We start from the raw sequence: 132381 nt of genomic DNA on the forward strand, positions 1-132381 counted from the left end.
AGAATGTCATTCTTTTACTGAGTAGTCACTATTTTATTCTAGAGGATTTCATATTCAAAATTAATTGGCTTTATACGTTCAAACCTGGAGTGATTGTTGGTACAGTGCACTCCATCCCCTGGGAATTTGAAAACTACATTCTTGAATAATATATGATTAATTACTTTTCATTAAGATGCCTAAATTCAATTTTAACTTTATTGTTTTACATATAGGCATGATGACAAATACTATACATGCTATAGGATTGTTTCAAAGCATTTCCTATATCGAAATTATATTTATATCAGACCTCGAACTAAGCATTAAAACAGTTCAGTTTCCTGGCTTCAAAAAGACCAAATAAAGGTACACTTAAATATGTGTCTGTGCATTACGTATCTATGCCTATATACCTTGCCCGACGATTGGCCAAAAGTTTAGCGACAACATGAGACAATTATAGTTCCGGGCATCTATTACAGCACAGTCGTTGGCTTAAGTAGGCCTATTAACAATTATATCCATTTTCAGTATAAACTGCATGGGAATACTCCGAGCAGACATGGGTTCAATGAATGATCTTCAATCACTATGTTTGACAACATGATAAACAGGGGTGGGGTGGATCCAGGATCTTCCAAAGGGGGGTGGGCACATTAATCCCCGAGGAAAATTTGATGAGCAAAAAAAAAATAATAATGATAAAAGTTCTCTCATATAAACGACACTATTCTCATGAAAAAATCGCATACATTCGTAATTCCGAAGCTTCGTTATTCCGAAGGTTCGTATTTCCGAAGATTCGTAATTCCGAAGGTTCGTTAGTCCGAAAACGAAATGAGGTTCGTAATTCCGAAGGTTTGTTATTCCGAAAAAGAAGTGAGGTTCGTAATTCCAAAGGTTCGTTAATCCGAAAACGAAATGAGGTTCGTAATTCCGAAGGTTCGTTAGTCCGAAAACGAGATGATTAACGAACCTTATTTCTTGTTCGGACCGTACCTTCGGAACAACGAACCTTATTTCGTTTTCGGATTAACGAACCTTCGGAATAACGCCACAAATGTTCGGATTAACGAACCCTTTTACGTTTTCGGATTAACGAACATCGAGGTAAAGGCAATATACGTGTTTCGGAATTACGAACCTTCGGAATTAAGAAGTGTAACCGTAAAAAAAATATGTTGTAACTTTCAAGGGGACCACACTTGTGTAAGAACGGTATATTTATATTAAAATATTGACTATGGCTCTCAAGGGGGGGGGGGCACACGGGCCGGCTGGATCCGCCACTGATGATAAACGACCCTTTTAATGGCTGATGCCGCGCACCCCCTGGTCATATTTAATGCAAAGACGAGGACGTAATACAGCAAACAGAATGCTTTTTATAAGTTGATGATTGATAGAACCGTATTAAGTACTGGTGAATCATTGTAGAATATAGATCACCCTCGTATCTCATTTTAGATCTGCATCTGCACATACGTCATAACACCCAAGTAATTTCTTTTGTTTTGTAGAACTAAACTATTGGCAATGAATGATTTTTCCAACAATGATTTTTTTGTGACACTAGGGAACTGCATGTTGTGCTGTCGGTTTTAAAACTATTTTATATAAATTTGCACAATTTTTCTAATGATTCTATCGTACCTATTTTTCAAAAATACTTTTAATATTTCATTCGACTACTTCATTCTTATTTTGAATATGTTTTATTAATATATTTACGCATTATTTATTCGATTAATCTTTTTTCCTTATCTATTTATTCATCTGTTTATACATTCAACCATTCATTTTCATTTATTTATTTATTTATTCATTCATTCAATCATTTTTTTTCTTAAAATTAAAATGATAATTCTATACTCTTATTCATTCATTTCTATATTTTATTCCTTTATGTGTCATTGTTCTATTATATTCCTTTTATTTTTATTATACTCATTTTGGGATGGGCAAAAATGATTAACTTTTAATACCGGGATCTTCGTAACATTCACTGTCTAAAACAGTCAATTTTGTGGGGGTACAATCACCATGGCAACTTTGCCAATTGCAGTTATTTTGCCCGGTTTATTTGACAAAAATGGAAAATCATCAGATCGACGGCCCATGAACCCTTTTGGCTACAGGTAACATTTGACTCCGGAATATGCAGATCAAGGTACAGTATATGATTATGTTTGCCAACTTTAAATTGGGCAGAAATCCAAACTATGATTCAAGTGATATGATTGATATAACGAAGAAAGTTTGTACTCTAGCCAAAATAACATCGGCAGCGTTATCATATTAGTGAGCCAAGTTGCCATGGAAACGATCTGTTTAAAAGAAAATGAACTCACATGGAGAAGTTGATACGTCAATCATTTGGCAAATTTTCAGATGGATGGAGGGGGGGGGGGCTGGTTAATTTACTCTGTTTCTCCTAATCACTAGACCAAGGATGGGTCATGGGTGACAATAGACACACAGAGTCTCTATTAAGTACGGGGTTAATCATTTTTTTCCACAATGATCCGTATCTTCCTCCTTTCTCCTCTTTAAAATATTTTCTGCACGTTTCACATCTTTTTTTATTCTTCACTATTCGAAAAATCGTAGACTAAATGCGATCGCCCCTATATGTGCGTCAGCGCGGAGAATTATCCCTTGTCCATGGGAGAGGGCATTTATAGTTGGGTCCCCCTGATAAAAAGAGGGATAATCCTTTGCGCTGGTCACGCCCATGACCCCCTTAAACCCCTGTGGCGCCGTACCTTTTTGGTAACTCGATTGGATAAAAAGGGGATTGGATCTCTCTGAAACGAATTACGGAGTTGTTGATTGGACATCTTAGTTAATCTGCCTTATTAATTATCTTTGCCATTATTGTAAGTGCATGAAACACTGATTTTTATTAAGAAAATAAATGAGACCCCTTGCAATAGTAGTTATAACGATATGGGGGGAGGTACTGTGCAACTGCCCTCTTTGGATCTTTCATGATGGAGAACAACGGAAAAAGCAGGAAAACCATGTGTTTCCACTTTGAAAAAAATTACCCGAATTCCGGGAAATCCAGACGTTTTCCAGGTAATTTCCGGGAAATGAAAAAATTCCAGGAAATTCCGGGAAATCCGAAAATTACAATGAAACAACAATTAAATATAGCAACTATTAATATTCATGTTATATTTACATGATTTTAACCTCCATACGTAGCTCAAAATTTTTCGCTCGCGCTCCGCGCTCGCATTTCGTAATGTTGTTCCTATTTTTAAAGAGGGCGGGGACAAAAAAAAATGCTAAATTCCCTGATTTTTGCCACCTGGAACAAATTTACACTCGTTGTATTATTGCCCGATTTTCGTTAAAATCAAACTTGAAAATTCCAGGAAATATTTATGAATTTCAGGAAATTTGGAATCCAATTTCGGGAAATTTATTTTGGAGCTTCGGAAACAGTGAGGAAAACAAGAAAAATACGAAAGCAAAGAGAATGAATATGCACTGGTAAAAAAAATGCTCTCGTATTTTTCCCTTATGTAGATTGCATTACAACAAGGCAGTAGGTCTATATATTTTTAGAAGTATTTTCACGTACACATTGTACTGAAGTCTACTTATTCAAGCTATCGGTGTATTTGATGCACATGTACTTGATTATTCAAAACTACAAATTACATTAAAGCAAATTAAGTCATTCGAACTTGTTCAACATAGTAGCCTAAATTGTAAGGCAACGTTATTATGAACCTTTATCATGTTTATCTGTTGGCATGTGTTAAAAGGGTACTCCGGGCTGACAATAACTAAATCTAAGTAGATAGAGCAAAAGTTCCCGGGCAAAATGATGAAAATTTCATCACTGACAAATGACAAAACTATTGAATCTTAAGATTTAACAATATTTTGTAAAAACACCTCATCATGAATAATCATTAAGTGTGTGTGTGTGGGGGGGTGATGATGTCACATCCATACTTTCCGTTTTCTATACATGAAATCATAATCATTTCATATTTTCATACAATGTGTGTATGATATGTCTCCCTTATAATAAAATAAGTAGCAGCAATGCAATTCTATAATGCAATAAATCAGTTGTCAATCCGATTTTCTTAGCTCTTTGAGGACAAACATTGAATAAACATAATTTCTTGATATAAAACATAAAAGAACACGGGAGGATGTAACATCATCAGTTTGCTCAATGTATATTCATGAAGACATGCATTTTACCGAAATAATACAAATCTTTAAAATGTCAACTGTGTCATTCCTTGACTGATTTTTTATAAATTTGTCAGTGTTGTATTTGTCTGATTTTACTTTATAATCATACTATTTTCAGTCTGGAAATCCCTTTAATACTGCAAGGAGCGAACGGATGTGGTATATAATAATCATATTTAATTAAAGATAAACAATAGTCTCCCATATCATCGAGTAAAAAGTACAAATGTAGCAATAATCATGATAACCGCGACCGTGGAAAGGAAAATACTGATTATCTACTGGAATCATCAGGATTTGGGAAAGATCGTAACAGAATTTGAAATTCATATTTGCCAATTAAAGGTCGAGCTAGTATCAATTTAACATCAGTGGGCGAATCGGTAGCCTTTTCAAGAAAAGTTATCAGATATTGCGGAGTGGTCTCGGGGCTCTCATCAGTAGTGGATCTATAATGGGGGGACATTCAGACCGTGCCCCCTCCGTTTATTGAGAGACATATACACATATATTTTAGTCGGGAGTACTTGCGTATGCCCGACAGAATATATTTGCTAGTCATTTTTCGAACACAAGTCACCTTCATTCTAGAGCAAGGACTTTTTTCTTGTAAGATTTTTCTAAGCCAAAGTGCCTTCCCTTTAAGTTGAAAAATCCTGAATCCGCCCCCTGTTTTCACCCTCACTCGGCTTAATTACAGTACACATCAGCATATATTTTATGACCCCCCTCCCCGACGAAAATACAAGTTTTTCATTCTGATAGCATACACTGAGTTGCAAGTATGCAATATTTTTGTTCGTTTTCAGGGGAAGTTTAATGTGAGTATAAGTTGATTTGTTTTGTTCTCATCTATCGCGATTCAACAACACAACAAAAAACAACGATAATTGTGGCAATTTTAATACCAAAAACAACAACAATGATATCGATAATAGTAGAAAAAATAATATTTGATAAAAAATAGCAATAAAAATAACAATAACAATGATACGGTGATGATGACGATGATTACGATGATGATACTGATGATGACGATGGTGATGATGACGGTGATGATGGTGATGATGATGGTGATGATGATGATAATGATGATGATGGTGGTGGTGATGGTGATGATGATGATGATAGTAATATAGTGATGTTATTAAAGGGGAAGTTCACCCTGAAGAAAACTTTGTTTCAAAAATAGCAGAAAAAATATTAGTGAAGGTTAGAGGAAAATCTGTTAAAGAGTAAGAAAGTTATTAGAGATCAAAGTTTTGTATTTGTGATGTCATAAACGAGCAGCTGCCCCATGTGTTATGTATGTTATGTTTTGACAGAATGTTACACTTGAGTGGGCACTGTCCAATTTTGTAAAGCTCGCAGAAATCTGTTTGCGCAGAAATGCTCGTTTTCACGCTGTGTCAAGGGGTAAGGTCGAAATCAAACTTACTCTACACTCTAAAAACACTTGTGTAAAATTTTACCCAAATTGGGTAGAAAGGGAACATGCATGTTTGCTGGGTATTTTTTTCCCCAAATTGAGCTATTTCAACGCAACATTGCGTAACATTGACAACATATTGGGTAAATTTTTACCCAGCCAACATGCATGTTCCCATTTTATCCAATATTGGGTAACCTTTTTTTTAGAGTGTACGAAACATTTCTCATACATTTCCCTTCCACTTTTAGTCAATTGAAATAAAACAGGTACATTCAAGCAATTGTGTAACAATTTTGCCACCCAAATTGAAATTTCAACACTTAGTAAGCACAACCTTTACCCTTTTTGTGCCAGCTGGATCTGAGGACCTAACTGAATCTGAACAAAAGTTTATATCAGACATCTTTAGCAAATCATTTTTCACTAACTTTTCAAAAGTAAGTTGTGCTCACTTAAGCGGAAATATTTATCGACAATTATATCGTCATTTGCTTAAATGGATCTGTACCAATGTTAAAATGTGGAAATATCTTCAGGATATTACAAAATGTATAATTTTACACGATTTTTTCTAAGTGTAAACTTGTTTTTGATACGCACTGCATAATGTCTATATTATCACTCTCAAAACCATCATCATCTCATTTTATTTCACACCATATTATTTGTACCATCCCATACGATATCACATCACAATACATCGTATCTTCTTATTTTTATGCCGAAATCATCAAATACGAACATGAAAGTGTTACTTTCTCAATCAATAGATAATACCTTATCTACAATTGCTTAATATCACACCATCAAATATTCATTCTACACTCTAAAAAATGAAGTGATAATTCAGCTCTTAAAGATCGTGTATAGTGACTGCACTTCGGAGTGCTGATTTGTCTAGTTCAAATTTGAACGAGAAAAATCAGCACTCCGAAGTGCAGTCACTATACACGCTCTTTAAGAGCTGAATTATCACTTCATTTTTTAGAGTGTATCTATTTTCAAATGATATACATGAAAACAACATACAAAGTAACAGAAAAGCGACACCACAAACACTACAATATTTTTTCCCATATATCACCACATTTAATATTGCAAAATCAAACAAAGAAAGTACAATGAAAACAGATAGGCCTTCATCCATTCCATACAAAATGCAGGTTGACACATGATATATAAACTTCTTAAAACATACGGTCTCACTACAAAACGGAAATATCAAATTTCGGAGATGACTCTGGGAGATGAATATCATGTCCATTATCGAGATGATACACTGCAAAAACTCCGGTGTTGATTTAACACCAGCCTGGAAGCTATATATGTCCACACCAGAGAAGTTTTAAACAACACCAGTTTCGTTTTTTGGTGAACACCAGATAGGTGTTTATACAACACCAATTAGTATTAAAACAGCATCGGTTTGATTCCAAACTGGTGTTGTTTCAAAACTTTTCTGGTGTGGACATACTATAGATTCCGGGCTGGGGCATGTTGGGGGCCTGTTGCATAAAACTTTTTGCCTGAGAAAACTCTGGTAAAAACTGAAAACTAAGATTAGTCTAATTTCTGCCATTGACTTTAACACAGGCATGACAGGGCAAAAACTCCGGTAAAAACAAACTGAGTTTTCTCAGGTAAAAAGTTTTATGCAACGGGCCCCTGGTGTTAAATCAACACCGGAGTTTTTGCAGTATATATAAGGTCGATTCTTAAAGGGACACTCTACCCTACGTTCAAGTTTGAAAAATAAAAACAATGAAAAGATTGAAATACTTTATCGAAGTCTGATAACGTATAGTAAAGTCACACCATTTCGAAATCTACATCCCCGGGCACTCCTCCTTGTCTAGTCTGCTGTGCAAATCCTTCTCTCGAGTTAAGGGTCTGAATGTGCAGCCTATACCCATGCCTTGTGTACTGGAGGCCCTCTCGCTAAATTGAAACAGCAGGTTTGTATGTGCTAGTCTTTTCGTGGAGACACACTTATTGATCAAAGCTTCAATCAGGTTTGGGCCTGCAGACTACCCCCCCCCCCCAAAAAAAAAAAAACACAAAAAACAACAGCCCGATGATTAAGAAAATGAATTAGACGTGTACGTCTGTCAAATAATACGGTATTGACACCATGCTGCTGTTTTCGTAATCGTTATAGGTACAAAATAAATGACTCAATCTTTGGTTTAATTTCTGGGCTAAAATATTCCGGTACGATAGAAGTGAAAATGTAATGTAATATATGCATAGAACCCATTTATTCCATTAATCAAAATACACCACATTACATTGCACTGAGCCCCTATAAATTAGAATATAACGTTTAAATACAATGCTTTTTAAAGAAAGTTTCGAGAGAATTTATTGTTAGATGATACGATAAAATTGAATTAACTTTAACCATGCATGGAAAATCGTATTACATACCAACACACCGGTGTGATAAAAACAACGTAAGCACAAACATAAAATATTTGGGTTAGGGATTATAATTCAATGCAAAATTGCAAACCAATTATTCCCGAACATAAAATTTCAAAATATGTATCCATTGAATATGAGCAAATAATGGAACATAATAAATTTAGCCTCAAAGAATGCAATTTGTTGGCAAGTATACACGTCATTGATCTTGGCCTCGACCGCCGCTACATTAGTCTACCACCACCCCCTACGATGCGATTATAGTGAGGCAATTAATCCGTTTTGAGGCGATTGTGTCATAGAAATGTACAGGCGCGGATCCATGGGGTGGGGCACAAATTAAAAAAAAATGGTATGAAAACAGAAGACCTTTTTTTTCTTTTTTCCTTTTTTTTGCTTGTCAATTTTTTTTCAGGGACGAAATATCCTTAATTTCCTCCGAAAAGTTTGCCCCCGCCCTTTTTGGAAAATCCTGGATCCGCCCCTGGAAATGTACATTAATTAACATGATTATTATATGCGACTCTTACGATTTCGACATTAGCTATGTTATCTAGACCTAGTAGGCTGCAATAATTGGTAGTAGAATAATAGAGTGATGAATAATCATGTTTAATAATTACTGTCACATATACTTCCGAATGAGAAAAGAGTACCTTCGCCTTACCCCCCCCCACCCCAAGGTATGTATGGTTAAAATCAAAAAGATCATCCTCGTCTATAGCATGTCTAGTATCCGTCAGGTATTCCATCTCTTCGTGTATCTGAGTAAGCTTCTAGCTGACCATCTTCCAAACGGGCGATAGCTTGGGCGATAGCATAGACGCCTCCAATCTTCTGCATGTCTTGACCTTTCTCGGTGAGACCATCGACAACGCCCTAAAAACAGGATGAATCCACTATAAAAATGATTTCTCTCCTCCGAATAGGCAAAAATCATCGATATCGTCTCAATTTTTCAAGATAAAAAATCTCTAACCAGGGTGTTTTATCGAAAGCCAAAATTCCGTTTGTTTTAGATCGACCAGTCCACATATTTGCATTGCTATTTTTATGTTAAAATTCCATAATTTCATGAAACTAAACTGTAAAAAGTATTGGGTAAAATTTTAACCAACACGAAGGTAGTATGTGTCCCACCAATTTGGGACAATATTTTACCCAATGCGGGAAACATAATGTCCAGTAAGGTTAAAAAATAAGCAACAATTACTTAAGAAAGGACAAAATTTTCATCACACACTAGATAAATAAAAATGCCCAAAAGAAATGTCCGATTTTGGTTGGACACATAATGGAGCATTTTTAACCAATATTTTTTTAGAATGCAGCAAGCATTGTTTTATCCTATTCATATCCTATTACAAAAAATAAAGTAACCATTTTAACTATCGGCCTCATGGAAAGCATCGGTTGGCGCCCAGAGAAGAGGAGAGCAAAGATAAATTTAAAAAAAGCTCAATGATTAAGTCAAGAGAAATGCCGGGAGAAATGGATTAAGGCAAGCAAAGACGAAAGAACGAGTGTGAGAGGGTGAGCGAGAGAGGGAGACAGAAAGAAAAATCTATAGGGCACACATGAGTATTACAGACCCCCATTCACTCACGTGTTATATCATAGCTCATCAAAAAATCATTAAAAATCAATCCCTCGATAGATTTTGCTTTAATTCACTGACATTAGTCACAATTAACAGTACATTAAGACTTGATATGTTAATCAGGTACTTGACCAGCTCAATCAAAAGTTAAATGGCCTGAAATAAGACTAACCATAATTTCGGCCAGTTCATTGCCACAAAAACCAGAACTGCATTGTGGGTAATAATAATTAAAATGAAATACAAAAATGCAGTCTAGCCTCCCCAAACGCCTTAATTATGAAAGAGTATGAACGTAGCATTTTCTCTATCGTTTTTCTTTTGATATACAAACATTTAATCTATTTTTAATGAATTATTTTAATCAATAAAGTCATGTGATCTTTACTTACGCCTGTCCGGCATGCTTTGCGCGCGGTTGAATTACTCTCATGTGCCCTATACCAACCTACCTTGTTGATATCCTGGCTCATAGAATGTTTGACTGGGAAGAAGCTGCTGATGAATACGACTTCTGTTTCCTCCACATGCAAGAGTTGACTCGAACCAAAGATCCTCCATTGTCATCTAGAGAGAGAGAGACAGAGAGAGAGAGAGAGAGAGAGAGACAGAGAGAGAGACAGACAGACAGAGAGAGAGAGAGAGAGAGGAAAAAAGAGAGTAAATAGACATATTTACTAGGAGCACCGGAAGTCAGGTGGGCAGGGGACATTCAGGACCAAAATTTACACCCCCTCCCCCCAAAAAAATAAAATAAATAAATAAATAAAAATTAAAAATGTTTCGAAGAAATGAGTAATATTTTTAAACCAAAAATACAGTAAAAAAAACAATAAAACATAATTATAAAAAAGTGATAAGACATACTTGATGATAAGCATGATAAAGACAATTCATTCATTCATTTTATTTATTTTCCACAAATCAATCAAAATACAAAGAAAAACATACAACTCATTCCGAAATAGTATGCATAATTACAATATAAATGCAGATTCTACAACTCATTCCGAAATAGTATGCATAATTACAATATAAATGCAGATTCTAAGTGGATGGACCTAAAGTAAAGCAAAAGCTTGTTGTGGATAGGCCCTTAACAAATAATTCATGTGTAATCATTGATAGCTACAAATAATTATATAAAAAAAATAGAGCTGAGCTCGGAGAAAGTTACAGAAACTGGACAATTTCCATTACATACAAGTTTTCTTTATTTCCCTAGAGCGGCCGTGAAGAAGACTCACCAGACTTGTTGCCGTGGTGATGGTTGTTCCTCCTGCTGCACCAACCACCAACTCAACATCTCCATCGTCATCCACGACTATGACAGGAGTCATTGACGACATTGGTCGCTTTCCAGGCTCAATGAAGTTTGACGGTGAGGGCGGCAGTCCAAAGAAGTTAGGTACCCCAGGCTTGGAGAAGTCGTCCATCTCATTGTTATACAAGATTCCCGTTTGAGAACCTCGAACAGTCGAACCAAAACTAATATAGAAAAGAAGAATACCGTTAGGAAAATGTTGTTTTTTTTCTTAGGGCCTATGAAATGAGAATAAGGCAACAATGTAGCCGGGCAATGTAGTTAAAAGATGCCACTCCAGTTTGAGTATAACGCCTCTAGATATACAGTATTTGTGTGATTTTTGTATTTACGATATCATGCTTACAGGACTTTTTTGTCTTGTATTTAATCATGACATACTTTCACTATTTGAAAGCATTAACAGACCCCCTATTATATTGTCAACACATTCTTAAGAAAAGCATTCTAATAGATTGTTAATCCGATAGAAAACACATATGTAATTAATAATTTTCCATCATGATTGAATTAAAAATGAATTATTCAAAGCAATATAAAATGTAAAAATAGCATATAGGGCATTTCCATGATTGATTACGCAAGCATTTACCAGCTTACGGGAACACATGAACTTTCAGGATTGGGCAGTGAACTACCCCTTGTTCTTAATTTCCTTTTTTTTCGTTTGGACTGACCGTAAAATCCTGTTAAATTATTCATTATCAAAGTGAAACGTTGAAAAATGGTGGTAGTAGAGATACTACGATGTGAATATGCTGTACTACATGAGTGGAAATCCCAGGGGGGACGCGACCCCTACCCAAAATAGTAGGGGGACACAATATCAAATGTCCCCCTACTATATTTTGTATTTCATAATAGAAAGAAATACATCATTCCAAATCGAAATAAAACATGTATTTTCGACGAGATTACTTACTTTTTTGGTAATATTTTTTTTTTATATTTAAAAGTTAATTATAATTAACTTTCATACGTCAAATTTTCAAGCCCCTGGTCCCCCTACTTTGGTGAGAGATTTCCGCCCTTGGCTGTACAAATTATAACATGAATGTATACCAGGAACGTTACTAATCAAAATCTTGGAGCCTCAAACAAAATTGAAAAGCACATTTTTACGTACATAGAGACAGTGACGTATTGAGCCAAATATTTTTAGGGGGCTAACAAAATTTATTTTCAAAATTAAAAATTCAACATTTTTATTACAAAAATCCAATTTTGTGATAGACTGACATGATATTCAGGAAAAAAATATCATATTTCACACCTCTCTCTTTCCTTTTCGCTTTTAATTTCTCGGTCGTGATCTTTTTTAGGCAGGCGCCCCAAGCCCCCCCCCCCATCTTTACGACACTGCATTTGTCAAGATATCAGAAGTATAATACCCTTTAGTTTCAGATGTCTCACACCAGAGAAGGATGTTCTATATAAAAAAAAACTTGCATTTTATATTCATTTTGTAATGTAATTGACGGAAATAAATATCCATAATACTATTCAATGAACGGGTACATTAATATTATATATCCCAGATCAAAGGATTAAAAAAAATACGTCTGATGCAAATTTGTTTTTTTTTCTGTCGGATCCTATATTGTGTAAATACCAATGAAAGGAACACGATTATTATAATCAAGGAAGATACTCACAATGTGTTAATCGTACTGGTGATCGAAGCAGCATTTCCGAAGGCGTCTACCACTGCGATGTGTGAAGTACCGTGGTCATTGACGAATTGAAATGACGGTTCGTAATATTCTGTATCGTGGGTACGATCATCGGTTATCCGTTCACGGATGCTATCTGCATAATCTTGAGACGTCAACGTTGCTACAAGCTGGAGAGACAGGTAGATCAACAGATCAAGAAATTAACCTTTAGGTTTGATAAAAAGATAGTGTGTGGGGGGAGGTGTTGTCCAACAGTTGGTAGGAACATTGCTCTTAAGATTTTGGCTTTTAATCACTGCAGTTCAGTTTTCAATAGTTTAAAACTCATTTTTACCTCTGAAAATATTGACTAATATGTACAGTTGTTGGATTATATCGCATATCATCTATTCTGCTACTGAAAAGGGACAACTGTTCATCTCATTCCTTACAAAGACTTTTTTTATTGTTGATACACTAAATAATATTTCGGTTTATTGAAACTGTGGCCATGACCTGGACTTGCAAAGAGTTACGCTTGATCTGATCAACCTAAGCTCTATGGAAATCCAACAATGTCATATTTTTTTCTCCAGGAAATTAGCCCATTGTGCTTTGAAAAAAAAAGCTGAATGCATGACTTTACATCATATCTAGGAAATATTTTTAACAAACCTGCATTTTAGGTGTTGACATCGCTGCATGGAATTCTATAGTTATATGGTTGATAGGATCAATCGTAACTCTTCGTAAGACGGGCCCATGTGTCACATTAAACCTTCCTTTTAATGATAAACACAATGCTTGTTTTAGAGCTACTACTATAAACATAAAAAAGTGGATTGTCTTAAAGGGAAATCCAACCCCTAATAAAAACTTGTTTTTATAAGGAAAAGAAAAATCAGACAAGTTGATAGGTGAAAGTTTGAACAATATTGGACAAACAACAAGAAAGTTATAAATTTTTAAAAGTTGTAAATATTGGTAATCACTATACCCATGGAGACTTCAAATTGGCCGCATATGGGATGTCATAGTGATGTAAGGCAAGGACTACTCTTCCATGTACTCCAATACATATTATGGCTAAAATGTCATTTTTCCCAAAAGTTTTATTGCAAATTATATTTTTCTTTCATGAGGACATACTACAATATACTACCTGGGTTATATTAAGATTACTGCCCCAGGGGAATGGGTACTTAAGGAGAAAACCACAAATCCCTGATAATAAAGTACATGGCCTATGGGAAAGTTGTCCTTGCCCCTTGTCATAATTTACTTACACAGTTGCCAATTTGAAATCTACATAGTATTAGTGATCTCAATTTTAAAGCAGCTATAACTTTCTCATTGCTTGTCCGATTTCTTTCAAACTTTCACCATTCTGTTTAATTTATTTTTCTCCTTCCCAACATAAAATTTTATGGCCAAGGCTGGATTCCCCTTTAAGTTTCGACATGCTTAGATTCTCACATCTTCGACATCTACAAAGTCTTCGTCACCCAAAGCACTCCTCTTGGCAAAGGCAAACTTGAACGCCTCGATGATTCGATGGTAGGTCAGTGTTTCGTTTTGGACAGATCTCCGGCTTTCAGCAGTAAATCCATAACCTATAAGGTATACACATAATGATCAGTCAACAAAATGGAACCATAAAATCACTTTCCAAATATACCAGGAAAATTCGACGCTCAAAGTTCACCAAAATTAAGATTTCATTTGGATAGGTAAAGAAATGCTGAAAACGCAATCAATCCAATGTAAAATAAAACAGTTATGGCACTTATTTGAACTAATTTATTATGTACAGATGGTGTAGATAAGAGCATTGGCTTAATAAGCCAATACATAAGTCAATACATGGAACATGAGCAAAATTTGAACTTATAAAAGTATTTTTTTGTGATAGCTCTTAACATTCATGAAATAATATCATATTTCATCTTTTCTTCACCATTTTTTTTTCTGGGGGGGGGGTGCTCCCGAGCCTGATCTGTACGCAGTGCCGTTGGTATCGCACAAAAAGACACCCTCCCATACACACATGCGCACACCCCGCAAGCTATTGCATATGTTATGTGAATTACAGAATATTTATTGTTTGTGTAGATTTGACACTAGACGATATATATAAGCTCAGCTACACTAAAATGACAACTGCACGTGTTCAGTAAGGAATTATATCTTGTTTCTTAGCATAAACTAAATTGTGATATTTTTTGTGCACTGCATGGGTACGCTTACTTGTACCAGTTTTCAATAAAATCCAAATCAGTATAAGTAGATTGACAATAAAGTATTCAAACGGGCGAGAAAACACACTTGGATACTACGAAAGTAGAAGATTTCAAACTTGGACAAAAGCAACTCTCTGCATTCATTTGACATCTCCTGCATCGGTGCTGACTCTCGGTCATAGGAACTGTACATACCAATTAATAGAAGCGGACAATTTTGTACAGGTTGTTTTTATAAGTGTTGAAACAGAACCACGTGAACGAATGATCAAAGTAAATGCGAATTTCCCCGTCTTGTTTATCAGAAATTTTCAAGTGCTCTATGTTATTGCACAATAGTGAGTTTTCGCTTACACGACCGCCAAATGCCCTTCATGACAATGAAGAAGTCTTTGTCGAAAATCGGTGATTCAAAACGGAGGTATTTTCCTGGACTATGGACAAACAAAAATAATGCAATTTTCGTCACTGATCTCCGAAAGTTTGAACGAAACTGCTGTTCCAGATCACGGATTTTCGACTAAAAACCTCTGATCTTGATTATTGTCATTTTACGGGCAATTAAATATATTTCGGTATTCTTTAATCCGCCGTGCTTCGTGGACTGCATCGAAAACTCCCCAATGATGATTAGCAACTTAATTCGTTGTTATAGACCAAGCTAAAGCAAGACCATTTTGGCTATACGTGCCCTGGAAACAGGTACGGCTGCCTTTCGAAGAACACATTTTTTCATGCGTCCACAAAACTCATCTATTTTTAGCCATAACTCACCTTCTAGTATGTTCATGATTAGAGAAAACACCGCCCCACTGCACGGCGGTGGACAGACATATGCCGTCAAACCATTGATGTCTATGCTTAGAGGTTCTTTCACGGCTACGTGATACTGATTAAGATCAGCCACACTAATGATTCCACCTGACAAATTGTGAGAGAAAATTAATCAAAAACAATATTTTACAACTATTTCATGCAAAAAAAGTATTAAAAAATACACGTACTACAATATATTTTTGCCTGAGTCGATTCTGGAGGTATATGTTTTCATGTTTTCATTGATTCGTCAAAGACATGCCTCGACTTAGGCGAATATTCCACTTATCTTTCACACGGGTCATATGGTTTGATTGTCACAGCTGTGTGGAGCATAAGCACAATTTTGAATCTCCTTACCGACTTCTTGAATCTCGGCTGCAATTTTAGCAGCTAGAGGTCCATTATAAAAGGCCTGGGCGCCCTCTTCGGCTACCACTCTCATTGTCTCGGCCAATTTCCGTCTGTACATCGTGTCGCCCGCCTGCAGAAGGCTTAAATCCTCGTCTAGCATTATTTCACTGAATAATATAGAGACAATTTCATTTAAATAAACCTAGGTGCTACTTTGAGCAATCGCGTAAAACAAAAACGCAATTGAAAAGTGGAGGAAAATAAAGAAAACATCAGTTTTGGAGGATTGTGCACCAAACCAGCTCCCAACCTCGAACTGATCACGAACAAATTTGAACGATTCAAAACTTTTCGACGATCAATACAATTATTGCCACGACTGATCTGATACGATCTTATAATAATCTGATACGATAACTCCACGATTATTAAAAGATTAGAAGTAATTTTTAATCGTGACAGTGAGATCTAGGTATCGACTGAGATATACACGAGACCATTTGAATAAGCTGCAGTAAATTATTAACGAGGATGAAGATGAAAAATCGGTCTCGTGGACAAAGACCCACCAAAAATCATACCTAAAGCCTGGGTCGCTTGTAGCAAGGTCGGAAAACTGTTTCATAGCCATGGTCTTTGCAAGGTCCGGGCCAACGGTGAAACCATTCTCTGCAAGTTCAATGGAAGGTCCGAAGAGGTCTCTCCAAGGAAGTCTACCGAACCTTTGATGAGCCTCCCAGTATCCCATTATCTCCCCAGGGACTGCGATAGCAAGGCCACCTGCAGAATAAGTGTGAAAAGACCCTATTATTTAGGTGTAGTTGATTCCATGAGAGCAGGCAAAAAAATGTAAACAAATAACAACAACAACCACAAACAATTTTTTTTTGGGGGGGGGCTTTGGGGCTTAAGAAATTGTCGACGTTGGTTTAATTATTCAGTGCTATGAAAATGACATATCGTGCATGGGCAGCATTGTGAGAGACAATACTGTACTGAGACAGCAGCTTCCCATCTTTCCCCCGCCTGAGAAATATTTACAATAATAAATTATGCTAGGGAGCGTAACGACCAAGCCTAATAGAATTCATGATAATATGCCCGATAATGCTTTTCATGCTTTTTTTTATCTACATGTATGATACCACTCACAGCATCCGATTTCACTTCATGATAATGGGGCGGGGGCAAGACTGGTTATCAGGAAGGGACCTGTGTTGTTACTTTCTCCCGGCATTTCATTTATTTATAACTGAGCGAGTCTAGTTAGTTACCTAGCAAAAACAATCTTTCAGGAGCGATGTTTTCAAATTCTATAAGACTTTTGAACGTAATATAGACCAAAGCTATGATCGAATGACAAGGAACGAGGTTTGTAATGCCAATGTCACCCCTTACAATTATAGCGAGGGAATGTGGTGACCGGAGAGATGATTTTCGAAGTGAAACCTATAATTTCGAGCACTTTATGACGAACATCCAAATAATTATAAATCTACAACATGCAGCTAGGCTGAGAAAAGAACGTGATCCAGGATCGCAGCCCTGTACAGCAATAGAGTATTGAAGAGAATAGAGTCACATCACTCCATAAACAGAGGCGTCGATCCTGGATCGTAGGCATTTAAAAATTATTCTTACACGAACGCTCTTTAGTACAAATGTTAATCCACCTTGACTGCACTCTTGGGATTTCAGATAGGACTTGAATTGAATTATTTACCGATCCGAGTATGAATGATGATGACACTTTAAACATTTATTCGATTGTGCGGTAACTGGGCTACACAATTTTTTTATTCTCACTAATTAATCACTGCTGATTTCGGATTTTCGTTTTCATACAGTCAGGCCTGTTACACCGTTCTCGTGCGTCAGTCCGTCCCTAGTCTGCAGGCACAGACCCTCATTGGAACTTTGATCAACAAGTGTGCCTCCACGCAAAGACTAGCACATACAAAACTTGCTGAGCGAGAGAGCCTTCAGTACACAAGGCATGAGTAGGCTGCACATTCAGACCCTTATTTCGAGTGAAGGGTTTGCCCAGCAGACTAGTCCGTCCCAGTCCGTATAAAACGAATTTTCTTTGCTTACCGATCTGTGATGCATCATCCCTCTCATTTTCGTACATGTCTCTAGACGCAAGAGTGGGAGCCACTTCTCTGGAATCAAGAAAGTACGGCGTCTCGGTCTCTCTGTCATAGTACATTATGAAGCTTCCTCCGCCTATACCTGCACTGTGGATGCTCAATAGTCCCACGCAGAGGAGTCCAGCGATTGCTGCATCAATGGCCGTACCTCCCATTAGCAGCATATTACTGTCCAAGGTGGACACGATAAGAGATTTTTTAAAGACAGAGAAAGAGAGGGAGAGAGGGGAAAAACAAAACTTAGCAGGGTAATGATTTTTAGTTAAGTTTTTCCGTTAAGTATAGACAAATCTGACTTCAGAATGGAAATCTACGCGAGTCTTCATCGAATGCAACAAACGTTTCTTCCAAAGGAATTGGCGTTGCTGACATCCCAGTATGAGTGACAACAAGTAAATAAGGAGTTTTCGACACACGACGGAATTAGGCCTAATAACACAGTTAATGTATTGAAATGCCGGGAACAGGACAAAGAACAGCTCGAAGGCCTTTTTCGGAAAGAAGTTTCGGAGCTGACGAAACATTGGAAATATGTCGTATGTCCGGATTCCAGGAAAAAGTGTTCTTTTGACTCGCCAATTTTCGACAAAGACTTCTTGGTTGTTCTTTGTCATGAATGGTATTTCGACAATACATTTTATATGTTCTTGAATCCATGCCGCGACCATCGCTTCTTAACAGATGGAGGCTTCTTGAGTGCTTGTCGGAAGTCCAGGGGAGCGTTTCATGAAAGGACTTGTCAGACGTTTTATCCGACAAGTCCTGTTTTATCCGACAGTTACTATAGTAACAGTACTTCTCAACCAATCAGAATCCAGGAAAGTTGTCAGATCTGACAACTTGTCGGACGAAAATATTGATGAAACGCCCCCCCAGGGTTCGATCTCTGGCTGCATGGCGCCCTCAAAATGAACAACAATACATTCAAAACGTCTTGTCTTTGCGCTCTTTCATCACACGTTAAAAAAACCTGATGACTGAATGTTCTTAAATACAGGCATGAATTAAAATGTGAGCGTATATTTTCTCTCATTAAGTGTGTGTGGGGGTGCGCCAATTAGGGTGTGTGCCTTTGTATCGGGCGATTGTAAGTGTGTGAGAAGTAGACTTGCACATTATTAGCAAGGGAAGTGAACGAAATAAGTCGATAATAATGTTGCCGTCCAATGCCAAAAGGAAGCAACTCCGTGGAATGAGTTTCTTGGTAATAGGAAAATGTGTTATTGTTAAATGGTGAAATAATTATACGTAGAGGGTAACTTGCTTTTGAAACGCCTATATGATAGAAGTAAGGGGGTTTGTGATTGCAATTCCTTTAGCATCATGAGGGCCGAAATCATCCAGAAAATATTCAAAATTAAGAAAAAAGCATGGAGAGCCAATTAAAAAAAACGACAAGAGTTGCTTCCTATTGCCATGGGACGCACGGCAAAATGGTCTTCAATGCTCAAACAAGATGTGAAAAAATGCAACAAAATATAAATAATCAGCAAATACATTTAACTGACTAGAGTTAGAATTTTGGCACTTTTGAAGTATTGGATTTTTTTCATTTTATGTTCGTTTCAAATAATTCAACGGTAAAAGGATGCACAAGATGTATCATTCGTTTTATTGTTCCCGTAGATCCTAAATTAGAGTCCCCAGTTGTCTTAAAGGTCAAAATCACCTCAGAAAAAAAGTTGATTTGAATCAATAGAGAAAAATCAGACAAGCATGATGCTGAAAATTTCATCAAAATCGGATGTAAAATGAAAAAAAATATGTCAGATTATGTCAAATTAAAGTTTCGATTATTTTTCACAAAATAGTTATATGCACAATTTAGTCGATAATGTCCCTCACTCAATATTTCTTTTGTTTTTTTATGGTTTGAATTATGCAATATTTCAATTTTTGCAGATTTGACAATGAGGACCATCTTGACTGAACCATAAAATGTTAAGCTGTGGTAATTCAACATGTTCAGGGAAAAATAAAACTTTGTTTCACAGGACAGTGAGGAGAAAATTATCATATTTCATATAATAAATCAGAAAAGAAATAGTGAGTGCATGAGTGATGTCATCAGTTCCCTCATTTGCATAACGACCGGGATGTGCATGTAACTTTTTTGTGAAATGAAGCAACATTTTAAAATGTCATAACTTTCTTATTTAACATCCGATTTCGATGAAATTTTCAGTGTTACGCTTGTTGGATTTTTCTCTTTTTATTTAAATCAGCTTTTTGTTGGGGTGGACTTGTCCTTTAAATGCAAATTGTGTGCATAATATGTTCTTGACTGATAATGTCACAATCCAGGTATGATCTGCAAAGTTCAGTGATGCACGATTTTGTTTTATTTGGTCTTGCTATGATTTTCATGATTTTCACTATTTTTGTATTAATTCAAATTTTATCGGCCTGAAAATTTGCATTTTTGTGAAATTCCATGATTTACGTGTTCCCCCCTGTTTTGGTATCGAAAAAGATTATGGTCTCCATCCTAGAGGGGCGGAAGGGATGGTCGGAATTGATACTAATACAATAAAAAAAGAAAACGTATTCAATTTTGGAAAATTTCATCCTTAATCCGAAACAAGTGAAATTCAAATCAATAAAATGAAGGGGGGATGAAGAAATAGATATAGGATTAACGAAAGACAATCCCGCTTGGAACAATTAAACTCACTTTCCGATCTCAGAGCAAGTATCCTGATCTGAGGCAACTGCAGCATGCGGATAGATATATCTAGTCAATTCCTCCTGCGTCGCTTGGCTACATCCTACAATAGCAGCTAGGATGATGGTGGTGAACATTAAACCTAAAATCCTATTATAAAGAAAGGATTGAAAAAAAATATCATGGACATATATGATTAACTAACATATTTTGTGAATTTCCAATTCGTCCACTGCCAACTCGTCCACTCACCACATGTCCTACCTTCATTTAGTCTATAATGCCATTCCGTCAATCAATATTTCGTATAAAAACCATCTGGTTCAATCATCACTTCGTCTAATAACCAGTTGGTCTATGACCATTTTGGCTCATAACCAGTCGGTCTAATACTCGCTTTGCCCAATCAATACTTAGACTTATTAGACCAAATGGTATATGGATCAAATGGCTATTGGACCAATTGGTTATTAGAAGAAATGGTGAGTGGACAAAATAACAATTAAGCCATGTAGATATTGGGCGAACTGATGGTAGACCAAATGATAGTAGACGAGTTGTCAGTTGGACGAATTGGCATCGTACCAAATGGAAATAAACCACATATTTACATGCATTATTTCTGGTGATGTAATATAAATACCGAATTGTATTTTAAAAAAATTAGATACCAACCTATGTTGCCCGAGATGAATGCGATGTTTCTCAAGCCGTAGGCGAAGGAAGTATTGAAATCAAATAGAACAATATTAAGGCAAGTTCCTTTTTTTTACCAAAACATTTGTTCATACAAAGTCCATATACAACCAAACACGTTAAGCCAACGGAATATGCATTCAAAGTCACATTTGTTCAAGTGTAAAAGAAGTATAGCACTACATGCATGTACGAGTCTAAAGATAACTGATCCTTGACATAGACGGTAAGACAACACATCTAAAATTACAATAGGACTATCATATTTGAACTGATATAATTGATGAATAACTGTTAAAAACAGATGTTGACTAATAGACACTTTTATCTAACTAATAAAAATAATTTGTTGTCACATCCAATGCCAGCTAACAATATCATTATCTATACCTCCAAAGACATGAGCTGGAAACTGTTGATAAAAATTCATCCAGCCAATCTCGTCTACCCTTAGCATGCTAAGCGCAGAATATTGTTTTTATCATGTAAGGTTTTTTTTTACCATTTCTAGGTATTCTGAAAAACTATCAACAAAAAAGTCAATAATTCACAGTTTGAACTCCTAGTCAAAATTTAAGAAAATTAAATTTCGAAGCGACCTTACCAAGGTCATCAGTATGAGAAGTGGATTGTTCACAGTTTAAACTTCATGTCAGAATTTAAGAGAATAATGAATTTGAAAGCGACGAAACCGCATGATGGCTCCAATTCATTCCCAAAACATTTCCAAATGAATTATTTCATGACAGACATAAAGCGATCGCTATTCAAATGCTATTAAACCACTTTAGTTGCCTCAATTTTATCCAAGGAGAAGTTACCCTGACCGATAAATTGGTTTAAATAAAAGAAAAAGATAAAAAAATAAACGGTTTGAGGTTGAATTTGTGACGTCGTATGCATATAGCTCCACCATTAATCATGTTAATCATACAATGTAAATTACATAATTCTACTTTTGAATGGGAAATGTTATGAAATGATGTGTCTAATGATACATCAACCGGACATCTGAAATCACTTCAATATTTTTAGAAAATGACATTGTGTTTAAATTCATATCACACGACATTAATGGTGGAGCTGCTCGTCTGTAACGTCACAAACTTAAAACGTTGGAAAATCATTACTCTCCGTTATTTACTAAATTTATCGCCAGTGTCCCATTGAAGAGAAAGTGTATAACCGAATTGACGAGAAAACGTTATTGATATTGGATAGGATGTTCAAACTATGGTCCCCTGAATGTACTTTTGATCTTCGTACAATAGAAGATACATGTATAATCCATATTTGTTCAGTATATTTCAAAAAAAGTCAATCTTTTTTTCTTAATCATATATAATTAACAAGAAATTTGATACTTAATTTTAGATTACTATATATAAGAGAACAAAATCAAGATAAAAGAGAAAGAGTTATTGGAATCCAAACCTGTGAATTGTTGGAAAAATCATACGATATATTGAAGGTTTGCTGTCATTATCACCAATAAAAAGATGATAAAATGTTGACTGATAAAAAGGTGATAAAAACAAAAGAATTGATGCCATTTTCTTCTCAGAACTACTAATCCTCCCAACTTATAATGAATTCTTAGCAACATACATTTCTGCTTGAAAATCAGGTATCAATATATTTGTCCATGACAATAAATTATCAAAGCTTTTTTCCTTTACCTCCAATCTAAAAATAAATAGAGTTATTAATTTGTCACGTTTGTTCTGACTTGCAGATCAGAATTTTTAAGCATTATTTGCAAAAAGATAACAATTGACAGTAAAAATATACTTCAACAGCACAATTACAACTCTTGTTCAGAATTTTAAGGATTGTTGAATTTCCATCAAATTTTCGATTAAAGCCTAGAGAATATTTTTATTGTAAAAACCATCTTTTAAGAATAACTATTAAATTTTACATTTTCTACTTAATTTCCAGATGAATTAAAACAAAATGATTCTCTGTTCAGTTGACAAAGTATGCATTTATCACTTACTTGTCCATTCTTTCTTCTTTCTCCGTCAGGCTATGAAAAGCTAACCCCTCTTCCTCTTGCAATATGATTTTTGGCGATCCTGGCGTCTGTTTCTGTCAGAAGATTTCGTTTGTTAACAGTGGCTGCTCTCCTACGACATGGGATTTCTTTCAAAGATCGGCCGTTATTTATAAGAAATCTCTCCTGGAACATGATGTGAGGAGTACAAGGTCACTGCGATCGATCTATCATTTTATTTCAAGAGCTAGATCATATTTCTTGTCTTCAACAACTTTATCACTTTTATTTTATCCGTATAAAAACGAGAAAAATAGTGCAATAACCACCTTACACCATCTGCAATCTTCAGACTGTCTGAGTATCGAACCTCGAGAAGTAAAGTTAAAGAGGCGTACCTTGCAAAACACCAGAGTAGGCGTGGTTCTTATTCTAGACTAATTCTAACCGAGGGATGAATCGATTGATTAGTAACTGATGGCACAAAATGGGACACAATTAATATACTTGAATTAAATCCAACCAAATAAACCACACTCAATACAGAAAAATTATATTAAAAAAGAGAAAACGAGATAAACAGATAAATAAAAGTTTGAACACAATCAGAGAAACGACGAGAAAGTAACGACACTTGAAAAGTTGGAAAGTTTGTATCCCCATGTTTTAGGGCATACACGAGCAATTCAGTTTCACATTCACTCGCGTGTTTAGTCAGAGCTTATTCGAACTAAATTTAGTTGTTGTTGTTTTCTTATTAAATTACGGAATCATTATAGTACAGCAAAACTAGGTACATTAATGGCTTATACTGTATAGCAGCAAGTAAGCAAGAAAAACGAGGGGGATAATTGGAAAAAAAAAAACTTTCAGGTCATCTTTATTACAAAACGTGCTCATTTTTTTCACTTTTTAGATCGAAGTATATAAAATCAAATCATTTATTTAGGAAGATATCCATCTTTTTCATAATTTTGTAGGTTTAAATCTTTAAAAAGAAATTAGCTCGCGCTTTGCGCTCGCATTGCTTATTGAGATGAACTACTTGTTCTTTATTTCACACGTTTCAAAAGTGCTTGAAAGATCCATTTTTCAGATCTGAATATATAAAAAAAAATACAAACTTTCAGCTTCACGCCCGCATTATGGTTTAGATTCCTATCCTGTTCATATTTTTTAAAGTACTAAAAATGTCTAGTATTTAGGTTGGAAAATCAAAAACTTTCAGCTAGCCCTTCGCGCTCGCATTAATTGATTAGATTCCTATCCTGTTTATATTCTTTTTAAGGTGCTATGAATGTCCAGTTTTTAGGATGGAAAATAAAAAACGTTCAGCTCATGCTTCGCGCTCGCATTCATTATTTAGATTCCTATTCCGTTCATTATGAAGTGCTAAGTATGTCCAGTTTTTAGGTTGGAAAATCAAAATCTTTCAGCTCGCGCTTTACGCTCGCATTAATTGTTTAGATTCCTATCCTGCTTATGATTTTTATAAAGCTGTTAAGAATGTCCAGTTCTTAGGTTGAAAAGTAAAAAACTTTCAGCTCGCACTCGCACCTATTATTTAATTGAATTCCTATTCTGTTCATGATTTAAAAAAATATTACGAATGTCCAGTTTTTACTTACCTACTTGGATTTACTTGGATGTAGAGACATAAAGCCTGTAGCTTATTTGCCCCTCGTTACGTTGGATAGTCTCTGGTAGGGTAAAAACTTTAGTGGATGGGTTTTCCAGTGCCTCTCAGCTGATTTGAACATATTGACACTAGATGCAGAAACTGTTTCCTCGGGTAAAGCATTCCAGTTATTTAAATTGAAAAGGCATTTTGCCTTATTTGCAATGTACATCTTTTTTTCTTAATTTCATGCTGTGACCTCTGGTTCTACCATGAACATCAATCTCAAAGAAGTTGTTTATAGGTCAATTTGATCAAGTCCTTTTGAAATTTTGTATATTTGGATCAGTTCAGCTCTTTGTCTTCAGCCTTTTCAGGATAGTCTAGATGACAGAGATGAAGCAAAAGTCTGGTTGCTGTCTGTTGTACCTTTTCAAGTAGATTTTCATCTCGTTTATATATAGGAGCCAATGCAGAGTTGCAATATTCCAGATTAGGCCTTACAATGGCTTTATAAAGGTTGAGCCATCCTTTCTCAATTAATGCTGTGAAAGACCTCTTAATCATTCCAAGTTTTGCATTAGCCCTTAGCATGGGTGCTGAAGGATAGACTTCTCAAAAAGGACTCCTAGATCTTTCTCTTTTTCATCAGACTTTACTTCTTGACGACCGTCTTCAGTTGTCATATGGTATGTGAAGCTTTGATTATTTCGACCATAGTGAATAACTTTACACTTTCACTCGTTGAATTTCAGTTGCCACAAGTTTGCCCATTCCTTTACTGCATTCACATATTCCTGTATAGTCATATCTGCATCCCTCTGTGAGTCTACAACACGGTGCATCTTAGTATCATCTGCAAATAACTTCATACTAGATCTTACATCTGGTAGGTCATTGATGAAACCGATGAAAAGGGTTGGGCCAAGGACACTACCTTGCGGAATTCCACTACTGACTGGTAGTGGTGTGGATGAATGGCCATTGATCATTAGATCGATCAGTCAAGTATGCCTCAATCCAGTTTAGTAGATTACCCCTTATTCCATATGCTTCAAGTTTACGGATCAGGCGTTTATGAGGGACACTGTCAAATGCCTTCTGATAATCCAAGTAGATGTAGTCAATGTTGTGTCCATCATCAATATCCTAGTCCAATCCACTAATACTTCTATCTTTGTAGTACATGATCTGCCATTGCGAAATCCATGTTGATTCTTATTCAGTAGACCCTACATGCATGGGTGTCGATCCGTATTCTTGGTTGGGGGGGATGATTGACACAAATGTTCTTGTGGATGGGGATATTTCAACATTACCCCCACTAAAATCACAAGTTAGGACATTTGGGAGTGGTTGATATGCATGGTGTTCTTGGAAATTCCTTCATTGTTGTAGTGTACTATACTTGTATAATTTTTTTGAAAATTCAATTTGTGTTACAAGTCAGCCTATTCTAAACTCATACCGAGAAAAAATGACAAAAATTGACTGGACCATGTACATAGTGATCTGTTCATTGAGCATGATGTATACACAGGGGCGTCGATCCATTTTTCAGATGGGGAGGGGGCAAAATTATGAATCAACATTCCAAAGGCGCTCGATCACAATATATATATATATACATATAACTCATGAGAAAGAGACACATATCTCACCTTCACCAACAATGCGAGCGCGAAGCGCGAGCTAAATTTTTTTAGTATGTCATGAAAACAGGAAAAATGTACCTGTTTAGGTTTGTTTGTAGTAACTCATGAGGAGGATACATGTATCTCACTAGAGAGCGAGCTGGAATTTCTTTATATTCTGACCTGAAAGCTTGATATTCTAAGCATTTTTGGTACAAATGATTAAGATGGGTATCTAGAAGAACAATAGATGCGAGCGCGAGCTGAAAATTTTGATATTTTGATCTGGAAAAAATGACATTTTAATGGAAGATATATATCCAACAAAAGATTATTGCAAAATCAAAGTTCTTTTGAGGTTTAGAATTGAAAACGGGACATTATATTCACCTATATAATCATGAAAAGTATGGGGTTTTGGTACATGATGCGAGCGCGAAGCGCGAGCTGAAAATTTTTATATTCCATATCTGAAAAGCAGACATTTTGAGCATGATTTTGAATCAAGATCGAGTTGGTATCTCAATCTCGCTTGCTGATTTCAGTGTAGCATTACAATCTTATTTTATTTTTTAGTTGCACATGCGAAATTATTGGGGGGGGGCAAAACGATATGTTTGCCCCCCAATATTTTCATTGGTGGGGCGATCGCCCCCTGCCCCCCCCCCCCCCACCCAGGATCGACGCCTCTGTGTATACAACTTCTCTCTTAAATCTAACCTGACTGGCAATATCTTTATTCTTCTTAATGCATGATGATAAAATGCAGATTCGGACCAATTAAGACTAGCACAAATTACAACCTGTGTGGCTTCTCGTGCGCCATCGGGTTTACCGTCATTCCTTTATTTATCTTGCCACCCTTTCCACCCTTTTGAGTTAATGATTTATTTAAATTAATTTATTCACCACTGGTGGGATGGAACACCCAATCAACAAAAGTTGATTTTCGTTGGGGTCCTTTCATGTCATGTGTTAAAAAATATCAAATACATAAACATTTCATTCTTTTTCATCTTGAACCTCCACCCATCTGTTTAATAGTCCTGAAAAAGATTGTTTTTATTTAATAACAATATACACAAATTGCGAGGGAAACAAACTGATTGATGGCATACTATAATCATCATGATCAAACTTTCTTTTTTCATCATCATTATTATAATTTTTCTACCCTAAATTATTGGGGGGATGATAATACAGGCCATCCCCCCCACTTGAAATATTGGGGGGGATATATCCCCCCCATCCCCCCCGTGATCGACACCCATGCCTACACTTCAAGGTGTTGTAGTAGGATTTTAAGCACTATTTTTTCCATAATCTTGCATACCACAGATGTCAAACTCACAGGTCTATAGTTAGAAGGATCATTTCTCTTTCCCTTCTTGAAAAGTGGTACTGCATTGGCCTGTCTCCAGGAATCAGGAACGCTGCCTTCTTGCATCAACTTGGTGAAGATGATTTGTAGTGGTAAACTTATTTCCTTGTGTACCTCCTTCAGAACTCTGGAGTTAATCCCGTCAGGTCCAGGTAATTTGTCAACATTTAGCTCAGAGAATAAATTTTCAATATCTTGGACTTTGAATTCTACTTCTCTTATCTCTACTTCAATTTTTTTTTAATGAAAGTCATTGAAGATAGATGCTCTACTGTGAATACACTTCCAAGCGAGTTAGATTTTTTTTATTCAGAACTGAAAAGAGACATATTTAAAGGACTGTTAGTAGTTATTCATGAAGGGCATAGTATCTCACGGAGTCGATAATTCGAGCGGGAAGCGTAATCTTAAATTATTTTTAGACATGACAAATTGACATCTTTAAGGACTGTTTTTAGAAATTCATGAAGAGCGTGCGTGAGCGTGAACCTGAAGTTTTTTTTTATTATTATTCAGACATGAAACATTTCACGCACGTTAAGAAATCATGAAAAAAGATGCGTTTGTCACTGAATAAATGATAATGAAAGGTCGAAGCGCGAGGAGAAATATTTGTTACATATTGACATAAAAACAGATTGTTTTAAGGGCAATTCAATTTTCTTGACGGAGATTATCTCTTGAGCAAATTATGTTTTATCAAATCATGATTTTTTATCATAACATTTCCTTTACCCAGGCAACTGTGATTCTCATTCGCTTCCTCTTCTTTCTCCCTTTCGTCATTTTTTTTTAGGCCAGCCGATTTGGGGGCACGTGTCCCCGTAGTTACACAACTGCTTCTTCACCAAAAAAAGGGATATGGAAGATCCCCCCCCCCTTTCTCTCTCTGTGTGTGTTTCTGTTACGTCATTAAACTTGCCTTCCCTTTTATCTTTTCTCTCTCTTATCCTCCTCTTTTCATCTCTTTCTGTCACTTTTTTTTTACTATTTCTCTTTCCTTCTCTTCCTTCAATTCCGGCTATATGGATATCGCCCTATTTCTTCATACCTCATACTCGAGCTTCATTAAATCAGACTTCTAAACGTCGATTATCGAGAAAAATCATTCTCACGACCTGTCTGAAAAAAGAGTTACGGCAAATTCAAATAAAACCCAATCGAATATTATCTCCAGTATCATCATTCTCTCCATCTCATTTTAATGTTGATTTGAATCTCTTTCTTTGTAAGACAAGCCCCCGATGGGCGTGTCATAAAAATCTAGTTTTTGTTCTTATCCAATATTTAAGGAATTCAGTGTCTGGTGATGTGTACGCGTATCAAGAGAAAAGTCACTGACATGGCACGCCCACTGGAAAAGTAAAATGTGTCAATGCCCATGTGTTTAATAGGCCATGTCTATGCTCAAGGCCAGACTGCTTAACATTATCAAGTAGAACAACCTTGGAAATAGGAAACCTTGGCACAATGTGAAGGTACTGTTAAATATTAAGAGGGTTTTGCGATGAGAGGTGTTCAATAAGAAATGCAGGTATAAACAGAGGGGTGTCATTGGTATACTTATCGTCTTGTGAGGATTCTTAATAAGAAAGAAAGAAGGGATCCAATTTTATAACAAATATGATAAAAATATCAACGGCTTAACTAGAGTAACTACTTCAACTGAACAGGTTTCACCTGAGACATCTGTATTTCAAACTCGTGTGATTTTAAGGTTAGTGACGTCCCAGGTAATAATAAAAGCTAGGTCAATGAGGTATGGTAACGCGAGGCCGTACGCAGAAATTTTTTTTTCCTCGAGAGCGAAGCGACCGAGCTTGTCATTGGGGCACTAAAATTGCATCCATATAAGTGAAACTGAATGATTTTGTGCACACTTTTGGTTATTTTTTGTGAAAATTTTTAGTCAAAATTTTAGATTTTCGAAATTTCTGAGGGGGGGGGGGCAACCGCATGCGTACGGCCATGGGATCAGGAGCTTACTATCGGCCTTGATGCTAAAGAAGTCGATATAGATATTACTTTCATGATAATTATATACCACAGGTCTAAGTCCTGTCAGTTCCAGCAATAGTCAAGCCAATAGCATTCGAATCAATTTAATTCATTTCAATTAAAGTTTTAGTTTACTTCCATTCAAACATAAAGCAATGTGATATAAATCTGATACAAATTAACGTATTGACATTTTAAACAAGAACAGTATAAAATAGAGTATATTATGGAATTGATAATAAGGGGGAGAGGTCCGCTAAAAGCATCTATTGTAAAGTGTGGATCCAACCCCCCCCCCCCCCCCCCTCTCTCCACTCCAGATATATATATATTTTTTCTTTTATTTAGATTTCTTGATTTCCGACTCAACAACGTACGATATAGCGGAAACAATACAAATTCATAAGATACATAAATATTGATAATGAATAAATGAATTTATTACGGGATGTTTATGTATAATTATGCAGTCCAGCTAACCAAAGTAGTATTGAGTGCAAGATGATTCCATTTGTTCCATTGGGTCGAACGGAGCAGGGTATTTTGGAAGAACAAGAACATTGCGGTATTTGTCTGAAGACATCGTCAGAGATGCGAAAGAGGACAAGTTTAGTTAAACTACATCAAAACTTGTATTTTGATCTTCTGTCTTATTTTCACCCTTTTATATATTTTCCTTTTATATATTTTTTTTCCTACTTGAATATTAGATGGCGGAAACCCTGGCCCCTGTCCCTTCTTTTGGAGCTGCCCCGATGTGAAAGTCACATTGACATCAATGAATATAATCGAGGTGAATTTTCCATATAATCATCGAATAAAATTAATGTTTAAATCATAAAAAAACATCAAGATCACGTACATCGGGCCTGAAATATACACAGACAATGATAGATGTGGTTCGATCATATAGCTTTTTTTTTAAAAAATACACATATTAGACACACAATACTCATAATGTATATAATAAAATAAACAAATGCTGGAATTAGAAAAAAATCAATGCCTATTCAAAGAACAGTAGTCCTGAAATAAAATTCGAGCCTATATCCGCTGTTTTGTAGTTAATAAACATGATAAATCATACTTTCATTGAGAAAATACGAATCCACTAAAAAGACCGCATACTTACACTAACGCAATCATTATCACAAAAGAAGAAACAAAATGAGAATTCGGAAAGAAGGATCAAACATATATACGACCATGTAAATAAATGGCGACTTTGTAGAATTACGAATTTGTAGAATCTAAAATCCAGCTGGCCGTCCATCTCTTCGGCTATCACTGTAGCCTTCCAGCCAACCATCTTCCAAACGAGCGATAGCCTGTACGATAGCGTAGACGGCTCCTATCGGCTGCATGTCCTGACCTTTCTCAATCAGACCATCCACAACGTCCTATAAAAAAGGATTAAATATAGTCAAATAAAGGCAACATAAAATTATATTCTTTCATTGCAGACGTGTTTAAGATACACATTATTACATTTTATCTTTTTTGTGATTATAGGCCCTTGCTTTTTTAACAAATATTTGTAACAAAGGCCCGTATTTTGATTTAGCCTGATTGATGATGTTGGCACTGATAGAATTCAAATTGAAATAAAAAAACACAATCAAGCAAATATAATAAGCCTAAATCTTGAGTGGGCTAGATATGGCGTATCGCATAAAATTTATTTTTAAAAAAGTTGCGAGCGAGCGAAGCAAGTGAGCAAATAGTTTGACATTTTTATTACAAAAATCAAATTTTGTGATAGATCCTGACATAATTAAATATTCAGAAATTAATACATCTCTCCTTTCTATTTCCTTTTCTCTTTTTTTTCTTCTTGGTCATGATTTTTTTTTTTTTTGGGGGGGGCTGTCCCCATCTGTATGCCATTGGAACCCACTATTGATTGTGGTGGGGGTTCATTTTCAATCAATCGTAAGTCTAGATCAGTGATAAGATCAGCTCAGATCTTGGTATTATAATAATGTTACATACCTCATTGAATCCTGGTTCATAAAAGGTTTGATTAGGAAGAAGTTGTTGATGAATCCTCCTTCTTTCGCCTCCATTTTCAAGAGTTGAACCAAACCAGACATTTTCCATAGCAATCTGAAAAATGAGCAATAGGACAAAGTAACAAACTTGACTTTTGTATCGAGTTATTAATAATCTTATGTTTGATATTAGAACCGTCGCGCTACACTGTAGAAACTATGTTAACATTTTTTAAAAAGCACGTTGCTTACAACCATCAATCTGACAACTATTGTTTAAACTTTTAAACTGTTTAATTTTTTCAAACAAGTTGTTTAAAAAGTTTAAACAATTATATTAAAAGTTTTATCGAACAGCTTGTCGTTAGAGTGACAGATTTGAACAACGTTTTTTGTTTTTTTTTACATTTTTACTGTGTAACGATGTTGTTTTTAGTGACTTGAATGGTTTATTTCAAATATGTACTGAAAATATCGGCTAAAGGCCGAATCAGTTTACAAATGGTATATGCAACATATAAAAAATATACAACTTGAAAAAATAGGTAAATATCAAGATGAAATTGTTCTACAAAATAAGTATACAAAATTAATGAAATTAATTGAAATACACAGCATATGAGAAGAAAGCCTAAGAGGTAGAAAAAAGTACATAGAGAACATGTTAGAAGGAAAGACAGATTGAAATAAGAGGAATAGAGGGAGACAGGAACAAAGTGAAAGAGATTCGGTATTTTTTAATCTTGTTTGTAAGTTAGTGCAACTAAAGGAATTCGGAGCAGTTCAGCAATTACGGAAAATGAAATCTGGAATAACATTATTTAGCATTGTTCTGACATTCAGGTGCTGTTTATGTAAGAAATAGATATGATATAATCCAGGTAGGTATACGATTTGTCATAATGAAATATTTTGTCATAAAGGAGTATTTGGATTAAAAAAGAAGTACATTTTTTACATGAGTTTCTGCATTTATTGTAAAGTCAAAATAAATTTTACAATACATAAAACATAATCGTAATATGACATGAAAGTACATTGTAATGTGACAGATTTATAGTAGTATCATAACAAAATTTAGACACGAATACAATAAGGATGACAAAGTAATGAAAAAAAAAACAAATGCGGTGGCACACTATATAAGCAAAAAAATGCTTGAGCAATAGCAGCCAAAGGGGGAAGAGCGCTAATACATGGAAACCTAATATTTTATAGGTCCGGATCTGGAAGAAAATGTTACGTCACAAATCATTAGAAAAGGAGAAAGAAGAAAAAAGAAGAAATGAAGAGTGCGTGTGTGTGCAAGTGGGTGAACGTGCAGGTGTGATACTAAGAATACTTCGATAAAAGATATTTTTTCAATGAAGCTTTAAAAGAAAAGATAGATGCAGTGAGTTTTATATTGGGCAAATCATTCCAGATGTCTGGGCCGTGATGTCTGATAGTTTTATGTGCGAATATTGTTATCGGGTTTGTGAGGTGGATGTTGGATGAGTGGCGTGTAGGATATGAATGAATGTTGCTGTTGTAAACAAAAACATCTTGAAAGGGTGTAGGTAGGCCTATAGATTTAGTTGAAAACTTGTACATAAAAATGGCAGTTTGGAAAGTATGAATGTCATTTTTAATGTTTTCAGGTTCCGAAAAATAGGATCAGTATGTGCTAAGAATTGCGAGTGGGAGCAAATGCGGAGTGCTTTCTTTTGGAGGCGTAAAATTGAGTCTATTTTGGTTTTGTTGCAATTACCCCACAATATGTTGCAATATGATATATGCGACAACATTAAAGAATTGTAAAGCATAAATAGCGATCTTTTTATTTGCTCATGATTGAGCAAATAAGAAGTTTTATTAAAAGAGCATATATAAAACAGATGAGTTCTTGAAAATATAACTACTCGTATTTACCTATGTATAAATCAAGATGAGTGATGATAATCACTGATGATGATGAATTATGCTCTTGTAGCGCAGGGATAATCTTAAAATATAAAATACAAAAATTATCGTAAATCATCAAGCGCGAACCGTGAACAGAAAAAAAGAAACATTAAAAAATGCTAAGCTACATTCACAAGCTTAAATAAATCACAGAATCTTAGAAAGTAAAATAGATATGAATAATCAGATTGTGGATTTGAAGTTGCTATTGCGCTTTTGGGCATGTTGAAGATGCAGAGGGAAGGGGAAAAAATCCTTCACAAAATCTGTCATTCGCTGATATGTGGTGAAAGAGGGAAGCAATTGTTTTAATTAGATTGTTTGAAAGAAACCTACAAGGCTTGTTGCCGTGGTGATGGTTGTTCCTCCTGCTGCACCAACCGCCAGCTCAACATTCCCATCGTCGTCCACGACGATGACAGGAGTCATTGAAGACATTGGTCGCTTTCCAGGCTCAATGAAGTTTGACGGTGAGGGCGGCAGTCCAAAGAAATTCGATACCCCAGGCTTGGAGAAGTCGTCCATCTCATTATTGTATATGATCCCCGTTTGAGTCCCTCGAACCGTCGAACCAAAACTGATGAAAATATGGAGAAATTACAATACTGAATTGAATCATCGTCCCAGGAATTCATTCATACGCCCCACAGGCGGCCTGTCATTGACGAATAATGCCCAACTGTTGTAACTTTGCTCCTAGTACTATCAAGGAGCTTCAAGCTTCCCGTTCAATCAATATTGGAAAATCGTTTCCTTCTATTTCAAGTTTTGGTATGAATATGATAAACAGCGACAGAAAAATTATGTTATCATTCTAGGGAGCTTCAGATTACATGACCTTCGTTTTGCAATCCGGCTTGGTAAGGACAAGTCTAGATCTCATCCGCTGCAAGTCGCCAAATCTGGCTCTATCAGGCGAGTTATCTACGACGGAGAAGACTGTTTGTACGAAGAGGGCCATCCTTTATAGAGAGAAAGGGGACTCATGCAATCCTGAATCTGGGCTAGGTAACCAGGAGGTATTTATTTGAATGCTTTAAATGGTTTAGGACTTAGCTAGCGGTACAGTGGTCGGTGCACTTAAAGCTTCCATCTCTTTCAGGTGTTAATTAAAGCAGTGGTTAAGCGAACCTACTTTATAAAAACAAAAAAAATTACTTTGATCATGCTGATGGTTGAGAAATATTAGATAAACCTATCATTACCAATTGCTTTTGAGGGGGCGTAGTCTAATGATTACGATACGACTCTCATATTTCAATCAGAGGGACGTAGGTTCGAATCCCAGCCACGTGTTTTCCCTTAGCAACAAATTTACCCACATTGCACTACACTCTACCCAGTTAAGGTGAATGGGTACCCAGTAGGATTTATTCCTTGAACGCTTAATTTAGAGCCTATTTGGCGGCTCAGCTACAGTAGCGAAACAATTGTCACCAAGTATCAAGCGCAGTAGAGTATGTAGTGATTGCGCTATAATAATGGTCCATATTTATCGCTATTAATATTACGTTTTCAGCTTGTATAGGACCTATATACCTTTTCACAACCGAGGACCACCCAGTTTCGTTAAGCAATTGCACTGTACACAGGCCAACTTACAACGTGTTGATGGTACTAGTAATTGAAGCAGCATTTCCATACTGGTCTACCACTGCGATGTGAGAAGTACCACCGTCATTGACGATTTCAAATGATGGTTCGTAATATTCTGTATCGTGGGTACGATCATCGGTTATCCGTTCACGGATGCTATCTGCATAATCTTGAGACGTCAACGTTGCTACAAGCTAGAGAAAACGAACAACCGGATGATTATCTTTAAGAGGGTTTATAGGGAAGATAAATGACACGAGGCTAAAAAAAACAATCTTGCTTTTGATATTAAATTTGTATCTGATTGTTGTAGAATTACTTCTGTAAACTTCTAAACCAATTAACGTCTATACTAGATTGTTTCAAGTTTGGACATGATGTTTAGATCTTACTTCTTCAACATCTACAAAGTCTTCGTCACCCAAAGCACTCCTCTTGGCAAAGGCAAACTTGAACGCCTCGATAATTCGATGGTAGGTCAGTGTTTCATTTTGGACAGATCTCCGGCTCTCAGCAGTAAATCCATAACCTGAGTAAGGCGAGATTGTTCAAGAAATGATATTTAGGATGATGTTGAAATGAACTGCATGGGACAAACATGGAAAGGTTATCACATAGTCAAACATTAAATTTCGATATTCTAGGGTCTTACCTTGCTTGACGCATTACTGTAATATTCATAACTGACTCACCTTCCAGTATATTCATAATGAGAGCAAAGACTGGTCCGCTGCACGGAGGAGGGCAAACATAAGCCGTTAAACCACTGATGTTTATACTTAAAGGTGTTTTCATTGGCACCTCATACTGAGCAAGATCTTCCACACTCACTATCCCACCTTTAAAACGAGAATGGAAAATATTAAGAAGGGGAAACAAAACATTTTAATATAGACACCGTGGTCTTAATGCAAAATGTTTTTTTCAATACATCAAAGAGCAGATTAATTTCCTTTCTTAGCATCATATTAACCATCTTAAGTATTGATTAATAATCATCATGTCGTCTTTCTTAATATGCAGCAACCGCGTAGCCAGGATTTCATTTTGGAGGGGGCGGTAAATGCAAGCGAAGCGTGCCAACACTTACAGAGCGCGCGAAGCGCGCTCCCTAGTGGGTGGGTGCAGGGAGCGCGAAGCTTTAGTGTTTCATAAATTAAAATGAAAAGGAGCCGTTCCTCTTGTCTCTAGTACCTCCAATTCGGTTGACTATATTGCGATTTTGAATCTTGTTTTCAAATGATTGTGATTGCACAAAAGAGGTTTACAATGGAGGAAATTAAAATGATAATAACTCCGCGCGAAGCGCGGAAGCTAAAGCGTTTTATCAATTTTTCTTGCCATAAAAAGGGTCCCAAGAAAAGGGTTTTCTCAAAGATATATTGAATACTTTCTTTGGAAAGATCAGATTTGATTACAAACAATTAAGCAACAGTGCATATTTTTAACTCGCAAAACAGAGAAGATTGGTAGAGGAAGATATTCCTCGCAGAGCAATGAAACTCTGAAATTTCAAAGGGCGGACGTTTCATCAAATGTAGATGAATACCCAATCGGCTCTAATTTAATTGATTTTCTAAGATTATTGAACTTCATTACAAGGAAAATAGTGCGCAAAAAGTTGAAACTTCTGCGATTTATTGAAACTATCTATCTATATATAAAAAAGGATGCCTAATTTTTTTACTTATCCTGAAGCGCTTCATTTTGAATATAAAGAAACTTAAGTGTCAGTCAAAATTTCAAACTGAGGGCGCAAAACAGGACAGGAGATGAATGTATACAGGGAAATGACATGAAGTTTAATACAATTTGATAAAAAATATTGTATTTTTTTTTATTTAATACGACACGAATTTCATACCTTCCTCTTTATAAATTAGGAACCTGTTTGCCCCAAAATTATGGTTGTTTAATATAATATAATAATAATAGAACAGCTTTTGTATAGCGCATTATACCTTACAAAGGTCTCAATGCGCTTTAGAAGAAAAAGAAAGATGAGGGGTAACGAGCTGAAAAGCGGGAGAAGTTGACTTTATGGAGGTGACGGCAGAAACTGATACAAAGATTTTACTCGCCCGGAGCCGACCAGACCCAGAAGTTGCGCGATCAATTGAAAAAAAGATAACTTCATATATTTACTTCGGCCTAACCTTACTCGAAATTCATGCCCTAATGTATACAATTTTAACTTTAACTGGCAAGAAGCACATAGCTGAGGTGGAAAAACAGGGTTAGAGAAAAGGTGGGGAAACAATGGAGAACTTCAATATTGTCATCTAACCCCGCGCAGCGCGGAAGCAAAATTCATATATAAATTTAGAGCAAGAAGAGTGAAGGAGTTTCTCTTTTGAAAAAAAATAAAGAATAAAAAGAAAAAAAAACCCACAAAGCTACCTTCCTTTCTTCCCTTTCCTCCCTTCCCTTTTCCTTTTCTCCTCTCTTTTTTTCCTTCTTTTTTTCTTTTTGGGGACGTTTTGGGGGGGGGCGACCACCCCCACCGCCCCCCCCCCTGGCTACGCGCCTGATATGCAGCCTTTCGTTTCTATAAGCTTACCGCATCGCATAATATAAACATAGATATGCTCTAGCAACTCTCTGACACTACATACTTTAAAGTGAGGAATTCTATGTCACGACCTCATTTCCAAAGCAATGTTTATGGGGAAAACCGTCAAAGAATGGCACCTATTCGATATTTACCGTTTTCTTGTATCTCTTCTGCTATATCAGCAGCCAATGGTCCATTATAGAATGCTTGAGCGCCCTCGTCGGCCACGGTGCGCAATGTCTGAGCCAGTTTCCGTCTGTACATAATATCGTTCTCTTGTAGAATACTCCCGTCATCGTCCAACAGTATTTCACTTTTGAGAATTTAAAATAATCAATAATTGGATAATAATTGTATAATAATTACACCAATTGATTTGATAACCATCACATACTATGAAAGTGGTTTCATTGCGTCGTTGTCACTCAGTTGTCATGTTTATAATGTAAAAATCATATTGCCGTACATGGATAACAATTAAATGATTGTGATTTACCCACGAAATTCAATACACACAGAATATGAATATCGCTATGAAAAGTAGGAGCAGTTAATTATAACTACCTTGAAGTTCCGCCCTCCATTTTCAATATTAGAAATAATATTTATTTTGCCAATATATCATGTATATAGAAAACGTTTCTGTTAGTTCAGAACAGGGGCCGCGGAACGGTTTTCAAAGTGGGGGGGGGGGGCTGAGCCAAAAAAGTGTGTGGGGTGGGGGGCTGACCATGTTAAAAATCACAATCTTATGGCCATTTTTCCATTTTTGTGCACGGGTTTGGAAAAAAGTGGGGGGCGTTGTTCTGTGAAGGGCGCATCCTCAGCCAGTCATCATAGCAACATCTGTCTGAGGATGCGCCTCTGATTGATCTGATACCACCCATTGTAAACTCCTGAAGAAGACGGTGGACCGTCGAAAATTCGCGTGAACAATAAAAACTTTATTTGGCAATCAAAGCATTATCATCAGTATTATTTTGTTAAATATATATATATATATATATATATATATATATATGCGTTTCTTGGTGCTGTTGACTAATTAATTCATAATTTCCTGATGAAGCCCTATGGGCGAAAATTTGATCAACTTTTCTATCTACGGTTGTTTTATTCACCTTGCATTTTGCCATATACATACATACACATATATATATATATATATATATATATATATATATATATATATATATATATATATATATATATATATATATATATATATCTTAAAGTTTCACGTATTGGCTTCTCTAATAGACAAGTAACAAAATATGCTGAAGATAAAAGGTAATGCGTTCAATGCCAATATAGTTTTTAAAAAAAAACTATATTGGCATTGAACGCATTACCTTTTATCTTCAGCATATTTTGTTACTTGTCTATATATATATATATATATATATATATATATATATACATGCTGCCACCATCATGGTATAGAAAGGTCCCACTTTGTGTCAGTTAGTGGCTCTGTTTCCGTCCTAGTGGTGTTCTGTCAGGAGCGAGAGTGCCACAGGGGAAGGTTCTCTGCCCGAAATTATTTCTTGGCCAAAATCACTTTATGTCAATAAAATCACACACAAATGTCACCTTGCTGTAAAATGATGTGTGTGTGTCTTTTTTTAATTATAGAAACACAGCATCCCCCACTATTACAACCAAGATGGGAACGATAATTGATCATTGTTATTGTGAAATAAAGTGAAATGGGGGAGGGGTGATTTGATGCATACGCCTATCACATCAGTTATCATAAGTCACAATATATCCCCAAAACTGCTACCTTTGGGAATAAACCCACAAAACTCCCAGTAGTTGACATTGACATTACGATGAAATAACAACGCATTGCTCATTATATCCAGAGGCGAACCTGAACAATCTTGTGCAGAAAGGCAAAATTTTCTGACAACTGAATATTTTCATAATGTCAAATTTTATCCCCTTTCCGGAAAGATTTTTCTTTCATTAGAAAAGAAATACATCTGACAACATGTGACCGGTATTTACGTTTAATAAACCTTGTCAATTATAAAATTATAATAGATAATGATTCTATAATAAAAATTATGTCAAAAAGGGACTCACTATGCCCCCCCTTCATTATTTGAATTGATAGGTCAATTACTCTCATATAATCTTTCCATTCAAAACATAGTGCTTCGTAAAAACTTGCAAGCTTGTGTCAGTGGCGTAATGAGCCACAATTTTTAGGGGGCGTGATATGGCGTATCGGGCAAATTAAATAAAATGTTACGAAATTTTGATTATAAAAATCCATTTTTTTTCATAGATTTTTACACATTATGCCCTATTCAGAAAATTATATCGTATGTGACCCTTCCCTCTTTCGTTTCTTTCTTTTTCTCTTTTTTTTCTTCTTGGTCGTGGCATGCACCCCCATCTTTACGCGACTGGTCTGTTTGGATACTCAGAATTGTATAACGTGATCTCCCTACATGGGTTAGATTTTGATTTTCTGAGCAGTTTTAGGAAAAATATCATACCTTAAGCTAGTGTTAGACATGGCAAGCTCGACAAACTGTTCGAGAGCTATTGTTCTTGCAAGATCAGGGCCAACTACGAAACCATTCTCTGCAAGTTCTATGGAAGGTTTGAAGAGGTCTCCCCAGGGAAGTCTACCGAACCTTTGATGGGCCTCCCAGTATCCCATTATTTCCCCAGGGACCGCGATAGCGAGACCACCTTGAAAGAAACAAAATACAATAAAATCAGTGCATGGCCTGATTTGACAAAACAAAATTCTATTTTATAGGATTCTCATTTAATAAGGCATGATAGGTGATCGCACTGAATGTTGACGAATATTTTCCTGTTTACTACTGTACATTTATGACAGAAAGATAATGACAAGTTCTCAAGGGACTGTCATATCTGTACTATTTAGCTTGTGTGTTCCGACGCACAAGAGACAAGCCGTTTTATCATTTAATGAAGAATTCATAAGTCTTAGAATTATTATATTTTCTTTATATTAAGACATCGTTTGGTGATATTATTAACAAATGGCATTTGGAAAGGACTTATATAAAATGGCATGCCATATAGGTACAATAATATTCTCTCCAGTGGCGTAGAGGCCTACTTTTGGAAAACTTTATCATAGCTAGGTGTAAATAATTTCAGAGAACATAAGAGGTTAAAGGTCAACAGCATTTGCTTAACCCCCACCCCCCTCAAAAAAAAAGATAAAGTAAAAATAAATAATTAAATAAATGAATTATAATAAATAAATAAATAAATAAATAAATTAAAATAGATAAATAAATGAATAAACAAATAGATAAATGAATAAATGAATAAATAAATAAAATATATATCTGCCAGCAAGGCCCCCTGCCACTCTCCCAAACTAGTGTTATAACAATCGATATAGCTCCCCATAACACAAAATCCCAAAACTCTTTTCTCTGCATTTTTATCTATTCTTACCAATCTGTGATGCATCGTCCGTTTCATTTTCGTACATGTCTCTGGACGCAAGAGTGGGAGCCACTTCTCTGGAATCAAGAAAGTACGGCGTCTCGGTCTCTCTGTCATAGTACATTATGAAGCTTCCTCCGCCTATACCTGCACTGTGGATGCTCAATAGTCCAACACAGAGGAGTCCAGCGATAGCTGCATCAATGGCCGTACCTCCCATTAGCAGCATATCACTAATTAAAAAAGAAAAACAGTCATGAAAAGCATTGTGGCATTGTGCTCACTCTTGCGATTTTTGTTGGCCCCTTTGCCATAGAAAATAATACTATTTAGGCCAGTGGCAGCTATTTTGAATATTGAATACAACATTTTTTTATACATGACATGATAAACGATATATCATATTAGCATTGATGATTTTTATATATTACTTCGTCCATAGATCACAATTACTTGCAGTTTAGTGATCAATTTTGTGAAAACTTATTTTTTCCTATTCATATTGTACATAATAGGGTATACAGCGGTCTACGGCGGCCATTTTGAATATCAAGAAATGAATATTTTGTCCCCCCAAAATTCAGAGAGTATTTCACTCGGCCTGCAACACAATTATATACATTTTATAGCCAATTTGCTGGCAATTTTATGATTTTCATGGGTAATAATTTGGCGGCCATATTGGATTCTGCCAATTTCCGGAAAATGCTTAAGGTTACACGAGTGGCTTCATTCAGATTCGTAATCAGCAACCTCGAATTGACAAGAAACCACAAAAAATAGACAAGGCGCCTTTGACAGTTTGTACAAGTCGCCTCCCCCTCGCGTTCTCACCTTTTCGTCTTAAACAAGGCGCCTTGGCGAGTTTGGAAAAGGCGCCTTCGGCACGCCCTCTCGTCATAGACAAGGCGCCTTTGCGACTTTCTACAAGTCGCCATCACGCCTTCTCGTCTTAGACAAGGCGCCTTGGCGAGTTTGTAAAAGTCGCCTTCATGCCTTCTCGTCTTAGACAAGGCGCCTTTGCGAGTTACACAAGTCGCCTTGTAGGTGGCACTTTCAAGCTGCCGTATTTTTCCCATTCGTCACCCTTCGTCCACCTACATTCGGTCAGGGGAGCTTTTCATCAACATTTTCGTCCGACAAGTTGTCAGGTCTGACAACTTTCCTTGATTATGATAGGCTGAGGGGCAAGGTTACCATAGCAACTGTCGGATATAACGGGACTTGTCGGATAAAACGTCTGACAAGTCTTTAATTGAACGCTCCCCAAGTGTGAGGGGGCTTTTAAAAGGGCTTGCAACGTTTACTCACGTAATCACGTCACGGCGCACTATCACGTTGGATTACTTTCGTAAAAACGCGTCCTCTAATCTACGAAGTGTAGGGTCTACACTTAGTTATTTTGCATGAAGGTTAATTAATCACGAAAAGTCATAGTTTTGCACATACGTGACATGAGTCTTTACTCACTTTACCGAACAGTTTTTCTAGATTTTCAAAATTGCTAGTGCTTGTTAGTAAAACTAATCATGACGTCTCACATTTATTTCTCTGTAATCTCCCTCCTAGCCTTTCAAACTTATATCTACAGTAAGTATATTTCCAGCAAAATTGGTCCTGGTTTAATTTTGAGACACAGCTACTCGACTTTAATTCCAAGTAGTTGAATAAAAAAAAGAAAAACATGAAATAAAAAAGGAAAAGAAAATGAAATCAAAGAGAAAAGTAAACTTGACAAAAATAAATAAAAGAAATCACTCTTTGAATTTGTATAGGCCTATCTTATATAGAATTATATATATATATATAAATACATGTAAATTAATATTATAGTATGAATAGGGAAATTTGTCAAAATTTCGTTGTGCAAAGTCACTGCAAACTCACTTTCCAATCTCTGAGCAAAGAGCTTGATCACTCGCCACAGCAGCATGCTCAAAGATATAGCCAGTGTAAGGTTCAATCTCGGGTCCAGTCCTCCAGTAATAGATCACACCAACAGCTATCCCACATCCTAGTGCAGTAGCCAGGATGACGATGGTGAGCATCAAACATAGGAGACTTCAAGAGAGGGTTTGAAAAAATAGAGTTTATGGTACTAAGGTCTAACAAGAAAAGTTAATAGTGACCATCAGCAGCAGCAGCAGCATCATTATCATCATCATCATCATCACCATCATCATCATCAACGCATCATCACCATCATTATCATCATCTCAATCACCATCATCACGACCACACAATCGTCATTACACCATCATCATTGAATTGAATTAAATAAAATTGAATTTACTGGCGACCCGTTTCACCTATTATGACTGGCGACCATCTTCTTCTATTATGATTAGGGGCCCTTTTTTAGTATATATAGAGACCCTTTGATGCGTTTATGAATAGCCACCCTTATAATTAATGAACCCACTTCTATTCTAAATAAATCGATACCCTCTTCTGGTATTACGACTATAGCGACCCTCTTTGCTGATGGACACTAGCTCATCTTTTAAGTATTGAACCTCATGTTGATTATGAATAATCTTAAATATCTTACATTATAAATGTCGATCGGAGCCCCCCCCCCCACACGCACACACACACGACACGACGGTTTAATAGTTTTGACCGACCCATGCCTAGAAGGTAGAGGTTTAATGGAAGGTCCTTCCAACTGATCAGACAACGTCAAATTGGCCGTCGATTGTGACGTCATTATGCTAAAGACTGTTACTTTCTTAGAGATCCCTTAATGGTTATTCAATCTCTTCTGTTTCACTCATAACAAATATAGACCAAACAACAAACATCAAGTTAATCGATCCAAGTCCAAGAGATATTCCTGTCGCACACGAAAAATGTGTTTTCCGATCGCTGGATCGCTGTTAGGCCCCAATCACAAAGATACTGCTTCTCAGTCTGAAGTTCAGCTTGCCAATGTAATCTAATAATACAAAAATGAAAAGCTTTGATTATTCTTTTTCAAAAACGATATGCCCATTCTTGTGAATTCACTTTGCGGAACAACATCAATATGTTGCTTTTGTTGGACCTAAGTTAAAGGTAAATACAGAGTTTGGATGCAAACGCGGTGGAAAATCTTTAAAACACTTTTGAAAACTTAATTCAAGAAAATAACTGAAAAAGGAAAGAATGCGTACATTAAATTATCTTATTTATTCAATCATTAATTAATCATGTTAATAGATTTAATTAATCATGATAAAACACAAACAGCACAAAATTAGTACATTCTAAGCAATAAAAAAAAAATTCTACATGATGACATAACATGAAAGACATGTATATTGATCATGGCAGATTCTAAAATTTCACTGTATATTGATTCTTATATAATTTCTTCGAAAAAAAATAATGCCTGCTTTTGTTCCCTCTGTTTGCAGCGCTAAGTAAATTTTAAAGTTACTGAATATGAAATTTATAAAATGTCCTGAAAAAAAAATGCTCGAGATGGATTGTGATTTGAATCACGAGAATACTTTAAATATTGACATCTACACATTTTTTTTTTGTTTTGAATAATGTTTTTATTCTGATTTCATGAACATAACATTTCAATTTAACATTTCAAGTCATATATAATACTTTACACTTCATATTTTCACTTTTTTCCACTAACTTAACAAAATCATGAGTCATATATATCTTTAAAAAAAAAATCAACAATGAAATCAGTTATTATAAAAAATGCTTACATACACACACACCCTCACACACACACACACACACAACCTCACACACAATTAAAAAGCGACTGAAAAAAATATTGATTTTCAACCGTCACTTTTTTCCGTGTGTATCTATAACTTGAATTTCTCTTTAATGTTATGTATATCGTTCTCCTTCTCATGTACCAATAATTCCAAGCAGCACTTATAATTTCATTTTTTCCACTGAGTGAACAAGATCAATGGTGATTTTTTTTTCATAAGAGAGTTTTGAGGAACACGAATTATGTTGTTTACCTTCAGGGGAATGTTGACAATATGATTTTAACCAATATCGCGCCTATACGTAAGATCAGACAAACAAAACAGTCAACACTGACGATTCCATCAAAATCGAACGAGGAATACTTTGTGTTATTGCAATACATGTAAAACGAATTTCACATTGGAGGCCTATATAATGGAGGCATGTTTCGAGGCCTTCATGTACAAAAATATGAAATTAGAAAAAAAACAGAAGTAGACATCATCACCAGCCAGCCTATTGAATACTTATCACAGCGTGCATATAACTATATCTCTCTAAATGTTATTCCCCCTTTGGCAGTTAATCATTTTTTTTCCTTGGCTAATCGCTATTAAAGCGCCGATAGTCATACATCAACCCCATCAACGACATTTAGCCACAGCCAAATTATGACAGAAATTGTTTCCATGAAGTTCCATAAGAATCATGCATGTCGGAGACACATCTCTGCATGAGATGTCACTTCGCCGACGAGTTGTTTCACAAAACCATCACAGGCAAGTTATCGATATTATATATAAAGTATGTCCTACATACACAGCAAAAACTGTGGTGTTAACCGGTGTACATATAGAGGACCACACCAGTTATTTTACACCGGTGTTAAATTGGTGGTGTTAGTTTTACACCTATAGCTGTTACATTTACACTCTTTGGTGTTATGTTCAATCTCTAGGGTGTTATTTTAACACCTCAGGGTGTGGTCCTCTATTAACACCAATTGGTGTCAGTTTTAACAGCACAGTTTTTACAGTGTACTTAACTTCGATTTGCTTTGGTTGAGACAATTGTTAGATAATAGTTTTATTATGGCTACATTTACCAAAGACGGAGTAAGCTTAACAATATTTATATGTCTCAGAATTTCTCCCAATAATCGTTTTAAACAAAAAAAGTGCTGTTGATTTTTTTAATCAAAAGTTAATTCCCCCTGCTATGAATGCGTTTTAAATGAAGTGTAAAGTGTAATGCCTAGAATACCAAATTAATATTCTGTCGTATTTCATTTATTTTCTACACCAAGATTATGAGATCCCAAGGTTAATAGACGCCAAGTATAAGTAGACTGAAAATTCTCGCTTATTGAGATAAGAAAGATTTTTTTTAAAGTGCACACAGAATCACCAAGAATACATAGAGCATTTCCATTTATGTGAATGTAGGAAAAGAGCACTGCTGATTAAATGCCTTGCTCTCGGTCATTATGTGTCATGGCAGGGAATCGAACCCCTGACTTGAAAGGATATAGTCAGGCCTTAGACTACTGTTTGTCTGATGTTGTCGTAAGGCGATATGCTAAGCCGCCACTATCTTTTTTTAAACTTGAAGATGAATAATCCAGTTGGGTATACTTCTTGGTTGTGACTTCAATTAAAAAAAGGACAATTATCATGGCATCGTGTGGGAGACATTATAAGAAGTGGTGTCTTTCTCAAGTGTCAACCCTAGACCCCACTCCACATGGTATATTCACATCATTTGAATTCTGATGCATGTGCACGCACCCACCCACCCTGCCGTAGAAAATGAGCAAGAGTTTATATGAAAGGAAAAGGCTCCACACACACACACCTACACTCACCGTGACCCTCGCACGCCATCGTACACACACGCGCACCCACCCATCCTCCAAACCACACACAGACCCGCGTATCTAAAAGACCATATTCGTCGAAACATTTCTTTCCGCTTTGTAATTTTAATAACAATAATAGAAATGTTCACAATCTTGGTGCGCTTCAAAAATGAATTATTGTTATACCGGTTGTTGGGCCCTACTTATAAGAAATGGAAAACAAATAACGCACAATTTTAAGTTCGTGATGGTGGCGATCGATGCAGGTATATATTAGCAATAACATGCAAATACTCTCGAGTGTGCCGTCTCGCCATTACACACTCATAAATGTGCATTATTTATCAGTTTGTATATGATTTCATCACCGAATTTGGTATAAGCCTACTTAAAAGAAACAAAGTTTACTATTTTCATGGCACTGATCGACATAAGGAAAATATGACACCCAAACTATCTAAACAACTACCAACAATGATAATCATTATCACAAGAACATGATAATTGCCTACAAATAATTATGATCGTAAAAATGTTCATAAAAATGATAGTGAGAATTATCATGTTTATGATATACGGTATATAATAATCATTACCATCCACTCTGGTCATTTTTTATAAAATTGTGTAAATATTTCTGGATTACTATCACTTATCTTGTCATGACTACAGACACATCACTAAAACGTGCCCTACACGGAGATGCCCCCCCCCCCCTTTATATAATTTTAATGTCAATATGTTTGGGATTCATATGAAAGCCTATGTGCTTACACTACGAACATGGTGTCCAGGTTGTATGACAGAGGCCCCTTTCCAATTGTCATTTTCATGTCCCATTTTGCTATAAACCGTGGCGTTCACGGGATGTTAAAGGTCAAATCCACCTCAGAAAAATGTTGATTTGAATCAATAGAGAAAAATCAGACAAGCACAATGCTGAAAATTTCATCCAAATTGGATGTAAAATAAGAAAGTTATGACATTTCAAAGTTTCGCTTATTTTCAACAAAATAGATATATGAACGAGCCATGCAGTTACATCCAAATGAGAGAGTCGATGATGTCAATCACTCACTATTTCTTTGTTTTTTTATTGTTTGAATTATACAATATTTCAATTTTTACGAATTTGACGATTAGGACCTCCTTGCCTGAAGCACAAAATGTTAAAATAATGGAATTCCACGTGTTCAGGGAGGAATGAAACTACATTTCACATAACAATGACGAGAAAATCAAAATATTTCATATTTCATATAATAAAATACAAAAGAAATAGTGAGTGAGTGATGTCATCAACTCTCTCATTTGGATGTAACTGGCTCGTTCATATAACTATTTTGTTGAAAATAAGCGAAACTTTAAAATGCCATAACTTTCTTATTTTACATCCGATTTTGATGAAATTTTCAGTGTTATGCTTGTTGAATATTTCTCTTTTTATTCAAATCAAGTTTTTGTTGGGGTGGACTTGTCCTTTAAACATGTACAATGCAGTGCATTTCGGTGTTTATTAAAGGACAAGTCCACCCCAACAAAAGTTGATTTGAATAAAAAGAGTAAAATCCAACCAGCATAACAATGAAAATTTCATCAAAATAAGATGTAAAATGAAGAAAGTAATGATATTTTAAAGTTTCGCTGAAATTCTAAAAACAGTTACATGCACATCCTGGTCGGTTACAAATAAGGAGACTGATGACGTCATCAACTCATTATTTCTTTTGTATTTTATTATATGAAATATTCTAATTTTCTCCTCATTGTCAAGTGAAACAACAATTAATTCCACTCTGAACATGTGGAATTAACATTGTTTAATGCTATATGATTAAGTCAAGTTAATCCTTATTGCCAAATTAAAAAAAAAAGATATATTTAAAAAAAAACAGTGAGTGATAGACATCATCGACTGACTCATTTGCATGTCACTGAGTTATGCATATCACTATTTGTGAAAAATAAGCAAAATTTTAAAGTGCCATAACTTTCTTATTTTACACCCGATTTTGATGAAATTGTCAACGTTATGCTGGTTTGATTTTTCTCTATTTATTCAAATCAACATTTTTCCGGGGTAGACTTGACCTTTACAGCAGAGCCAAGTAAAAATCCAAAACAAATTAAACTCTCATCTTATCAAGACTAAAATAAGGAGAGGAATATGATGTCGTGTTTGTTGGCACAGAATGGATTAATATTCTTTAAAAATTTATCTTACATATAACCACATTCCATCCTTTCAAATCCTACATAATCGCCAATACATTTTGAGTGCGTTTTGTACATGGCAAAATAGGTAGGTTTATAGTCTCACACGCACCATTAAAATGATTACAAGAAGAATGTAAAAAATATTCATTCCATCCAAGTCATTTCCAACATTTGACTTAACGAATTGGCGCATGCATATTTTGCTGTTAAGTATTCTGTTCGTTTTAACAAGAATCTAGTTTATTTTCACATTATAGTTTTAACCTAGTTGCAAAATGAGTATCGATCATTATAAATGATAATGTAGAATAGAAAATCTTTCTTTGATCATTGGAGTGCAACTTGCAATGCTTCAGTGATCATTCCTTCATAGTTTGCCTAGTCTGTAGACATAAATCAGAATGAGAGCTTGCATCAATTGCTGTTGACTTGTTTTCACAACTTTGCAAAAACTTTTTTTTTCATTCTTCATCAGAATTTGTATTGTTAAACTTGATCAAAGTCACTGCTGTGGCACACAGACAAAAGAAATCTGAGTCGTATTAAGTATGTTTAAGTACGTTTTCTACCCGACATTTATTAAAGCTTTTCATAGACCAAGTGTTTCACAATTCTCATTGACACGAAGATTCAAATGCTTGCAATTTGCCCCATTTTAATAAAAGAATTCTTAAACAGGGCTAATTTGTTTGTTGCATTTATACTCATCTGACCACGCAAAAATCATCTTGAAATGATAGACAAATTCACAGAATAGGCCTAAACGCAGTTTATAAAAATCCATATCACTATTTTTGGTCAAATACATTTAGGACACGGTAATTTTACTCAACATGACCTAACATTTATGACAAACAAGACACACAATATACTATTAACATTGTAAAAAAAACACGGATAAGACACCCCAAACGCTACTTATACCAGTATCACAATCTCGTAATTGCATCATCCCCTCATTCAAATGTCAATATACATCAGGGCTCTGTCTTAAAAAGAATTACGATTGATCGGATCAACCTGGTAACTATGGAAAGCCAGCAAAATCAACATATGAAATGCAGGTTTGTTAAAAAAATTCTAGATATGAATGTATACCCATAAATTCACTGATTTCTTGACAATCTGGTGTTTTTCTTTATTTACAAAGGACATTTTGCGAATTTCCTGAAGAAAAAATTATGACACTGATGGATTTCCATAGAGGTACTTTTTGATTGGATCAATTGTAACTCTTTGTAAGACAGGCCCCAGGACCGAATCTACAAGGAATTATGATTAATTATGGAAAGCCACCAACAACATATTTTACACCATTACATAAGCTCTGCCAATTGAAAATGGAAAAGAGCATGCATTAGTAGTAAAAAGCAATAAAGCACACAAGTGTACTGCCTGCTTTAGAGAGAGCAATTTAAAAGAACACATTCACATACATTCTAAATGATCGCGTTACTGGCTTTCCACAGTTGAGATTGATTTGATTAATCAGAGCACTTTGTAACACAGTGCCCCATAATTTTTTTTTTTAATCACCAGGTAGCAAATATTGCAGCTTAATTTCATGACATCACAGGAAAAATTTGTTTCTAACATTTCAAAAATATTTCCTGGTATTTTAAATCAAATTTCTCTTACATATAACTACAAATATTCAAATCGATGAAAATTCATCATTATAAAAAAATGAATGCTTAGCGCACCTTCAGACCAAAAACATCATTTTTTTACTTGTGTAAAAGCGATATTATCACAATGTTAAATACTCCAATGAATCTAAATTTCACTTTTCAAAAGAGACATTAGCCCTCGGCTTGCAAGTGATGAGTGATGTGTAAGAAATTAAAATTATGCTTGCATATTACATCCTAGAAGGGAAACTGTTGTAAGAGATAAATATTGCAATCATTGAATATGACACTAATATTACAAGTAAAGTTTGAGGTTGAACATTTAGTGAAAGAAAGTCATAACGGGGAAATAAGGAGAATAACAAATCATAGGGAACTTGATTCTGACACTGAAATTTAAAACAAAAATCACTCATCTATTCCATTATGGGCAATTTCATGTCATATTGAGTATCAAAGTGGATTGTATACATATACTTATGAATCACTTGGCTATGCTGGAGAAAGATATTCAAAATTTAGAGGTTTGCCAGCAAAATTTATGGTCTTGAAACAATCAGTATTTCATTTCATTTCAGGCAATTTCATATCAGTCTCATAGTAGACCGTAATATGGTAGTAATAAATTGTTTGTCTGATGCTGGAGAAAAGTTTTGAGGCCAAATGTAAATGTTTTCAAAACAAACAAGAACAATTCCAAACCTGTATTATCCCTCCTCTTTAAGCAAGGCAAAGGGAATCTTTTACACTACTTGATGTCAATTTGGTATTATTGGGTAATTTGAAGATTGGTGCCGACAACTGCATTTGGTGTTTGGTCAATTATTCCACAAGCCAAAGCAACACACTTAGAAATAAGGTTTGATCGAAAGACCAAGGTCATTTCAAGTTGAGCTATCAGATATTGTAACCCGTACATCGAAGAGAAGACCGCTGCAAAAGCATATCACAAGAGTCTGTTTTGTGTACAGGGCATACATAGTTGGTGGAGTGCAAGGCAATGAGCATACCCAAACTCAACTATTGTTGTGTAACATGTGAAATAACATCATTCACCAAGATAGTGGGGAGGCAAGTGAACTGGCAATAGGTAAGTGCATAATATGCTCTGTAACTCACGATAGTGATTATTCACCTGACTACTAAGAAAGCATGAATGCTTATAAGCAAGCAACCAGAGGACCAACGCCTTTAGGTCCTCCCCGAGAGACCTGGTAATGAGGATTAATGCCTTGCCAAAGGGCAATAGCACTCCAAGCGGGAATCAAACCCGGGTCACCGGAATCCAAAATCCCCGCTCTAACTCCCCCAATATTGTATGCATGGAACACCAAGCAGACTTTTACGACATAATTTTGCAGTAGTCCAATGGTCAAAATTCAAATCTCAAACTCCCTGTTACCAAATTTTATCATTATTTTCATATGTCCACATTTGGTGGTAAGAGCTCTTTGTAATAACACGAAGACCAACACAAACAGCAAATCAAAATTGACGTCGAACTTGATAAGACACCGTCAAGTGTCACTTCATATCATTCATATGGTAAATCATTGCTACAATGAAAGAGTCAAGCAAATTAAAAGAGATTTCACAAATCAAAGGAATGTTTAACACAGATGAATTACCCATTCAAAAAAGTTTGGCAGAATAGATTGAATTGCAGTATAAAACAAACTTCAGTAGCATGTAACTGCCCTTTGCTAGATAGTTAGAATACAGTTTGATAAATAAAACTAAAGATAAACATGAAATAAAACTATGTATGTACATGTGTATAGATATACATTCAGAACTTTTCAGAATTGATTGACTTGATTCAGACACCCAAAAACATAGGCAAGTAGAAAAGTAGAAAATAAATCTTCAATACCAGATGAATGAGGAATGTGACTTGCAATGTTCTGTTAAGTTTAGAATTAGACAAACTTGCAAAAACAGACAAAAATCATGTTTAGGTGCCAAAGAAACTGAAAGAGAATAGGTACAAATTCAGACATTTCCCTGAAAATTGGGGGTGCCCACCCTGCCTCCCACCCCCCCCCCCCTTTCTCACACCTGTTCTGTTGTGCATTAGAGCTTGTATTTCCCAATTCTCCTTGTTATAGACCTTATGCAGAGCTGCCAACCTGAACAAGAACATTTCAGTATTTTTAAAGCTGAAAATCAGTATTTTGGTGAGGTAATCAGTATTTTCGAAGAAATACCATAGGACAACACATAAAACTGAAACTTGAGAAATCAGTATTTTGCATGAAACCATCAGTACCCTTCTCATTTTTCAGTACTAAATACGTAAAATCCGTACTACTTGGCAGTTCTGCTTATGCATATGACCTCGTAACCTTAAAGTACCCTCCCTCAGAGAATATGGGAATATGTGAGAATGGAGATGCAAAAGCCATCAGCCTCTGAGAAGGATGATGTTGATGCATACGGTCTATTACAAAAAAAAAAATCAAAACTGAATACTGTATGAATACACAAACAATGAGATACAGTTTTCTACATGAAAGTGCTAACTGTCTCTCTATTCTACATTCCAGGACCACATTCCATAAAACTCGCTATCAACGAAAAGGTGACAATCTTCCGGTATAGAAGCTTCTGAAATATTTCAAATGACCTAGGGTAATTTCATAATTCCAGTGAATCCAACCCCTTGTATGCAGGATTTCCTGATATGTTTTATGTTTTTGCTTCTAGCTAATATGAAAAGATGTGATTATACATTCTTGTGATTTAAGTATTTCATGAAGTTGTGAAGTAAAAACAAAATGTGGCTGGACACACAATTAATTATTATAATTTTTTTATATTGAAATTGCCCCAAAACAGAGCTATAACAAGTAGGCCCAATGTGAGGGTGTACATTCTACTGAACTACCCCAGATGCATACACAGTCTAGAACCCATTTTACAATGAAATGTGATTGATCCAATCAATATCGACTATGGAAAGCCAGCAACATCGTCATGTGAAATGCATACCCTTTTCCAAAATAATCTCTCTTTGTTTTTGTATTGAAGGGACAGTGTATACACTAAAATGTACTTTATATAGAGAATTATGACGCAGGTGGCTTTCCATACTTTTAAGATTGAATGGAACCATTAAATATATCTGTAAGACATGAACCCTGGGACCAGTTTCAGAAAAGATTACGATAATCATTTGCCATTATGATAATACCATGGTACAAAAGCTCTGAGGCTAATTGAAATTGAGGTTTCCATGGTAGTTCCATTTTAAGTTACATGTACCATTATCATAGTATTCGAGAAATGGGGGTCCATATCCCGGGTTAGGGGGGGGGGTTCACTTCCATCGACCAGTGGATATCATGTGTGTCCTTGGGGTATGAAAAGGCACCCTAAATGCATATTTTCAATGATCTGAAAATGCCCCCTTAACAAGTAGAGCTGTGTAAAACCCTAGCCTTAACAAGTATTGGATATAAAACCCTGCCCTTATAAACAAGTTTCAGCTCCAGCACCCACCTTTAATGGGCATGAAACCTAACCCTTAATAAGTTTTCCCCATATGATTGTAGACATCCTGTGCATTTCACTGGCATGGAGTACTGGGAAACAGTTCATCACTTATAAATTTTCTCAGGAGTAGATCGGAACCTCAACACATTATACTGGTGCAAAATTTGCACCGATTAAAAAAATCATATTTTAGTCTTTTTACACCCTTGCAAATCAGACCCTTATCATGTAAATGACATACAAAAAAGTATACCCTTTTTTCAGCAATTTGATGTTTTTGACACCCTCATTACGTTACATACTAAACATGCTGCATCATGCCCTTTCTACACTCTTTCTTAGACACCCACGATATCCACTTGTCAATGGAAGTGGCCCCTCCCCGGTCAATATTTAAAATCCGGAAGGTCTGCCATCTTTCCTGCTATCACAGTACGCTCCCAGCCATTGATCCTCCAGACGATGGATCACCTGGACAACAGCTATGCCTGAATTCTCCTCCACATCCTGCCCTTTCGAGACCAGACCATCTACAACTTCCTGCATATGAAAAGATGGAATTCAAGAATATCAATCATAGATTACACTGGCCCGTATTCTGAAGTCGGGCTTACACTGTAGCTTACACCATGGTCCAACTCTGTGCTAAAATTATGGGAAGCAAAATGTTTCAAATTTTGATTACAGTGAATGCTTCTCATGTTTACTGTGCTCTTAACTAATTCTTTAATGTTGAAGGCAACTGTCATACTTATCCTTCCCAGGCAGTTAATGTTTTGGTAGTGAAATAAGCTGATACATTGAACCTCTACTGTTAAAGATTTATGTAACAACTGGCTTTCCATAGTTTAACCACAACTTAAAACCAGAGTTTAAATAAAACCCGACTTCAGAATACGGGCCATTGTATCTGGTTATTACAGCCCATCTAAAGCCTTGCTAAAGGGTCTGTTACAGTGGTGATAAAAAATTTAGAGAAACCTCACCAGAAAATGAACATAGTTAAAGTGTTCACGTTCTGCCCTGTTTTAGATATTAAATTGAGAAGGCATGTGATAATAATATTACAAACAATAAAGTTTGTTGCTTTGCTTTGGGCTCGCCAAACATTCTGATGATGTGGTCAACATTCAACACTCAGCATGAAGGAGTGCATTATATGGTGGGGTTCACTCACTTTTGAGCACCGCTGTATGTGGATCATACTCGAGTATCATCTTGCATTCAAGTGTAGAAGCCATTGAATGTGTTTTTCAGCCCTTAGAATTCAAAGCACTCTACAGCATGGATTTGGCACTATATGAGTCCAATTTATAATCATTATCATCAAATTTTGTATTTAGTAGCCCCTAAGATTTTGATTTGGCACCTAGCGCACTCACTCGATAATGTTTTTATTTTACTTGACATAGCCCATTGATCGCTTACTTTCTATATTCAGTAATTGGATATTAGAATGCTGCTGACATAGATTATTTCCTGAATTTTCAGCTCATACCATGCCTAAGAAGGGGTTTTATATTCATGAACACACATGTGATCTCACCCAAGGATTATTTTTACCGAGTGTGAACACAATTGATGCAGGAATAAAGAAATGAGAGAAATTTGAATAGAAACTTGAAGAAAAATAAAGCACATGGCCTATATCATTTGACCTGCTTTATCACTTTTTTTATCTACTCATTCAAAATCCGCAGACTTTTGAAAACAACCAAATGAAAAAAAATGTTACCACTACAGAAAATGAAAATAGTATACTTTGGGTTGGTTTACAATGAACAATCGCCCATTTTTTTTTCCAAGAACATGTACATATATATATATACCCACCTGAGGGAATCCTACTTCGTATCGGGTGGCATTGGGAATTAGCTGATTGTGAACACGTCTCCTCTCGACACCATCTTCAAGACTCGAGCCAAACCAGAGTGTTTCCATGGTAACCTGGAAGAAAAGAATAAGAAATGCCCTATGTAAAACCTGTAAAATGCAAGAATTCTGGTCAAAAGCTCAGACATTTTCATAATAAATACTAATATCATAGCATTGATGTGGCTCCATCTATCGTGAAATATCTTTTTGTAATGCGAACAGTTAAGTTTGGACGAGTATCATAGTGACAAGAACTTTAACCCATTGACAAAGGGAACAAAATATTAATCAATTACATGATCTATTGAAATGGAAAATTACATTCAACTGGAAATCAAGTGTAAGCCCCCATATCAAGAGTATTGGGGTCTTGACAAAATCAAATGCAACATAACTAAAACAAATTTGATTAACTTACACTTTCAGTCAATAGATTTCAACATCGATGATGCTTGGAAATGGGGCAAGGTACACCCAAGAAATAAATGGTAAATTCACATCTGCAACAAAAAAAAACGTACCAGACTGGTTGCTGTGGTGATTCTGGTTCCTCCAGATGCTCCCACAACCAATTCAACATCTCCCTCCTCATCAACCATGATTACTGGCGTCATCGAAGAAAGAGGGCGCTTTCCAGGAATGATGAAGTTTGACGGGGACGGAGGCACTCCATAATAGTTAGGAGCTCCGGGCTTGGAAAAGTCATCCATCTCATTGTTAAAGATTATCCCTGTATTGTTTCCTCGCACCTTGGAGCCAAAACTGGAAGTGGGAGAGCGTTGGAAGAATTAGGAATATTGTTGTTCCAAGAATAAGTATATGAGTGGGACTAGTTGTATAGACAATTTACCAAATACTGAAGGATCCTAAGAGCTGATCCTAAGAGGAAGGATCAAGGAGAAAGAGCAAGAGGAAGATTAAGAAGGGAAAAAATGAGGAGGAAAAAGAAGACAGGGAGGGGGATGAGGAGAAGATGATAAGGACAAAAAAGAAGAACAGACCGAGGAAAAGAGTAAGAACAAACAAATTAAAGAAAATTACAAATTACCCATTCACTTCACCTGGGTCGAGTGCAGCACAGTGTGGATAAAAGAGAATGTAGACAAAAAAGGAGAAAGATAATGAGAAAGAAGAGGATAAGGAAAAGGGGGAGGAAAGAAAGAGAAAGGATAAGAGGAAGAAAAAAAGCAGAGCAAGAATTGCTGCTGGAAACAGCATACTCACTATGTATTAATAGTACTGGTAATTGAAGCAGCATTTCCAAATTGATCCACGACTGAAATATGAGAGGTACCACCATCTTCTACAATTTTGAACGACGGATCGTAATAATCTGTATCGTGGGTGCGATCATCAGTTATCCTAGCACGTATACTATCTGCATAATCTTGGGATGTCAGATTTGCTACAAGCTGAATGGAGGAAAGGAAGTAAACAAAGTTTAATTATAAAGAGTACCCAGTTTTCAGCAATGCAGAATACACACAAATTAAACTGAATTCAAGAAAGAATAACTTAAGAGATAATGCAATTTAAGGGGGGAACTGAAAGGAAAATAAATTACCCAAATACAACAAAATTGAGTAGATAGAGCAAAAGCAATACTGCGATTCAGCACATTTTTCCACTCTAATTTCATAACATATTTTGCTCCTCAAAATGTACAGTATACAGGAGTTACAACATGCTTTTACGCTTCCCTTTTTTATTTTGTTCTTTGTGACAGATGTTGCAATAAAAAAATTATGATAATTGCCCAGTAGTCATCAAGTTATAAACCATGATTATCATAAATCTTTGAGTAGAAATTTTTAGAACAATGATTGCATTAATCGCTAGGGGGTATTCATTTGTCTCGCAATCTACTATGGTCAACAAGGAAATTCGTGATCACTCTCGCAAAAAGTGTTCACTGGCTTTCTAGGAAATTCGTGATCACTCTCGCAAAAAGTGTTCACTAGCTTACAAGTTCACGAGCTTTCGAGTGCCGCTGCAACTCTTTATCAAGTGACAAGGATTGTCCGATATCGTACTGTATTTATACTTATCTCCAAGACCGTACGCACAAGCGCGAGAACAATAGGTGGGCACTGATCCGTTGTGTGATTGGTCAGGAGTTATGCAAATTTATGCACAATAAGTTATGCAAAATAAGTTATGCAAAGTTATTTGCATAACTCCTGACCAATCACACAACGGATCAGTGCCCACCTATTGTTCTCGCGCTTGTGCGTACGGTCTTGGAGATTAGTATAAATACAGTACGATATCGGACAATCCTTGTCACTTGATAAAGAGTTGCAGCGGCACTCGAAAGCTCGTGAACTTGTAAGCTAGTGAACACTTTTTGCGAGAGTGATCACGAATTTCCTAGAAAGCCAGTGAACACTTTTTGCGAGAGTGATCACGAATTTCCTTGTTGACCATAGTAGATTGCGAGACAAATGAATACCCCCTAGCGATTATTTCAATCCGCAATAATGAACCTATTTAGTATTAATGATTGCATTGCCATAATTTTTTTTCAAAATGAACAAAAAAAGACAGCGTGGACCCACATGTACAAGTAGAGCTTATTGATTTTTTGCAGAAGATATATGGATCAATAGTTCAAAAAACCCACAGGCATTTGGGCCCGAATTCATAAAGGTGGTTTTCAAAACCATTGGTTGAACCCATGGTTTATGCAGATTGCCTATATAAATTATACTTATTTACCTCATATACTAGAAAATGTCCAATGCTGATGCACGCTTTTGTCACAGTAGGCCAAATCAACGCCTGTTGCCATGGTTATCCACGTTAATTTATTCACGAGTCCACTGTTTTGAATTAATGAGTCCACTCTTCATTCCTGGACTCATGAATAAAATAGCATATTTAACCATGGCAACAGGCGTCAATTTTGCACACTGCAAAAAAGCGCGCATCAGCATTGGACATTTTTTAATATACGCTGTAAATAAATGTAATCTATACAGGAAATCTGCACAAACCATGGGTTCAACCAATGGTTTTATAAACCACCTTTGTAAATCCGGACCTTGGAGTTTCACTGTGTGCTAGAACTCAGTCAGTTACACTTCGTAATTCCGAAGGTTCTTTATTCCGAAAGTTCGTAATTCCGAAACACGTAAATTGCCTATACCTCGATGTTCGTTAATCATAAAACGTAAAAGGGTTCGTTAATCCGAACATTTGTGGCGTTTTTCCGAAGGTTCGTTATTTCGAAGGTTTGATATTCCGAAAACCAAATAAGATTCGTTTTTCTGAAGGTTCGTTAATCCAAAAACGAAATAAGGTTCATTGTTCCGAAGGTTCGTTAGTTTGAAAACGAAATAAGGTTCATTCGTTAATTACGAACCTCATTTCGTTTTCGGATTAACAAACCTTCGGAATTACGTACCTTGGGAAATATGATCCCATGGAATATCCGAACCTTCGGAATAACGAAGCTTCGGAATTACGAATGTATGCGCCTCAGTCACCCTTTGATACTCACGTCTGCAACGTCTACAAAGTCTTCATCCCCCAAGGCACTCCTCTTGGCATAGGCAAACTTGAACGCCTCGATAATACGGTGGTAGGTAAGAGTCTCATCTCCAACGGATTGTAGACTTTCTGGGGTGAATTCATACCCTGTGAACATGGGGAGATATAACATACGATCACAGGAGATTAAAGGGAGAGCCAACTCTATATGTGTTTTAAAAGCACATTTGCTCCAACAAAAGTGCTGATATTTTGAAAACAAGCACATGAACCCCAAATTTTTAATATTTAAACCTCTTAAGTATACCTTTCTCCACAACCATGCAAAACTTTGTGAAAATGACATGGGTTTTAAATAAAGTGCAGCATTTATTGTACTTCTTAAAGTAGTTATATAAATTTCAAATCTTTTAGATAAGCTTTTGTTGCCTTCACACCTTATATTAAACTTGAAGGAGCAAGTACTCTTTGAATAGCAAACAAATAACAATATGAGTGGATTCTTTATCTTTATATAATTCTGAACTATATAATGTAAAAGTTGGTGAAATTAAGATGGATTTTGAATGAGTAATAGAGGTTTACACTCAACATCGTGATCTCGTGGGGTTTAAAAATTCAAAATCATTTTTATTGTGTATTTCTTGAGACCTTGCAAATGATCCCCCGACCTCCCGGTTGCGAGACAGACGCTCTACCAACTGGGCCAACACACCAGTACAATATCAATAATTGAAAGTAAAAACATTACCTGCTGGAGCAAACGAACAGGAATTAATCCAAGATTTTTATTCAGAATTACGTAAAAACGGGATCATGTCTGAATTCCCTAGATACTTTACTACAGAGCTGTAAAAAATAATGGGAATATCTAGGTTGAATTATATCTTAGATTTCCCCCAAAATATGAATAATTGGCAGGAATGCTACGTATGTATAAAGGATGAAACTTAGGTACTAATATATATTACACTACGTTGTACTTACCTTCTAATATATTCATAATGAGGGAAAACACAGCACCGCTGCAAGGAGGGGGACAGGTATAAGTTCTATGACCACTAATTTCTATATCTAGAGGAGTTTTGACTGCCACCTGGTATTGAGCAAGATCATCTACACTCACGATTCCACCTGAAAAAAAAATGACATATTGAATATTTAGCAATGACTGATGCAGGAAATCTGTAAACATACATGTGTGTTAATATAGACCCTTTATGGTACTAATCATTTTAAGAATAAATTAACATTCATTTTCATGGTTAGGTAAAATATGACAAATGTTCAATAGAACATTCATCCAGTTATATCATTCTTTTTTTTAAATGAGCAAAATATTGAGAGTCCATCATATAGTAATAGCAGTAGTAGTAGTGGTGGTGGTGGTTGAAGTAGTAGTAGGAGGAGTAGTAGAGGTAGTAGAAGTAGAAGTAAAAGCAGTAGTAGTAGTAGTAGTAGTAGTAGTAGTAGTAGTAGTAGTAGTAGTAGTAGCAGTAGTAGCAGTAGTAGTAGTAGTAGTAGTAGTAGTAGTAGTAGTAGTAGTAGTAGTAGTAGTAGTAGTAGTAGTAGTAGTAGTAGTAGTAAAAGTAGTAGTAGCAGTAGTTGCAGTAGTAGCAGTAGTAGCAGTAGCAGTAGTAGCAGTAGTAGTAGTAGTAATAGTAGTAGTAGTAGTAGTAGTAGTAGTAGCAGTAGTAGCAGTAGTAGTAGTAGTAGTAGTAGTAGCAGTAGTAGCAGTAGCAGTAGCAGTAGTAGTAGCAGTAGTAGTAGCAGTAGTAGTAATAGTAGTAGTAGTAGTAGTAGCAGCAGCAGCAGCAGTAGCAGCAGCAGCATTAGCAGAGTAGAAGTAGTACTATATTATCATTTTGGGGACAGGGGATGATTTCCTGGAAAGAAATGCTGATCTCTTTTACCTCTTTCTTCTATCTCTGTTGCTATGGTGACTGAAAGTGATCCATTATAGAATGCGACCGCACCCTCCGCAGCCAGTGTACGCATGGTTTGGGCCAGCTTTCGCCTATACATGGTACCATTTTCCTTTAGAATGTTCCCATTTTCATCTAACATTACTTCCCTGTATGAGAGAGAGGGAGGGGGAGAAGGGGGAAACAGAAATTAAATATTTGGAAGGTTTGCGGGACAGTTTGAATAGCAATAACAGTTTCCCTCACTGCAAAACTATAACAAAGAATCCTGCCAAGAATCCATGATACAAGACAGAGGGCAGAAAGAAAAATTATTGTCAATACTCTAAACAAGATCAGAAGACATATCTAAGCAAATTTTTTGCAAAATTTAGCTCTTTCCTTTCTAAATGAAACCATGGTAGTAAAATATTAACAAAGATGAAATTTGAACCTATTCACTGTAGACCGAGGGGGAGGGGCACTGGCCTCCGAGCCCCCCCCCACCTTGATATTTTGCCCAATATTTTTGGAACACATAAAGCTCGTGCCCCCATGTTCTGTGACTTTTTTCCTTCGTCTCTTGAATCTTTTAAAACCTAATTTGCGACATCCGAGTACGCATTTCAATATTACACATCATTTTGTAAGTGCATGACAGACCTAAAATTGCTCACAAACATGATTTTTTGTACAAAGTCAATACACATTGGGTTTTCAACCAAATATCATTCATGTATTATATTTACTTTTACATACATTTGCTACGAACATGATAAAGATTTTATAAGGACATTTGGAGCTCTATTTAGGGAGTTAGAGTAAAAAGTATGATTTTGCATGCTAGTTATTCGTAAATTAGATAGACATAGTTAATAAAGAGAAATATTCATGAAATAAAGTTTTGAAGGCTATGTCCCAGGCAAAGTTTATGCTAATTTTCGATGTGATCACAAGGTCAACTGCCTAGATCATAAGGGGGGGGGCCTGCGAGCCCACCCCCCCCCCTCCCTGGCAGTATGATCTGCCAAATACCCCAGTCTAGATGGGTTAAACATTCAAATATTTGTACATATTAATTAGAGTATATAAATCACTTAAGTAAAATAAAGAGAAACAAAAGAAAAGATGAGATGAAAAAACAAAAATAATAGTCCCAATAGACAATATTCGATCTACTTTACGAGTAATTAATTTGCCATACATGTACATCTATTTTTTTGCTATTCATTTATTCTTTACGAATTCAGCATAATTTACATATTTTGGAGTTGATATTGGTGTTATTCTCATGCGCACATAATTATGCAGAAGTTAAAATTTCAACGATGTTAAATAAAACCGGCATTAATATTCTGGATATAAATGCAGTAGATCAAACCTCATCGCGACTGGCACCAATCCACATGTATGGCCGGATATGAAAATACTGTAATGGAACACCATCTAAATAATTGATATTTGTATGGTAGAGGTATCTATTTTCCAGAGTTTATTTTTTGGGGTACACTGTGGATGATTCTAAATTATTGATGTCAATCGTTCTGTTCAGATGAGATGATGATTCATTGAAATACATGTTTTTGACCATTTCTGTCTCTCTTCAGTACATACATGGAGAGGAAATATACGCACAGACACGGAAAGCGTTGCATTGACAAATAAAGGCTAGATAAAAGAGGTCTGATTGTAAATATATCAGGGGTGTGAGTGGTCACAAATAAAAAGATCTGAAAAAAGCTGAACAGTGCTGAAAAAGTCTGAAATAGAAAGAGCTCCCATACATTTTGTACAGAGGGAAGCCAAAATAAGCAGAAACTAAGCTGAAAAAAACAAAACAACTGAAATCAGATAAAAATCTGAACTCTCACACCCCTGATATATACAACTAAATTTCTAATTCACAGCTTAATCACCTTGTAAGTTTTAGTCAAAAATATTATATGATATACATGCTCACAAAAAGGATCTTAAAGAATTGAGGATTTTTTTTTGGTGGGGGAGGCCAAAATGATTGGTTACACTTCGTAATTCCGAAGGTTCTTTATTCCGAAGGTTCGTAATTCCAAAACACGTAAATTGCCTATACCTCGATGTTTGTTAATCCGAAAACGGAAAAGGGTTCGTTAATCCGAACATTTGTGGTGTTATTCCGAAGGTTCGTTATTCCCAAGTTTCGACAATCCAAAAATGAAATAAGGTTCGATGTTCCGAAGAATGTTCCTTAGTTTGAAAACAGAATAAGGTTTGTTGATCCGAAGGTTTGTTAAACCGAAAACGAAATAAGGTTTGTTGTTTCGAAGGTTCGTTAGTACGAAAAATGAAATAAGGTTTGTTAATCATTACGTTTTCGGACTGACGATCCTTCAGAATTACGAACCTCATTCCGTTTTCAGATTAACGAACCTTCGGAATTACGAGCCTCACTTTGTTTTCGGACTAACGAACCTTCGGAATTAGGAACCTCATTTCGATTTTGGACTTAAGAACCTTCGGAATTACGAAACTTCGGAAATACGAACCTTTGGAATAGCGAATCTTCGGAATAACGAAGCTTCGGAATCACGAATGTATGCAAAATGATTAAATGAACCCATTTTGTAGGTCTCTCACCTCAAGCTAGGATCATTCATGATACGATCACTATTTTGGTCAATGGCCCTTGCTAGGGCTGGGCCAACAGTAAAACCATTCTCAGCAAGTTCTATGGATGGTTTGAAGAGGTTTCCCCACGGAAGTCTACCGAACCTTTGATGGGCCTCCCAGTATCCCATTATCTCACCAGGGACTGCGATAGCAAGACCACCTATATGTGAAAAGAAAAACAAAAAGATAAAAATAGTTGTAACCAAAAGAAGTAATAATCAATTACAAATGAAATCAATTATCTGTAAAATTATAACATAACAATATGGTAATATGTCGGGCAGGACATGCAAGAGTGGGGTACCCAATAATCATTAACTAAGTCATTTTTTTAACATCATTTGCATAATTGCATCATTTATGTTTTTTATATGAACATACTTCCAGTAGAAATATCTCACAAGCTATCGGCATGATTATATTTGGCCTACTTAATGTGTTTCATCATGTGTTTCATCAGCAAAGAACGAATGGTGGTTGTCTGTACCAGATTTATCTCTATCCCTATATGTGGGTCAAAAGAAGCAGCCACAGTCTGTCTTTTGGATTACGACTTTAAAGGTCTGGTCCAGATGAAGATAACCACATCTAATTGATGCAAGTCTAAAAGAAACTCAATTACACACCTAGGCGGAGTTCTAGTCTGCATTATGCACTATTCCAAAAGCCATGGTCTGTGCCTGCAGATTAGGAGTTGTTCAGCATAATAGCAAAAGACTGGGATAATTCAGTGTGAGAGGAAGCCTGAATTGGCAGTAATAATAAGGTAAAGGATACTGTATTGTCAATCTCTATGGTAGCTTTCCTATGGATCTAGCGAGTGACTCCCTCCCCCCCCCTCAAGTGAGGAATGGCCAATCTGGCAATGTCTTAATCGCCTACGGTCTGGAATAGGACGGTGCAAAGTCCTTATGCAGATATAGGGCTACAACATAGATGGGGACGCTGCTTGCGAGTGTGGGGAGGTTCAGACGATGCAACACCTTCTGGTCTGCCCCCTTCTACCAGAGACATGAACTGCCGAGGAGGAGTCCTTTAACCCCAAAGCCAGATCTCCACTGGACAGGTCTTGTGTAGTGACCCGAGAAGAAGAACCTCATATGGGAGAGAACTTCAGAGAAGTCTGATGATATTGCCCTGATTTTTTTGTGTGTGATAAGCACAGTCTACAGCATTACCGGCCTGTACCACCATCATTTTGATGATGGCAGTGCTATTTCCTAAATTTGCATCAAAAATTGCCTTGTGATATGACACAATTTCCTATGAGCACAGTACATAGCAATAGACCAGATCATAGTTACTTCATGGACAATTTTTGTCAAATGACCTTTCATTTCTTTCATCATGATAGGCAGATTTCAAAGCATGATATCACGTAAGCTTGTCTTACATAGCAGGATGAAGAAATTGAATAGACCAGGTGACTAAAATAGCACGCCAATGAGCACTTAATGAAGGCATTTGTTGCATTCCTACTTTGAATGCATATCTTAGCATGTTGCACAATGTACTTGACAAACTGTGAAATACCAGTCGTTCCTGGAAGCATTGTTGTTTTTTGTGAATGTAAATGAAAACGACAACTCAAAAGAATATATGAATAATCAAGACATCAAATTTGGTGCTTATCTCATTAGATTTTAAAGCACCATGTCACTTTAGTACAAATGACCGTCTTCTGATCATGCGTAGAATCATTTGATCATGCACAGAAAGGAAGTACAAACGGGCTTATTAGCTATGCCAGCTTGGCTGCCACAGAAAATATATCATTGTGTCTCACTCCAGGTTTTTCCATGGGGCTGGCAAACATTGATGAAATCTTTTAAGTGACCTAAACTGCTCATAGCCTATCACATTTGAAAAGTGTATTCCTTGTGTGGGTACCATTGGGACAAAAAAAAACCCCAACAGAATAAACCTTTCATGGGGGTGAGTGAATGACCAGTGATCTGTAACTTTACTTCTTTACAAACTGAATAAAAGCTGGAAAGAATTTTAAACATAAAGGCCTGAATCATTATGAAAAGGAACCCATGCTTCATCATGCTTGATCAGTTTTGGATTGTGCGGTGTGCGTATTACTGAGTGAGCTACACTAAATACTCCACTGTCATTCACTAGTCTGCATGCATGCACAGACAGATCCTGATTGAAATTGTGATCAATAATAAAGTGGGTCTTGAGACAAGTCTAGCATGAATGCATCTTTGTTGTTTTGAAGTCATCCCTCGGTGAACTGAGCCTTCAATGCAAGTTCTGGTCAGGAACTTTGGGCTGTAAAGAAAGACCAGTTTGAAAAATGCAGAAAGGGCTTCTGGAGGAAAGAAGAGATCACATTAACCCATTGGAGGCTAAATGATTTTGTTATTATATTTTGCATAGACTCCAACCCATATGTGGTCTTAGTCTCCAATTCATAAACAAGTGGAACACCTCTGGCAGTCTCGGCTGAATTAAACGATTCGAAATGGCAGCAGTACGTGCTGACTTTGAAAGCAGCTATCAAATAATTATTCACAAAAGAAAACATTCATACATGTATGATAATAAAATACTATGTCCATTGACCCAACATGACCTTTGACCATGATCATGTGATCTAAGACATGTACGGAAAGATCATTCATACTTGATTACCCTTATATCTATGTTTCATGATCTGCATGTGAAGATCCATAAACTTAAGTTATGATGCCAATTCCAGAAATACCCCCAACACAGCTAAAGTTCATTGGCCCTAAATGACCTTTGATGTTGGTCATGTGACCTAAAACATGCACAAGATATTCAGGGATACATGGTCACTCTGATGTCCCACGTTTCATGAACTAGATCAATAAACTTTTTAAGTTATGATGACAACTCTACAAATACCCCCATCATTATCAAAGTTTCATGACCTAATGACCTTTGACCTTGGTCATGTGACCTGAAATTTAGGCAGGTTCTTCAGTGATACACTATCACTCTAATGTCCAAGTTTAATGAACTAGGTCCATATACTTTCTAAGTTATGATGACATTTTGAAATCTTAACCTTGGTTAAGATTTCAGTGTTGACGCCGCCGTCGGAAAAGCAGCACTTTTTTCAAGTCTTGCTCTGCTATGCAGGTGAGACAAAAAAAAAACTGTTAAATAAAATGATGTACTGCATGTATTTTGTTTGTCTGCCTGGAGTCATATCGAATCCAAGCAAAATTTGCATTTGAAAGGCTTTACAAGAAAACATACGATTTATTGATTTTTTTATATACATGCCTATGGGCAGTGGAGCAGAGGATTATCTTTTGTGTTGGGGGGATGCAACTACAGATCCCCTCCCCATAAACAAAGTAAAATCCTCTGCCCATGTATTTGCTCCTATACATGTACCTAAGCTCATTCCAATGGCTTGCAAATGTTTTCCCTTTTGGGGGGGGGTGGAGGGGGAGGATACTTTGACTAGTCACCTCGCTACAATGCAGCATCGCCAGGAGAAAAAAATTCTAGTGTCTTTTTTCTGGTCACATATAAAACCTTTGCACACCAACACAGTTGAGTGTCTTAATCCAAATGGAGCCACTAGTTAATGCCTTAACAGAACCCTTTCTAACACAGAAAACACAGTGTATAGTACACATGGTTTTTTTTCATAGTCCTGAATTTTCATTTTTTAAATACAAAGATTCAATTGCCATTCCCGCAGGGTTAAAAAAAAATTATGGTACTAGGATGACAAATCAAAATTCATCAATTTGTTGACATACTGTACCATTTTTTTACACTGTGCCTATTAACAGCAAATCACTCCCCTCGTGACTAGGTCAGGGCCAAACAGCAAGTGAGACCCTGTTCACATTCACTGCACTGAACTGGTCCATCCTAGACAAATCTAACTTAACTGGTCCAGATGTAAGCTTTATTATTTTCAAAGTCAGCAAGTCAGCAACTTCAGCAACGTAGATTACTTTTGCTGCCAAAGGAACTCTTTGAATGTCGGACAATTCAAGTCCAACAAAAACATGCAAATTTCCGCCAAGCACAAGAATCTACTTTAACTGGTCCAGGCATACATGTACCTCAAAGTCAGAAAGTCAGCAAGCTGGAACACTCTTGCTTCTAAAGGAATACTTTGAATGTTGGACAATTCAAATCTGTACAACTTTGTCTTGCAAAAAGATGCAAATTTTTCGCCGAACAAAGAAGTGCCTTTCTTGCACGGTTTCTATTCTGAGTGCATCATGGATTGGAACTGGTTATGTCTACAAAACTAGATGGATTTCTTAATCTTTTCACGGTCCTCACTTCACAGATCATTAGTGGACCGGTCCAGAAAAGGGATTATGAGCAGGCCAGGGTTTCAGGAAATTAAATGTAGCCCAAGTTCCACATACACTTTAGTATTGCATGCTTTCCTGTCACAGACATGCAGGTTTATAGGTCAACATATTTCATTTGCAGAAGCATATTTGAATACAAAAGAGGCACATGACTCAACAACTTTTTTATGTATATATTGCAGAAAATAGGGAGCTTTCAAAATAAGATTGAAGGTCAACGGGAAAAGCAATCAGCACCATCACTTAGGGTTTGCCAATGATTCCCTTTAGTAGGCCTACTTTCCAATCTGTAGGATCATATGTACAAAAGATGAACTATATATATATATATATATATATATATATATATATATATATATATATATATATATATATATATATATATATATATATATATACATACATATACATACATACATGTAGACAGACAGACAGACAGAGAGATAGATAGATAGATAGATCTATCTCTGTATGCTCAGCTTAGCTTGCAAGGCAACCTGCTACATGTGGATGGCCTGAATTGAATGAAATGGTACACCATTCGCTTCACTAAACTGGTGCTGGACTTCTTTTATGATCTATTTGCTTTTGGCCTGACAAGGTCTGTACCAACATCCTAAACTCTGCCCATACTGTCTGTCCTCTGATGGTTGTGTTGTATTTGTAAAGACAATAGCTTGAGTGCCATCTTGGAAGCCAATAATAGGGCCGGCCAAACAAGAGTGCACAACTGGAATAATGCATTCTAAATGTATGTGTGCTGTTAAAAAAATGTCAGGCATTTAGTGGCCCCCTTTGTTTAATATTTGTAGCTTTAAATTGAACAAAAGCCCATTTCTAATTTGTATAGCAGATTTTTCAGTTAGATCCTACAAATGCCTAATATTGTAATATGTATGGGAAGTATTTATAAAGATGAAAAAGATGGTAGACCAAATAGTTCAAAATGAATATTAATAATTTCAAATGTTACAAAATGTAATATAAAGATTGAAATGCTTCTAACCCCAGTCATATCTATACAGATTCAAATATGGAAATTATGGGCTAGGTTCGGTGCACATGATATCTAGAATCTTTACTTTGCCTGAATTTTTTTGATAAGATCTTACCTGTAGTCGAAGCATCTGAACTTTCGTTTGTATACATGTCTGTAGATGCAAGAATGGGTGCTACTTCTCTGGAATCTAAAAAGTATGGCGTCTTGTTCTCTCTTTCATAGTACATTATGAAGCTACCTCCTCCTATACCCGTACTGTGAGCATTATACAGTCCCACGCATAGCAATCCAGCGATGGCTGCATCCATGGCACTTCCCTTATTCAAAAGCATATCCCTGAAAACCCAGAGAGAAAAGCATACATTTATATAGAAGTAAGGAAAACCCGGGATGACAATCGAAAGTTGGTCACAAGTTCCTTGAAGACATCTACATGTACTATCAAATGAATAGGGCCTGTCATTGTGGATATTCAAACTACATAATAGAAAAGAATATTAATCAAAATAGTATGCAGCACTGAGAAACATTTTATTAAGCACAACATATAGGTTGCATATTGTAAGTTATTTCTTTAATCTAAGAAGGGAATACTACTAGTTTTTTTTGCTATTATTTTTTTTCTTATTGTAAATGTAGATAAAAAAAGAATTATGGAATACCAAAGTACAATTTAGAGATATTAGTATAAAAAGTAATGAAAATGTTGTAAAAAAGATTTTTTTAAGTGGAAGAAATATTGAATAAAGCTTAAGGTAATGTGAATTGATGGTGACACAACATCTGCCCTTGCGAAAATTTCTCCTGGCTTTCTTTCGTCTCAAAAGGTGTAGGGTCAGTGTTGCCATAGGGTTTTATCTTGAGTTTATGTTTGAGATAGGGTGTCAGAGTGCTAACTCCAGGGTTGAAGTTGGCGATTAGTGTGTGGAATTCACAGCAGAGTAATTGTCGCCAGAGCAAATGTCATGGAACCAAATTGACAAAGGTAAGAAATGTATAGGTAGTTTGTAATAGAAAAGAAAATACATGTTGTAGGCTACACAAAAATGAAAATTAAGAAAAAACAATGTTTAAAATAAAATGTAGTTGTTTAAGGCAAAATACTGAGTGTTTCCTTCTAACCTCCCAATCTCAGAGCAACGTGCTGCATCGGCAGCGACTGCAGCGTCTCTATAGACATAGCCAGTCCTGGTACTTGGTTCACTGTCGTCTCTGCCGTATATCACACCGAGAGCTACTCCACATGCTATTGCTCCACTCAGAATGAGAATGACCAGCATAAATGCCAAGAGCCTGCAGGATAGAGTTTGTAAACAAAAATAATACTTAAAATGGAAAAATTATGAATAAAATTATTAGAATACATGTTAGTACTCATTTGCTACTGATAATGGGTAGAGCAGCGGAAGAAATAGTAGTACTGGTAGTGGTGGTAATAGTAGTAGTAGTAGTAGTAGTAGTAGTAGTAGTAGTAGTAGTAGTAGTAGTAGTAGTAGTAGTAGTAGTAGTAGTAGTAGTAGTAGTAGTAGTAGTAGTAGTAGTAGTAGTAGTAGTAGTAGTAGTAGTAGTAGTAGTAGTAGTAGTAGTAGTAGTAGTAGTAGTAGTAGTAGTAGTAGTAGTAGTAGTAGTAGTAGTAGTAGTAGTAGTAGTAGTAGTAGTAGTAGTAGTAGGAGTAGTAGTAGTAATAGTAGTAGTAGTAGTAGTAGTAGTAGTAGTAGTAGTAGTAGTAGTAGTAGTAGTAGTAGTAGTAGTAGTAGTAGTAGTAGTAGTAGTAGTAGTAGTAGTAGTAGTAGTAGTAGTAGTAGTAGTAGTAGTAGTAGTATAGTAATAGTAGTAGTAGTAGTAGTAGTAGTAGCAGTAATAATAGTAGTAGTAGTAGTAGTAGTAGTAGGAGTAGTAGTAGGAGTAGTAGTAGTAATAGTAGTAGTAGTAGTAGTAGTAGTAGTAGTAGCAGTAGCAGTAGTAGTAGTAGTAGTAGTAGTAGTAGTAGTAGTAGTAGTAGTAGTAGTAGTAGTAGTAGTAGTAGTAGTAGTCGTAGTAATAGCAGTAGTAGAAGTAGTAGCAGCAGCAGCAGAAGTACATGTAGTAGTAGTAGTAGTAGTAGTAGTAGTAGTAGTAGTAGTAGTAGTAGTAGTAGCAGCAGTGGTGATAGTGGTGGTGGTGGTTTGGTGGTGGTGGTGGTGGTAGAAGTAGTAGTAGTCGTTGCACCAGCAGCTTTTAGGGGGAGGATTAGAAGGAAGAGTAGTAGGCCTAACTGAAATAAAAAGAGATGAAGACGCAAATATTGACAATGAGGTAATAATGACACTATTCTTTATTTTAGCCGTACATTGTAATGAAAAAATAAATAAACGTGTGTGGATTTCTTTTATTTGAAATTTATTTCAATATAGGTCTGTTAAGTATAGAATAATATTTGTTATCATGTAGGAAGCCTACCAACCTCCATTACCTCACACACATCAAGAACATGTATGTTAAAATCATAATTATCATACCACAATATTGCCTTCGTCAGAAACAATTACAATACCACAATCCGGGACCACTATATAGAATGGTTTACTTTTTAACCACATTTAGAATCATAGGAGGTATAGCAAGAATGCCTACCAGTAACTAGTCCAACACCTGGACTAGGCCTAGGACCTGCATGAGTACATAAATATAGGCCTACTTTTCACTAGGGACCGCAATATCTTTTAAATAAAGTGCACAGGACATTAGGGAGTATTCATGAGTTCACTCACTCACTGACAGTCCCAGATCTTAAAGATAACTTCCAGTTTTGGTAACGATCTCAAAATGACTTTTTACAGAATCTAATATAATGACCATCCAAGTGTCTGTTTGTATGAATAAAAAATATGTGCCAAAGGATTCTGGGAGAAATTGTGTAATTGCTGAGAAATAAGCAAAATAAGCGCGGATTTGGTCACTTCCGTCTGGTCTTTATTCCAGCAATAATAATACACTGTCCCACGTGTGCCTATATATGTTGGTGATCTTAAGTGTGAACGTTTTTCAGTTTAGATTTCAAAATTTCACAAAGTTCAGTTTATGTAACTGTACCAGATCTAGATCCTCGATGATATTCTGACAATTAAGTCTGGTTTTACAGACTTATTCATGAAATCAGTGTTTATTGCAACTACTGGCATTTCTCTTTAATAGCATAAATGATCAATGGCATAATGAGCCAAGAATTTGAACAGGCACAATAGCCAAAAGTATGTTAAGTCACAAGTGAGATAAATTTTTTGGCCTTTTTGAAATAAAAATCTAATTTTGTATGAGACTTTGGCAAAATATTCATTCAATTTTTTCTATTCCATTCCTTTTCTTTCCATTATATTTTTTTCTCCACGTAGTCAAAGAACTTAAATTTCAGGGGCCCCACGCTCCCCTCCCCCTTCCATCTATACGCAAGAACAAGTGACACAGACCGTTACAATAATCTTTTTGTTTGGAAGAGAGAATAATCATAATTGTTCTACAGTATTGGATGCAAACAGAGATATACTGTCTGCAGTTAAAAATGTAAATGTTTTTTTTATAAGCCAGATAACAAATCATAACTCTCATTCAGTTGAAGATAACATGAACAAATTTAAACATAAGATTAAGAAGTACATGTATATGCAGTAAAACATTTGTTTATGAACACAAACTTGATGATAAAATCAGAGCATTCGCACAGTGTGTAAGTCAAAGCTCAAGATGGAGCCATTTTCAGGACTCTATTTCAGTTCAGAAATCATAATTAAATGGTGATGTTTGCAGGCATGCATCAATAGCAAATTAAACATAAAACATAAACCATTTAGCTCTTGCTGTAAAGATAAGATACTTGAGATAAGAGTAGGCCTTAACGGCAAATATATAAAAGATCTTATGAAATGCCTGGTTTGAAAATACTGTAAACTACACGTAGCCTACATGTATATGGCCCTTTTATTGCTGTGCAACCTTTTCATATTATGCAAATTATATTACCTTACTAAATAGGATAAAGTTCAACTTTTTGAAGAGCTCATAACATAAAATAAACCTTTGAAAGTGCTGCATAACGTTTTTAAATTTATTCAAATACGGTACCATAAATTCGAGTTTTACACCTTTAGAACTTTAACTTAAATTTAACATCTCATATATATAGTCTATATGTTGGATAGGAAATATTTCAAGTGGTGAAAAGTTTGAACCAATATTTTAAATGATATTTTGCTTCCAATTCCTCTACTTACAATGACTGTTTCACTTTCAAATTTAAATAGAGATTTCAGCACTTGGCATCAGTAATCTAATTTTAGGATTGAATATTTAGAGAAATATTAACAAAAATAGAAATGCATTGATCTAATATTTTGATTTGCAAAATTCAATGCAAACTTGCAAAATAAAAAAATAAAATCTCTGGCAAAAACATACTGGTGCCCTTTTTTTTTATCTCTCAACATCAGCAAACAAGTTTGCATGATCAATCAGACCCATCATGGCAGTGATCTGAAGACCCTTACTTGGTCTGATTACATTTTGAGTACAAGTGGCAGCTGAACTCACTTATAAACATGCATACATACTGGTACTTTGCTCACTAAAAAAAAAAAATTAAACCTCAAAGCCTACATTGTAGCAATTGATCTGGTAAATCTATTAATGAATATTTATTCTTACCCAATTTTCATCATTATTAACAAAATTTGGTCATTCATTTGCAGCTTTAATAACCAAGAACAAATGCAACAGACTGATAATTATGTTTCTCGCAATGTCACACTCACTGGCAATTGAAGGGCCCAATATAGCATATATAAGGGCAAAACTTGCAGATTTGACCTTTAAAAAAAATGAAAATCTTATTGTGAATGTGATAGATTTTGACATACATGTAACATTCAGAAAGTAATACAATATTTCACTCTTTTCCCTTTTTCATCTCATTCTTTTTTTTCTTTGTTGTGGAACTTTTGGGTTACATACATGTATAAGTGCCCCCACAATCCCCTGATCTATTTTGTTTTCATCTTTTTATTTCTTTGGTTTAATTTAAAAAAAAGTATAATACATGATTAAAAAGTCCAAACACCAATTCTGTTCTCCCACGTACAATGAATACAATTTTGTCAAACAAAGCAATTCATGACAACATCCAAACAGTGAACAACATTGAATTCATCTGTGAGGTAGTCAAAAACAACATCACCAGATTCAATTTTAACAAAATAAATGTACATAAAAAAGTGAATATTAATTATAATAAAATATCGATCTACATGCCAGGGCAGCATTAAACTGTTCAATCATGAACACTGAATGATATTTACCTTCGTCTCCATGATGTAGTTTCACCTTTGTAATAAACATCGGAGGATTTTCTGTTTCCTCCGAACAGAGGGTCTTCCTCACTCTCTCCCAGTCCTACCTCATCAACCTGACCGTCCAATGCTGAAAAATGCTTCCCAGGCATGTCTGCTACCTCTTCATTGCACTCTAAACTATTAATATTATAATCCTTGCTGCTATCCAATATGTTGCCATCATCTGTGCTGCATGATCGCTGAGTGGACCAACTTTCACTCTTGGAGTGAAGCAGACTTTGGTTCCTGCTGCACACTGCAGCCCCTAACTCTGTGCCACAATAGCCACTACCAGTACTAGTACCATTATCACCAGTGTGATCTGCTGTGTCACCTTCTATTGACACAAGGGATGTAATCCTTATGCAGTCACCATTGTTAAGCCTACTCCGAGGCTTGGCACTAGACCAAAGTCTTCCAATTACAGCTCGATGATTAGACCAGAGTCCAGCATCATTCACTTCCTGTATTGCAACTCCATTTTGCACACTGTCACTAGTTCCGAGGCCAAGCTTGGTAGGAGGCTGTGCATTTAGCTCACCTGCAACCGTGTCATTTTCCGCATCCTTAGTCTCAGGCTTGGGTTCTGGCAGGAAGTGTCTCTCATTCCGGCTTTGAAACAGCGACTTCACATTCAACACCAATTTATCTGACCAAGTGAAGGGGCTTTGCGATTGTTTACTTTTTGCACCAGGAGTCTTTGTCGAAGTTAAAGATGAACTGCCACCTGTCCATAGATCTTTCTCAAATAAAACGAGATCTTCTTCTGAGCTTGCTGCAAGGAGGATTCTGTAGTCAATGTCATCATCATCCTGCATCCCCATCAGTCGTGGAACTCAGTCAATATATGTCGTGCTGAGCTGAGGGCGCACGACGACATAGATATACGGCAACATCCAGAATTAAATGGGTGGGGATGAGCTGTCAGTTTCAGTGTCGAGATGCCAAAGTCAGATGAGAATGTATTTATTTTTTACAGACCCGAGCTGATATGAAAAGTTGCCATCGACCCATTTAAAGTACGGTAATTCATAAGGTGTTGTGTTGGAGCCGATTTCCAAATGACAATGAACCTGAACTCAGTAGCGACACTAACATTGTTACTGTATTTGCCCGTTGTACGACTCGGCATAGGGGAAACTCCCCAATACCCGGAAGCGGCGCGGTGCGCGCAAACTCTGGCGCGCTGCATGGTGCACAGTACAAGGGGGGGGGGGCTCAAGGCTGGGGAAACCTTCTGGGGAAACTCGCATCTCCACCCCGCGTTGCCAATAGCAAATGTGAGAAAAGGGGGAGAGGGGAAAAAGAGGCCTCCTATTTACGAATACCTACAGATTCCTTATATTTATCATTTCTCAAACTTAGGCCTAAACAATATTTGAGCTTCTCTGCCTTTGTGCTGACATTATTTTTTTCTTTATTTGATAGGCCCTATGCATCCTTTTCATGAGAAAATGGCGATTTTCAGAACTTCCCGTTTTCATGTTTAAATGTAAACTACACGGCTCAGATTTCTCTTTTTCTTTTTTAAATAATGGAAACTCAAAATAAGCACATCATGTACAGCTGTGCTCTGCAAAATAAGAGAGAGAGAGTTAACTAAATGATCCCACTCACTCACTTTACTTTTCTTTTTGTATTTTATTACATGAAAAAAAATGAATATTTCATTTTTTGAAGATTTGATAAGGAAGCATCGCTATCACAAATGGTCATAGAGATGTATCTCTATGCAAAAGGTTGATCAATATGAAGAAAAGTTTAAAGAAATAAAACGTCAGATGGCGGTATGGCGAAAAAGAACTTTGACTCCCTCACAGGGACAGTAACCATTGTTATCATTTTTTCTCGAACCAAAATTAGAAATTATGAATGATGTTCACCGTTTTTTTTATGGCAAGGCAAACCTACTCAAATAAGTAGGAAACAAATGAGTGTATAGTGAGGGTGGTCTCATGATGTCTGATATTTTTATGCATTAAAAAAAGGATAAAAAGTTTTATTTCTTGTTCTGAAATATTCACTTTTCATGTTTCAATAATTTTTGCCAACACCATAATATATACATCTTTTCAATTTTCATGGGAGTATTATCAAACTTTAGCTATATCAATGCATATCAATGTATAACCCATTTTGGACAGTGGTATTGCTGACTTTTTCAGATCTTATACTCGTCTTTATTGTTTATGATGTTGGAATAGTTCCCAAAATAAAACAAATAATAATGTCATATGTTTCAAGTTTGATGTGCCAAGGGGGTGCGTCGTGTTAATGAAATTTTGGAAAATGATGGAAAATTTCTCTCATATTTTTATTTCAAAGCAAATGCAATGTACAATTCAATTTTCTTCAATATCATGGCCTGTGCAATATTCGATTTGGTTTCAATATCATGTTATACCAAACATAATGGAACCTACATCATGTATTATTCAGGAAGCGTTGATTTTAATGATTAAACTATTAATTAAAAAAAGGGTTGTGGTCATATTTACTATTCTCTTTTGAAGTGTAAGTTGAGAGAATGTTAAAATCTCACAAAATGGAAACAATTTTTTTTATTTTGACAATCATATGTGTAGGTTTGGCAAATTGCCAATTCGTCCACTCACCACATGTTCTACCTTCATTTAGTCTAATGCCATTCCGTCCATCAACATTTCGTCTAACAACCAATTTGTCCAATAACCATTTGGTCCAATCATCACTTCGTCTAATCATCAGTTCGTCTATGGCCATTTCGTCTCAGTTGGTATAATAACCATTTTCTTTTCATTAATTTCGCCAAATTAACACTTAGTCCATTAGACCAAATGGTATGCTAAGTAAAAAGCTATTGGACGAACTGGTTATTAGACGAAATAGTGAGTGGACGAAATGGCAATTAGACATTGTGGATAGAGGACGAACTGATGGTAGATGATTGTAGACGAGTCGCCAGTTGGACAAATTGAGTTAGATTAAGTTAGACTTATTGGAAATAAACCATTTACTACCAAATATCTTTTGATTCAATTGAAAATGTAAAAATTAGGTGGTTTCAGGTCAAAATAGTGAATTAGATTATTCATATAAAAGATGATTTGTTAAGATTTGAACTAGTAACATATAACTTGTGTTCTTCGTAACAATAACAAAAAACTATTTTTATCCATATTGTTTGTTCTTGCATGCACCCACACAAATGCAATATGGTCAAACTCGACCTTTGGTTCTTTCGTAATAATTTACACATCAAAATGTCAAACCAGAATGAATTACATGTATTCGGATTTTATGGAAATAATAATGGTGCCCTTAACTGTATTTTGATAATCGTTAGAAAAGAAAATTTTGCAGTCAAATAAAAACATTGTTTACCACTATTTGATCATATTTTGTCCAAAATAAAATCAATATGGAAAAGTATATCTGAAAGAAAAGAAATTCATAAAAAGGTGATCAGTTTTTACTTTACTATACATTCACTCTCTCAAATATTATTCTCTTTAAGAATCTTTTACTTATACATGATTTTTTAAAAACTTTGAAAGTTTGCTTTCTTTACAAATGATATGACAATTTCATGGAACATTGTATTATGTTTAAACCTTTCAACATATATTGTGTTGATTATTCAATATTATATACTGTAAAAAAATATGTATTATATTGATTTTCAACAAAGAAACGTGGAAGGGTAAAAAAAGTGAATTGCATCGATGGCAAACCAAAACTTGTTTCACATTATTGAGGAATAACTTAATATTTTTCAGATGATTAATTACAAAAAAGAGTGATATGGTGACGTTATAGGTTCTCTCATTGATTTTTGCATATTAATGTTAAGTGAAATCAAATGAAACTTTAAAACGTCATACCTTTTTTATTTTTACTTCTGATTTTGATGAAATTTTAGCGTGATGCGAGTATGATTTTTCTTGATTTTTCTTTTTTTAATTCAAATAAAAATTTTTCCTTCCTTTCTTTGTCCTTTTTAAAATATTTCTTAATCCTCTATAAATCTACGTTGATGCTTCTCTCATTATCCTTTTTTATTATTTAATATCATAATTTGAGGGTGGAGTCCCTTAACGTCTCACAGAGATTTTTTTTCCATCTTGTGTTCGACCTTTGATGATGCTCATTTCTGTCCAGTATGTTTGTATAAGGTTTATTTGAAACAGGAATGAGATTGACACGAATTTACAATAGAAAGATCAACTTGAATGAGCTTTGGACCGTCAACAAAATATGAGTTGGCCAATTTTCCAAGTGAATTTTACATCAGTGAAAAGCAAAATTCACAATATTTAATGACGGTCATTCCGTGCTTTTTACCTTTGATCCCGTTGCATAAATTGCTACAAGTAATTAATGGAAATAATAATTACAAGGTTGGTCAGATATCGATTTCGAATGGAATAAGCCCGGTTAGGATATACGAGGGTACTTCGACAAAAGGCCCATTATATAGTAGTAATAATAGTAATAATAATATTAATAATAATAATAATGATAATGAAAATAATGATAATAACAATGATAATAATAGTGATCATAATAATGATAATAACAACAATAACAATAATAACAATAATAATCATGATAATACATAAGATTTTATATAGCATCTTTTCCATTTTGATTAATGCTCAAGGCGCTTATATATAAGTGAGCAAAACATAAAAGTAAAGATAACTAAGAGACGTACAAGAAAAGATACAACATAAATTAGGAAAAATATCTGTCTTTAAGAAGAGGAGTGATGTGATCGTGTTTATTTGACAGAGAAACATTGCGAGCTGCTGAATTCTGAAGTTTTTGAAGTCCAATCACACAAAATACACACTCAAACAAAAATATCGTCAAATTTGCTTAAGCGGGACAATTGATTTTTAGATAAACATATAACCGTGTGCACTTTGGCAAGAATCTACACTCAATTTCCATCACAATATGCATACTGGGCTTGTGCACCTGTTATAAAATTTTATTCAAATTTGTGAATAAAAAGTATTTGGGTATAATTATGACAATATTCATGGAGAAAAATAGTTGTTACTGCAAAAAGGGGAAACAATTTTCATATTTTAGTATTCCAGATAGGACGTTGGTCGAGGGGAGCAACCTTTGTAAAGGCCATGGGCGGAAATCCCAGGGGGACAGGGGGGACGTGTCCCCCTACTCAAAATAGTAGGGGGACATAATATCAAATGTCCCCCTACTATTTGTGGTCTTTTATGATGGTAAGAAATACATCATTCGAAATCGAAATAAAACATGTATTTTAGGACGAGATGACCTTACATTTGGGATGATAACCTTTTTTTTTCTGGTCAAATTTCGTTGAAATGACCTTAAATTTGGGGTGAAAACCTTTTTTTTTTGCTTGTCAAATTTTCCAGCCCCTTGTCCCCCTACCTTTTGGGAGAGATTTTCGCCCCTGGTAAAGGCTACCGCACACCATTGGTCTGCGACCAGATTTTTTAATAAAACATAAGTACAATTCGATGCTAATATTGACATGTTTGAGACAGGGAACATCTTACCGTTTAGTGTTCTAAATCAGCGTAAAAATACTTAGGTTTAAATCTGTGTCTATGCTAAAGACATCCTTCTTATTACTTTAGAATTGCCTGTTTTGATATCTAGTCGTAATGACAACATAGTAATCATACGACCGGCTACAAAGCCTACAACATGAAAATAATCTGGCCTTTACTTCAAAATAACGGCTTGCAATCATCATTATCATCACCACCACCATCAGCATCGTCATTATTATCATCATCATCATTATTATTACAGTTGTTGTAATTATTGTTGTTTTTATTACTATAAAAATTATCACTACAAAAATTATCAGAAAATCATATTTTCTCTTTACTCTATTGCATCTCAAATGGGCCCAAATCCTTTTTTTCTGAGGGTATAACCCCCCCCCCCCCCCTCTTAAACCGAAGCCCTCAACCACCCAGGGAAGCTGGCTGCGTTTGATCATGGATCGGATCCATGGTTTGATTTACCATGCCCTTTTTTTGCGGAGCTTTATAACGTATCTGAATAAATCATCCTGTGGTGGAATGATGAAATAATTTTCAGCTCAAGGAGATTGTTTTTTCTTGACAAATCTTCTGTCAAGAATCGTTGCGCGATGTGTGCAGGCCATCTGAAAAAAAAGAGTTTCTTTCAAAACTTTCCATATCAATGGCAGAGCTTAAAATAGAGTTTACTCAATTCTGCTCATCCTTTATTGTGGGGCTTTACTCAAGATATCTAAACATAGGATTGGTTTACATTGTTCTATTGAACGCATCCAGTGATCTATGATCTGCGGATTTATAAGCGCATTATAACGGATTGTTCTATAAGCAAATAGGCTTTTGATGGGTTGTATTGCATTCATTTATAGGCTAAACATTGGGGTTCGCTATTTGTATATTGCATTCTTGAAAGTTGAACAAAAGAATTGAGGAAAGCAAGATATAATCCAGCTGATCTCGTTTAGAAACGCATCTCAATCGTGATTTGAAAGACGTTTACATTTACGGCCGGGAATAGTGGACATTGAACACACCCTTTGTTTCTCATTTTATCTGCGTTTTGTAATCACGTTTTCAATCATGATCCATGTTGCCGTTTAAATTTGGAAACCGACATTGAATACTCGCTAAAGGGTGATAATTCATAAGGAAGAAGCGGGTATGTCAAACGATGGGTAACCCCGAAGACTTCTGTCCTTGCCAAAATGAATCATGGCACCCTAATAATACCCAAGAATGAAAACGGGGCCCCGTCTTACAAAGAGCTACGATTGATCCAATCAATCCCAATTTTCGATTGTATGGATGGAAATCCATCCACATCATACTTTTTCTACAAGGAGTTTGCACAATATCCTTTGTAAACAAAGAGAATCACACTAGAGAATGATGAATGTATAAATAATCATCATATAGTATTTTGAACAAATTTGCATTTGAGATGTTGATGTTGCTGGCCAACCATAGTTGTGGTTTCTCGGATCAATCGCAACTTTTTGTAAGACGGGGCCCTGATGTACTGCTGACTCTAGACTTAACAACTCTTACAATAAAGTTGAGGGTTATCCCAAACGACCGTTCAAGGTTATTACCCGAAAGTATGTTTCCTCTACTCCATCTCAGTATCTCCAATTTTGAAGAAAAAAAAATATTCGCGTTGTTGCAAGTTCATTAAAGAGGCTGTGTCTGGACAAACTAATCATTTTTTAAGATTAATTTAAAAACGCAGAAATGTAACCAGTTTTGTATCATGGCAGGTGTGTGTTGCTACATGTGGAGGTCAAGGGCGATCGCCCCCAATAATTTTCTAGAAAAAACATATTTAGAAATGATGAGAAAATAGGGAAAAGAGTGTCAAAGGGTCTAGTTCCTGCAGCTCTATACTCCTGTCAAAGTGTACGTCGTCAGCTTTATATTGATACTTATATAAAGTAACGTTCTGCTAATAGGACTATGGCAGGATTTGTTAACCCTTTGATTCATATTTTCAACTAATCTATTTCTTAAGGAGCTGTTTCATCATCATTAAAACTAGCCTTACTAATCCTAGCATTTTTTTGTTTGTTATTGTTTTTTAAGGCGAGAAATTACTACGTAATTATCGCTCAATATTATTGACCCATTTGTCGAAAGTTCTGGAAAAATTAGTTTTTATATACGTACGATAAAGATTATTGATATGCATGAAGTGTTTTATCCCTTGCAGTGAAGTTTCCGTGAAAAACACACTATGCCCTTTTGACAATAATTAACAAAACTGCCTATGGAATTGGCGCGAATATGAGCTTGCTGTTGGGGGGTGTTCCTAAACTTCTCCAAGGATTTTGACACAAATTACGATCAACGGAATCCATTATGGAAATAGCTGAGGGGTGGCCTTGGAGCCACATTGGTTCGGGAACAACCTGAGTAACAGGTAGCAGTATGTTTTCATAGCAAATGCCAATTTTACTTCCATATTAATTACGTGTGGAGTCCACCGAGACTCAATCTTGGGTCCGCTTCTACTTCTTACATTTAATACTTTTGTAAAAAATAAAAAATAAATTGAGCCAAAAATAATTACTTTACATAATCAACCAAGAATTCGAAACAGGTCTCGGAGTGGACAATATCCAATAAATTATCACCCAATCTAAAAAATAAAGACTTTCTAGTTATATTATATAGATAAACTTCATATTAATCAAAACCAGGGGCGTAGATAGCGGGGGGGGGATGGGGGGGATGCATCCCCCCCAGAATTTTAGGTGGGGGGGATGGTGTGTACAATCATCCCCCCAGGTTTCAGTGGGGGAAGAAGCAAAACTATACAGTAATAAAGCAATGAATGCTAGTTAAAATCAATCAATAATAATAGCAGTAATAATCATAACGTACAGCAATGACAAACATGATCAAAATTGGACTTTTATTCAGAGTCAATCATCTTATATGCATTTACAACTTGCAAGTTTTAAGTAATAACAACTGTCTTGCGTCGTCATATACATTTAAGGATCGTTATTCAGAGTTTCACCAAGTACATTTCCTTATAATAATTATGTATTTGCAAAGGAGATAAGTTCAAAATATTTCATTACAGATTTAAGAAAGTGTCGTTTAATCACTCCCTTTCAGAGCAATTGCTTTCATAACACATTAACACTGTTCAAACGAATTAATAAGAAATTACCTATACACATACACTGACCCTTTTCCCTGCTGGCCATGTCCTCAACCCCTACTTTGCAAAGGAAAGGTGAAAATTTTCAGTCTCTAAGGAGCGAATTAGTAAATGAATGATTTTGGAATGAAATAATCCTTTACTGTTAAGGACTGTTTTGCATAACTATATTGGGTGAAAATAAACGTCTTCCAGTTTCAAGAAGAAGTAAGTCGAGGCGCAATGTATTTTGGAATTACTTATACCAGTGATTTCTGTACGTGCGCAGTCTTCTAGGTTTGAAGGTTATAAACTGTTACATTTCCTTACCTATGTTTTTATCATAATCATCATAACAAGGTACATAATAAGAAATGAATCGAAATTATAACAAGTTACTATCTATACAGTTTACTTCCGACAACCCGGTGAGGTTTATTTCATTTCCATACTTAATTCAATCAAGCCTTTGTAATCATGGTAATTTTAAACAGAGTGTGCTTATCATTTTAGTGTCCGCATATCTGCACGTGGATACGAAATATAATGTTGAGCTTTTTTTATTTTACCCCTATTACTATCATTGTAATTGATATTTTTTTAGTTATTTGGCTGTTTATTTGTTTATTCCTTTAGTTGTTGATTCATTTGTTTGACCATTAACAATATCGCTACTTTTAAAAGAGTATAGTACTATACTAGTAAAATAAGGAATACTAGTTATTCCAGATCATGTTTAGCAGGACTGTCATGACCAAGCTGATAACTAGACATCCGACAAATGACATTTCTCTTATGATCATCTTTACTCATTGTCATTAATCAAACAAAAGATTACTGCCATGAAAAATGTGCAAGGAAGTTTGTTTATTACTGGATGCCCTGTTTATTGCTGAAAGCAAAGTGATTAAAAGACACACGAGATAACCCATGAGGCAGATCGTGTTATTTTGTTATCTTTATCTCGTCTGCTTTGGCCCATGATATTTTGTTTTTATCGAGTACGTTATCTCCTTCATTCTTTATATTTATATGTTAATTATATATATATATATATATATATATATATATATATATATATATATATATATATATATATATATATATATATATATATAAAGTATGACCCAGCTAGGGATCATCCCCCCAGGTCTAAGGACCTGTCTACGCCACTGATCAAAACCATTCAAAGGGCTTTAAGCGGGAGATTACTAGGGATAACTATAGACGACAAATATTCATGGAGGACCAAATAGATAACATCAGATAATTTAAAGAAAAAATGAAAAGTATATAAAATAAGGTACAATTTTAATCCCGGGTCGTTGTTTACAGGGGCCGCGGAACGGTTTTCAAAGTGTGGGGCTGAGCCAAAAGTGGGGGGGGGGGTGACCATGCTAAAAATCACTATCATATGGTCAATTTTACGTTTTTGTAAACGGTTTTGGAAAAAGTGGGGGCTGAAGCCCCCCCCCCCCCCCGGTTCCGCGGCCCCTGGTTTAATTCGTACTCTACATTGATCCTCCGGCATTATTACCATTATTACATAATTGCATGTACGGGTATATTATGTGAGTATTTTTAACAGACTTCCCCTTCTACAGAAAAATTATGCATTATTTGTCATTCTGATTATCGAACACGCAAGGTATATGTTCTTTTTAAAGATATTCACGATATATTCTTAAGCTTTTTCATGTATATCATAATCCTGGACCATTCATTATAACCTTTGGAATGATTTGTGTTACCTCCCCAACAGAAAACAAACATTGACACGGCCTATTATCATCATACCAAGATATCATTGTTGGGATCCCGCAGGGCCGTGTTCTGGGCCCTATTGATATCTCTAAAGTGTTAATGGCACATGTCACATTTTTGCAGATGATTATATAGTATTGGACCAAATTCAAAGACAATAAATTTTGATATGCAAATCAATTTAGATGAAAAAAAAAACTGGCATGAATCTAATCATCAATCAATTTTAACAAGGCAAAAGTCATGATGATATTAAAAAATAGATCCTCGGCCAAACTTCACCTAATATCAATATCAGTCGATGATATAAGCCAGTAGTCAAAACAAGTCAAAACTATAAGACATCTTGCAGTCGAAATACAAGACAATCTTAAATGGAATTCACATATTGCTTAATTATCCAAAAGTTAAGCTTATAAGATTGATGTTTATTGCAATCGTGATTTGCTGTTTTCATCTTTTGTACCTGAATGAATGTATTCTAACAAATGAATAGATAAAATAGATAACTTTTAACAATCATGAATTAGAAAATGTAACTAATACTATGTCTATAAAGCATGTCACTATTCATCATTACCCTAGAGGAATAGTATATTGCCTCCAACAACATCTGACTAACAACGGAGGGGGGGGGGGCAATCTTGTGTTGTAATTTGCGGGTCTTGGGCGGCGGCTGTTAACCCCCATATACACCCAAACTTCTAAGTGTCAATCGTGGAGGCTGACTGAAGTTTAATCGATGACATTCGTATATTTACTTCCTAAGATGTTTCAGTAAAGTTATTTCTTGAATTGTTAGATAATGTACATCGATTTGAATTCATTCATTTTTCCACTCTTGTGTTATTATAAAATTCAGAATAAAACATATTAAACAAAGAATAATTGAATTACGTATGAAGTAGACATCACACAAACATAGATTTTCAGTAGAAACCCCCCCCCCCCCACTTAGTGCCCATTCTTGTATTCTGTCTTGAAGTATATTTGTCAAGTATTGCAGGGATCAATTACCAAAATAAACATACATGATTATGTACACAAATGATCAAGCATAATGTTCATAATGTTGTAAAAGTAAACAAGATAAAAGACTGTTTCTGCTCGAATCTTCATCATGTTCATGATATCATGTCTCGCTAGAATACTAGACCATGGCGAATTATATAAACGTTCACACATCAAATTTAGAATGGATTGGTACATGGTGGCCAAAGGTTTGGCTAAATAAACAGGTCCATTTAAATCGGTGTAAATTGGGCCAGTTCAGTTCTTATCTGCTTGGAAGCAGATAAATTTTCTATAATCGTGACTTTTAATAGGACATTACGGTCATGTTTATGGCCCACGGACTGATTCCCACCTACTTTTGGTTGTTTGATGTCTTTTTTCATCATGCTCTGCAGAATGCTGATATAAATTATAGTAAAAATGCAAAAAAAAACTTTTCTGCTGAACCACCTGCATGTGTGTCTATCAAGTCAAAGGCTTGTTTCACCTAAAAGAAATATAACAAAAAGTAAAGGAAGCACCTGCAAAGTAAATATAGGGTTCGTTTTGAGCACACTAACAGTATTGGAGTTTTTTTTATTCTATATTCTTATACTTCGTCAGAAGTCTGGTCACCAGTGGAGTGTTTCATGAAATGATTTGTCAGACCTTTTATCCGACAGTTATCATAGTAACAGTGCCTCTCAGTCACTCAGAATCAAGGAAAGTCGTCAGATCTGACAACTTGTCGGGCAAACGCTCCCCTGATTATATTCAGGCTATTTAGTTCTGTGGTGTATTTATCGTATTAAACATTACAAAAACACCTCTCCTTTTTATGCCTCAGTCACATTTGCCTTACGTTACGTCTACGACGGCCGTATGGCGAGTCTAAAGCCGTTTTTATATTCTTTTGTACCAGCTACATATCTTGTTTGTATAAAAATGAACAAAACGGCCGTTTTCGACTCGCCGTACGGCCACCGTAGAGCAAATGTGACCTAGGTATTAACAATGTGTGTAGCTCCAAATTATCATATAGATAATTTGAATAAAAATAAATAAAACGGAAATAGCTAGAGCAAAAAAATGACTGAGGAGGCATATATCTAAACACCTCTCATCGTGCTGATTTATACGAGGTAGAGATGGGATTTCAAATAAGGAGAGGGTGCAAAAAGTGAGGCCATTGCCTTGTAATATTTTCCAGATCATGAAAGAGTCGATTCCTCAAAGAAATCAGACAGTAATTTTTAGGGGAGGGTGGACTTTTGGTAGGTGTCAACTGCATGACTGTATGATTTGCGGATCCAGGGGGAGAGGCAGATCCGGCCTGTGCCCCCTCCAGTTGAGAGGTATCAAAAATACTTTGTTATTGGATTATGTCAAGCAGCCAAGTTAGGACCTATGATAGGACCCTTCTTTTTTTTTGCTCATCAATATTGTTCATGGAACAAAATGATGACACCGATTTGGTAGTGAAGACCTTTTTTGTTGTTGGGCCGGGTTGTCAAAATGTTCCTGTAAAAATATCCCTGGATCCATGCATGGACACATTGAGGACACAGTCACTCATCTTTTATTGCATTAAATTGTCAAATCAAAGACAACCTGTTTATTTTGTCATTGCAAATGGCAGTATAAGTACCACAGTCTCTCAAACAACATGTCATAAAATTGCAGTCAAGAAGACATCGAGCAAACACACAAGCTGCCGGAGAATTACCCTCACGTTATAGATCTAATATGGACCTACTATAATAGGTCCACGCCCTTAACCGGTATACAGGCGCCGCGGTGCCGGCGCGTCCATACAGTTATTGTATAGGCCCTCCTTTTTCATTGAAATATGGACATCATTACTTAAGAAATTATATTTGGTTTTCTAGAGAGGATAAATGAGACATTTAAAATGAAGAAAAGAGGGAAAATGTATATTTATCATAATAGAAACTAGATAGTCTCACGCGTGACTCGATCCAGGAACCCTATTTTCAAGGTCGATGACTGAGCGAAAATAGCTCACAAATTGGGATAATCGACTGGAGTTTTTATGAAATGACTTGATATAATGGTAATGGTATTTAAGCCTATACACTGTTTGTTTATCATGGTGTTTGAAGAAAGGCCTGCAACGCACACGTGAATAATATAACAATAAAATAGAGATCTATTAATTTTTTGCTCTCAAAATCATGAGTCGGGTCTCAGTCAAACAGATCTCGGAGTTGTTAGTGAAAATTCCTCACAAGAGAGTTCTTTAAACATTCGAGAGCAAATAAAGCAACATTTACCTCTACCCTTCTACTAAAACGCAATTGATTATCAAAGTTCAGTAAATTTGAGAAAAGGTGCGCGGACTGGTGAATATAGTTATTTTAAGAAAAAAAAACAGACCTTGTTCCTGATGGTGGGTCCTTGGAAAACGTATCCAGATTCTCCCCGTCAGACATCGTCAAATTAGTAGTTGATTTGGACGCCATGATGATGAGGTTTGTGATCCTTGTCCCAACTCCACCTATTTACTTCTCGATCCAAGAAAAGAAAACTCGCATATAAAAAGGAAGTTATGCAATTGCGCCTTTGCATGGAAACCAATCAGTATCCTGTGCGGTATAACCCCCGATTATTGCTGAATAATCTCCCCATATAATCTCGAATCGCGATCAGTCGAAAACTGAGGGAAGTGTTTGTTGGGCGAGTACACAACCAACAAACCCAAATAAAAGGATACCTCACGCAATGTAATCACTACTCTTGCTGTTTATACATAGACAATTTAAAGTTATTCAGTGAATATATTCTTTTATCTTATCGGGTTTTTTTCCGATTTTAATAGTGTTGTGTTTAAAACATACATTGTAGGCCTATTGTTAACTATAAAACGAGTTAGTTGGGCCCTTTCAAACACCATTGAATAATCAATGATAATGGGAAGAAGAAAAGTATTGAGAATACATGATATGATTAAAATTAAGGTTAATTATGTCTAATCATCATATTCATCATAAAGCGACTAGCTGTTTGTCGAAAATACATTTAAATTTTTTATTGCCGTAAATTGCATCATCTTAAGTTGTGAAACCTTTAAGCATATTCATGATTAATAGTTTTGTTCTTAAAATGCATGGCTTCATACCTGGGATTATCGTTGGGCTAATAGGTTCATCCCAGACACAATACCCCATTAAATTTGTACTCTAAATGGTTGATATGGATCCATTTCTGGATGCCAAACGGTCATAGCCACATGCACTCCTTTTGAATATAATAGTGACATCATATTGTGTCTGAATGTGATTCAACAAAATAGATTGCTCGGAATCATCGTCATAAATATTTGTTATGAACTTTGGTCTTATGCCAACCCAGCCACTTGTAGGTTTCATTTTGCATATCAAATACAGATAATGGTTATGTATATAATACGCGAATGGCATATCATATACGGGGCATCTTTTAAAATGATAGCTATTTTGGGTAAAAATGTATCCCCATACTTCAATCCCCTGATAACAGGCAATTAAGTCTATACGTTTACTCAAACAGGAGGCGAAAATCCAAAGTATTAATGGATGGTGTTAATTTGCACTCATAAGCCTTGATGTAATTTACATACATCAGTAGCGTACAAATGGGAGGGGGGGGGACTTAGGGGAGCTTGCCCTACACAGTTTTCACGACCAAGAAAAAAACAAAAGAAAAAGAAAGAAAGAGAGAAGGGTGAAGTATGACGTTGTTTTTTTTTTTTAATGTATTATGTAAAAAAAATTATGACAAAATTTGATTTTTGTAATAAAAATGTCGAAAATTTTGCTCACTCACTTCGCTCCCAACTTTTTATGGATTTTGCGCGGCCCGATACGCCATATTTTGACCCCCTCAAAATGTTTGGCTCATTGCGCCACTGACCTCTTTAATTCTATACGGTCCTGTAGTGGACCTGCGACTGCCATATAATTTTATGTATAGGGAATCTGGGTTTTGCACCACGGTACCGCTTTAGGCATGTCAGGGGTTCAAAGGAAGAAATGGGTGAAGGGTTTGGAAATATCAAGAAAAAAATCAAGAAGAGTAGTAAATTAAGCTACTGGCGTCAATATTTTGAAGGGGCAAGTCACTTATCCTTTTCCCAAGTTGAATAAGATCTCTATAAAGTTGCAGAGTTTCCAACAAAATTAAGAATTTTGATTAAATTTGATAGGCGAACGGGAATCTTAACGGCAATTACATTATTAGATGAATTGTATGTTATAATCAAGTGATTGCACATTTATTTGGTGCTATGTATTGTGATGCACAGCAACCTTTTTTGAAAACTGAAACTTGGCTACTCGTGAAACTAAAACCAAAATGATGAATAAAATAGATATCAAGTACAGAATAAACACTACTATCGAATACAGGCCTAGCCTTTTGGTCCAACAAAATTCCTAGACCATATTCCAATCGACTTCAGTTATTTCAAATAGCATAGACCCATATGACTGTATGCAATTCTCAGATTTTAAACGACTTTCATATACTCCAAGAGAATACGCGACACTGTAGATAACAACAAATTATTTGATGAAGTTGAAACCACTTTTCATCTGATAGCAGGCTAATCGCTATATAAGAGAAGATTAGAGAAGATAACAATTTTCATTTTAAAAAATATTAATTTCTCGACGAGCGCCACGTTATCTTCATTTTTACCAAATCATCCCGGTATTCGACGGATAAAAAAAACGACGTAATATGGCATGTCGTATGTAACTGAGTTAGCAGTTCGGTTGAATTTCCTATTAAGAAACAAAATGGCAATAATTAAAGAAGGTGATATATAGGCATATCGATCACGACCCAAAATGATATATTCTACAGCAAAATTGATTTTATTCTCCAATTTCAGAGTTATAATACATCCTTGTGAATTTTGTCATCGGATAATAGGACTCAGTTCAGCAGCCAGAAGAAGGTTTAACATGATTTCTCTTCACCCTTCCTATTATCAGTCTATTGATGTTGAAATTGTTTACTGTTTTGTCAAAAGTTACACGTTGAAACTTTGACTGATATAGCAACAACTTGAGTTTATTTGTTATATTGTTATACAATAGGGGGACTAAATCAATGAAAATAATATTAAAAGACAAATTCCGTATGATTTTTTTTGTTATATCAAATTGGCACCCCCCCCCCCTCTTGTATAACCCCCCTCTCTCCCCCCTCCCTCTCTCCGTCTTCCCCTCTCCTCCCCTTTCTTTCTCATTTCCTTTTCCCCCTTCTTTTTTGTTCGTTTCTTTTGCTTCCCCCCCTCGGCCTTCTCTCCTTCCTTCCCTCTTTTCTCTACCTCTTTATATATCTCTTTTCCCTTCCTTGTCTTCCCCTCTCTTTCGATCCTTTCCCCCTTTGGTGCCCCGTTTTCGCCTACCCTGGGGCCCTAACCCCGATCGAGGGCTGCGGGACCCTTTTTGGCACTACGCGCGTTGTTATAGTGTTGGATCGGGTGGCGGTCGCACCCTGTCGCAAAAGGAACTGTTTCCAAAATGTTGATTTGTGAAAAATAAGTGGATCTTGCCCTTTTTTGTACGTAGCTCTTGATAATATGCCGATTTTATATAGTGACATGAAATATTTTTTTCCAAGTCTTCCTCTCACTCATTTTATTCACTCGTCTTCTTCCTCTTCTTTTTTTCTCTTATCTTTTCCTTCCTTTTTTCTTTCTTTCGGTTTTCTTCTTTTTTGCTCCGCCAATAGGGGGCCCGGGCCCCTCGGGCCCCCACCTGGATCCGCCTATGTCTGATGCGGTGCGTCTACTGTCCCAGGCCATATACATCTCTATGCCCAGGCCCAAGTATACTACCCATGGACCGAGACGAGATCGAGACTCCTTTCAAACTTTTGTTGTCGAGTGCGCCTGCGCTAGAATCATGGCGGCATCCATGAGCTGGGATAGACTTCGTCGAGGCGTTTCTACTTCCCCCAAACCGGTAGAAAAATCGAGTTCTTTGACCGTAAGTCTTACATTTTATTTTCATTAAAAAGAAGAGACATATCCATCTATATTCGAAGTGCGATAGAAAATTTTACTATTGAGGTACTATTGAGATTCAGACAAGGCAGCTACACTACACTGTCTAGGCCTACTTAGTTTTTCATTGTCCCATGTGTGCTTATTGGTGTAGGGTCTAACCACTTGCTCACTGTAGCTGTATTCACTCATTCAATGAACAAGGTTATAATATAACCTTGTTCTCACTTATATCTCCATGTGTGGCAAAATAAGGGTGGCCATGTTTGGCTTATTTTCTCTTTTTCTTTGGGGCAAATGCTTGATTTTTTTACACTGACAGTTACACCTATTCATACAACTTGGCTCTTATTTAACTTAAGTCTTATTTAAATTTGATTCTTTAAATAATTTTTTTCTTAATTAAAAATAGAGATAAAAAAATGAAAATTTTCTTGCCATTTTACTTTCCACCAATAGAGGGCGTACACAAATATATGCCCAAAATTCAAGTTTTTGAGCGCTCTGGTGAATGAAAAAATTATTCCTGAGTTACTATTTTACTAATGAAAAATAAATTGCAACTGTATGGAAATTATTAATTTTGGGAAAAAAGTGATATTTTAATGATTTTTAAAGTGTGTGCTATGTACAACATTGGCATACCATCCATAGTCCTACTTCTAGATTCCCCACAGGCAGGATGGTAGCAGTGAACAGGTGGCTGTATTGTATGGTAGTGGATCGTATTACCGAACACTGTTCATGAATTTGATCATATCAAACACACTGTTCCAATAAAATTCACCTAACTTTCACCATAAATACACAAATACCTACAAAATATAAATATGCAGAAATTTTGCCGAAATTGTTTTTCATTTTTACAACATCAGCTTCCAATTGGACCTCTCTTCGCAGTAGAGGCGCATGGCCAATATGGGAGACTCTCTCCAATAGGGGAGACAATCTCCCACATTGGAGACTTGCTTTGCAAAAGGACAAAAGAAACAACACCAACAAAAACATGATTTTTTCCACCCAAAATTTTGTCTCACTGAGGTCAGAAGCCCATTTGTTTTGTGTGTGATCGACAACAAAAATCCTTATCAAAACAAAAGTAGACGGTGAATTTTTAAAGTAGATGGTGAAAAGGGGTAATTTGTCATGAGGAATCTGCTTATCACATTTTTATTTGCCGCCAAGGTAATCCTTTTGCCGCAAATGTAAACAAAGGAAATTAGTCTCCAAAACTGGAGACTATCTCTGAAATTGGATACCCAAATTCTTTACAAAAGTCTCTGATATTGGCGATAATTTCCCACATTGGAGACAGTCTTCAATATTGGCTGTGCACCTCTACTGCTTCGCAAGTGAAATATTTTGGTCACTTGTTGAAAAAGGTGTCGTATTACCGAACGTGTGTTTTCTATGGGAAAAGTTGTAAAAAGAACAAAGTCACTGATGAGCCTTTTTGACCATATTTTATTGTTTTAGGATATAAAGACTTCCAAATTGTATTGGTATTACCAATAACGCGTGCCACCCATTCACTTTGTGCATGATATGTCTACGTAGTTACAACCACTACGGTGTGTATGGTCTATGGAATACTTCGATCTATAGAGGGAGAGGATGCCGCCAAGTGTCACCGGAGCATATCCTGACAGAATAAGACTGAGTTTTTGGTCTACGCAGAAGCAGGCTGTTTTCTTTTTCTGTACATATATTCACAATGTGGTTTTGTTTTTCTGTGGTTTGTTTTATTATAAATTATTTTTTTGAAGATACAGTGTATGATCCTAAATTTGCAAGAAAGTTAATGAACTCACAAAAAAACCACAGATTTCTTTGTTTCTAAGCTCCAGCACTTTTTTCGAAACCCTGTTTCTGAAATCTGAGTTTAGCCATTGTGTGCTTAGTTATGGTGTATATGCCACATTTTTTATGGCAAAATTTGGCTTTTCAGCTGAGATGTGTTGTGATGATTGACTGTGTTCCCCGCTGGCTTGTGAAATAAGTTTGACATTTCAAATCGCTTCACTTGTCAGGGCATGTTACTCTTGTCAGTGGCGGACCATGACTCGGAGGAGACAAAGCATCGGAGGGGCACCGCATTGTTCAGAAACAATACAGTGCCCCTCCAATTATTGTCTCCTCTGTTGTCGAAATTCAGTGTCATTGGACAATGGACATTGCACTTGCATTATGCAACCACCTTGTTAGATGGCTGATATCCATTTGTTTGGAGTTTTTAAAAACATTTTCACAATTTTTTATTGCTTCTCCAACACTACACTGTGACTCTGTCATGCTGGAGGAGGTGTCGTGTCTAAAGCAAAACTGTAGTCACAGAGGAACAACCAACGAAACAGATACTGAAGCTTTCGGTCTATTAGGTTAACAACCGTATACGTAAGACAGCAGAAATCCCTGGACGTCTTTAGATGAGGTGTACTAAAGCAAGATGTATTCCAGCGGAACAACCGATGAAACGGAATGATGCTTTCAGTCATGTGTCTCTATCTAGATGCAAGATACATCACACACACTCAAAATATATACAGCCATACAGCCATCTTCACCAAAAGATTAATAAATAAATTCAGTCCAAAACAAAACTGCAATGCAGAAATATTCCAAGGCAAGAATCTAACTGTGACATAGAGCTGCCAAATACTACTAGTCAATGTTTCTTAGCATTTTTTTCTCATTGTATTCTTTACAACAGGGCCAAGTACAGTCATTGTGTGGCTTGCATTACCCTCTACGAACACGATGTTTTGAATTAGAAAGCCTCATCAGGAGATCCTCAAGCAAGGTAGGGTGCATGAGCAAATTTCTGAATTTATTGGTGAGAATAATGCCCAGCACATACTTTGCGATCCAATATGACATTTTTCTCATAGATCACATTTTGCATTAAATTTTAAAGCTCCAAGAAGTAAATTTATTTGATTGAGGTTTGGCCTAATGCTAGGAATAATAAATTTATAATTTTACTTTGTGGCATGCCCCATGGTCTGAGGATTGTCCAAATCGGCTTCAAGTCGTAGCCGATGATGACGTCATTACAATTTGGAATTGAATTTGCTCTTATTCCTAAAAGGAGGCTTGAACTTGACTGAATTTTTATTGCAGTTTAATCCTACCACTATTCTGAACTCTGTTCGCCAAGATTTTTATCTGGTGGAAAGTAAATATAAAATGTAATACATTTTCTTTGAAATTTGGATTGTGACGGATCGCATAATGTGTGCTGGGCTTAAGAATGGAAGAATGTTAACCTTTATACCGATATGCCAAGTGAACACAACATCACAGCATGCTAAAAAACCACGAGTGGATCCTGGGTTGACCAGAAAGGTTGGAGGACGTGGCACTTTTTAATTTCAGACAATAGAAGCAACATTTTTTTTTTAACTAGCAGAATGAAAATGAAATAATTTGTGGTCAGGAAGGGAGTTCCTGCTCCCTTGATCAGAATCCGTGCCTGTGAATCGAGCTGGATTAGACACATAGGCCCGTATTCTGAAGTCAAGTTTAACTTAACTGGGGTTTAAAGTTATGGTTTGCATGTAAGTATGGATGGCCAATTGTTACATATATCACTAACAGTAGAGATAATATCACTAACAGTAGACATATCATATTTCAGCTCATACATCTATGGCTCTCAAATCATTCATAATTGTCTAGGAAGTATAAAAAGATGATTGTCTTCACCATCCATGAATTGGGAAACAGCACAGAAAACATAAAGAAACATACAACTTAATAAACATTTTGACACTTGTGGCTTCCCATACTTTTAGCACTGAGTTAAACCATGGCCTATTATACCTGACTTCAGAATATGGACCAAAACTTTGGATAGGCCCACCACTGTGCACAGACAATATGGCATACAATATGGTATTGTAGATTACCCGGGTGTTTCCCTCATGACCTGAAGCCCATTCATTTTTGGTAATTTAATCGAAGATATTGAAAATTAATCAACACAGTTTCTGTTTTCAGTTAACAAGAAATAGAAGAAAGGGTGAAACTAATATGATGTGGATGATTATCCTATCCTTCTCGCAAAAATAAAATCCTTCAACACTGTCGTGTACTTGAATGCTTTTTAAAAAAAATTCCAACAGGATCTGCACAGCATATATACCTTGTTCCTAGACCTTGTGTTTGGACTGAATGGCCATCCAGGCTGGGGGCTTCACACCCTGAACTGTCAGTACTCCAAAGATGATTTCAAGGTCCTCCAGGATTTCATGTCTCCCAATGGACCGGTCTTCCTCATGGTCTACAAGCTACAGGGTGACCACTACCTGAGATACGAGTTTCCTGTGGAGAAATTACCGGTAATTAGCCTCTTGCATATAGAGCACCAGGCGCATCATATCTGATGAAAAATTTGGCATCATTATAGCTATTCCCTATTCTAGAAAAGAGCATTTTATGTTTAAAGATGAATTTATAAAAGTAAGATCAATGTAAAAGAAGTTCTAAATATTGTAGTGATACTAGTAGAAGTAGTTATACTAGTAGCAGTAGTAATTATTCTAGTAGAAGTAGTAGTAGTAGTAGTAGTAGTGGTGGTGGTGGTGGTGGTGGTGGTGGTGGTGGTAGTAGTAGTAGTAGTAGAAGTAGCAGTAGTAGTAGTAGTAGCAGTAGCAGTAGCAGCAGTAGCAGTAGTAGTAGTAGTTGAAGTGGTAACACTTGAAGTTGAACTGCTTATCTGCATGTCTTTCCTCCTCTTTCTGTAGGCCCCCACAAGAGCATCATTGGCTGATGGTATAGTACCTCCTTTCTACCAAGGAAAGCTGGCATACCAGTCTCATGGAAGGACGCCCTCTGTTGTTATGCTTAGTATCCTTTGATATCATCACTGTGCATAGATTAAAAGCAATGTGACAACCTAGCCACTCATCCCAATTGCAACTGGTTCTAGAAAATTTCAAAAATCTCAGATCGCAATTGTTCTAACCCTCTGCTTCATGCCTTGCACAATGATTCCTTGTTGTTTATAATCTTCACTCTGCTGTAACAAAGTATTTTGACAATTTTGAAATCATTATCAGCTACATGTATATATATTTTATATTTAAAGATGAATTTATAACGAGATCAATATCAACGACTTCCCAGCATATATATCAGAGTTCTGCAGGAACTTGTCAAAGGACAACTGATAATGTTGATTTTAATGCTTTCTAAAAGCAGAGTCTTATTTACAGCACTTTAAAAAGCAGATTGATAATTTCAAATGTATGAAATCAATATCCTCAAGGCAGCATTGATGCGTTCCTGTAAGAATATGATTAACGTTTTACATTATCCTTTCAAATATTTCACCTTAATTTCTCAATGTTAGATGCATTTGAGTACTTCATGTACGTCTTTGCGTATTATCTTGTCAGCGAAAAGGTGCATAAGGTATGTTATCAAACCACCGGGGGTGGGGGGGGGGTCATTACAAAGATCCAGATTTGAGCTCTAAACGAGAGCCATGTAAATTAATTTCGCCTTGTTGAACAAAAAGTTCTATTGAAAATGCAACTTTATGTTGCGTGCTAAAGATTTAAGACCATATTTTATCTTCTTTTTGGCTCCCCCTTAAACTGATATAGATTTCTTCATGAAAGTCTCTGGAACTCTCAGATGGTTTTCCCCTCATAGACTGCAGTCTGATATAAGGGTACCACAGATCCATTTTAATGATCTGCTTAAGTCATCTTATAGTTATATTTATAGTTATATTTTTTATAGTTTTCATTTTGAAAACTTCATATTCTTGGTTGATTATCTATCCATCTGACCAAAATTATATGCCATGGAGGCACGGACATGATGAATTGAGAGATAATTATGTCTCTTTCTCTTTATTTCTCTCTATTTGTCTCTCTCTTCCTATCTGTCTGTCTGTCTCTCTCTCACTCTTCTATCATTCTGTTTTAGACCATGAATAATTGGAGCCAGCCTCAGGATTACTTCTACCCGGTGTTGTTAGACCAGTACCTGTGCTACTTCCTCCGTAGTGATGGGCGCGCTGTGCCCCCAATACCCGTCACAAGCAGTGCCCCTAATCCTGCGGCCAACCGAATGTCTCCTTATAGGTAATTACATAGATGCATACTAATAAAGGACAGAAACTTGCCCCCTCCCCCTCTCCCTAGTCCCTGGTCCCCACCTCAAAATTGAAAAAAAAGAGAAAAGTGTTGTTTTGCTTGAGTGATTTGTTTTTGCAGCTGCAGAGCCCCCCTAAACCATGTAAAAGTTTGATTGTGAAATGCTTTATAGGAATTATGAAGACAAAAAAAAAAAAAACAGTGTTTTTACATAGTTTCAACTTGTAAGAAAATGTATTTGGTGATTCTTAAGCTACATGTACACAAGTGTGCAAATACTCATAAAGCCATTCATGTAATTATTTGGGAATTCAGTAATGGGCTTTTTCATAATGTCAATTTAATAAAAGTCATAAAAAAGACATTGCAAACATTTTCATTACTTTGAGTAAATGCATTAAGTTTATCACAAACTGATTGTGACCTGTATTTAAGTACGTATTCCATTGTGCACACATTCCTCTTTTGTAAATCCAGCATCTGCTGCAAATTATCATTTATACATTACCGTACATGACCATATTCTGGCAAGCATATGATATTATTTTATGTTATCTTTTAAAATAGTGAACTTGTAAGCATTTTATACATGATTGGTATTATTTATTGTTTGTAATACAGGGAATGATTTTGCTTTACAAATTTGACTCGCACTTTTGGTCACAAGAGAAAAGCTCTCAACTAAGTAATGTACAGTCTTATGTGAAAATATGCTATACAAAATACTTTATGCATAGCAGTCTTTCAAAATGTGGAGCAAATTGCGATGAGATACTAGGAAAATTATTCCCTGTTTAATATATTTTTTCGTGTTACTTCCTCTCTCCCTTTTCAAATTTTCTATTTAAAGAAAAAAATCTACAAATATTTTTATTGAACTTCTCTCTCTTCTTTCCCCCTCCCCTCCGTCTGATGACCTGGGGCCCACAACACAAATCTTAGCAATCATCCAAGAACATTTTTCTATGATTGATTGCATTGAATTCAGTGTACAATTCATCATAAAAATCAAGCGCATGATTAATTGCTAACATTTGTGTTACGGGACCCTGATCAGAATATCCATCCGAATGGGTAGTGTTGTTTCTTACTGTGCCATACCATGTTTCATTCAGGTATTCAATATCAAACAAGTTTATAGTTATTCAAATTGCCTTTCAGGAACTTGAACTTTCTTCCGTTTCTCATGCCATTTTCCCTTTTGGTCATCAAATCCAATATCAGCTTTGGAAAAAAAATTGTCAGAATTTGGCTTGGCAGTGAATTTTAATCATCTACAGTTAAATGAAATTCTACAAGCACATTTAAAGAAAATTGGACCCCCTTGTTATTCAGTTTTAAAAAATGCCTTGCCCCCAGAAAATACATGCCCTTTCGATCCCCATTAATTTGATGTTTATTGATAATGTGAAAAATAAACCAATTTTCCATGTTTTCTATCATTTAACTTTAAAATTAATTTCATTATGATTCACTGTTTTTTGTCATGTTGACTTGCATGAATCACATGACCTTGTGAGACTCTTGCCTACTGCATAATGTCAAACTCTTGCAAGTAGTGAAAGTGAAGTCACCAATAATTCCGACCTGCACAGTATATATTTGTTAAGTCTCCATTTTAGGAGGCCAAGAAAAGGCTTCGTGCACTAACTGATGTCTACCGAATGGGACGGTATGTGTATACCCCATCATGGTCAACTGGGATTAAGTGAATTGTGTAAAATAGACCACTATACATGCTTTTCTTGTTAATATATTCACCTTTGACCTTTTATACAGACTACCTCAGTACGGAGTTCTTTATCATTACCTGTAAGTCATCCTTTAAAAAACAAATATCAAACTATTTTGAGCAACCATTTACTGCATTTCCTTTCACTGCTTTTAGTTTGTTTTAGTTTGCAAGCTTGTGAATGTTAACCTGTTGACAACTGGAAAGCATTTGATTAACATTTGTCATGTGACAACTTCCTTGGTTTTCATTGGTTGAGAAGCACTGGTGTCGGACTGTTATTGTTGGATTTAATTTCTAATGAGTACTCCCCTGAATTCCTATATTTTTTTGTGCAGTGAGTGCCTGGTTCTGGTAGGCAACGCGTCAACACGTGCATTTTATATGTAACTTCATTTACCGTAGGCTGAGCATGGGGTGCACTAGATTTGCTAGAAAAGCTCGATCAGACTTGGTGTGAAAAAACTCCACATATGTTTTCAAAGTCCTTTTGGCATTCAACCCCAAAATATCAGTCATGAGGGAGTTACATTTGCTTTTGATTTTGAAATAGTTCTTGGATGATGATAATGATATAATAGATAGTGCAATATGCATTGTTTCTAAGCAGCATTTACCTCACTAAAATGTGAGATAGCCCTCTGACATTTATCCAAAATCCAAATTGCGATTGACCACAGTCGCGAGGGAAAAATAGTCTCACCAAGACCTGGTAATGCTTCACAAACCAACACCTGATATTCAAAAGTTTGTTGACTGATCATTCGCCCCAATATGGCATGCAGTAGGTTTGTATTGCATATTATACACTTTTGAATGGTATGAGACTTCACTAACACTAAATATGAACACAAATCCTTTAAGCAACAGGATATTATTTCATTATGGAAGCAACTTTTTTTGTCCTTCCCTGACCTAAATTTGTGAAAATTGATATAAAATCGGCTGAGGAGGTAAAGTTCAATATGTAGATAAGATATTCTATGGCCACATTTTGCGCAATAATCGCTGTTCAAATGCAACACTTCACCACATGACCATAATGGAGCCTACTCCCCCCCCCCCCCCCCCGAAATTTGGGAAATTTACATTGTTTTACGGAAAATTTCCAAAAAATTCACCCAAAATATGCACCAAATCCTTCAATTTTACATGACAAATGCAAAAACGTCCCAATGACAATCTTGGTCGCTTCGCTCCCTCGCTTTCGATCTATTTTAAGTTTACCACGTGGCGGTTTCATAAAGCTGTTCGTAAGTTAAGAACGACTGGTGAACCTTTCTTACGTGCTATATCTATTTACCAAAAGAAAGAATCACCAGTCGTTCTTGAAGTCGCTCTTATCTTACGAACAGCTTTGGAAACACCCACCCAGTACTGTAGACGTGTTTGGGGCCAGTGTGAAGATGGTATAATTGTGTTTCAGCTATGTACATGTAATCCATGTTTGTACTCTGTTTATGGAATTTTGTCACTATTTTTCACCATCTGGTATATATTTTGGGAGCACCAAACCCTGTTGTTTTACCATGCCACATGCACATCTAATTCACTATGGTACCAAATTTCAGTATGAACATTTATTTGAAGACTTGAACTGCTTGTGATTTTGATTTGGTTAGCAACTGATTTTCTCAGATACCAATCATTTGATGGTTTAATCAACCAATATTTGATTTTTAAATGTACATGTATAAGGCACAATTGAAGCGCATTACAAGACATGTACGATTGTTTTTTTATGATTTATCGATAATTTATTTTATTTATTTGTCAATTATTTATTTGTTTCATTTTATTTATAAATTATTTATTTAGATAGCTATTTATTCAATTGTTTTCATTTTATCTTTTTTATGTGGGGGCGCTAATTGAGTGCTCCTTAAAGGTCAAGTCCATGCCAGCAAAATGTTGATTGGAATAAATAGAGAAAAACCAAACTAGCATAACACTGAAAATTTCATCAAAATCGGATGAAAAATAAGAAAGTTATGGTATTTCAAAGTTACGCTTATTTTTCACAAAACAGTGATATGCACAACTCAGTGACATGCAAATGAGTCAGTCGATGATGTCCATCACTCACTATTTCTTTTGTTTTCTATTGTTTGAATTATACAATATTTCATTTTTTACAGATTTGACAATAAGGACCAACTTGACTGAATCATATAGTATTAAACAATGCTAATTTCACATGCTTAGCGAGCAATTAATCGTTGTTTCACTTGACAATGAGGATAGAATTGGAATATTTCATATAATAAAATACAAAAGAAATAGTGAGTGGATGATGTCATCAGTCTCCTCACTTGCATACCGACCAGGATGTGCATATGACTGTTTTGTAAAATTAAGCGAAACTTTAAAATGTCATAACTTTCTTATTTTACATCCAATTTTGTTGAAATTTTTAGTGTTATGCTAGTTTGGTTTTTCTCTATTTATTCCAATCAACATTTTGCTGGCGTAGACTTTACCATTAAGGATACAAAAATAGACTTGTTAGATGTAAATTTCCTTGATGAATTTCTCCCTAGGGATTTCCCTTTGGGTAATTTTTTCACCTGTGGCCACATAGAATGTGCAGGGAAATTCCCTATGATGTGAACATCAAGATTATTCAAGAAACAGACCTTTGCAATAACCCAGAATTTGGTGTTTATCTCTTATTCAAACATTTGGTTTAATGTTGTTGGATATTTTCTAAGGAAAGACTAGCCACAATTTATCATTACATAATCATTTGGTTTATTTCCATGTCATGTGTTTTATGTGTAGGCTATATGGTGCTTTAGATTACAAACTAACTGGCATGTTCATCTGTTAATACTTCACCTTCTTTGTGCAAAGCAAAAGTTAGATTCCATTGCTCAATGTATTGCATTTTTCAATATATTTTTTTAAAGGCGCACATTATTTTTCATTTCTGCTTGTGTATGTTTACTTTTGGGGGCTAAGCTTGTTGTTTTTATGATATATTTGTTCTTTTTCTGTTCATGCTTTCAGTTTTGTTGATGTTTTATTTCTTATTCACAACATCCAATTTTCTTCTCTTTGCACAGCTGATGCTCATATTCTTAGAGAATGAAATGCTAAAATATAGTGATGATTAGTTTTATGATACATTTGAATAAATACCATTTTGTCTTTATTTTACCACTACGAGCCAATCCAGGGTGCACATCCCCCTCCCCAGAAATATGCCATTGTTCCTCCTTTTTTCAATTTATTATTTTTGTCAGCATTTTTCTTTTTATTTTGGAGACAATTTTATATTTATTGCATTTTGGGAATGATTATTATATTTTTTTAATTAATTTATTATTCATATTCATTCATTAATTTATTTGTTCATTTATTTGTATAAATCTATTTATTCATTCATTCATTTGTTATTATTATTATTAGGGATCTGTCTGTTGACAGATCACCTCTTATGTTTCTACCAATTTTCTTTTTTATTTCTTTCTTTTTATTATTATTATTATTATTATTATTACTTTTTAGAGGGGGGTCTTGCTGTCACAAAATTGAGATGAAATTGAACTCCATCCTGTGCCTGTCTTTGGTGCCCCCTCATTTATAACAGCCCAGATCAGCCCCCCCCCTGTCTCATTTCTATGAATATCACCTTGTGATTGTAATGTTATCTTTAATTAGGGGACTGTATTACAAAAGCCTCGCAATTGATTGCAGATTACAATTATGGTAGGTTCCTGCTGAGTGCGCTGAACAAAGTACACTTGCATCAGAGATCTTATAATGCTCTTTGCCCTTAAGAGATTGATTGCAAATGTTTGTGTTACAAAGTCCTGTGTACATGTATGTCATATGAGTTTGCATTTCTTTGATGATTTCAATGTCTATCGTTTCAATAGAGTTGACGTTCTACTAAAAATGCAAAATATTTATGAATTTTTTTTAAAATTTCTTTTGAAAATGAATTATCACTCTCATTAACTTAAAATACTTTCTTCTGAAAACTATTTTTATGAATATGTAGGATGTTTCTTTGATGCATTCCAGAGTTTCCTTTTCTGTATTTCAATAGGTTGCAAGGATGGGATGATCATTTTGCTTTCTTGTAGAGGATCTTGTAGTGTAGTTTTGATATTACCAAACAGATAATAAATCGGCTTAGAGATTTAATGTTGGCTGGACATGTATGGAAGTCTTCTATATTGAAATGGTGGGCAAAAACATCCTGTCAAGTCTCAATGCAAAATGAAATCATCGAGTGGGTTATACGTGTAAGGCATATTACCAATAATTTTCATTTCATTTTTCATTTCATTTTTATTTCCATATCCATGATATCACAAAGTATATAATATAACTCATACATACAAATTACACAATTGATGTTACTGAACGATAAAGCATATAATAATAATGAACAGATTTGGATATGGGGGGAACATGCAAAAAAAAGCAAAGCTCGTTACAAGGCAAGTTCCCTAAAATAACAGTATGTAATAATCATAAGTTATCCTTAAACAGGAAATAAATCAATAAGAACGGACATTCTTGCTATAGGTACAGTTTGAAAAAAAAAGGAAAAGGGAAACAATATATATATTACTACGTATATAGCAATAGAATAATAATGATAATAGAATAATAATAATATAATAATAGAATAATAATAGTGCACCTGATACTAAGAACAGAAGGAGGAAGAGAGAGAAAGACAGACAGGCAGACAGACAGATGAGATATACATGAGAGAGGGACAAGTAGAACAGACATGACATAACATGAAGACAAAAACACAACAATACAATTACATATAATCACATAAAGGGCTAGTAAGATAAGACAAGAAATAAGAGGTCAGCTTACAGAGTATCTATTGACAGTAGTAACAGCATTTGAGATGACAGTGTTGTCATGTAAGCTTGCGCATGTGTGAGTAGTTTAATATCTTTGAAGTAAGAACTTTTTCAATTTACATTTAAATGAGAGAACTCTGAGAGATTTTTTAATTTCGTTCGGTAGCGAGTTCCACAGTTTGGGTCCTGTATAAACAAATGTCTTTTGAGCAAAAAGACAGTGCCAAGTCTTTCCCAAAAGAATCCTGCAAGAGCCTTATCATTGCTGAACCTTCCTTCCATCTTAGAATAGACAAAATAATGCTGGTAATCGGCTAAGCCATAAGGAGTAAGTGGTAGGATGTAAACAAATGTACTTAATAATTGTCTCACCTGCGAAGCAAAGTGAGACTATAGGCGCCGCTTTTCCGACGGCGACGGCGGCGGCGGCGTCAACATCAAATCTTAACCTGAGGTTAAGTTTTTGAAATGACGTCATAACTTAGAAAGTATATGGACCTAGTTAATAAAACTTGGCCATAAGGTTAATCAAGTATTACTGAACATCCTATTAGAGTTTCATGTCACATGACCAAGGTCAAAGGTCATTTAGGGTCAATGAACTTAGACCATGTTGGAGGATTCAACATCGAAATCTTAACCTGAGGTTAAGTTTTTGAAATGTCATCATAACTTAGAAAATATATGGACCTAGTTCATGAAACTTGGACACAAGGTTAATCAAGTATCACTGAACATCCTGCATGAGTTTCACGTCACATGACCAAGGTCAAAGGTCATTTAGGGTCAATGAACTTTGGCCGAATTGGGGAAATCTGTTGAATTACCATCATAACTTTGAAAGTTTATTGGTCTAGTTCGTTAAACTTGGACATTAGAGTAATCAAGTATCACTGAACATCCTGTGCGCATTTCAGGTCACATGACCAAGGTCAAAGGTCAATGAACTTTGGCCATATTGGGTGTATCTGTTGAATAACCATCATATCTCTGTAAGTTTATTGGTCTAGTTCATAAAAAGTGGACATAAGAGTAACCATGTATCACTGAACATCTTGTGCGAGTTAGAGTAGTTTTCAAAGTCAGCACTGCTGCTATATTGAACTGCGTGATGCAGGTGAGACGGCCAGAGGCATTCCACTTGTTTTAATACTAAAGGTATTTGTATCTGGTCTGCCATTAGTGAGTCCTAGAAAATTCCATACAGTACTTTTTAGGTTTTTTTTTTTTAGTTGAGGAAAATCACAGAATTTTTACTATCTTGAAGTGTGTTTAGTAAAACTGGAGTTTTACTTAATATCTGAATATGTTCCATTGTGGGAAATCAAAAAAGATTCTCTCTCCCTCTCTCTTTAACAGGCATTCCAGCCCATATGGTGGTGGAGATGGAGGGCACCCCAATCAGCGCAGCCCCACCCAGCACCATGATACCACCCTAGGCTTGCATCATCAGGGTCTGAGCCCCGCTGGAGGGTTGGGTAGAGGGATGGGTGCGGCAGCGGGAATCAGCTTCCAGCAGCCCATCCAAGATGATCCGCAGGTGGAGACCTGGCGCTCCGAAGTCCTGGTCCAGGCTCTGACCGAGTTCTGGCTGAATCAGAACTCCCTACAGTTGGCCGAGGATAAGAGCTTCCTGGCTCAAGTCAGGGTAAGTTAAGGACCGTTCTGCTGTGCATTTCATGAAACAATCATTTGGTGATTTGCGTTGATATTGACATAAGCTACTGCATATCCATGCATCTGAGTGGCATGAGATGTTACACTTGTCAGTCGGCTTGTTTAAGAATAAAAAATAATAATAACGTCATGTAAGTCACTTCAGCTCTGAAAACTGTTCTCCCAGTGGACCCTGCTTAACATGATTATATTATTGTTATCCTGGCTTTGGAATGGCTACCTTGATCGGACGCTCAAGCTTTCAAGGAATTTCTTCCTACCTGGTACCCATTCACCTCACCCGTGTTGAGTGCAGCACAATACGGGTAAATCTCTTGCTAAAGGAAAATACATCATGGCTCGTAATTGAACCCACGTCCCTCTGATTGAAAGACAAGAGTCATTTAAACCACTAGACCATGAGGAGCATTTTGACTCGTATGAATTCAATGCTGTATTCATTTCAAGGAGAAACTTAAAATCTTCCTCTTGTATATTTTAATATCAGGAAAATTTCATCCCAAGCCCTGATCATGTGCGAATGGTACGCATCCTGGTGAAGAGGCTGCACTTTTTTGTAAACAGTGCTCGTCCCATGATGCACCAATCAGCTTACCAGCAGGGAGGAGAGTCGGCTATGGAGGAGCTGAAGAGGTAAAAAAAAAAAATTTATTTTTTTACTATCCATTATCTTCTCTGATCTACAGTTATGTAGTATTGTTAAGATGACTTTCTCTAAGTATCCTTTTGTGATGCTCTTTTAATAGCAAATCTGTCTTGGAATGTTCTTAAATATCTAAAATACTCCTTTAATTGCATTCAAACTGACCACCATGGTCTAAGGGAAAGGGGGTCATGTGAGTGTCATCCCTTACCAATATTGCATTTTCCCGTCTCTGTTCAGTTAGCCTTAGTTGAGAAAAAGGGTATATAAACATTACTTGACTGTGTATTGGATTTGTTAATTTGCAAAGCTGCCAACCATTTATATTTTTGCCAAAATTAAGACATTCTTCCAAGCAAATTATGGTATTACAGTTTTGCTTTATTACTTAAATTTTCCCCCCAAAATGAAAAAAAAATAAAGAAAATTGTTTTTCATTGAGAAAAATTGTCTCCATATGTCTCTTTTTTTTTTTTTTATAAAACCTGCATTCTACAGCTTGGTATAATCAATATAAAAAGTGATCAATATTGATTGAGACCATCAATAATATTATCAGCAAATTTTAGGAGTCAAATTTTAATTCAAGCCAGCTTCATTTCCTGTGTGGGGGCTGCATGTGTGCATCAGGCGCTCACGTACAGTAGCTGTAGTACACTGTAATTGCATTGTCTTTGTTCCAGGTAGTACATCTACTTGTTTCTTGTCTTTCCTGCTATTAATTTTCATGAAAGAGGAAATGGAGTTGATTTTAATTCTGCACTTGATTTTCTTTTGCCAATATGGTGAATTATATGGATGAATAAGCCAGTTCATAGTTCCTTTCTGCGCATGATCAGAAGGAGGTCATTTGTACTTAAGTGACATGGTGCTTTAAAATCTAATGAGATAAGCACCAACTTTGATGTCTTGATTATTCATATATTCTTTTGAATTGTCGTTTTCATTTACATCCACAAAAAACAACAATGCTTCCACGAACACTGGTATATTACAGTTTGCAAAGTACATTGTGCAACATGCTAAGATATGCATTCAAATTAGGAATGCAACAAATGCCTTCAGTAAGTGTTCATTTGTGTGCTATTCTAGTCACCTGGTCTATTCAATTTTTTTCATCCTGCTATGTAAGGCAAGCTTACGTAATATCCTGCTTTGAAATCTGCCTATCATGATGAAGGAAATGAAAGGTCATTTGACCAAAATTGTCCATGAAGTCACTACGAACTGGTCTATTAAATGAGAATAATTGACTGAGCTGGTTTATTGTGAATTCTCTTACTCACAGTCTGCTGTGAAAAAAGGCATTCACATGAAAGCTTAACAGGAAAAGGCATCGGACATTTTTGATGTATGCCAGTTAATATAGCCTGCTTGCATTGTAGCAGATTACATGATTTGGATGAATGAATTTCGGATAACAAGGTCAACTTGAAGGTTGTGTGGGGGTCAATATTACCAAATACAGTTTTGAGGTTCACAGAATAATACATCTTTATCCAAGTGACTGGCAGATCATGTTTTAATTTTTGTTTTTACAAATTATTTTTAATTTTTCATTATTTTTTTAATTCCAGGTACATTATGACAGTCTTTGTACAGAAGCCGCTTTATGTGTTTCTAAGACATGGCTTTGATAATTGGCCTCTTGACTCATCATTCAGACAGGTAACATGTTTCTCAATAAAAATTTGCATGCTAAAAGAAAATCATATGCTTATTTATGATGTCATTTTTTTTCCAATGGATACATTGGTCCCTTATGAACCTTATCAGAATTGTGTACTGGACCTGATAGTAGGAATCCCGCTCAGCATTTTTCTCAGCAGCTGTTCTTCATTCCCATTTTTTTTCTATGCAAGGAAAGGACGCTGAGTTGGGTTCATATAGAAAAATAAAACTCACACTTCTGTTATAACAGGTGCCTTACTTGGATAATGCAATTAACATTGCCTTATTTGACCAAGTTCACCACTAAAGTGTCACTGTTAATTATCTTAAGGCTTGGTCCCACTGCACTTACAGATGCAGAGAGGATGTAAAGCAGAAAAGAATCTTGCCATCCGTTGGAAAAGTTATGTATCCATTGTGTACTCTGCATACATGTTTCATACGCTCTATATCCATCTAGTATCAGTCCACTGTCATTTCAGTGTTTGCCCATTTTGTCCAAATGTCTGGAGCGAATGAAAATGGATGCAGCCACCCAAAAATTTTGATTGTCCGCTGTATTTGTTATGAATACATTTTTGTCCGTCGGCCAGTGGGACCAGGCCTTCAAGATTTTAGTGTTGTGATCTGTTCAGTTTGATTGTGTCAGAACAGGTGCATCAATTAAAAAATAGATGAAAAATCCAAACGTATTTAAATCTTCCAAATTTAACTCTTTATATATTCAGACCCCGTTAAACAAAGTTTGAAGGTGGTATATTTAGGAATCCGTGTACAGTAAGTCGGTTGGTCTGTTACAAATTTTGTGGATCAAACTACTCCCTCATTTTTTTTACCAATTCTCATGAAATTTACCATGCACATTGGTTTTGATGTAAAGATGTGCAAAACGTTTTTTCCCCAATGTGTTTGAAACAGGGTCACAACATATTACAGCAATAAATATGTATAAATCCTGCAGGCCAAACTACTTCTTCAGTTCATGAACTATTATGAAATTTGGCACACACATACAGTAGGTCTTGAGGTTAAGATGTGAAGGACACATTTTTTGTGTCATGACAGAAATTGTGCTGCCATGGTAACGGCATATTTTTGCCAACGACCAAGGAAAGCTCATTGCTGAACAAACTACATGTACTTCCACACACTTTGATTGGTGCTCATGAACTTTGGCACAAGCACTGGTCTCCATTTTCCATACATGTGTTGGAAGCTGCATTGCCATGGAAATACATAGGGTAGTGGTAATTATATACCCCTGCTACATGTATTTCTTTTTTATGTTATTGAATGTTCAAAATAATATCAAAATATCATTTGTGCTCAGGATTTTTTAATTCTCTTATGTTTATTAAAAGAGTACCCTGGCCATACTTCTTCACAACTTCGCCCCTCACTCTGAGATGCTGATAAGCTTTATTACATGTACATTGCCAGAGTGAAATTGCTCATCACAGTTTAGTGGTCCAATGCAGCCATGTATGTATCATACCTTTACCCAAAGCTTAATCTGTGGAATACAGATGAGAATGAATTCACTAAATTGTTCATGCATCCATGATTTTTGTCTGTTTCAGGTCAGTCCTAGCAACAAATGTCCCAAACAGAGGCATGAATATGGGAGATTGAAACAAATAGATCTTACTGATATGCCAGAATATATGCATGGCGGTGTGCGTAACGATCTTGTACAACTTCTGATGTTAAGAATGGTGGATTAGATGATCACATAGAGGGTGTTGCAAGAAAATTGCGATCAATTTCAAATATTCTGTTGCAATTCTACAACTGATAGATTAATGTTAGTTGTAGCCAATCAGATCAAACTTCTTGTTTCAAGGAGCAGATTAGCAATCAATCACTAATATGCAATTAACTACAAGACATGTGATTAAGGGACCAAAAATAGACTTGCAATTGATCGTAAGTTTCTTGCAATGCCCCAATAGACTAACAAATAACCAAATGATGGGATGAGTAGTATAATTGTAAAGGTTCACTAATGCATGTATATACCGTATAAAAGAATATTATATCATATTTATGTTTGTTTGCTTATAAACTTTTGAAACAGCTTGATAAAAGACCAAATTCAGATTGCCTGAGGGGAAAACAAATTATACTCTTAATTTGATTGACAAATCATTTACCAGTCAAAAGCTTTTAGCTATTTACCATTTTTCCCCCTTAATGATTGAAAGCCTTTGATTATCGACCCTTCATGGACCTTAAAGTGAAATTGACAAATCATTTACCAGTCAATAGCTTATGTACCACAAAACACAGCAATGTAAGGTTTATGCATTTTTATCTCTTGCCAGCTAAGTATATTGCTTGAGAATACATGTAGCTTCAAATTATTGTGCTTCTTAAATAGGCTTGATTGTACTTTTCACCGACTTCAAGTCGGTGATATCTTTCTGTGCCATAAGCATTATGATACAATTGGTTAGACAGGAAAACTGGATGATTTTTTTTGTTTTGTTTTCCATTTGATTTACTTCACTTCTATCGCATACAGATATCATAAATAGCTTGCCCTGTATGATGAAACATGCATGTAGAGCTTTGGACTATTTTTGGCCATGTTTTAATTTCTGCTTATTTGGCATTATGCTTTACAAGTGATTATTCATTTATTTATTTTCTTCAATTTTTGGTTGTCAATTGTAAGATTAGTTAGTATTTTATTATTGTACGCTGGATTAAGAAAAAAAAACAATTTTGCCCAACCTGTGTATGAGCTTGGCATCACATATTGCCCACAATGAGCCGGGAGAAATTTCTTTTATTTTTTATACAAAATATTCTAATTTTCGCCTCATTGTCAAATGAAACAAACATTAATTTCTCCCTGAACATGTGAAATTAGCATTATTTCAAAACTATATGATTCAGTCACGTTGGCCCTTATTGTCAAAAATGTAAAAAGTAAAATATCGTATAATTCGAATAATAGAAAACCCCAAAAGAATAAGTGAATAATGGACATCGTTGACTGTCTCATTTGCATGTCAATGAGTTGTGCATCTAACTGTTTTTTGAAAAATAAGCGAAGCTTTAAAATGTCATAACTTATTTTACATCAGATTTTGATGAAATTTTCAGCATTTTGCCAGTTTGATTTTTCTATATTTATTCAAATCACATTTCTGTGCGGTGGACTTGATCTTTAACCTACAGGGAGTCAGGGAAAACCAAATATTAGAATAGCCCAGACAGCTAACTCAGTGCTTTTTAAATTTTGCTTTTGTATTCAGAGCTTTCATAGGCTCATACAAAAACAATGTGGAAAGCTAAATTGTATGAAATTGTAGATTAGTAATGGTGAGTATGCTGGGTTACCCAAATACTCAATGATTTGTACAAATAGTTTTGTCCATATATATTCTGCATATTAAAAACATTACCTTGCATTCATGTTGCTGAATTGAGGCATAACTTACCTGCTCACAGAATACAGTCCGGCTGCTTGGCAACAGTCCAGTAGGAGGATTCATAAGAAAAAAAAAGAGACAACCTGTCAGTATATCTGATACTTGACGCATTTACCTGAAAACGTAATGCAGTTGTTCTGCAAGTGATTTAATATGGATTGAGACGATGTTATTCGGACTGTATTTGGTGTGCGTAAGAATCCCTCGATGTTGGATCAGAATCAGAGCTTCATCAGTATGCATTTTAATTGTAATTGGATCAAAATTATCTTCTCTATAGAGTACCGAAGCAACAACGTCAGTCGCCATAGTGTCATGGCGGCCTTGTCCTAAACAAATGCGTATGTTTCTCATGGGAGAAAATGGCTGCTATCGGAATTTGATCGCTTGCATCCTAATGTTCAGACGAGCCAAAGCCATTTGTAAATACAAATGTGTACAGACGATCATCAGCTGCGATTCTGTTTAGAACCAGCCCGCCATGACACCATGGCAACTGATGTCACACTTCGATACTCTGTTGATTGTCAGAGAACCCAAAATGTTTATTGGATATGCATTGTTCTTTTCTTTACAAAATGAACAGGATTATGCTATGTAGTCACAACTAGCCAATACAGGATTATACAAGATTGGTATCGATCCCTTGCAACTTTTGCTTTATTCCTGTATAGCATTTCTTAATTTTTAAGTATTATATCAGTGATTTTAACTAATAACTATTGAAAGTTCATGGAATGCATACATTTAATTACAGGGTTTCCAGCCCATCGGGGAAAATTATTTTACTTTTTTCCAGTGAGGGAAAAATCAGGGAATCTGATTTAAGAATACTTCAAATCAGGGGAAAATGCCTCAAATGAGGGAAAAATCAGGGAATTTTGATCAGCTCAAAAGTCATAAGCATGGTAGTCAGTTAGACTGTTATATTTTGTTGCATATCAAAACAACATCCATTGAATGAATGGTTATGGTGGTACTAATTACTTGAACATTATTGTTTTTATACTGAAAATAGATGTAATTCGCTGTAACAACTTACAACACATGCAAAACTGGAAATGGGTTTAAATAATTATCAGGGAATTTTTAAACCTCATCAGTGAAAAATCAGGGAATTTCATTTTCTTGAAAAGCTGGGAACCTGGATTAGATGACTTGGATTACCAAAATGCATGATATATTCCCCAGATCTTGGAGCTTTGGTTGAGTTACATCCAGCCATGGAGGTACGTTGAAGAGACAAACAGGACAGGTTTCTTCCAGAGGGACATCAACTCGCCCCTGAGGTCACACCTAGGTTCATCCATAGGCCAGGGCATGGCCCAGCAGAGAGAACCCATCAGTACAAGATCATTCCCTGCTGACGACGAAAGATGGTAAGATGCAGTGTATTCAGGAATCTTGATAGGTTTCGGTCAACCTTCAGTATTCATGTGTTATGTGACCAGGGGGCCGTGTCATAAAACTGTAAGTTAAGAGCGACTTTAAGAATGACTGGTGATCCTTTGTAATGGTAAATGATATTCACCATTAATGTTCATTGGTGATTATTCAGCACGTAAGAAAGGTTCACCAGTCGTTCTCAAAGCTGTTCGTAAGTTAAGAGTGACTTTAAGAACGACTGGTGATCCCTTCTTATGGTAAATGATATTCACCATCAAAGTTCATTGGTGATTATTCAGCACGAAAGAAAGGTTCACCAGTCGTTCTTCTTAACTTACGAACAGCTGTATGAAACGGCACCCTGGGGGGCAAATCATAGCCAATGAACAATTAGGTGTATACCTTTTACCACAAGAATGGATCACCATTCTTATTGTCGCTCTTAACTTAGGAACAGCTTTATGAAACACCCACCAGGCATGGCAAAAGTCCCACTGTGAAATTTAATGTTTGAGGACATAAAATGTGGTTTTGGTTCAGTAGTTTCCTACACTACAAATCGGACGCATCCGAGAATGAATCAAGAATGGTATGCCAGGCTTCATGATCTGACATTGGTACATTAAAGGTCTCCATCCTCTCGTTTTATGAGGGAGGTGCAACAAAAGGACATCAGAAATAGCTTATCATCATAAAAACATGGATATACCAAACAAACCCCAAAAGGCTGTCATCTTCACACACTAGGTTAAGTGTGCTTCAATACTGGACATCTGGAATGCCTTATTTCTCAAAAGTAGCATTCTATGGTGTTGAACAGGATTAGGACCATCAAAAAGAAGTGAGATATAATTTAGGTAGATATTTAACTGATAGATATTTAACTGAAAATTCATTTTTGGCGATTTTTGTGGATTTTGCCAGCCCTGTTCAGTCAATCCTTAAAACCAAATGATTCATGTGTCAAGTATCTGCTGATGTTTGACAAAGAGAGGGAGAGAGATCGAGAAAGCAACAGAGAAAAAGTGAAAGGTAAAGAGTCGTCATGTTGAATGGGAATGCATTACAAAGGTACCAGGGTTCTAAGCATTGTGCAACACACTATGATAATAATTCAATATTCATATAGTGCCTATCAAAATTTCTCTAAGCGCTTTACATCACAAAACCTAACTACTTAACTCAATAAACTAAACTCACTTACCTATCAGCTTAATTTCCTTACATAACTAAACATCCAACATAACTACCTTACATATCTAAACTACCAACTTAACTATGGACATATTAACTGTAAAAATCATACTATTTACGGAAGAGATATGTCTCAAGTGCTACTTTAAAGGAATTTAGAGAAGAATGTGATCTTCAGCTAAGAGGAAGTGAGTTCCAGAGTGTAGGAGCCACAACTGAAAAGGCTCTGTCGCCATGGGTGTGGGAGTTGGCCTTGGGAACAACTGAAAGGTTCTTGTTGGATGACCGATGTGATCGGGAGGGTTGGTAGGTGTTGATCATGCTCGCGATGTATTAGGGGACCTTCCTTGGATGCTCTTGAATGTTATGATGACGATTTTGAAGAGGATACACTTCTCTACCAGTGCAGCTGCTTGAGTGATTTGGATATATCCTGTTTTCGAGGGACTTTATTGACAATTCTAGCAGCAGTATTGCTTGTCTGGTATTACAATGCTTGAGTGGTATTACAATGAATTACATTAGCACACATCCCAGAATCTTGAAATAAATCCTATTGTAAATTTTAATCAACGTTTTCCTGTTTTTCTTTACTGTAGGCCAAGGTTTGTTCAGGAGAATCTACCATTCTACACCGTGCTCTTTCAAGAACTGTTGCCTCGGATCTTCCATCAAGACTTGAGTATTCCCAACAATGCCCTGATGGTTTACAGGATGGCAAAGGTCTTTGGACAGCCACACCTCAGTAGTGTCATGAAGAATGGTACGTCTTACAAGGGATAAAAAAAATGTCTTTATTTATATGTATGGAGCATGTAGAATTGACAGGCATTACATTTTGTCGTAATTATACAAAGTGTGAAGGGGTATATGAATAAGCGTACTGTCGGGCGGGCGGTCCGTTGCAAATCTTTAGCATCAAACAACTTCGGCAGCTTCAACCAATTCTCACAAAATTCGGAACTCACTTTGATCTTGTCGAAAGATGTATGAGACTTATTTTCGTATGTGTGAGAAATTGTGTTGCAAGGCGACAATATTATGGCAAAAATTAGGTAAAATTCTTGCTGTTCAAACTACTCCATCAGTCTTCAACCAACTATCATAAAATTTAGCTCACACATTAGTCTTGAGGTAAATATGTGCAAGAAATATGTTTTTATGTGTCAGAAATTGTGTTGCCATGATAAGGGCATATTATAACAATTAATGTATAAACATGCAGGTTAAACTACTTCTTCATTATGTGACCTATGCTCATGAAACTTGGCACACTCATAGGTCTAGAGCTAAAGATGTGCAAGACACTTGTTGGGGTAAAGAGATGCAAGATTAATTTTCTAAATGTGTTGGAGACTGTGGGACCTGGGGGCCGTTTCATAAAGCTGTTCGTATGTTCTTAAAGAGCGACTTTAAGAACAACTGGTGATCCTTTCTAACGCGCTAAACCATCGCCAATTCAATTATCCACTCACCACAAGACGGTATCACTAGTCATTCTCAAAGTCACTCTGATCTTACGAACAGTTTTAAGAAACACCCACCAAGGTGGGTGTTTCGTAAATGTGTGCACAAACATTCATGAAGGACGGGTGACCCTTGAGAACTAATGCGAACTAGGCTAATCATTTACCACAAGCAAGACTCAAGTCGTCCCTAAAGTCGCTTACGAACGTCTTAATGGAATATACATCTGATAATCGGGATAAATGCCTTACAGATGGGCACTAGCGTACTGAGTAAGAATCAAACACAGGTCACTGGTTTTCAAGACCACTTCTCTATCGACTGAGCTACACTATAGCATGCCTCCTCCAATCTTCTGAATCTTCCTTTATCCGCCCAGCTGAAGAGAATCTCATTGACCTTCTAAGCCACCCATCGCAACCGTACACCTCAGGAGGAGGAGGGGGTCTAGGTACCAACCCTAGTTTCATGTCTTTATCCTCCTCCATACCATCATCTACCCACCTACCACCCACCCTCCTGGCTATGGGGACCAGACTATACACCCATCTGCTAGAGAAAGAGGCACCTGGGTTCATGTACAGACCGCTCTTTGATTCAAGCGGCAAGGCAATGGTAAGTCGTCATATTACTGCATTATAAGATGACAAACTGGATCGTAATGATACGATTCTTCGCACATCCGCATATGACCAGTAAATGTATAAAGCTGTAATCTTTTTTTTTCAAGATAACAATAAGCAAGCATTTTTCATCATGTAGCATTATCTTCTAATTCAAATAAGAATTGTACTTGGATTTTTTTTTCCTTTTTTTGGAATTGTTGACGTATGCATGACGTATACATGAACTGAAAATCGTAAATAGAAATGTAGGAGACTGCCATCATAAGCTATGAGCTTGAAAATGATGGAGGTCATGAAAAGAAAGAGGAGAGATCATATATAACCTGACTACAGTTCAATAAATTACACAATCATCATGCAGCATAGGATCTACTTTTTGTCTCGCCCACCGGAGGTGAAGGCGAGACTTAGGGATCCAAATGTCGTCCGTCCATCACAAACCTAATGACACATAACTCCACAACCGTAAGTCGCTTTTCAACAAAACTTGGATGGTAGATGGACTTGGGGGACCTGCATGTTATGCTGCAGTCGGAGGTCACATGGTAGGGTCAAAGGTCATTTTCAGGTCAACGTTAAAGTTTACATGCAAGACTCTCTTCTGACACCCAACTCCGCAACCGTAAGTCGCTTTTCAACCAAACTTGGATGGTAGTTGGACTAGGGAGACCTGCATGTTATGCTGCAGTCGGAGGTCACAGATATGAATGCTCTCTTCTATCATTCCATTGCCCTAGAACACATGAGATCCAGTCAAATGTTGAATGAAAAGTAACTGAAAGTCTATGGATAACCATGTACAAATACCATGTATCAAGCACAGTATCTGAACTACATAAGTGGTCCATATTATATTATTATCATTAGTAGTAGTAGTAGTATTTTCATTATTATTATTATAATTATTAATATAATCATTATTATTGTTATTATTATCATCATCATCATTACAATCTGTCTTAAAGATTTACCATATCTCTCTTTTGGTAACACCTTCAGATTGAGCAACTGCTTGGTTTTATCGCTCAAGCCCAGACTACAGTCAAGACCATGGCAGGACCTAGCCTAGGAGATATCACTCAGACTATCAAATCATTCTTCACCAGCAGCCTTAGACATGCTAATCATAGCGCCCTCTTTGACGACATTGGTCCGGTTGACACCCGCAAAGCCGAGGCGTACCTCCAGAGCTCAGGAGAATTCCTGTCAGATATATTTGATGTAAGAGCTTTTTCATAATGGAATTCTCTAGGGGTCCCTCAAGATTGATTTGATATTTGATATTACATGTTTGCTTTTTAACTCACAAGAAGAGTTTGGAAACATTCATTTCTTAAATTTATGTTCAAATTTCATCTTCTTGATAATCTTTAAAAAATCAGTGTCTACATAGCTACTTTATCTCTGATTGCATGTTTAAAACAACAAGAGGCATTGTCTTGTAACAAAAATTACAACAGCTTTGCCACCTATTTATCAATTCTATTCGGAACTTTCTATACCTGGCACTGATTTACCAAGAAGCTTTGTACGTGATTGTACAGTTGATTGTGCAAAATGATCATTGTGATCAAGTCTAAAAAAATCATCCCCATGATTAAGGATTAAAAATGAGTTACAGGGAACATACAAGTCTTTCACTGAGGAAAAACAACACCTGGGGAACATTCAGATTTATTTACTCCACTGGCTTCCTTAGTTGTTTTTCAGTTTGCATTTTCAATATATTTATTGTTCCTCCTTTTATTTTTCCTTTTGCCTCTTCTTCCCCAACATGAAAGTGGTATCCAAGGCCATTGCCCCTTGCTATGTCCCTGCAGTCATTGTCAGCAATGGTCTTGATCTATACCTTACTTTTCTTCAATCTCACAGGTGCCTTTACCTCATCCTGATGACACCATGGCATGGAACGTCGGTCAGATCGGTCGTGATCAACACCTACCACCTGATATGATGGATGGACAGCTCACTCCACTGGGAAGGTTCCAGGTAATAATTTATATAATGTTGACTGCCTGTGGGTGGTTTATCAGATATTTTGCATTCATCAGTCTTAATATTGTAAGAGTCGTAGTCCAAGATCTGATTAGATTTTGTGTCCAGGTCAAAGATCACAGAGAGTTCATTAAATGAAAATTTTAGAATTCATGTGTGTATATTCTTGATTTGCCATGGGCAGACTTATGAAATTTGTATGCATGCACTTCAAAATCCATCTAGTTTTGTTATATAAACCTCTTTTTGTATTTCACTTTTATAGCTTATTAACAGACTTAGAAGTTCTGATGTCAATTTCCAAGGGGACCCTGACCTTCAACCAATCAGGAGCTACGAGAATGCTGCCCTCGTGCGGATGTTGCATGCACTCTCTTGTCAGTTCAATGATGCCGTAAGTAGCTATTGAGTTCTTAACATTCCTGAGAAAACTCCCCAGGTGGTCATGGCCATTCGAAGAGTGGACAGCATCCATGAGGCTTGTCCCGAGGACACTAACACAGATTTTATGCAGATGTCCCCTTGAGATGTCTCAGATTTGTACACTCTACACAGGAATTATTGTCCAGATGTCCAAGATTTGCAAATTGCATAGTCAATCCGAGTGTGAGGCCATCATGATTTAGGGCTCTTTTGTCATTTTTGGCGTTTATGACACTGTTCGCTTTCTGGTCCTACCTGCAAATTACAACCCTTTTCTGTTTTTTTTTCTTGTGGATGCTGTCCACTGTTCAATGGCAGTGACCCATGGGAGAAAACGTCAGCGAAATGGGTCTCGGCTTGTGTTTTGGGGGATCTTCTGCATGTTAAGAATATAATAATAGACATGTAGCAGTTATATACATGCACAGACAGTGTTGCAAAGGGAAAATTAAAACTGTTTACCAGTTGAAGGTATGAACAAAACACCTTTGGCTAGATCAATTTTTCTTATCAAGCCAGCCCACTTGGTTGCAAGTTAGCTTAAACGTGCTCATAAAGTGAGAGCAGAGGAATTCCCATTTCCAAGGTTTTGACGTTTCGATCCAATTTGTGCGATAACAATCATCAATAAACTTTTGTATTGCTGGAAGTGAGGGTTGGATTAAGATCAGTGGGTGATGGGTTGAGAAGGATGAGAATAATGAATCTGTAAAAAGAATGTCATTTAGGTACAATCCTAAGTGATTGAACAAGAAGTTTATTTGCAATACAGGGCACTTACTGCTCATAATGATAAATGCAAGAGATACATTCCTTTTGTTTTTTTTGTCCTCTTTCTTTCCAGTTTGGTGACAAGCTTCTGGAGATCTGTTCCCAAGGTGGCTTGCTTGGAGCCATGGCCCGTTGGTACTTCAACCCTAGGGGAAACCCTCATTGCCATCCAACTGACCCTTCCGGAAGAGTGCCATCGTGGTATCGTCCAAGACTGAGTCTGCGATTCCTGGCCAATTATCGAACCTTGACATATCTTGCCATTCTGTACCTCCTCCTTGTCTATTTCTGTGACATCATGCCAACAGGCTTTGTGGCATTCCTTCTGGCAGCAGCCCTCTTTGTTGGTTTCCTAGGCTCGTTGTTTACTTATCTTCGAGGAGATGAGAGAGAAGAGGTTTATCTTCAGCATTATCATCATCAACATGGTGATTGATGCTGTCAAAGCACATTGAGAACTCTTATATTTTCATGCAACCCATAGAATTTGCTCTTTATTTATATCTTCATCTCTGAAAAACTTAAGCTCTTCTGCTGTCACAATAGTGCAACTTTTTTTTGCCCCATCCCCCTCTCTGTATATATCTCATATTAATGCGATTATGAATAGCACTCCAGCCCCATAATCAGGGAATAATTTTGCTTTACAAATTTGGATAGCATTTTTGGTAATAAGAGAAAAGCTCTCAACTAAATAATGTACAGTCCTATGTAAAATTATGCTATACAAAAGACTTCATGCATAGCAGTCTTTCAAAAATGTTGAGCAAATTGTGATGTGATACCAGGAAAATTGTTCCCTGCATAAGATAATGCCAGAGTAATTTTCAAAAGTGCATTATATCTCAAGAAAAAAGAAATCATATGTGTTGGTAAGATGTATGAGAGACATTTGATGTATAAAAACTTGTTTGTGTAATAAAAATAATTACAAACATGATGAAAAGTTACTTATGTGTACATTCAATGTAAAGGCTTTATGATTGATTTATAAACCAAAATAACACAACTGTTTGGATATTTCAGAATATTTCTGTACACCTTAACTTTTCAGGTCCAGCATGCATAATTACAGTATATTATGCCTGTAGATTCTAGTAAATTGTATATACTGCATGCATTATCAATCGGCCCTGTATGAAAGCTTAGGTGTGTCCAAATATTCTGTGATAGTTCAATGAACATAATGATATAAGATATCAAGATTGATCGTAAATCTCCACTTTAAAATGTAAAAAAATAATTTAAAAAATTTGCTCATTCCAATGATAGTACATACTCTCCGCCCATTATATAATTTTTAAAACCTCTATTGCATGTCCTCCCATGAACAATCACCTGATCTACAGATTTTTTTTTTATAAATCACCTTTTGTTGATAAAAAGGGAAACAATTACAATACGCCCAGGTTAATGGTTCTAGACGAACAGTATACAGGGCAACATAAAATGAATATGCATAAACAAACATAAAGCATGAGATGATATGCACAAGGATTATAATGAGTCAATTCAATTCATAACAAAATTCTTAGTAAAGTAATGAGAAGGGGGAGGAAGGGATATGCTAACGCGTTGTTTAACTTCAGTTGTTTGGATTTTTTTACATGAATTCATAATTGTACTAACATATTGGTATGAAAAAAAATATATAAATCATGCAAATACAAGTACATGAAAAAAACAAGATTGGTTGGAATTGCTTGATAAAAGCAAGATTAAACAAGCTAAAGTTCATGTTTTACATCATTGTCACGTTGGAATTTTTGGAATTCAATTATGTTTTAGTGGCTCTCAATCTGAAGGTATATTCACAAACCAAAGATACTGTCCGACAGGTCGGCAGGTTGGATGTATTCTAACAAGCAAGTAAATGAGCCCATTGCAATTCCCGTACAATTCAATTTCCCAATGATTTGTCCCGCGAGGATCCCTTAATTTTTGTTAACTCACATGGTGCTATTTTGTATACCTGTAAATACAGTTTCTATGTCAGACATGTTTCTTCTTCTCTCTCCTGGATCATTGACTTTGTTTGTGATATAAGGTTTGTCGGCCGGTACATTCCATTCTGTAGACAGAACATATTAGCAACTTGTTTGTGTGTGAAGGCAACGGCACATCTTACGATTGGCCTGCGACCCAATTTCAGAATAAAATGTAGGAGAATTTGATGCTAATATTGAGACTTGGAATATCTTACTGTGTAATGTTCTAAATCATCGTACGAATACCTATGTTCAAATCTGTGACTATGCTATCTTCCTTCTTAGAATAAAAGCAAATTCAATATCTAGTCTTAATGACATCATAGCATTCTTACCAATGGCTACGATTTGAAATTGAATTTGCCTTTACTCCAAAATAAAAGCTTGCAATCTTTCAAAATGGTTATATTTGTATTCTTTCAATTGATATTAACCTCAAATAAAAAGATATGTTCCATTCACATTTTAAGAAAATGAGCAAAATGCAATTTGTTCCAAAATCAGATTACGGACAGTGGCAAGGTGTGCGGTGGCCTGAATACATGCGTGCAAGTTGCATCCTTATTGTGATGTCATTCCTTTGAGTTAATCATGATAAGACAACCACAGTGTGCTCAATACCATGCATTAATCACATAATGTGTCTTTTTTAAAGTTGTGTTAAACCTCAAAGAAACACTAGGATTTTCCTTGGATCGCACTTGTAGTTCAGTGGACCTCCGAGCTCCTGATATCAATTACTAGTTCAATTACTAAGTATAAAGAATGCCAGCATTGTTGGGGGCGGGATGGGGTGGAGGAATGTGATGGTTTAAATGAAAAGCATTAGGTATATTCCTTGAAATAAACCCAACTTTGTATCTTGAATTTGAAGTGCTTTAAAGTTTGAATTTTTGTTAGTTTTCTGAGTGAGTTAAGTAGATTCGGTTTGATTGAGATCATTTTTTTTCCATTGATGTTACAGCCAAACTTTCCATTGTGTTCAAACTTGGATACTAAATGTTTTGTCATTGGACATGATGATTTTTTTTGGTGGCGGTTTTAGTCTTGTTGATGTTTATTGATGTGATGAAGGTTAGTATTATGGTCATGACATTGATTATTTTTGTCGTGAAGTGATGGTGGTCATGGATTGCAGTGACAGTGATGAGGATGGTAGTTGTGATGATTGTTACAAGAATGGCGACAATGGTAGTGTTGATGATGATGATGACGATGACGATGATGATGATGATGACGACAACGATGATGATGACGACGGTGATGATGATGATGATGATGACGATGATGACGATGATGATGATGATGATGTGATTACTGTTGGTGGTGAAGGTGATAATGATGATGACGATAATAATGGTGATGATGATGGTGACTGTCACGGCGATTATAGTAATGATGATGACAGTGATGGTCGTGATCTTGATAAAACCGCTGCAGTATTAATGGTGAAAACACACAATTTAACTGTGAAATTTATACATGTACTTGGGATGATGACGCAAATAACGATAATATCAACTGTGTTTTGTAACGGAAATTAAAGCAATTATAACTCTACTCGGCAGGAGTCATGGGGTTGGAGCTTAACTACAGTTCTTGTATTCCAAAACGAATTACTTAATATCCTTTTGTAAAATACACAAGTATATCGAGGCATTCTCGTGTGCTCTCTCAACCCCAACTAGGCCGGGCTATTATTGTAGTTTAAGAAGAACTTTGGAGGGGCCTCCAATATTCATATCTTATGATCTCTGCCTTCGACTTCGCGATCGTGCCAAAAAAAAATATGGGACGTATGTTGTCCATGGCATAATCTACAAAGTGACTTGTTGTTATTGTTTCTTTAATTGGATGATTCCGTTGTTTGTGTTAATTTTTGCATAAAATCTAATACAAAAAAAATCAAGAAATAAAGGTCCAAATGTATATCTGATCCAGACACTGTTCGTGACCTATGTAAAGCTAAGCTGTGAAAGAAAATATAATATTAAAGGTAATTTACTCATACATTTTATTCTTTTACAAATTGTATTTCAATTTTTCTGACTTTTTGTAACTTTTATTCGATGGAGATTGAGGCGATATTCTTTTAATCATATACAAATCACAAGATTCAATGAGTATTTAAAGAAAAAAGAAAACGATGATAAATTACTAACTTTTACGAGAAATTATATTTTACGAGCACCTTTTGGGTCTGACATGCACTACAAATGTTACCTAACTTTGGAACCGCTTACCCGGGCTTATGATCGCAAATTTGGTCTAAAAATGAGTCGCGAATAAAGGGAATTTTCGCAACAGCCTTCCAGACGATTTCTGGAACGTAGAAAATCTATTGTGAAATGCCTTTCATGACAACGAAGTCTTTGTCGAGGATCCGGCGTTGAATCGAAACGGCAGTTTCTTCCGTGACTGGGAAAACAACATACATGTATTTGTAGTTTTCGTCAGCTCCAAAAAAAGGTCGGATGAAAGTGCTGTTTCCGATTCGACAATTTTTTACAAAGACCTGCCAGGTTTCCATTGTGATTTAGCTTGCATTCTCAGTGCACTGGCTGTGTTTACGAACGATTCTGTGTCACAGTGCGAATATATCTTATTATAGGGAGACGTCGCGGCACGATTTTTTTCGCGTTTTCGAGTTGGCGCAAAGCTAAAGCCAACCCGAATTCACCTGAATAAATAATATGGCCTGATTCGGGGATCTCCCAGAATAAATTGTGAACATGCAATTTCCTTGCGACTAGAAAAAAGTGCTGGCGAAAACGATAACTATTTGCAATCTTTCTTGCAACTTTCCATTGGCGTACACATTGGAAGCCTTGGGAGCATCGATCCCTCCCTCCCAAAAAGCTTTGATCTTCGAGGCTCTTTTGAAATTTTGCACCATACGCCATAATCTGGCCCCCGCGAAATTTATGAACCATGGCAAAATCCTATAATTCGCCATGTTCGCAAGTATACGACGCAAAAGTAGACCCCCCATCTTCCGAATATCACTTTAATAAAACCATAGGGTAGAGATACACCCGGTGGCCCGTATTCTGAATTCAGGTTTAAGTTAAACCCTGGCTTAAAGTTCTGGTTTAACTATGACTGAGGAGCCAATTGGGGCATAAATCCCCAACAGTACACATTCGATTTATCAACTCATTTGACACTCAAATTGTTCATAATTACCTGGGAATGATAACTGAAGTATTCTGAGGTATTTTTCTTCAGTATAAAAGCAACAGGAAACAAAATGGTAAACATAAGAGATATACAATTTAAACAGAATTTTTGAAGTTTTGGCTCCTCATAATTGTAGAACAGAGTAAGACCGTGGTCTAAGTTAAACCTGACTTCAGAATATGGGTCGATGCATGACTGATGACAAACTCCATTCTTTCTGATTTTCTTGACATTTCATCCTGAACTCGTCATACACATCGTGCACCTAGACTGAAAAAAATCTGGGCAATAATGACAAGGGGCTTTGAATCATTAAAGGGGAATGAAACCTTTGGAACACATCGGCGGATCCAGGGGGGGTGCGCAGGGTGCGCGCGCCCCCCCCCCCCCTAATATTTGAGCGGCGCCGAAGGCGCCGCTCAAAATAAAAAAATTATAAAAAAAGTAAAAGAAAGAAAAGGCGCCGCTTGAAAAATTTAAAAATAAAGGAAAGAAAGGGAAAAGGCGCTGCTTAAAAAAAATTATACACTGATATAACATTAGCAACAGTAAAGGAAAGACTATCCCCAGCAAAGCGTAATCATATCATCTTCCTTATTTTTTCTTTTAACTACCCTTTTCCCAACAACTTCGCCGGTAGCAGTGCGCTGCCTGCATATAACTGGCGCCAATCAAGAATAATCAGCGCCACCTTAATCTAAATCGGCGCCGGACAAGAATAATCAGCGCTATTTAGTTATAAATCGGCGCCAGTCAAGAAAAATCGGCACTGCCAGAGTCTTAACCGGCGCCGATCAAGGATAATTAGCGCCACCTAAATCTAAATCGACGCTGGACAAGAACAATCGGCGTCATCTGGTTATAAATCGGCGCCGGTAAAGAAAAATCGGCGCTGCCTGAGTTCTTAACCGGCGCCGATCAAGGATAATCAGCGCCATATAGCCACCTATATCTAAATCGGGGCTGGTCAAGAATAATCAGCACTACCTGGTTAAAAATCGGCGCCAGTCAAGAATAATCGGCGCCTCCTGGTTCTAGATCGGCGCCAGTCGATTATGGATTGCCGCTGCCTGAATCTTACGTAACGTCGGTAAAAATAATCAGTACTACTTGTTTAAATCGGCGCCGGTCAAGACAAATCGGCGCTGCCTTTGTCTTAACCGGCGCCACCTAAATTTAAATCGGCGCCGGTCAAGAATGATCACCGTCCCCTGATTTCAATAAATAAGCGCTGGTAGAATAATGAAGAAGGGCCTATTGCTAACCAAATCTAGATCGGCGCCGCGGTCAAGAATGATCGTTTTGCCCTCCCCCAATAATTCCGCATGTGCAAAAACAATAAGATGGTAATGTTACACAGAAATCAGCAAACGAGATTGAGCTACACAACTCGTTCTTTATTAAAAATCGTGCTCAAATTATCCGCTTTTCAGATTGGAACATAAAAATTTTCAGCTCGCGCTTCGCGCTCGCATCATTTCTGTAGCAAAACCCCATAATTTTCATGATTAAATAGGTGAATAGAATGTCCCGTTTTTAGTTCTGAACCTCAAAAGAACTCCCGCTTCGATTTGCAATAATCTTTTGTTGGATATAATCTTGTTCTTTATTAAAACGTACATTAAACTGTAATGTTTTCAGATCGAAATATCAAAATTTTAAGCTCGCGCTTCGCGCTCGCATTTTTTTTAGATACCCATCTTAATCATTGGTACCAAGAATGCTTAGAATATCAAGCTTTCTGGTCAGAATATAAGTAAATTTCAGCTCGCCCTCGGCACTCACATTATCTGTGTAGTGAGATATGAGTTACTACAAACAGTCCTAAACAGGCACCTTTTTCCTGTTTTCAGGTAAGTATACTTTAAAAATTTCAGCTCGCGCTTCGCGCTCGCATTAATTTGTCGGTGAAATAAAATTATGTGTCTCTATCTCATGAGTCATATATATCTATATGATATGAGTCATATATATCTATATGATATGAGTCATATATATATATATATATATGCATGTGTGTGTGCGTGTGCGTGTTTTGACAGGGTCAGGCATTACCCCTTTTTCTTTTTCAACATTTTCTTTTATGGCGCCGGTGAAGTGCAAAAATATGTGCGCCGCTCGGCAGTGCGCCCCCCCCCCCCTTTCGCCAAAAGCTGGATCCGCCTATGGAACAAATAGGCTTGTGTAGAAACAGAAAAATCAAAGAATAAGAATAAAGAAAGTTTGAGAAAAATCGGACAAATAATGAGAAAGTTATGAGCATTTGAATATTGCAATCACTAATGCTATGGAGATCCTCCCATTGGCAATGCGACAAGGATGTGTGATGTCACTGATGAACAACTTTCCCTTTGGTGGACTATAAAACCCGGGGGGGGGGGGAACTCAGTATATAATGCATATGTGCCGCGGAGGGGACCCCCATCAAAAAGTTTCACACCCAAATTTCCGTTCCAAGGCATAGCATTTTTGTGTTATTGAGAAAAAAAAACAAAGAAAGCCGCTCCAAGGCATAGCATTTTGTTCTTAACGAGAAAAAAGAAGAAAGAAATCCGCTCCAAGGCTTCGCATATTTTTCGTTACGCCGTAACCGGTCGCATTGATCTGCTGCAAGTTTGGTGTTGTTTTTGTAATTTGGTGCGGATCACAGGGGGTGTCAGAGTTTGCGGATGAACTGATTTGGAGTGATATGAACCAAACGCTTTTAGGGGAGGGGGCTTGTTTTTTTTGTAAGTTTAAGGAATACCTAAATTACGACAAAGATAGGGAACAAAAATTTAATCAAATTCAATTATTTTCTCAATATATGGGTTTTTAGTAGCTCTATAAGATGATACCAAAGAACGATTGAAATTCACGTCTTTTTTTTCAAAAGGGGTCAGGTCCATTTCAGTTTGATTTAAAAAAGGGTTAGGTCCACAAAGAATTATTGTGATATTTAAAACAAAACATGAAGACAGCTAGATTTCTTTTACACCCAATGTTGATATATAATAGGGTAGTACATCATGACAATTTAGGTTCACATAAGAATATTCCAATAAGTGAGTATAAAAATTACATGATTTTTCTTAGAATAGTCCAGAGTAACAAAACTCTTCATATATTATATATATATTACAACAATAATGATAAATAGATCAAAATAGATCTTGAATATCTATTTTATTTCGCGAATAAGTTTCGAGGTTTCAGAGAGAGAGAGAGAGCGGGGGGGGGGGCTTTGAGTCAAGTGACTGTGAATGTCTCCTCTTCGTGAAAGAAATATCCTTTATAATTCATCGTCTTACAAATAAAAATCACAAGCAGTCTCGACGTTCGTGGGAAAACAATAAACCTCACACTTTGGACTTTTCCTGTCGATATGTTTCTTCTTTTTTTTTACCGCCCACTGCCGACAAGTTTTTTATTTCTTCACCCCTGTTAAAAAGTGACAATACTTTGAGAGTCGAGCCGTTTCGAAATCAAATAGTCTATACATGTACAAATATAACCACTCCCTGAAGTTTGAAACTTTGATTATCCGGGGAATATTTTGTTGCTTCAAATAAATAGGCCGGTTCGAACTCCCACACACGATCATATAGTATTTGCTCTGTTATTTAATTGTCACTCATCCGATCATTCATCTAACCATGCATGTGACAATCATGACAAATACTGAGAACTGTTCTATTTGTACTGACGCATCACCTCCATTCACTATATTAGCTCAGATTCAATACTACCCATTTAATGGAAACTTATCCTCAATATCACCCCCTTTCTTGGTTGGCGCAAACAGATGAGCTGAGAAACAAAATTTTTAAGAACATTTTTTTGAATGAATATATTAATGAACCAAATTACTTACATTATCACAATAATGTTAGCAGGCAGTTTTGTAAGTTTTGTGTCATATGAGTTGCACTTATGATATAAAAATGATATATCACCGATACAAATATAGTGTGTGCTATGAAATTTGGAGTCCCTAAAGGATTCAAACTATGTCCTATTGTGTATGCAAACGTTTCGATACATAAAATAAGGCATAAACTACGTTGGTCATTGCGTCATTGATGATAAAATAACCAAAGTTTCGCTCAAAAAACGAACCGTGCATATCTTGAGTTCGAATTCCACATAATTTTTTTTTGTCCTTATGGCACGATATGTCTGTGGTGTCTTCTACGGCCTATAGCATAAAGGATTATCTTTATGGGACACAAACCTTAAATCATTACCGTGTATAGAACAGTTATTCCCTCTATAGGCCTATGCGTATGTGTGTGGGTGTGTATGGAGGGTTGCGAATGTGTGTGGGTGTTTGTGTTAAACACACACACACACAGTGAAATTTATGCATATATATTTTTTAAAGGTATTTCATTCCATTATTATTTGCTTCACTTTTTTTCGGGGGGGGGGTAAATATTCTTAAATTTTGTTATTGATATAAAATGAAAATTTGTAAATTTGCTTATATTTACCTTGAGTTTATTTGAATGAAAACCTTAATAAAAACATGTTGAAAAGGGTGTGTTATAGGCTGGGTGTGTGCGCGCGCCCGCGTATGTGATCGACGGTTAGCGATGGACAGCGATCAACGATGACGTGCGTGTCGCTTTTGGTTGTGGTCGGGTGATCGACGGATAAGATCTTGAAGGGGTCTCCAGTCCCCCAGCCTCCGCCGGTCCTCCACCCCCACCCCCAACCTTCCCATCCCCCAAAATACCACAGTCCTATTAGAGTTGAAACTGCCAACGTTACTAAATCTTTAAGGGTAAGGTATATTAAATTCGTTGTAATTACATTAACTGTTCCAAGTTATTTAATGGGGGGTGCCTTGTATAATTTGACAACCATACATTTTTAAAACATCAAACAAAAAATGTGCGCGTGCCAGAGTATCTCCAGATCACCTTTTCGCTCTCCTGCTTTTCGAGGTGATTTTCAATTAAACAAATATCATTGAGATTATTAAAGACCAGACGGAAGCGACCGGGATGTCAGGGATGTGTTAAAATATGTAGAAGTATAATGTTTATCTATAAAGAAATCTAAAATATTTACTTTTATCAACCAATATCCTCGCATATCAAAAATTCAATATATCATCACGATTCTGTATTTACTTAGCCTATCCGGATCCATCAGAGTTGAGGAAAGAATAGAGGAAGTCATAAATATCTAGACTTATCTAAAACCCAATTTTACACAGTTCAGCTTCCAATTATATCATCGTTAAAGCCCGAATTATTAATTTTTGTCTTCCATTCGAATAGGAGATTTAGACAGTGCAGCAAACTATTAAAGGGTGACATTTTGAATGTTTGTTACTTCTTTTCTAGGGAATGATTTTGTCATGATTTCTTTAGTCGCCAAAGAAGGTTAAATAGTCATTAGGAATTCAAAGAGGAAAAATTATAAAACTCGCTTATCTGACAGAGTAATTATTCTTATCCATACTGTCTAAAATGTGATTCATGTAGTCCAATGTAAATTCAATTTCTAGCCAAATTCATAACTGTATCGAGTGTATCATTATTTTTTTTATTACTGATTAAGATCATTTTTTTATGATCACAGAATTTCCATTGAAAAAAATAAAAAGTTGAAACAAGGAAATACAGCGAGTTCCACAAAAATGAAATGTGAAAATTACCAAATCATATTAATTTTTATTATCGTAAACTAGCTTTTGTTTCATACAAGTGGCTTAAATTTTATGCGATATGGTCCATTTAATACAGATATATTCTTCTTTCAGCACTCAGAAAACCTCTCAATTCAAGTTTTATTATTACATTGAAGAAAGTACATAGTTCAATTTTGTCTTCATTCTCTCCTTTTTTTCCTTTTTAGATTTTGGGCCCACAACTTAGTCTGCATTCACAGACCCTTGGTTTTCACAATTCGCACACTGCATAATGCAGAGTCTGTAGAAGTGAGACTAGATTCACTATTTACTGTGGATGGCTCTTATTATTTTGACACAGACAGAGTCTTTGGAGTCTAGTCTTCACCCTAGACCTGTTATTAGTTTAAGTGTCAAATATGAGTCTATTTTTGCAGACTGCTCACAACTTGCGGGGCCCTATTAGATTAGATAGAAAGTGATGGCATGATATATTTAAAGGGATGGTCCGGGCTGAAGTATGTATAGCTTAATAAATAGAGTAGAATTCACTGAGCGAAATGCAGAAAATTTCATCAAAATCGGATAACAAATAACAAAGATATTGAATTTTAAAGTTTAGCAATATTTTGTGAAAATAGTCGTCATGAATATTCATTAGGTGGGCTGATGATGTCACATCTCCACTTGTTCTTTTGTATTTTATTATATGAAATTAGGTTTATTCAAATTGTTTTCTCCAAGAACTAGAAAAATTGGATTGAAAACTGATTTGGTGCATTAGATGTTTATTGCTCCAACTTATTTCATTATAAGGGAGACATATTCACACTAGTAGGAAATGAAAACTGAAAAAAAGCTTTAAACTTCAATATCTTTATAATTTGTTATCCGATTTTGATGAAATTGATGACATTTTGCTAAGTGAATTCTACTCTATGTATTAAG

The 132381-nt window shown here is 36.1% G+C and overlaps 5 protein-coding genes across 6 annotated transcripts; 1 reads left to right on the top strand and 4 right to left on the bottom strand.

Moving 5' to 3' along the window:
- Positions 1 to 8791: 8791 nt before the first annotated feature.
- LOC121406895 (glutathione hydrolase light chain 1-like) lies at positions 8792 to 11098 on the bottom strand. The gene is made up of 3 exons (XM_041597766.1): positions 10910 to 11098; positions 10107 to 10229; positions 8792 to 8941 (listed from the first exon to the last, which is right to left on the bottom strand). Exons 1-3 carry the CDS (start codon positions 11096 to 11098, stop codon positions 8792 to 8794), a joined length of 462 nt encoding a protein of 153 aa, XP_041453700.1.
- A 3007-nt stretch (positions 11099 to 14105) lies between these two features.
- Positions 14106 to 18182, bottom strand: LOC121406896 (glutathione hydrolase 1 proenzyme-like). The gene is made up of 5 exons (XM_041597768.1): positions 18146 to 18182; positions 16633 to 16831; positions 16058 to 16218; positions 15656 to 15802; positions 14106 to 14254 (listed from the first exon to the last, which is right to left on the bottom strand). Exons 1-5 carry the CDS (start codon positions 18180 to 18182, stop codon positions 14106 to 14108), a joined length of 693 nt encoding a protein of 230 aa, XP_041453702.1.
- Positions 18183 to 31375: 13193 nt separating this feature from the next.
- On the bottom strand, positions 31376 to 44634 carry LOC121408517 (glutathione hydrolase 1 proenzyme-like). The gene is made up of 11 exons (XM_041600002.1): positions 44349 to 44634; positions 43609 to 43782; positions 41731 to 41954; positions 40785 to 40983; positions 38427 to 38587; positions 36413 to 36559; positions 36113 to 36249; positions 35727 to 35914; positions 34461 to 34701; positions 32182 to 32295; positions 31376 to 31589 (listed from the first exon to the last, which is right to left on the bottom strand). Exons 1-11 carry the CDS (start codon positions 44429 to 44431, stop codon positions 31440 to 31442), a joined length of 1818 nt encoding a protein of 605 aa, XP_041455936.1. The 5' UTR covers positions 44432 to 44634; the 3' UTR covers positions 31376 to 31439.
- Positions 44635 to 54847: 10213 nt separating this feature from the next.
- Positions 54848 to 89269, bottom strand: LOC121408518 (glutathione hydrolase 1 proenzyme-like). Of its 2 annotated transcripts, none has more exons than XM_041600004.1 (11): positions 89060 to 89269; positions 70995 to 71165; positions 69985 to 70208; positions 64515 to 64707; positions 61911 to 62071; positions 60985 to 61131; positions 60008 to 60144; positions 57730 to 57917; positions 57027 to 57267; positions 56464 to 56577; positions 54848 to 55170 (listed from the first exon to the last, which is right to left on the bottom strand). In XM_041600004.1, exons 1-11 carry the CDS (start codon positions 89143 to 89145, stop codon positions 55024 to 55026), a joined length of 1809 nt encoding a protein of 602 aa, XP_041455938.1. In that variant the 5' UTR covers positions 89146 to 89269; the 3' UTR covers positions 54848 to 55023. The 2 variants fall into 2 exon arrangements, with proteins under 2 accessions (XP_041455938.1, XP_041455937.1); XM_041600003.1 differs by lacking the exon at positions 89060 to 89269 and adding an exon at positions 75200 to 76375.
- Positions 89270 to 92536: 3267 nt separating this feature from the next.
- On the top strand, positions 92537 to 121203 carry LOC121408520 (sphingomyelin phosphodiesterase 4-like). Its single transcript, XM_041600005.1, has 17 exons — positions 92537 to 92661; positions 95389 to 95478; positions 96803 to 97018; positions 97424 to 97526; positions 98032 to 98093; positions 98616 to 98773; positions 100565 to 100597; positions 106712 to 107000; positions 107517 to 107662; positions 109250 to 109340; positions 113975 to 114162; positions 115963 to 116126; positions 117210 to 117445; positions 118456 to 118677; positions 119329 to 119445; positions 119717 to 119845; positions 120719 to 121203. The coding sequence occupies exons 1-17, from the start codon at positions 92578 to 92580 to the stop codon at positions 121079 to 121081; spliced, it is 2691 nt and encodes an 896-aa protein (XP_041455939.1). The 5' UTR covers positions 92537 to 92577; the 3' UTR covers positions 121082 to 121203.
- The last annotated feature ends 11178 nt before the right edge of the window (positions 121204 to 132381 follow it).

The sequence above is a fragment of the Lytechinus variegatus genome, chromosome 2 (genome assembly GCF_018143015.1).
Source record: "Lytechinus variegatus isolate NC3 chromosome 2, Lvar_3.0, whole genome shotgun sequence".
NCBI classification, from domain to species: Eukaryota; Metazoa; Echinodermata; class Echinoidea; order Temnopleuroida; family Toxopneustidae; genus Lytechinus; species Lytechinus variegatus.

Coding starts and splice junctions, on each gene's coding strand:
- LOC121406895 (XM_041597766.1), bottom strand. CDS start 11,098: ATGGACGACTTCTCCAAGCCTGGGGTACCTAACTTCTTTGGACTGCCG. Junction 10,230..10,909: donor TCACCACGGCAACAAGTCTG/GTGAGTCTTCTT, acceptor CTCTCTCTCTAG/ATGACAATGGAGGATCTTTG. Junction 8,942..10,106: donor GATATCAACAAGGTAGGTTG/GTATAGGGCACA, acceptor TCCTGTTTTTAG/GGCGTTGTCGATGGTCTCAC.
- LOC121406896 (XM_041597768.1), bottom strand. CDS start 18,182: ATGTACGAAAATGAGAGGGATGATGCATCACAGATCG. Junction 16,219..16,632: donor ACAAGCGACCCAGGCTTTAG/GTATGATTTTTG, acceptor TATATTATTCAG/TGAAATAATGCTAGACGAGG. Junction 15,803..16,057: donor AGCCGAGATTCAAGAAGTCG/GTAAGGAGATTC, acceptor ACAATTTGTCAG/GTGGAATCATTAGTGTGGCT.
- LOC121408517 (XM_041600002.1), bottom strand. CDS start 44,431: ATGACGTCACAATCGACGGCCAATTTGACGTTGTCTGATCAGTTGGAA. Junction 43,783..44,348: donor CCTCTACCTTCTAGGCATGG/GTCGGTCAAAAC, acceptor CCTCTCTTGAAG/TCTCCTATGTTTGATGCTCA. Junction 34,702..35,726: donor ACTAGTACCATCAACACGTT/GTAAGTTGGCCT, acceptor TATTTTCATCAG/TTTTGGTTCGACGGTTCGAG.
- LOC121408518 (XM_041600003.1), bottom strand. CDS start 76,056: ATGGGGATGCAGGATGATGATGACATTGACTACAGAATCCTCCTTGCA. Junction 60,145..60,984: donor CATTATGAATATATTAGAAG/GTAAGTACAACG, acceptor CCATGTTCACAG/GGTATGAATTCACCCCAGAA. Junction 57,918..60,007: donor ACTTTGTAGACGTTGCAGAC/GTGAGTATCAAA, acceptor TCCTCCATTCAG/CTTGTAGCAAATCTGACATC.
- LOC121408520 (XM_041600005.1), top strand. CDS start 92,578: ATGGCGGCATCCATGAGCTGGGATAGACTTCGTCGAGGCGTTTCTACT. Junction 97,019..97,423: donor TTCCTGTGGAGAAATTACCG/GTAATTAGCCTC, acceptor CTCTTTCTGTAG/GCCCCCACAAGAGCATCATT. Junction 98,094..98,615: donor TCAGCGAAAAGGTGCATAAG/GTATGTTATCAA, acceptor ATTCTGTTTTAG/ACCATGAATAATTGGAGCCA.